This window comes from Sipha flava, unplaced genomic scaffold, assembly GCF_003268045.1.
Source record: "Sipha flava isolate LNK unplaced genomic scaffold, YSA_version1 39_pilon_pilon, whole genome shotgun sequence".
Taxonomy (NCBI): Eukaryota; Metazoa; Arthropoda; class Insecta; order Hemiptera; family Aphididae; genus Sipha; species Sipha flava.
The window spans coordinates 2,006,243-2,138,942 of NW_020273107.1; the positions used below are offsets into that span (position 1 = coordinate 2,006,243).

General features: G+C 28.7%; 13 protein-coding genes and 2 pseudogenes across 22 annotated transcripts; 11 read left to right on the forward strand and 4 right to left on the reverse strand.

Moving 5' to 3' along the window:
* Window positions 1-3,261: 3,261 nt before the first annotated feature.
* On the forward strand, window positions 3,262-11,536 carry LOC112688484 (solute carrier family 15 member 2-like). 5 transcript variants are annotated; one of them, XM_025561695.1, is made up of 17 exons: window positions 3,262-3,380; window positions 3,459-3,533; window positions 3,596-3,690; window positions 4,221-4,293; window positions 4,374-4,515; window positions 4,588-4,680; window positions 4,995-5,269; window positions 6,129-6,211; window positions 6,298-6,468; window positions 9,213-9,464; window positions 9,562-9,813; window positions 10,300-10,406; window positions 10,481-10,606; window positions 10,679-10,778; window positions 10,853-10,981; window positions 11,122-11,226; window positions 11,301-11,536. In XM_025561695.1, the coding sequence occupies exons 3-17, from the start codon at window positions 3,667-3,669 to the stop codon at window positions 11,457-11,459; spliced, it is 2,091 nt and encodes a 696-aa protein (XP_025417480.1). In that variant the 5' UTR covers window positions 3,262-3,380; window positions 3,459-3,533; window positions 3,596-3,666; the 3' UTR covers window positions 11,460-11,536. The 5 variants fall into 5 exon arrangements, 4 of the variants coding, with proteins under 4 accessions (XP_025417480.1, XP_025417481.1, XP_025417482.1 ...); XM_025561696.1 differs by having other exon boundaries at window positions 3,262-3,376; XM_025561697.1 differs by having other exon boundaries at window positions 3,263-3,364.
* A 4,185-nt stretch (window positions 11,537-15,721) lies between these two features.
* LOC112688486 (peptide transporter family 1-like) lies at window positions 15,722-21,854 on the forward strand. 2 transcript variants are annotated; one of them, XM_025561701.1, is made up of 16 exons: window positions 15,722-15,750; window positions 15,975-16,077; window positions 16,518-16,590; window positions 16,667-16,808; window positions 16,883-16,975; window positions 17,341-17,615; window positions 18,618-18,700; window positions 18,768-18,932; window positions 18,995-19,246; window positions 19,406-19,657; window positions 20,598-20,704; window positions 20,766-20,885; window positions 20,960-21,059; window positions 21,146-21,267; window positions 21,386-21,497; window positions 21,567-21,854. In XM_025561701.1, exons 2-16 carry the CDS (start codon window positions 16,051-16,053, stop codon window positions 21,657-21,659), a joined length of 2,016 nt encoding a protein of 671 aa, XP_025417486.1. In that variant the 5' UTR covers window positions 15,722-15,750; window positions 15,975-16,050; the 3' UTR covers window positions 21,660-21,854. The 2 variants fall into 2 exon arrangements, with proteins under 2 accessions (XP_025417486.1, XP_025417487.1); XM_025561702.1 differs by lacking the exon at window positions 15,722-15,750 and having other exon boundaries at window positions 15,860-16,081.
* A 72-nt stretch (window positions 21,855-21,926) lies between these two features.
* LOC112688485 (peptide transporter family 1-like) lies at window positions 21,927-39,182 on the forward strand. 2 transcript variants are annotated; one of them, XM_025561699.1, is made up of 15 exons: window positions 21,927-22,040; window positions 33,902-33,974; window positions 34,052-34,193; window positions 34,270-34,362; window positions 35,816-36,090; window positions 36,175-36,257; window positions 36,359-36,529; window positions 36,969-37,220; window positions 37,291-37,539; window positions 37,794-37,900; window positions 37,965-38,102; window positions 38,190-38,289; window positions 38,366-38,494; window positions 38,665-38,769; window positions 38,842-39,182. In XM_025561699.1, the coding sequence occupies exons 1-15, from the start codon at window positions 22,020-22,022 to the stop codon at window positions 38,992-38,994; spliced, it is 2,091 nt and encodes a 696-aa protein (XP_025417484.1). In that variant the 5' UTR covers window positions 21,927-22,019; the 3' UTR covers window positions 38,995-39,182. The 2 variants fall into 2 exon arrangements, with proteins under 2 accessions (XP_025417484.1, XP_025417485.1); XM_025561700.1 differs by lacking the exons at window positions 38,665-38,769; window positions 38,842-39,182 and having other exon boundaries at window positions 38,355-38,459.
* Window positions 39,183-42,338: 3,156 nt separating this feature from the next.
* On the forward strand, window positions 42,339-43,359 carry LOC112688605 (annotated as a pseudogene).
* A 2,713-nt stretch (window positions 43,360-46,072) lies between these two features.
* Window positions 46,073-56,520, forward strand: LOC112688556 (peptide transporter family 1-like). Its single transcript, XM_025561811.1, has 15 exons — window positions 46,073-46,516; window positions 49,106-49,178; window positions 50,319-50,460; window positions 50,561-50,653; window positions 51,137-51,411; window positions 51,689-51,771; window positions 52,044-52,211; window positions 52,296-52,547; window positions 52,746-52,994; window positions 54,156-54,262; window positions 54,330-54,458; window positions 54,570-54,669; window positions 54,753-54,881; window positions 55,841-55,945; window positions 56,011-56,520. The coding sequence occupies exons 1-15, from the start codon at window positions 46,466-46,468 to the stop codon at window positions 56,161-56,163; spliced, it is 2,109 nt and encodes a 702-aa protein (XP_025417596.1). The 5' UTR covers window positions 46,073-46,465; the 3' UTR covers window positions 56,164-56,520.
* A 1,707-nt stretch (window positions 56,521-58,227) lies between these two features.
* Window positions 58,228-62,124, reverse strand: LOC112688588. Of its 2 annotated transcripts, none has more exons than XM_025561860.1 (3): window positions 62,048-62,124; window positions 61,858-61,945; window positions 58,228-58,637 (listed from the first exon to the last, which is right to left on the reverse strand). In XM_025561860.1, the coding sequence occupies exon 3, from the start codon at window positions 58,631-58,633 to the stop codon at window positions 58,316-58,318; it is 318 nt and encodes a 105-aa protein (XP_025417645.1). In that variant the 5' UTR covers window positions 58,634-58,637; window positions 61,858-61,945; window positions 62,048-62,124; the 3' UTR covers window positions 58,228-58,315. The 2 variants fall into 2 exon arrangements, with proteins under 2 accessions (XP_025417645.1, XP_025417646.1); XM_025561861.1 differs by having other exon boundaries at window positions 62,044-62,120.
* A 2,460-nt stretch (window positions 62,125-64,584) lies between these two features.
* LOC112688606 lies at window positions 64,585-67,269 on the reverse strand. The gene has a single exon (XM_025561882.1). It carries the CDS (start codon window positions 67,267-67,269, stop codon window positions 64,585-64,587), a length of 2,685 nt encoding a protein of 894 aa, XP_025417667.1.
* A 3,180-nt stretch (window positions 67,270-70,449) lies between these two features.
* On the reverse strand, window positions 70,450-72,316 carry LOC112688571 (zinc finger MYM-type protein 1-like). Its single transcript, XM_025561830.1, has 2 exons — window positions 70,615-72,316; window positions 70,450-70,533 (listed from the first exon to the last, which is right to left on the reverse strand). The coding sequence occupies exon 1, from the start codon at window positions 72,144-72,146 to the stop codon at window positions 71,322-71,324; it is 825 nt and encodes a 274-aa protein (XP_025417615.1). The 5' UTR covers window positions 72,147-72,316; the 3' UTR covers window positions 70,450-70,533; window positions 70,615-71,321.
* A 1,926-nt stretch (window positions 72,317-74,242) lies between these two features.
* On the forward strand, window positions 74,243-80,766 carry LOC112688570 (ADP-ribosylation factor-binding protein GGA1). 2 transcript variants are annotated; one of them, XM_025561827.1, is made up of 12 exons: window positions 74,243-74,657; window positions 75,893-76,053; window positions 76,140-76,373; window positions 76,439-76,612; window positions 76,681-76,903; window positions 77,672-77,812; window positions 78,025-78,159; window positions 79,225-79,354; window positions 79,443-79,618; window positions 80,039-80,205; window positions 80,272-80,382; window positions 80,443-80,765. In XM_025561827.1, the coding sequence occupies exons 1-12, from the start codon at window positions 74,609-74,611 to the stop codon at window positions 80,533-80,535; spliced, it is 1,794 nt and encodes a 597-aa protein (XP_025417612.1). In that variant the 5' UTR covers window positions 74,243-74,608; the 3' UTR covers window positions 80,536-80,765. The 2 variants fall into 2 exon arrangements, with proteins under 2 accessions (XP_025417612.1, XP_025417614.1); XM_025561829.1 differs by lacking the exon at window positions 74,243-74,657 and adding an exon at window positions 74,698-75,023 and having other exon boundaries at window positions 80,443-80,766.
* Window positions 80,767-86,114: 5,348 nt separating this feature from the next.
* LOC112688535 (nucleolar protein 56) lies at window positions 86,115-92,142 on the forward strand. The gene is made up of 9 exons (XM_025561790.1): window positions 86,115-86,204; window positions 90,041-90,245; window positions 90,320-90,487; window positions 90,781-90,979; window positions 91,043-91,230; window positions 91,299-91,551; window positions 91,612-91,760; window positions 91,826-91,968; window positions 92,030-92,142. The coding sequence occupies exons 1-9, from the start codon at window positions 86,202-86,204 to the stop codon at window positions 92,126-92,128; spliced, it is 1,407 nt and encodes a 468-aa protein (XP_025417575.1). The 5' UTR covers window positions 86,115-86,201; the 3' UTR covers window positions 92,129-92,142.
* On the forward strand, window positions 86,121-88,519 carry LOC112688534 (RNA-binding protein 39). The gene is made up of 2 exons (XM_025561789.1): window positions 86,121-86,204; window positions 86,666-88,519. The coding sequence occupies exon 2, from the start codon at window positions 86,677-86,679 to the stop codon at window positions 88,168-88,170; it is 1,494 nt and encodes a 497-aa protein (XP_025417574.1). The 5' UTR covers window positions 86,121-86,204; window positions 86,666-86,676; the 3' UTR covers window positions 88,171-88,519.
* Window positions 92,143-95,063: 2,921 nt separating the features above from the next.
* On the forward strand, window positions 95,064-96,656 carry LOC112688579 (CUE domain-containing protein 1). Of its 2 annotated transcripts, none has more exons than XM_025561846.1 (6): window positions 95,064-95,303; window positions 95,390-95,701; window positions 95,775-95,901; window positions 95,959-96,067; window positions 96,216-96,384; window positions 96,465-96,628. In XM_025561846.1, the coding sequence occupies exons 2-6, from the start codon at window positions 95,427-95,429 to the stop codon at window positions 96,532-96,534; spliced, it is 750 nt and encodes a 249-aa protein (XP_025417631.1). In that variant the 5' UTR covers window positions 95,064-95,303; window positions 95,390-95,426; the 3' UTR covers window positions 96,535-96,628. The 2 variants fall into 2 exon arrangements, with proteins under 2 accessions (XP_025417631.1, XP_025417632.1); XM_025561847.1 differs by having other exon boundaries at window positions 95,068-95,303; window positions 96,219-96,314; window positions 96,465-96,656.
* Window positions 96,657-96,667: 11 nt separating this feature from the next.
* On the reverse strand, window positions 96,668-98,740 carry LOC112688580 (protein FRA10AC1 homolog). The gene is made up of 4 exons (XM_025561848.1): window positions 98,166-98,740; window positions 97,949-98,111; window positions 97,108-97,267; window positions 96,668-97,043 (listed from the first exon to the last, which is right to left on the reverse strand). Exons 1-4 carry the CDS (start codon window positions 98,261-98,263, stop codon window positions 96,766-96,768), a joined length of 699 nt encoding a protein of 232 aa, XP_025417633.1. The 5' UTR covers window positions 98,264-98,740; the 3' UTR covers window positions 96,668-96,765.
* A 14,616-nt stretch (window positions 98,741-113,356) lies between these two features.
* On the forward strand, window positions 113,357-114,713 carry LOC112688608 (annotated as a pseudogene).
* A 7,592-nt stretch (window positions 114,714-122,305) lies between these two features.
* On the forward strand, window positions 122,306-131,775 carry LOC112688546 (monocarboxylate transporter 14-like). Its single transcript, XM_025561802.1, has 5 exons — window positions 122,306-122,686; window positions 126,788-127,003; window positions 128,413-128,539; window positions 128,638-128,817; window positions 130,475-131,775. The coding sequence occupies exons 1-5, from the start codon at window positions 122,611-122,613 to the stop codon at window positions 131,430-131,432; spliced, it is 1,557 nt and encodes a 518-aa protein (XP_025417587.1). The 5' UTR covers window positions 122,306-122,610; the 3' UTR covers window positions 131,433-131,775.
* Window positions 131,776-132,700: the final 925 nt, after the last annotated feature.

The following is a 132,700-nucleotide window of genomic DNA, read 5'->3' on the forward strand; positions in this document are numbered from 1 at the left end:
ATATCCTTGCTAGAATCTGTAATTTTACATTTTCATTGCACTTAGAATCAATATGATTCATTTTAGTGTTTTTCTACATTAAAATGGAAAATGTCTGTATAATATTTTGATTATTTTGTTCGATTCAAATATTTTAGTATTATATTTATTAATTGGGACAGTTGTATAATACAATTAGTTAATTGTTAAATTCATTTAGTATAATTTTTAATTTATTATTTTCACTCAGTACTACTCAATCTTGTCTTAATTAATTCATACATCTATTTATTTTAATAAATATTATTATTATAAATATGTTCTTCGTGCCTATCAACACGATTTTGACCGGAAGGATACGGACGTATACTGAAAGGAAAAAAAATTCAAAATCCATTAAATAATTGCTACATTGAGATTATTTTTAATGGTAAATGATTTTTACTCACTATATTATTTTTATGTAATCATTTATTTTAGTTTTTCAATAAAATGTTGATATCTAAAGCTCTTAGAATCTTACCAGTAAGATATTATAACAATATAGAGTATAATATTTGTATATAAATTGTTCAAATTTAAATTTAATTATGTATTGTGACCAAAAAAAAATAAATATTCACTACAAAGGTCAACAATATAATATATTGTAGCATATCAATTTAACTATAGATGTTTATTTTTAGTAGTTTTAAAAATTATTGTAACAAAAAAACATATTGATTTCTAGCAATACTCTTCGGATTCGAGATTAAAAAATATCATACGACACTAATGATCTAATGCAATTCCAAATAAGACCATCAACATTCCGAGTACAATTAAATGAATAGTCACGACCACTTCCGGGACAATAATAATAGAATAATCGTGTATTTAAAAAAAATAAAAATAAAAATTACAGAGCACCAGTACCTTAATAACCATCAGAGAATGATGTTTACAAGTTTTCGATTTACAAGATCGTGACATATGCGTGGGTCATATTATACGCCCCCTTGAATCGATTCTGCTCCAGTTTCCCAAGAAGACATAGTTGAAATCATATTACATTTTGACGGGATGTGCACTTTTGTTCCTGAGAACGTCGAACTGAATACGACCCTTTCGGTCGACGAGGGAAAAGTAAATATATAATTGAATCAATCATACTAACTATTTATTAATTATTTTCAAACAATTTATCAGAATTTCAGCGAGGCATTAACAGTTTTATTTCGTGCCATCATAATTTTGATAACAATGTTCGAATATTATAGGATAAAGTTTAGCTTAGAATGTGGATGATCTATATCGACTTGAAAAAATTATAATAAAACATTAATAAACTCTAATTTTACTGTTTATTTTAGCATATTTATCTTTATTTTATCTTAAATCTAAAATATAAATTGTAGAGACTTTCGAAGAATGCAAATTTGTATTGCAACACTACATTCAACCATCATTTAATTGTTGATAACGTTCTCATATTATTTTAATCTTGGCATAGTAATATTTACTTCTAAGTGTGATAATCTTACACATCTTAATAATGTAATGATATCAACGTTTTTTTATCGAGGGCGTTTGAAATTTATTTCGCAGTCGATGATTAAATATATTTCGCAAATTGATAAATATCTATATACATATATACAAGGAATAGCTGACACTTTAAGCATTCCAAAAACCGTTGTGCGTCGTATTGTTACGGATGAATTGAACATGCGAAAGGTGTGTGCCAAACTGGTCCCCAAATTGTTGATGGACGAGCAAAAAGCCAATCGAATATCTGTGAGTTATTAGTAAGGGCGTATACAAGTTGGGTCTCAAATAATATTTATGATAAAGATAAACAACTAATTGGGTCCACTCTATCAATCAAGAGCTACAACTAGCCTCCTCACTAACAGAACTCGATTTCACTCCAAAAATCTACCCTCATTATTATACAAAAACAAACTCGAAATATCCTATCTAATACCAACAACACATTTACAAAACGCACCATGGAAATTTAATACTGCCCTAAACACTAACACTGAACTCTCTGTATTCAAAAAAATGTATACAATGCCCACCACTTGCAAACAAAATTTTACTTTGTAATAGCTCTATCATTTAAATTTTTACCAATTGTGTACATTTTTAAACATTTTATTCATTTATTTACCATATACCAGTATTCAAATTTTCAATTAATAATTATATACCATATATTAGGAACTGTAAAAAAAAATCATACCTGTATTCTTATTTATAGGTAACTGACAATCCTATGTCTGTAAAAATGAGAAGCGAATTTTTTTTTGTATGGACCCAACTAGTACATGCTGATTAGTAAATCACATCGTGGCATCGTTATCGCAGCTACCTTACGGTCTTGACCAAACTCCGGCCGACTTCTTTTTGTATCCGAGGATCAAAACCTCATTCGAAGGACACCATTTAGACAATATTGAAGCTATCCAAGCGTTGGTGACAACAGCTTTAAGTGAAGTTTCCATCGAGGCCTTCTAGAGAACGTACCGGATATAGGAAAGTCGGTAGAAAATTGTATAAATGCTTATGAACAATACTTTGAAAATTACTATCATAATGCATTGTTATGTCATCGATCACGATGTATCAGTATTGTAAATAAATATTTAAAAAAATATAAATTTCAAGACTTTTGCGATATATTCTGTATACATAAAACTATTATTTTATCGTTCGATTATATAATTGGAGTAATAGTTAATATATAGTTAATAGTTAATATACACACGATGCATGAGATTTTTATCGATAAACTTCTAGAAGTAATTCTTATCTACATGAAGGACAAAAAGGATAAGATGCAGGTAGGTTGAAACCAGCGAGTCGCTGTGCGCTCGTGTCGTGCAGCACAATACATGTTAGCGGTGAATAATTATTATCAATTAATTCATTAATTAATTCATTTATATTCAACATTATCTTATATCCTTTCTTATTGCACGGTGAAAGTGTTAGAACAGTGTTCTTCAACCATTTTAACATACACTTCATCTCCAACAAAATTTTCGCGGCACACCAGTCCATATAATATGTGAACAATATTTTATATATGTTTATATTTGGCTCTGTTTACAATCTACTATATCAGAAGGTTAATTACTATGAAATATTTAGTACAATCGATTGATGGAGACAGCTGCGACGGGAATATTTACAATAAATAATATTATATATTATGTAACTACGATAAGTTCTATCAGTTTTCATCGAATATCGATAATAATACTGATAAATGCGTACTAATAAAATAATTTATAGATTTATCGCAGCACACTTGAAGGACGCTCACGGTACATCGGTTGAAAACCACTGTATTAGAGGAACCACTAAGGTCAAGCTTATACGTTAAGTAGTTTATGAGGTATAGCGATCAGTGAGTGAGTGATATTTGGATTTTGTATATTTTATATTTATATTGTATATAAATAACAATAAATATATGTGCATATATATAGGTTTCTTTCGATGGTCTCCGGATTCATAATTTCTATAATTCCATACGACACTGCAATGGTCCATTTCGTGAAAATGTATTTACTTTATTTTGACATTTGTTATAATTTATATATAATATAACAATAAACGTTTTCAGGGCATAGCGAATCACCCCAAAAATAATAAATAGTGTTTATTTAACGTAGTGAGGTTTAACTAAAAAACAAAATGGAACACGTCGATGCAAAAATGGCAAGTATAAAAAAGTGCTTTTTTTAATAACTACTTAATAAATATTTTTACAAAATAATTTAAACAAAACAGACAAAATTGTTGTGTAATAAATTTTCAATATTTTATTTTTTTTATCTAAATATTATAATTTTTTTGATCCCATAGAAGGGTTAAAAAATTATAACTTCATCTTTACTATATATATATTCTGAATCGAAATCTTAATTTTCTCTATCCAAGATAATCAGATCTAGAGTTTAGTATCAATTAGAAATATCGATGCCAATTTTGTTTTTTTCAATTTTTTTATGAAAAATGAAATAGTAATGGTATCTTCTCAAAACGTTACGAATAATAAAACAATTATAAATACAATTATATTCAACTTCATTTACATTCGTGTAATAATATTTAAAAGCACTTAAATAAAATAAAAATATTATATAGTACTTCAGAAAAACAGAATTCGGCGAGAACTAATATTAATACGTAAAACCAACTATAGATTTTAGATACAATTGTTTATTCAACATTTTTCTTTATTTCAGAAATATCCGAAGTCCACATGGTTTTTAATTGTTTATAATTTATTCGAAAAATTTACCTTTTTTGGTTACAAAAGTAAAACAACTATCTAAATATTAAGATAAATTATTAGGAAATATCAAACAATTATTAATTATTTTTAAAATAATTTTCAGCTATTTTAGTGTTATATTTGATGAAAACATTGAACTTTAAAGACGATCAGACAATGATCATATACCATAGTTTTATATGTCTGACATTTATATGTCCATTGATCGGAGCAATCTTAGCAGACTCATTTTGGGGAAAATTCAAGTATTTTTTACATTTTTGAAAATTGAAATCGTTATTCGTAGTAATATTGTTATAATTGTTTTTTTTTTTTAGAACAATATATAGATTTTTAACAATATATATCTTAGGAGGCGTTACACTCACTGGTGCTTCAATAGTAGATATGTTTGGTAGCGACATTCAAAAGTTAGTAAGCCAAATGTGTGCTTAAAATATAAATAATATTTTCGAAACCTTTTCTATGATCGTCTTACAGTTTAACATAGTGGTCGATTTGTTTTGAAGGATTTATTTATTTTATATATTAAATATTAATTTTTTTGAGCATTATTTTTTTTAAATAACACTACTCTTTAACCACTAAGCTAATTATTTACAATAAAATTTATCTATTACCTTATATCCTATTATTATCTATTTATCTATTTAGAACATTAAATTTAAATAGCAAATAAGTAGTTATATCGATTGTTATTTTAACAATTACACATGATTACTAGGTATATTTCAATGATTGGGTTATTTTTAATATACATCAGTGCTGGCATCATAAAACCATCTGGTTTCACTTTTGCGGGTGATCAATTCCAATTCCCTCAACAGCAACAGCAGTTTCAACATTATATTATAAAATTCATAATGTCTTTGGAAATCGGTTCGGTATTATCGTCATTCCTGATGCCTGAATTAAGACACAGCGTACATTGTTTTGGAAAAAGCTCGTGTTTTCCTTTAGCATTTGGAGTATTAGTCTTGACAGAGTTAAGTGCACTAGGTAATATTTATTATTGAAACAAAAGGTAATTATCAATAGCAATATTTATATGGTTATTATTTATTGTCATGCTGTATTAAAAATAAAAGTTAAAACGCATTTTTTTATGAAAAATTTCATAAGTCTATTTTAACTAAAGTTATTAATAAGTTTTATAAATATTTGATAAAAATTAAATTTATTTAGAGAGAAAGCAACTTTCTACTACAAAGCTTAATATACATGATGTCCCAATAGGCATGCATACTTTTTATTTACCATACAAAATGTTGTTTATGAGTTAATAAATGGTAAACTTTCCTTGCCAGAATAACTAAGTAAAATAAATTTTAAAATTCCAACCTTTAATTTAGTACCTCATTATTCGAAAAATATTATCAAAAATAGTCCGGATTACCGCTTTTTAGAATCGTGTAATAGTGTACCTAACTTCGATTTCTTTTTTGATCTTCAGCTTAATTTAAAAAATCTAATAATGAAATTTAACTTTTATATTATATCCACTTATATTTTTCTTTTAATCATGTATTAGTATGATATCATTCAAAATTCTTTGTATATTTTTTGCTAACTTAAAAACTATACTCATCGTCCCTTTAGGGTGTTAAATACTTAAATAAAATTAAAAAAATCAATTTTATTCAAACGTGATTATCAGAAAGAAAAATATTATTGAATGATGTGTGTTTAAAATATTTTTCATATTTTTCTTGCGTTTCAAATAGCATTTTAACTCGAATTAATTATTTAAATGTTCATGATAAACATTATTCTTAACTTATGCTTTAATAATATAATACAAATAAAACAAAAGATGAATAATTAAAAAAAAAAAAAAAAAAAAAAAAACTGTTTACAGCTGCATTACTGTCGGGTGGAAACTTGTACGTGAAAAAGAAGCCGGAACGCAACGTCATCACGAGAACGTTCGGTTGCATATTCGTAAGTCATAAATGATCGCACGCATCCCGTGTTAATGTGACCCCGCATTGCAATTTGAGAAAACATTTACTCTTCGTTGTTTCAAGTACGCGTTGGGCAAAACGTTCACGTCGGGCACGTCGCGCGACAACGTCCGATTTCTCGACCGCGCCAAACCCGAGTACACGGACGAGGAGATAGCGGACACCAGGAGTGCCCTGAACGTGATCACCGTGTTCACGGCGTACCCGGTGTTTTGGGCGCTGAACGAACAACAGGTAGGTACCGGCGATCCATTCGAAACGCGATTTCGATTAGCAAACCTCTTCAACCATCTGAAATGAACGGAAAAACTAAGAAAATTACCGGTGATGATCCGTGCACGTCTAAATCAATTATCCGACTACGTTATGAACTACAATACATTACCACGTACGCGAACGCACGTGTCTGGCCGCGAAAAAGTGTGTAGCAACGACCGTGTGATCGACTTCTCTACGAGTAAACGTCTTATCGTGGTTTCCAACGTCCGATCGACGTGTGACAACGGTCGTTGCGTTTGGCGAATCATCGTAGTGCTCTGAAAGCAGTGCATTACAGTATTTCGCGTGCGTCGCATTGCGATTTTATTCTCAACGGATTTTTTTGTGTATTTTTATAAACGAATTCATTCAATCGAAAAACGTCGAAAACTCCGTTCGCTGCATATTACACACATCTATATGTGTATATTTGAAGCATACATTATTTCTTCTTCTTCCTCCTCGTCTAATAAATCTATGATTATTTGATTTTTATTTATAATCACGCGTTCCATTTTAAGTGATCTGTACCGGCAAAAAAAAATAAAATAAAAATACGCGTGTGCACAACGAAATATCGAGCTGAACTAAACTAAACTGAAAATAAACGCCATCCGCAGCATTCAGTCGTATTAAAGGAAACCAATACACGCGCAGACCATCAGCCGTTGCGTAAAATCGACTAGCCGCAACTCGAAACCGCACCTTAAGTGGACGCCATACCAGACAAAAACACATTACAAAAACGTGTTCACGCGTTTCAATAATACGGCTTATTGAGTGATTTTAGAGGAAAAAAACCCTATTATAAACATTTTAGAGAACATCATTTTGGAGATAATAACATAGCCTTTGTTAGAAATTGTGCCTAAGAAATAATTTACAGGCATTTGAAAAAATAAAAAAAAATAAATGGTTTTTTGTTTGTTTGTTCGTTGTTTACTTCTGCATACTGAATGTGTTAAAAAACACGTATGTCATTATCTCCAAAATATTATTTTCTACAACATTTATATGGGATTTTTTGCTTAAAAGTCAATTAGTAAGCCGTGTTTTTAAATCAAAAAACAAAAATTTTACTATAAAATTAAATTTTTAAAGCCGAAGTAACGTGGTTAGTGGCGTGACAAGCTATGTAACAAGTAACAGGCATCAAGCATGCTACTTTGTATCAAAAACAATTTAAGAAATAAGTTTAACGCCAAATAAACCGATACAACAGTGATATAACAAACGGCATGTTACGTTGGCGTCGTTCACATGCAGCACGTTCTGTTTTACGTCACGTGTTAAATTGTTCTAGTGACAGACACTTGGAAATTATTTTGATCTATTCATTATATTCATTTTTAAAAGTTTGAAAGTCTTAATTAAATTAAAATGAACGATGATTTTAGTATACATTCTGTTGGTATAGTTGAAACCAATCGATTTACTCATATCCATAGCATTTGGGACTACAGCGATTAAAACGCAATCGATAATACTTAGAAAAAGATTTTACGAATAACAATACATATTATATTAATTGTAATTCCACTCGGTTAACATTTTGTACAAAAGTATCATATTATTCAATTATTTTAATCAGTAAGATGATTAGGATAGCTCTGGATTGGCATGCAATCAATGATGAATCCAGGATTTTCTTTTGTAAGGGGGGGAGGATGAAAAATGTTTTCCCTTAGGATATTTTTTATAACATCATAGTCAGTGATTGATAATGAATTAAGATAATACTAAGTAATATAATACATTCATTTAAATCTAAGACTGCTAATTTCTTGTATGAATAAAAATACAAGTTATATACTTTAAAGAAAAAAATACTTTTCTTAATTCATAAAATTATTGATTTTTAATAAATGTTTTACCTGATTCGTGGGGGAAAATTACCCCCTCCCCCTTGTGGATCTGCTATTGCATTTTCCACATCAAAAACACTACGTTTAATTTGTCGATTTTTTTTTTTTTTCCAATACGAATGAACCCAATACCGTCTTTTTTTATTATTCGCGTCATTGACATCGATTAATTAACCAAGGCCATAACATTTCTATCATCGAAAGAAGAAGAAGACATATATTGGCTACTGGTACTACTAGTTACTGTATGGTTGTACTGTTGTACTGTTTGTACTATGACGTTGTGTCACACCGCACGAGATTTTGTTTTTACCCGTATGCTACATCACTTGTCACACCACACGTCACATTACTTTGATGGGCGCTCGGCATGACGTAAATTATTGATATTTATACTGTACGTAAATATATGAAATTTAGGATATCATGAATGTTTATGAATGAATGAAAAATCTGCACTTGACGCGTTATTTGTTTGTACATGTATGTACTACTTATTTTTATTTATTTATTTATTTTTTTTTTTTTTTGTGTCCGTAAGCCGTGTATGTTAACCAGGGATGTTATTTACGTACTTCGTTTAACATTTTATCTTCCGAGCCTCGAGAAATATTCCCTGTTTAATAGTGCATTCGAAAATAATTTTCAAAAAAATGCATATACTAATAGATGTTTATTGAAAAATAGTATGGTATAAAACCATACTATGCTCTATCGGAAGATGACTATATTTATTCTCGTTCATTATTATTCTAATGCTGACTGAATCTACGAACTATCACGTTTACTTTACGCATTAACTTTCGGGAACCGTCAGCTCTATAAATAATCTAATTGAAAACCCGTTGTTTATAGACTTCACGATGGACGTTGCAGGCCACGTTGATGAACGGTCGTTTCGACTTCATGAATTGGACAATCAAACCCGATCAGTTCCATACCATCTCTCCAATGTGTGAACTGATATTCCTCATACTGTTCGACGGCACGCTTAACCCGTTGCTTGCAAAGATTGGTATACGAAAATCCTTACAGAAAATCACATTGAGCGGTTTTTTAGCGACCATGGCGTTTATTGCTGCTGCTCTACTGGAATTCAGAATTCTAGTAAATCCTTTAACATTTGATGTGCAATAAAATTATTAGTCACCATCGATGCTCGGGTGATAATGGAATTTTTTATTTTTTATTTTTTTTGTTTAAGGGTATCAGTACTGTTATACCTGCTGGGGAAGGACGTCTTAATATTTACAACGGGTACGATTGCGACGTACATGCACGTTCGCTATCATTAAACGTTGATCGTATTATACAACCCCTTGGAATGATGAACGTTAACTATGCGCTTGTTTCTCGAGAAGACGTCTTTGAAATCATTTTAAAATTCGATCGGGAATGTACTTTTGTTCCCGAGAATTTCGAGTTGAATACGACTGTCACAGTTTCCGAGGGGAAAGTAAGTAGATTATTTTCATTGAACTAATAAAACCGATTAACTTCAAGCAAATTTTATCAAACGAAATTTTATTGAAACATTAGCAACTAATCAATCATTTAATTTAATAAATAAGATGTCAAAAATAATGAAGTTCAATAGTTTAAATTCAATTTAGCACAAAATGCGAAATTCAGATTTCAAAATTCAAAAATCCCAAATCCAAATATTGTAGTTTGGTATTCAAAAATCCTCATTTTATAGGTTTTCTGAGAATTCGGATTTATACATCACACTAACAAATCATTTTTAACCATTTCAAACCATAATTTAACTGGTGATAACGTTCTCATATTATTTTAATCCGTATGATAAAAAATAGCTAAAAGTTTGATAATCTTATAATATACTTGTAATATAATATAATATACGTATAAGTATACGTCTTAACACTGTTATGACATTAATGTTTATTTTATCTAAGACGTTTTAAATTTATTATTTTAGGAAATATCATATTACTTGACACGATTAAATACAAGCACAATCACATTAAACCGAGTTGGTGATTACGATAATTATAAACAAAACAAACAAGGAAATCCAAGCTTGAGGTTAATATACAAATTATTATTTTTTATTAATTATAAATCTATAATGTTAAATATTTAAATATTTAATTATTTAGGGTTTTGATTGACGATAGTTTTGGTTTCAACGATAATATTTCATTAATCAGTAGCAATGAAAATCGAAATTCATATTCGTTTTCTCCATCCCAACGAATGCATTTCAATGAAGTACATATAGGAAAGTAAGTATATAATTTTAAGTACTTCTTATTAGTATTTTATTTCTTATGCATACATAAACATAAATGTGATAGATATAATTTATGGCAGAATGGACAAATGACACCCACGTCCATGGAAATGATTCCGGCTACATTTTACACAATCACTTTACAAAAAAATGGCAACAGAACGGTAATTTATCTCTCAAATGCATTAAATATATTTTGTAACATAAAAAATTAGATTAAACGATGACTTTTGTATAGGATATTAAGCTTTTTAGCAAATACAAAGGCAACTATTTACATATATTTTGGCAATTTCCACAATATTTTTTTATGATCTCAAGTATTACGATTTTTGCAGTCACCAGATTAGATTTTACATTTACCGAGGTATTTATGTATACTTATATCTGTTTTATCTTATACCCACATTCTTTAAGCAAAATTTCAGTCAAGATGAATTTATACTCATAATATCTAAACATTTATAAACATCTAATACCATATGATTATTATTGTTTTTTCCATAGGCTCCGATAAATTTAAAGACTTTCATGTATTCATTTGACTTATTAACCATGGCGGGTGGAAATTTGTTGGTTGTTATAATATCAACTATATCAATTAAAAATCAAGTAAACTTTTTTTTTTTTATAATAGAATGTGTAGGTATTTATATGTTGTTATAATTTTATTTTATACAATTTAGGCATTTGAATACCTTTTATATTCCGGACTTATGTGCGCTGATTCGTTGATATTAGCTTATTTCAGTGTTGCCTTTCAGAGTACCAATAGTGCAACAACAAAAACAAAAAATGAAAATATAAACTCCCTGAACGAAGCCGAAGTCAATAGTATATTGTGATAAGATTTTATTGAAAAACAATTTTATCGATTTAAATTTAACATGATGAAATGCAAGAAATAAATATTTATATAAAAATACACAATTCAGTTAATAATATTGAATAAATTGAAAAACAATATCTAAATGTTAGTTTGATTTATTTTACAAATCATTTTTAACATATTATTCAATTAATACTTCAGGTATATTCACTGTATATTTGTTGTCATTGAATATTTTGTTTAAAATTATTTTTATAATTTTGATTGGATAAAATGTCTTGAAATTTTAACATAATTTTATCACACAATATTTTAATTTATGTAAAAGAATATTAAAAACCTTGGGTCATAGTTTTTTTTTAGTTCTATAAATTTAAAATGTTGAGAAAACTCAACACAAAACACGAAAAACTGTAATATTTTTGCTATAAAAAAATGAATAATACTATTGATTTTAATATTTAATATTAAAAAATTTAATATATATTAATGTGTGTGTTTTTGGGAGAATACATTACAATTTTTTTTTTTACTAACAGCGTTGTCTACTTCGTGTCTTGATGTTTTTATGTTCGTATCTTTTGTTATTAAAGATTTATTAACCATAGCAGTTGGTAACTTGTTAGTTATTATCATATTCGCTATATCAATTGAAAATGAAGTAGGTAACTATATTTATTATATTAAATATAAAAGTATAAACTTAAAATTTTAATTTTTATAATTTAGGCATATGAATATCTTCATTATTCTGATCTCATGTGTGCTGATACGTTTTTAATAACCTATTTTAGTGTTGTCTTTCGAAGTAGATAGCTTTAGTATAATAATACTATCAAAAAAATAGAATTCAACACTTGCCCAGGACGAGACAGAAATATAAATTTTTTTTTTAATAACTTTTTGATAAAAACAATGTTGTCAATGTTTCAACTTAATCAAATCTGTAAATTTAATTCATAGAAATATACACGATTCTGTAAATAATATTGAATACATTCAATGATATGTTGTAAATAATGTAATAAGTTTTTTGCACATATAGAGTGACCATTAGATGAATCACTACTCCACTTTTCAAATTCGTACATTATTGAGAAATAACATTCAGTGAGTAAGTGGTACATGACTTATATATGTACCTTTATATGTATGTATATATATATATATGTATGTATGTATGTATGTATATATACATATTACGGTTGTAATGTAGTGCCCGGATATTGTATACAATGTCTAAAATATTTGAGCAAAATAAGTAATACATATTTTATTCCCATACAGACTAGTCTTTGTATCCAACTAAAACCTAAACCGGTGTGGGTGACGTGAATATAAGAGTTATTTTATAGTATTTTACTAAAAATGTATTTTTGGCACTGCGTCTTACGGGTTACGATAACTTTTATCAGTAGTGATTAGTATTAGGGCTGGTACCGAATTAGTTCCCAAGCCCCAACCCCACATGCCGAATTGTTTCCCGTTTTAAAAAGGTATTTTATCAAGTTGAGCCGAATTGGCTCTTGTTTAAATTTGCACAATTTGCTTCTCAATTTTACAGGCTTAAGATTTTTTCACATAAACAATTTCCATTCAACTTCACGTAAGCTTTACAGTTCTGTATTGTAGATATCCACCTGTGTATGTTATCCTCTGCAAGGTTGTTTTGGAATCCGAACTTGTAATTGACAATAATCAACAACTTAATTCCCTTTCAAGTAAACATAAACTCCATAATAACGAACAATTATAAAAAAAAAAAAAATTGTAAATTAAAATACGATGAGCGAAAATAAATGTATATAAATTACAATGTTAAACATGTTTTTGTCACCGGCTAATGACTTTAATGTTGAAGCTGTATCATTAATATATAAAAAAAAAAAAAAATTACTATGTGTTATTCGAGACTGTACACTGTACAGTGTTCACTAACATCATTGTCATACCCATACGGCGATATAAGTGCCAATATATCAATTGTTATTTTAATCCATCGGGGTATCAGCAATACTTTCCTAACCCTCCAATGCAACAATCTATTGCCATTTCATTGCGTATAGACTATAGAATAAGTACATTTATATTTTATACTATCTAATTTTTATTTTGTACAAAACATATTTGTAAAACCTACCAATGATTAAAAATTAAAAACTAAAATTGTAACTATTTAACCTGAAAATGAACTGGAACCAATTTTCCTCAACCTGACAAAATACCTTTTTTAAACGGAAACCGATTCCGTTCAACTTATCGAAATACTTTTTTCAGACAGGAACAATTCGGCCAAACGGGAACCAATTCGGTTACTCCCAGTATAAGTATAAGTAGATAATCAGGAACTTGTGGGCGTTTTCGACATGCATAGCTATTCGTCGTCCATCAATAACGAACAATTTTTATCGAAATTATTATTTTCTTGAGACTTTATGCAAACATATTTACTCGTATCATAGCCGACAGTGCACATACTACATTTACACATACTACCGTTTACATGTGCTGTTTAGTACTATGTTATAATTGTGTAGTATTTGTGTGTGTTGTTTTTAAAATGGAAAATACATTTATTTATCGTTTAAATAATATTTTAATTTATGTAAAAAAATAGCCTAACCTAACCTATAGGTATATGGTCATAATTTTTTTTTTTTTTTTGTTCTATAAATTTAAAACTTCGAGAAAACACAAATCACGAAAAACTGCAACATTTTTGCTATAAAAAAAATGAATAACACTATTGATTTTACTATCGATTTAAAAATTGAATATATATTAATGCGTGTATTTTTGGGAGAATACGTTACATTTCTTTTTTTTTACCAACTTAGTGTTGTCTACTTTGTGTCGTCAATTTTGTATAATATGATGATTATGGTATTTTAGATAGCGGTGGTTATGTAACGATGATGAAATAAACGCTTCTAAAATGTTCGTTCTAACTATCTAAAATATTCCGTATGCATGGTTTTCAATACTGGAAATTGGTTTTCTGACCGATTTTATATTAAATCATAGAAATGAGCCTCTCACGAAAGATACATGTTTTTCTGATTAGAGAAGAAAATATTAAGTGTTGCACCACGTTTATACCTAATAAATAGGTACTTTGATTTTTTTTTTTGTTTGTTAATTAAAATGTTGAACATCCAGTCAAATAAAATTTTTATTACTGACTATTATTTATATGCATGAGAGTATTATATTTTGATGAAATTCTTTGAGTTCTATGAACAAGAATATCCATATGAAATTTGATTTAATTATATTAAGTTTTTTTTAAGTTTCTTAAAATATGAATATTTCAATCTTTTTAGTAGGAACTTGAAATAAAAACAACCTATAACGGTTTCAACTTGTTTGTTTTATTATTCTTGGGTATGGCAACAAAGTAAAGTAAAGAACAAAGTAACAAAGTAAAATTTTGGTATAGATAACAAATCTATTCAGTTGCTTTACCACTATTTTTTTTCTTTATAATGCGTGAGTATAAATCACTTGCTCTTACTAGTTGATCAATCATATTGTGAAATGGTATAGAGTATAAAATATGCCTGTTATATGTTTGAATTTAAATGCATTATGTATTCCATTAAAAAACAAGTTTGTAAGAGGTCAACAGTGTAATATATTCGAACTACTATACTGAATATCTCTTCACAAGATTATTTTAGATTTCTAACTTAAGTCCATCAAGACGTAAAATAAATGCATATAAATGCATTTATTAAAAACGTAAAACAAAAAATTAGGTACTAACATATATCAACATTTTAAATTAAATTTGTTTGTTACAAATCCTTATAAGTTAAAAAAATGAAAATTTTGAAAATTTAGCAATATTTTTAACTGTATTTGAATTAAGTTTATAAATAGGTTTGTACATTTTAGTATATAAAAATGCAAATTTTAAGTAAGAAAGAACTTAGAAAATCTTATTTTTGTATTTTATTTACATTTATAAGTATTTTCAGTTATAACATATCAGATATTTATTAGTATTTAAATGATTACAGAAAAAATCATAAAATTATTTTACCCACATATTATAGATATTTTTATACATTTATTAACTTCACATTATTAATTTTTAACTGATTCAAATATTTGTTTATAATGTTTTTTTAGGTCCAAATTGAGTTTCTAATCAATTAACAAAAACATAAATAAACTGGAAATATAATAATCTTGATGAATTGAAGGTGATTTTATTTTTACAGACTTAAGTTTAACCCACTCAGCCGTTTTTATTTTTTTTTTTTTGTATTATAGATAATAGATTATTGGTATATGGAGGGGAGGTGAGTGAAACCCGTTTGGTTATAAATCTAACAATTCGGTTTATAAGAATCTTAGTTATTAACAAAAATGATCACGAATAAAAATATTTTATTCTCTTGCAGTACTCTATAGATTCATGATTCCAAAATAAACAAATGACAATGCAGTGATTGATTTCATGAAATAAATATTTAATTTTTATATGTTTAATATACTATAAATTACATCCAGTTCATTTTTGCAGCATATAGTGAAAACTCAATAATATTGTCAAATAGTGAATAACTTTTTAATATTGTATTTTTCAACTGAAAGTCAAAATGGAATTATTGGTTGATGAGAAACTGGCAAGTATAAATAATTGTGCATTATTATTTTATTTGCTATCCTTTATATTATTTTTATAATTTTAACATTTACCGACTTAAAAAAATCACACTTTTTAAAATTAAATATTACTTTGATATTTTTTTTTTTTTTTTATGGCTTACGTTTTAAATATTATCATTTTATCTTTATTATAAAAAAAATGTTTATCCATATAATGTTGTTTCATACACAATATGATATTTAAAATAATACAATACATATATTATTAATTTATTAAGTTAATCATCAATTAATATTAGCTTGTGTATTTAACCACATCATGGACACGATTTATAATACTAATGTCGGTATTTTTATTTAAATAATTTTGTAAAACTAATTCTTCATTTATTTTTACTTGAATTAAAAATAATAATAAAATAAAAAATACATTTTTATTGAATATTTATTGTTACAGAAATATCCGAAGTCCACGTGGTTGATCATTTTCTTTCAGTTTTGTGAAAGATATAGTTATTTCGGGTTTAGAAGTAAAACAATTATCTAAATAAAAAGATAAATTAACATAATCATTGACATATTATTATTTTTATAATTTATTTTCAGCTTTTCTAGTGTTATATCTAACAACAGTACTAAAATTTACTGGTGACCATTCGATGATCATATATCATAGTTTTATTAGTCTAGTGTATATATCTCCGTTGATCGGAGCAATGCTGGCAGATTCATTTTGGGGAAAATTTAAGTAATATTATTTATATTTTATGTTATAATTTAATTTATCTATTTTTATTGTATTATTAATACGATTTATTTTAGAACAATAATTCGACTATCAGCAATTTATGCCCTAGGAGGTGTTATACTTGCCGGTGCTTCGATGATAGATATGATTAATATAGATATTCAAAAGTTAGTAAGACAAATGTGTACTTAAAATATAAATATTTTCCGAAACGTTTCCTCTAATCGTTTTTACATTTTGACTTAGTGTTCGTTTTGGTCTTAGGGTCTTACGAATGTTTACATAATTCAAATAGTTTCTTTGGTAATAGAGTTCAATTCAAAATGTGTACCATAAAACATTATATTTTATGTTAAATATTAAGATAATGACACTATTCTTATTATAGTATGAAACATTTGAGTTATTACTGCTTCATGACACCTTCCAAAAGGATATTAAAAGTGGTCCCAGTGTCTAGAATATTCGTTTTCATAAAAAATTCAACAGAAAACATTTGACATTCGTTTTAATAATTAACTATTATTACTAGAATTATTGCAGTTCTTGGGTTATTCTTAATATCTATCGGTGCTGGTGGTATAAGACCTCTTTGTATTACATTTGCCGGCGATCAATTCAAATTTCCCCAACAGCAGCAGCAATTTCAACATTATATTATAAGATACATATTGGCTTTAGACATCGGTGCATTATTATCGTCAATATTGACACCGAAATTTAAACACGGCGTACATTGTTTTGAGAAAAACTCGTGTTATCCTTTAACATTTGGAGTGTCTGCCTTAGTGATAATAATCGCCGTAGGTAATTATCAATCAATCAAATAATTTTTAATAATAATTGTAACAAAAATAACTTATATTGATTCTCGATGAACGAAAAAATAATTGTATTTATTAATTTATTATTATTTTATGATAAATTAATTATTGTATTATAGTATAATAGGAGTTATAAAACCATGATATCTTAATTAAAAACTTAAACTTCGTTAGTTTACCTATTTCAACCAATTGCGTCTTTATAGTGAAAACATTTTACACCCTTGGGCTATTTAAAATTTGCTAACACTACCTTATCCTCTGTAATTTCATCTTTATAAAATATGGAAGTATTTATTTCTTGTTTAATCTTAATATAACAAATAATTGTACTGCTGATAAGAGATATAAATAGCTTAGCTTAAAGGTAGATGAATAATACATTACACTAAATAAGCCTGTTGTGTACATTTAATTATATTATTATTTTAATAAACTATCAACTATTAACTACACTGTTAACGTGCACAATATTATACTGACGAAAATCCGGCGTGCTATAGTTATGATAACATTTTTTTGGAGATTGGGTTCTCTTGAAACTCCCAATTAACTTATTATATTTATAAATAAATTCACCACTACAACAATTATTTGTTTTCTTTCACTGTAAAAAAACCAAATCGTGATTTTCATAAATATTCATGACAATAAAATATATAATAATAAATAAAATAATAAAATAATGTATATAATACAATATGTATGACAATAAAATGTATACAACGATAACGCAACAGTCTATTATTGCCATACGATTCGGTATTTATACTTATTATACTTTTGTACACGTATTATATAAAATTTCCATACATATAATAGATTACAAAAGAACCGTCTACAACGTAAATCTGTCCCATAGAATAGAATAGTTCTAGGATTTAAATAAATCTATTTAATAATATATACAATTTATCGGTTATCTTATTGGGTAGTGCGATGAAAAATAAAAAGGTTTTGTAAGTCATATCAAATATGTTTACAGTTACATTTATATTCGGTGAAAAGATGTTCGTAAAAAATGACACGGAACACAAAGCATTCTCAAGAACGTTTGGATGCATATACGTAAATCATATTTTTCGCGTTATATCCGTAATGTGTATTGTACTCAAAAAAATGTTCTTGTTTCAAGTACATATTAACCAAAAGAATTACCCCGGGAATATCAATTAACGGGCTCGACCACACTAAAGACAACAAGTACACCGACGACGAGATAATGGATTCGAGGTTGGCTTTAAACGTGATTACCGTGTTCACGACGTATCCGGTGTTCTGGGCGTTGTACGAATATCAGGTACGTATACACTGATTAACATGGATTTTTCGGGTAATCGAACGCAAATCCATTGTGCACAGATATCGCGGTGGAAGCTGCAGGCTACGCTGATGAACGGCCGTTTAGACTTCTTGAATTGGGCAATCAATCCCGATCAGATGCATACCATCACTCCGTTTTGCGCACTGCTATTTCTCATACGGTTTTACGGTACACTAAACCCGCTGTTGACGAAAATCGGCATCCGAAAACCATTGCAGAAGCTCACATTGAGCGGTTGTTTAGCGACCGTGGCGTTTATTTTCTCGGCTATGCTTCAATTCGAAATTCTCGTAAGACCGTCTGCTAAACTTTTTTCTCTTCGCAATTATTACATCTGGGAAATTTGTTTTATTATCGCACTAGTCAACATACCGTGTACATTAAAATAATTAGTCACGGTCGATACCAGGACCATAGTAATGGAATAAAACGAATTTTTTTTTTTCAAGGGTAACAGCAATATTATCCCTGCCGGAGAAGGACGCCTTAATATTTACAACGGATTCGACTGCGACGTACACGCTCGTCTGCCGACATTAAACATCGACCATACCATACAACCCCTTGGAATGATGAACGTTAACTATGCGCTAGTTTCTCGAGAAGACATCGTTGAAATCGTATTACATTTCGACCGGGAGTGCACTTTTGTTCCCGACGCTTTCGAATTGAATACTACCGTCACGGTTGCCGACAGACGGGTAAATACTTGTACATTAAGTTCTATTAAAACTAATTAATTTCAACAACTAAAAAACGGTATTTTATAGAGGCAATACCAGTTTCCCATTAAAACGTCGTATCATCGTTGAAAAGGTTTTTTTTTTATTGATCTATTTGTGTAATGATTTTGAAACCCGCAGAGAATCAAAAGTACAGCTTGTTTTACCTAAGATACAAAATTCGTTTACATATGGCTAACATATCTAATGATACATACTAATATTTCCCAAACACTGCAACGCACCCTTCAGGAATCACGGCCCATATAGTATTTATTTACTTTGTATATTGCTCCTTGTATTCTTCTAAATTCCTTGTAGTATTCAGTACATCTAGACATCGTGATTATAATTGGTTTCCAAAAAATTTAACTGGTAAAAAGTTTCGAAATCACTGGTATATACAGTAATATAAAATACAATTTATCAAATTTAAAATGAATTAAATTAAAAATATTTTTGTTTTATCTTATTATTAATAGAACAATCAAAATTATTTTATACGATTTAAAGAAATAGTACATCGGGCTGCTCTTAATTTAATTTTTCGTTTGAGGTTTTACATATATAGCATGAAAATATTAAGTGTTAACTTGCCATAGGTACATCATGTGAAATATTTTATAATTATTCTGAAAATTAGTGTATCCATGTAAAAAAAAATATACAACGATAAAATTACGTTAATATATGTATGAAATCATATTACTCCGATGCTCAACCTCGGAAATAGGAGGACCAAGCAAATTCAGTTTCTTATAATAATAAAATATTTGACAACATTTGAATAATCCAACACACCTTCAAAGTTTAATACTATTGTTATTATTATTTAGATTAACTGTAATTTTTTTTTTTTTTTATCCTTAACGGTTAAAATTATGTAAACAATATAGTAATTAGAAACAAAATATTGCAGGAGATTTCATATTACCTGACACGTTTAAACACAAATACGATTGGATTAAACCGTGTAGGTAATTATGACAATTATGTAAAAAACAAACGTGGCAATCCTAGCTTGAGGTGATTATACAAATTACTTTATACATGTTTTACATTTGTATTAAAAATATTTTATTTTAAGGGTTCTGGTCGATGGTAGTATTGGTTTTGACAGTCATATTTCATTTAACAGTAGTAATGGAAATTCATACTCGTTTCCTTCATCCCAACGAATGTATTTTAATGAAGTAGCTATGGGAAAGTGAGAGTCTAATTATCAATAATTATTATGCGTAATTATTTTCTAAGTATTGTAAAACAAAATCCATTTGATAGATACAATTTATATTGGAATGAACAAATGTTGCCCTCGTCTATGCAAATGATCCCGGCGACATTTTACACAGTCACTTTACAAAATAACGGCGATAAAACGGTAATGCTATGAAATAAGTTATCTGACAACTACAATTGAAGTTTTATGTATGATCAAACAATGAATACATGATGAAATTCGTATAGGATGTAAAAGTTTTTACCAAATATGAAGGCGCTTATTTCCACGTGCTTTGGCAGCTTCCACAATATGTCTTCATGATTTTAGCTGTTGTGATTTTTGCAGTCACCACTTTAGAATTTTCATTTTTTTGAGGTATTTATGTATACTTACATTTATTTTATCAAGTTTTTATATTTTATAACGTTTTTTTTAGTCAAAACTTAATTCAAAACGGATTTGTATTCATACCTATTTTTTATTGGTTTTGAGGCTCCAATAAATTTGAAGACGTTTGTATTTGCATTCGATTTATTAACCATAGCAGTTGGTAACTTGTTAGTTATTATCATATCAGCTATATCAATTGAAAATCAGGTAACGAAGTATATTTATTATATTAAATATGAAAACTATAAATTAAAAATGTTTATTTTTATAATTTAGGCATATGAATATCTTCTTTATTCTAGTCTCATGTGTGCTGATACGTTTTTAATAGCCTATTTTAGTGTTGTCTTTCGAAGTAGATATCATTAGTATAATAATACTAGCAAAAAATAGAATTGAACACTTGCCCAGGACGAGACAGAAATATAAACTCTTTGTAATAGCTTTTTGATAAAAACAATGTTGTCAATGTTTCAACTTGATCAAATTTGTGAATTTAATTCATATAAATATATACGATTTTATAAATAATATTGAATAAATTTAATGATATATTCTGAATAATGTAATTAGTTTTTTTTCACAAATAGAGTAAGTAACTATTACATTAATCACTATTTCAAATTTCAAGTTTGTACGTTATTGAAAAATAACATTGAGTGACTGAGTGGTGCATGATATTATCTAACTGGATAAATCAGTCTTTGTAATACAGTGCCCGGACATACAATGTCTAAAATATTTGGCGAAGTAAGTAATACATATTTATTTCCCATACATACTAGTATTTTTATACAATGCTAAAACTGGTGTGGGCAACCTGAATATAAGAATTATGTTATAGTGTATTTTATGTGGCTAATTTTCATTGAATACATCACTTATAACACTATGATCTCTTTTCTTTCCTTTAGTTAAACTTGATAGTATTGATCATGTTCTTCTTACAAAAAGTAAGATCGATCCTATAATGTTAAATAAAAAATATGTATTTAATTAGTTTAAATTTAAATTTCAGTAAAAATAATGGCTTGTAAGAAATTAAAAGTATAATATATTATAATATAAAATTTAATGTTAAAATATTTCATTTTAATTTTTCTTATTATTAGAACATTCATGAGTGATATACCAATAATAAACTGAGTATATTTTCATAAAAATATGCTAATTTTCTAATCTATTTCTGGTTTTATAATGTTGAATAATATTATGTCCGTATCAGACAGGAAAGGATTGAGAAATCATTCACGAGATGGTGGGGGTATAGTCGTAAATATACAAATAGAATGTATGTATTGTAAGTTGTAGCTTTAGGAACAAAGTCAAATTTTATAATAGTTAAGGGAATAAAAAAACATAATATCATGTTATTACAAATTAATAGCATACTTTATTTGAATATTAATAAATAAATAAAAGTTTAGTCTGGAGTATCATTACATTTTGTAATGTAAGACCAGTTTCGAAATCATCAGATATACAACTTAATAAAATTCCAACTGAATAAGAAATAATAAAATCGCAACATTTTTTGTTTTTTCAAATCCTTTGAACTCATAATTGTTTGGTTATTAGTTTGGACTAATATTTTTATAATTTTTATGGATAACTTTACCATAAACATTTTGTCACATTTTATCGACAACAATGTTTTTTGTTCTATTTCTTGGTCTGGATCGGATTTATGTATAACGATCGCACGACGGAAGGACTCTTTTTCATTCGGCCGTCGCCTGGGCCCGTTGCTCCGGCAAAATCGGCTTTGAATTTCGTCTGCACTCCTTTCCGTCGTTTTTGAACGAAAGTGCTTCAATTCAGACCGTGTGGATATCGTCCTCGTTGCTAATAGGGTTCGAACATTTTTCCCGGCCGCCCAACGTGTTCGGTCCGTTCCGTTTCCAGGCCACCAGAACTACCAGTTGGCAGTGTTTTTAAATATTTATCGATTTCGACGCAATATGTTATACCAAAGTGAAACTTATTCGATCACTAAGCCGTTGTGCGACTATTTGAAGTAAAAGCGTTGTTTGATCGTGAAAAATGTGTGTGCAAAATAATCCTATTGCATTATAGCGAAGAAACTCGTGACCAAATTTACCGCGAAATGGCTCCTCGACTAACATTTGCTTTATTTTTGTACATCACTGTGCCTACAATTTTGATGACTAGTGCAAAAGTATTTTTGAGACCCTTTAAGGTGCATTCGCAGTAGTTGCGTAGAACCATGTAATGTACCACCGTCGGCTCACTCACAACCGTCTGCATGCAATCATTATTCGAAAAACAAATTAATAATTTTTCAAGTACGTAATTGACGAATATAAAAGTTCTTATCTGGAGCATTGATGATGTGTAATATTTGACACCAGTTTTGTCTGATAAAAAATTGTTAAACATAAAAATTAAATTTAAATGTTAAGGAGGTACCATTTACATTTTTACATTAAGGAAATTTAGTTTAGCAAAATTAAAGTTATAGGAAAACCATTGATTATAAATATTATTAATTATAAGTATGTATAAAGAATAATAAAAATCGTTGTTAAAAAAAAAAAAAAAAATCGGTATAAAACTAAGATTTTATTAATAGTTTCTTGGTACTTTAATTTTAATAAAAAAATAAATTGGCTACATATCTTATTTTTAAAATAGGTTCGTACATTTATGATATTACAAGCTAAATTATTCAATTTCTCCCGGGAGATAATTTGCTATTTTAGACCAGAAAACGCATTATTTCTTGAAAATGTTCAACATATAAAATTGAAAAATGCGTACAAACAACGTATTACTATGATTGTTAAAACAAAACATTTTATTTCTTAAATTTTTATTTTTTATTCATACTTATCGCATGCTTAAATAATACATGAGCGAATAATGTGCTGTTAGTAAACATGACAGTTCAGTGATTCTTATAGAAAACACTGAAAATCCATATTTAATAGCATATTCATATATACATGCACTGAATATTTTAATAGAGAATTAGAAGTGTATAAATCTGAATTCCGTTAGTTATTTTTTGAGTCTCAACGAAAAAAAATCGGTTTTATCAAAAACTGGTGTACTGCAAATTTCCTACTTTTTGACGTTTAGATTAAGATTAAAATAACTATTGGGAAATTTATAAAAGGACGATTCAAAATACGATTTGTAAAACTAGTGATTAATATGACAATAATATAGAATTTTTAGGTTATTTTAAAATTATTAATTTTCCCCATATAAAACACATTATAAAAATAAATATCAACCTCCAAATATTTTAAATAATCAAACACGTATATCTAAAATACATTTCGTAAAAATGAATGTATACATAAGTAAATAGTATATATAGAAAAATGAATCAATACGTAGTCTGGAGTATTACGATTTGTATACTGTACAACTAATTTCGAAATAAAAATTCATCATCAGGTAATCCACAAAATCTAAAATTCGCGATTAAGACTAGGTTTACGTATTTATTTATAAATAATATAATTTATTTATACATATCTCCTATACATTGTTCACATATTTAACGATATCCTAGTACGTTTTTGTGTGTCAAATCTACCTGTCATTCAGGCCATTGTTCATAATCCAATATTCGGGTGTACTCGTAAATACTTAATAACAATATTTTATAATTTAAGGCCATAAACATCATGTGTTACTTATTTGATAAATATAAATTTTACGAGATAGACGAGTCCTTGCAATCCCGCACCAGGACTATAAATATTAATTATTATACTGTGTCTGCGCACATTTTCAGCGCACGACCATTTTTTTTTTCAACTAAATAAAATATATTAATAACGTTCAATCGTCAGTGGTCTTAGAAGTTGGTCCGTAGTCGAGATACACGGTATCCAAAAGTTGTTGCCCTGAGTAACCGCAAACCACGTCAGCATCTCTAATCAGTCTTATAATTACTTTGGGTTTTTTTTTTTTTTTTTTATATATATATCTTATGCCAAAAAGTTTAGCCTAGTACAACGTACGTAAGTATAATAGATCACAAAGAATGGTGTAGAGAATAAAAAAATTTGACGGCTTTTCTCGAGGTCGTTTTACAAAAAAAAACAACAAACAACTTAGTGAGCTAAATTTTTCCCGAATGAAAGGGATTTTCGTCTACATAAACCTCATTCGTTAGAATACATTGGTAATCATGTACACACTTATCCAAGATTTAAAAAGTTAAAAAATTTAATTACTTTTAGTTACTTAACGAGCAAATTTTATTACGTAAAAGTAAATTTTGAAATGACGTCAACAACGTACACGTTTCATACCCTGCTTGATTTATGTATGTATAGGTATAACGACATAAATGTGTAAACTATGGAGGAGAGATATGAATAATTCGAATAATTACTGTACAGTCGGATGTGTGATGATGTAATTCAGAATCCATAAACCTGGGATTCATTGTATTTATCCTGTCTTAAAATGATTATAAAAACAAAGATTCGTTACGGCGTAACACTCAACTTTAGTCAAAACTTAAACTTGAATTATTTTAAAATCGAATATAGAGTAATTTTATAAGATTCTCTTTGGTTTGTTTTTCATGTATATCAAGTTGATATTTAAGTTTTATTGTAAGTAAACTAGTAAATTAATTTTGGCTGATAATATAAACATATTCCATTCAGTTAGTAATCACGTTGAAGCTGATTTAATTTAATATGATTTAGATATGAATGGTGTACTAACAATAACGTTACTCTTAATACTAATAAGCACCAGATAATGTAATTTTCTGGAACTCGAATAGTCACAAAATGTATTTAAAATTTCAATGATGAAACACTACGTTGGATTTATTAAGGACCTTGGTAATTTTTTTGAACTTTTTGGTTGTTATGTTAACATATTCTTTGTATTCTCCACTTAACCATGTAGCACTTAAATAGCGATATTTGTAATTAAACTTATACTTTTTGTACACATTTTTCTCAAGAAAAATTAACTGTCTGGAGTTCATAATTCGTTTTACCTTCCTAACTTCTACTGATAATACTTGGTCTAAAAATACATTTTATCTTCAAACAAAATTACTAACTATGCAAGTAATACTCTCCAATTATAATTATGAAAATTTTAAATTAACTAAAAATCAATTTATTTATCACCAAACTTTGATTCACTTAAAACTTACAATTTAATTTTTTGAAAATTATTGATTCTTGATTTGATTTTAATGTAATTTATTTTTCAGTTATATTTTATATACAAAATTACTCATAACAATTTTCTTGGTCAATTATTTGTTTTTCTCTTGTTTCGTTTATTTTAATTTATTCGAATATATATAGTTGTAATTTTAAAGTTGTAATAATTGTAATACTGATAACTAATGTAAACAATTAAAATGTACGGTCATTTCATTATTAATATTTATATAATTAATTTTATTGTAATTTAATGTTTGTATATTATTATTTAGGAACGATTGTCATAATTATTTAATTAAGGTAATTGGACCTGGTCCCTTTAAAACTAAAATTAATTTTAAAAAAATGTTATTTTCATTAAGCGTTAAAATAAATTAACACTATTTTAAATTTACAAAATAACATAATGAACATTAATAATAGCAAAAACGCATAAAAATCCATAATTTCTAATATTTATCAAATTTTAATCTTACATTACCTACATAAATCACCACGTGTGTAAATATATTTACAACCATTAGTATCATGAGCTATAACACTATATGGCAATGTAATACATATTACAAATTAATTTATATCGTATTATCACTATTTCTTTCTCTTTAAGATTTAATAATTTTTAAAACGTTTATCTGTCGATCAATTTATGATTTGTATTAATTGTAAACATTTTTTTTAGCATTAATATATTTAAATGTGTCACATTTTATGAAAATTCTACATAATCAGGGCTGGACAAGTTAACGATTTTTTTTTAACTCGTCAAGTTAAGTTATTTTAAAATAAAAAAGATAAATTAAATTAAAAGTTACTTATATTTTTTCGTTAATTCGTCAAGTTAAAAGTTAACTTAGTTTAAAGTAAAAATTTTGTAATTTGCAAAAAAAAAATTGCACACATAAATTGGTTTTTTTACGCTCAAGAAAATTTCTGGGGAAATTTAAAATAATACATAAAAGTATTAACTAGCTATCAAAAAACTAAAAATCAAAAATAATAAACTTTCACAGAAATATAATAAGCTAATAAAGTAATAACAATATATTATAAATTCTAACGAGATGTGAACTGAACACATGCTAGTTGAATAATGAAATTAAATTGGAAATTTTACCACAGTTGTTTTGTGATTAATCTCTCATCGTCACTCGCTCTCGTGGTATTTATTATTTTCACAGAATATTCTTAAGATTTACATAGGTTTATAGTGTTTATACAATAACAATGTTATAAAAATATAATAATAAAATATAACCCATATAATGACTATTAAAGTTTATTTTTCATATTATTTTCGTCTACAGGAAATTCATATTAAAATAGTAAATTATAAATATATTAAAAACCTCATTTAATAAATTACATTATTTTCTACACTAAAATTATCTTAATTTACCTACTTTTAAATAAAATTAACTTAAAGTTAACACGTTAATCTTAAAAAAAAGTAACTTATTAAGTTAAAAGTTAATTTGTAAAAATAGTACAGAGTTCATTAACTTAATTAAAATTAACTTAACATTTTAACTTAATTTTAACTTTTAACTCGTTAATGCCGAGCCTTGTACATAATTATACAAATTTTACAACATACCTACAATTTTATGTTAATTATGCTGAATCATAATTGATTAGGAGGTATAAGAAGATTTAGATAATATGACAAGGTTGGATCAAACATCTAATTAGGATCAGGCATTTCATAGAATAATTGGTGTAATATAGCTGATCATCGTCGTATGTAGATTCTTAAGAAGTTTTGGACTCCCCTCCAAAAAAAATAATGTGACAATATTGTATTAAAACCGTCTACATTTATTTTTATTAGCTATTATTTTGTTCTGAATATACTTTATTTGTTTCCAACAGTGGTGATACTTGCTTCCAGTACCCCCCCCCCCTAGATCCGACAATATAATATGATGAAAAAATAATATAAAATAAGATATAATCAATAATAATTAATAATAATTGTTATAGATTACGCTATTGAACTATAACATTTTAGTGTGTTAATTTTAATGAGGATTGTCTGGTCGATGATAATTATGGAATGATTCATAATAATGCTGTATTGGAAATTTACCTTACTAAGTGCTTGCAATGTGTTCAAATGGTTGTGTTAAGTACTACAATATGTAGTAACAAATAAAAGTGAAAATAATTTTTCTGCTGATTAACTATAGTTATGAAACGAAAAATGAAGTAGTGCCGTATTCATTTTAGGCCACGGCACATGGAAATAAGGTTCTATGCTACTGGTTAGATGTAACTTATAGATACGTGGTTCTCAATACACAAAAAACATAGACAAAGCGGCATCAGATGTACTTACAGTCTTCAAAAATACTCGTTGGAGATCCTGATAACGATAAACATTTTAATAAATACATTATAACTTATACTGATATAAAAAAAAGGTAAAATGATAGCTTTGATTTAATAAAAAGGTTAAGAAGACCTGATTTTTTTTTAATGAATGTGATTGAATAATGAATAGAGTGGCAATTATACTACAACTAAAATGTATCAGGAAATACAAATTATTTATTAGTAGGCAGATTTATACTTACAGAATTTTATAAAAATATTCTGGCATATTAAAAAAAATGACGTTTGTTGGTAGGTGTCTACAGATTTTAATGATTTGGATACACATGATAAATTTACTGTAACCGCCAAAAATAGCCTTGAAAAATAATTCAAGCGACATAACTTCCCGTAACCAAGAAAAATAGTTTCATGCATCGTTGTTTGATAGTATTAGAGATCACAGATTGGTGTGCGGTGGTTAGAGGAAAGATAATTTCTAGTAGCTTACAAGTATAAGTAAATTATTCTGTTAAGATCCTAAAGTCCTTTAACTTTAAAGAAATTGTTGTGTTTCATTATGAATATCAATAAGATGTAGGTTTTACTTTAATAATTAAAAATACAAAATGAAAATATTTCACTAATAGTTATTGAACATGATGCAGCATATTGTTATCTTTCAATCAAAAAATAAAATATTTTAATTACACAATTCCGCTTTATGAATGAAAATTACACGTATGTAACAAGTATGGTATGAACAAGGTTAAAATATCTTGTCTTGTTCATACGCGCATTCAATACCAAACAGCATAGCTATTCGGTAGTTATTTAAAGCATATGTGCGATAAGATAGTTTGATTTGTTTTAAAATCCAGTATAAGTGCAAGAACTAATCCTAAAAAAATAATGGTGAGTGCAATGTAATTTGGATACGTTACTATAGCCTATAGAATCATAAAATTAATAAACTTTTTTTTTTATACTACAAGCTTTTTAAAATGGTCAGATTTTAATTAATTTTATTTATTATTTTGTATTTTTTATTTCATCAAACTATATCTATTATTTAGTTAATAAGTATAAATACCATAATAAAAAAATGTAAATGTTTACTGATTTTATCAATAGTTATTTAGTTATGTATTGTATTTAAATATTGAACTTTTCTTATGAACGACAACTTTAATTTTTATGAATAGTTATTAACAAATAAAAAATTTTGCATCTATGGTCCTAAACATAATTTTACGGTTCTATAACTTCTACACATCTATTTAAGTTCACAGACTTCTAACCAATAAATTACATATTTAAACATTATTCTAAACGATTTGAACACTATTTTACGAATAAACGCAAACATATGTTTAAAATACGTCCAGTTAAGTTGTTATTGTTTTATAAGACTTTATCTTTAATTGCATCATCATTTATACTATAATTAGTTGACAATATAATTTACTATGATTATTTTATTGAATATTCACGGGCCTCTCATTTATTTAATATTTTAAGCTGCTATAGCTGCATATAGCTCACTTTGGAGTACCAGTTACAATCACTCTTTTTGATATTATACAAGATGAATAAATTCATGTCGGCTTTAACATGGTATGTATATATGCGAATCATTTATCTTAGAACATATTTTTTTAACATAAATCAAGCATAATTAGATCATTTTTATTACTTCAATTATTCTCATCTAAATTTCAGACTAATTTCTAATAAATATATTTTATTGCCGTCTCAATACTTAGAAATATTTTTAGTGTCAAAACCATGTAAATACTTAGTTTTTAAACTTTATAAATTTTTATTCAAATTCATTGATAATCAGTGGCGTAATTATAGGGGGCAAGGGGGGGGGGCAAGTGCCTTTCATAATAAATTTATAAATAATATCATAATATAATAATGTCTACTGATCCATATATTATACAGATTATTCATTCGTATAAAAGTTGTGTTGTGTTGGCAATGTAAACTAAGTTTCGATTCGACTTGTATAATTTAACAAAAAATAAAATATTTTTAAAATCTAAATTATTTTATTTTTGGTTAAGTTAAAATAACTTTTAAGTTTTCAAATTGAACTCTTTTAAAATTTAAATAGTTTAATTTGAAATTATATGAAAATATTGTTAAACTATTATTGATTATAATTAGGGCTGGGATTTTAATGCCCTAAAAAACCCCGAAAAATGTCCTAAAAAAAATGCTTTTATGACCTAAAAACTCTAAATAATGCTCTAAAAAAACCGAAAAATGCCCTTAAAAAATGCTTTTATGAACTAAAATTTTTTTTATTTTTAATAATTTTAGTATAAATTACAATAAAAAGTTTTAAAAAATGTATTATAAAAATCTATTATAAGTGTAAACTCTAAATACATAGTTTTAGTATAAATCTAAAAAAAAAGTTGTACACATAGACTTAATCTCATAGACATGGACTTCGTTCAATCTGAACAAAAAATATTTTTATAAATTATTTAATACGTTTAGATCGTATATTTATTTAACCGTACATTCTGAACTGTTACACTGAACCACGAGAGCTTGTTTCAGATTTTCAAATAAAAATGATATTCTGTTGTCTGCCAGTAAGTTCTTGTAGTTATTTATCAATTCGTCAACATTTGGAAAATGTATTCTTATTTCTTCGGCAACTCTATGCAAGGCGTGCGCCAAGCATGTAACATGTATCATTTTCGAATAATAAGTTTGAATCGATGTGGCTGCTTTTACCATGTACAGAGCAGCGTCACTTAAAAATAAAAGGACATTATCGTGTATTATTCCTTTTGGCCATAATATTGATAAAGACTTATCCAAAACTTTGGCAATTGTACTGTGATTGGTTTTTTCTAATACTTCTGAATTTAATAAAAACATTTTACCTATGTTACCTACTTCTAATGTACCTATTATAACATTGGCAACATAACGACCATTAGCGTCCGTCGTTTCATCGATAGAAATCCATAATTTTTTATTTTCTACGTATGACCTAATCATCTGTATAGTTTCATCGTAACATATACTGACGTAATTTTTTCGTAATGTGGAGCGATCAGGCGTTTGTTTATTGGTATATTTTTCCAAAAATTTAGAAAACGCAGGATTTTCGAGTTTATTTAACGGAATATTACATGACAAAAATGTACGAGTTAAATCTAAAAAATATTCCGACCTGTTTGGTACGTCTGTAATAAAACTTTGTGTATTATTTTTTTCGTTTTGTAATTTATTCCGTTCTACTCCATTGATGTGTTTATCTCTTGACAAATGTTGTACGGCAAATCGTTTTTTCAGCAGTAACTTTTACGTTGCATATTTTACAGAATAACACCAATCCGTCGGTTGAAAAAATATTATGTCTAAATTCTTGTACAAACGCACGCAGTCGACTCGTTGTCGAACATTTTACTTTTGGCATTTTTATATTAAATTACCAAAAAAAAATTAACCTGAGTAATAAAACGGTGTTAACCACGACAAAACTCGTACTGAACGTCGAACGATATCATCAGACGTCGATTTTACCGATTTAAGATTATTTAACAGGAAATGCAGGTAGAGGTTATTGTCCGATAATGGTGACAAATCGATAATATAATACGAATTACAAGTACCTACTTATAATCTGTTATATTTATTTAAAAACCATGTTGGTGCAAAAATCTTAAAATAAAATTTCAAATTCATGCACTTGGTTTCCAAAAACTCAAAAAATGCTCCAAAAATTCTAAAATGCCCTAAAAAATTAAGAAAATGACCTAAAAAGTAAATAATGCCAAAAAATGCCAAAAATGCAAAAAAAATGCAAAATAAACTTTCTTATTCTCATTCAAATGTACATAAAACAAATTTGTGACAAGACGAGCATTGCACAGTAAGCTTTGAAAAACAATGCAAAGTGCATCGAAATCCCAGCCCTAATTATAATGTAATGTCGAGTTATAAAATATATTTATATATATATATGTAAAATAACTCTCAAAAATGAGATATAATAATACTTGAGTAGTAAATAATAATATTATAATTTATTAGACTTGCAATATCACAGGATAGTTATCGGTTAATAACAAATTAGTAGCTGATAGGAAGAAATATTTAAAATTATAAAATATTAAAATTGATGAATTATTATATTCTTAAATTAGAGAAACTCTAACAATAAAATTGTTATTATTTCAAGTCTATAATAAAAAGTATAACATATAACCATATTTTTTTCAAACATGAATACATAATTGGCATATTAGTAGACACAACAAATCAAAGACAATAAGCAACTAATTAACTGTTTTGTATCGTTAAGAATCTCAGCGTTACGAAAATAGTGATTTTTTGCAATATAATCTAACGTCTCTCTCGAACTGGTCAAGGGCTACGATTCGTTATGCTTTATGTAGTTTTACCATAACATGAATGAGCCTTATTGTAGAGAGTGTCCGATTTAAAAATCAGTACGAAAATAAGGGACTTATTTCAATATTTCATAAATTTAAATTATAAATATAAAATCTTGTGCAATTATAAGAATAATAATACGAGTATTATTATTCATTTATTATAAAATAATAACGAAAAAATATTTTATGTGAAAAATATAAACATATTATATGAAGTGAAATTAATTAAGAATGGTCGTCAATTTGTCGGACCGCATTTATCATGCAACATAAATAACCCTTACCCGTCTACGGCCGTTAGTCGAACACTTGATTTCAATAGTTAAATAGATTTTAAAAATGGCAACTTTTAAACTTCCAGCGTACTAGCGTGAGTCGCCGAAAATTCTCAAATCACCCATTCGAAAACTCACAGCGACTGACACAGTGTTATCAACTCCAATGTCATCGAGTTGACAATTGGCGAGAACGCAACGCCACACCGTTTTCAAATAGTTAAATGACAAAAATAACATAATTACTACATTATTTATAAAAAAAAAACCCATTATTACGCTTACAAAATTAAATTTAATTATTATGTGTTCCGGGTTTTAAATGTGAACGAATCTAAACTTAACGATAACAATAATTGTTGTCGTTAATTATTAAGTGTAACATTTTTCTGAATATTTTATAATTTATGTTTTAGAAGTATCCAAAGTCTGTTTGGTTCATTGTACTCAATGAATTTTGCGAACGGTTCAACTATTATGGATTAAGAAGTAAGTCAACAATCTCGATAACGAATTAAAAATTATTAATACTAATTTCATCGATCTGTGGGACAATTAACTTTTAGCCGTTTTAATGCTATACTTAACGACTGTTTTGAAGTTCAACGGAGATGATTCGACGATCATATATCACAGTTTCGTATTTCTAGCATATTTCATGCCATTGCTAGGTGCGATTATTGCAGACTCATATTGGGGAAAATTCAAGTGCTTTTTAAATATTCAAATAAATCTATAAGGCTTATTATAATTATTTTGTTTTCTAATTGCACCATTTGTTTAGAACAATTGTGCGACTATCAATGGTGTATGCTGTGGGAAATGTTGTACTCACTGGTGCTTCAATGGCAGATATGTTTACTCTTGATGTTCAAAAGTTTGTTAACTATTATTATACGTACACTAAAGAGCGTATATATTTCTAAAATATTTAATTATAATTTGATACCAGTTCCGTAAATACTAAGGATTGTAAAGTAAAAATCCGGCCTAAGAGTGATTAGGATGTAATATTTCGGTTCGCTTAAAATAAAAAATAAAATAAAAAAAATAAAATGTAAATAAAATATAGATTCATCAAATGCTTTAATTGAACGCAATGGCAAAACAAGAAGTTCAACCAGTGGCGTATTTGAAATAATTGTTCAGGGGGTGAGGGCAAAAATCAAAATCTGTATATTTAATTTTGACAAATGAACATCAAAACGTTCACTATTCTAAAAACATAAAATATTTTAATCAATACGAAACTCATACTCAAACAAAATCAACATTAAACTATAAATTATAATAAAAATAAACTATTAGCAAAGAAAATGTATTATTGTTTATAACTATAGATTTATTTTTATGTTGCCTATGATTATAACAAAGTTATAAAATTATAAGAAAGTGGTATCATTATTAGAAGTAGCTTTTATTATAATTACAAAATTGGGTACCATTTTTGGTGTGAACGCATTATAGGGGAATAATCATAGTAATGTAATTTTAACTTATAACCACAGTTTCCGCAAAACAGTAAAAAAAAACCTCTGAGAGGGCAAATGCCCCTATTACCTAATCCCTTCCCTCAAATACGCCACTGACCTAAAAAAAAAAATCAGAAGTCCTGATAAGGTCTTCGGAGGCTATTGGATGAAAATAAATTTCAAGAGGACGTGATACATTAGTAATTTAAGCATAAAACTACGTTTTACGCATTACAAATATTATTCGGTGTATATTTATAGTAGAGGCTCCATTTTTTTTAATTATTTTATTTTAAAGATAACTTTATCTGTAATGCATCGTTAGTATTTTTACGCTAATAAAAATGAATATAAAGTTATTTATATGCTAACATTTGTAAATTTTTTTGTTAAGCTGTAAAAAATGATTGAAAACATTATCAACAAATTATAAACGTCGCTACATCGTATATAATGTTTACTATTTTTTAAAACAAAAAGGAACATCTAGTTTGAATTTACACTGTAGAGTTTTGTCCCACAAAATATGGTTTTTGTGCCAAAAATTGTAAATAAATGATAATTATACGTCTAAATATAATCGCACGTCTCGCATACACTTGTACGCACGCCTGTACTATAACCCATATCGTCGCCAATTTGTGGAGTGTTATACCTGGGACACACTTTTGTGTATCACGTCCTCTTATGGCTTCGAATATTGAAACAATTTGAACGTTTTAAACAAGAGAAAACATCCCGATACGCAATAATAAATGAAACGGTTTCGGTGGCGCTGGAATCTATCTTTCGAGGAAAAACGTCATACCGATATGAATGCGCACTTGATGATAAATTAACGATTTTACGATGTTATAGAATTATTGCTCTCCTCGGATTGTTTCTAATATGCGTCGGAACAGGCGGAATAAAACCATGCGTTCTCGCCTTCGGCGGTGATCAGTTTCAATTGCCCCAACAACAAACTCAATTTCAGCACTACGTTACGCATTTCATGATCGCCATTAATGTCGGCGCTTTAATATCGTCGTTCTTAACGCCCGAGCTAAGACACAGCGTACACTGTTTTGGAAGGAACTCGTGCTTTCCTTTGGCGTTCGGAGTACCAGCCGTCCTGATGTTCACCGCCATAGGTAATGCTATATTAAACGGCACCCGAAATTCAGGAATGCCTGAGAATATTTAAATTAACGAGTTGAACGATTGCGGTTATACAGCGGTATTCTTTGCCGGAAAAAATATGTACGTGAAGAAGAAGCCGGGACATAACGTTATTGTCAGAACGTTTGGTTGCTTGTTTGTAAGTGTCAACGTTTATATTATTCTCGGTGGCTTGTATTGGAAATGAAAAAAAAAAAAACAAAAAAAATTCCCCTAACACTTTTCCATCGTTCATTCAAGTACGCATTAAAAACGAAATTGAAATCGACTTCATCTTGTCACCACACCCACTGGCTCGATCATGCTAAGACCGCGTACACCGAGGACGAGATATCGGACACGAGGGCCGCTTTAAACGCGATTACCGTGTTCATAGGGTATCCGGTGTTTTGGGCGCTATACGAACAACAGGCAAGTACGAATAAAAATATTCACTTCATCGTCGTAGATAATGTTCTGAGTAGAGCTTATTCTAAACCGCAGTTGGGCTTATTTTGCGTATTTGAGTAAGATGCGCACTTGATAATAAACTTTTGCATAATTCATTTTCAATTGAATGTTGTTTAGTGTTGTTTTATACATTACAATTTATGAACAAAGTAAAATGGACATTTATTAAAAAAAAATACTTTGAACATGAATGTGCATTTTTTTATGCCTTTTAAATTACTTCACTTAAAAGCTACAAATTTCATCATTTTTTACTATAATTTGGCAGTATATTTTGAGATCATATTTCTATTTTAATAGGTTTATTTAAACAAACTGCGTATCTGATAAAAATCTTTAGAATAATCCCTGGTTCTGAGTAAGCGTTTGGACACGCGTTGACGAAATCTTCTTCGCTTAGGGTTCGCGGTGGACGTTGCAAGCCATGCTGATGAACGGCCGTTTGAACTTTCTGAACTGGACAATCAAACCCGATCAGATGCAAGCCGTAGTTCCACTTTTCGGGCTGTTATTCCTCTTCCTGTTCGACATGATGCTATACCCGTTGTTGGCGAAGATTGGCATCAGAAAACCGTTGCAAAAACTCACGCTGAGCGGTTGTTTAGCAATCGTAGCGTTCCTTTTCGCAGCTCTACTTCAAATGAATATTTTCGTAAGATCGTTGAATACATTTATTTTGCTCCTCGAAAATCGTAAAATCATATTTTTTAATTTCCTGTAAGGGTAAAAGTACTATCGTACCACACGGAGAAGGACGTATCAATATTTATAACGGATTCGACTGCGAAGTGTACGTACGTTCACCATCACTTCGCGTAGACCACATACGCCCACTTGGATTGGTCAATGTTACCTCTACTTTAATATCCGATGCAGACGTTGTCGAAATCGTATTTCATTTCGATCCAGCGTGCACATTGGTCCCCAGTGATTTTGAATTGAATACTGCTTTGACAGTCATTAATGAAAAAGTAAATGCGTTACTTTAATGTATTTTTTTTTTTAATGACAGTCACGTTTATTTATTATTATCAGAACTATAAGCTATACAGTTTACAATATATATTATCGAAATGTTATCTACCTTGCAATCTACTAACATCCCATTTATTTTATTTTTTTCTATTTAACACCTACCATATACTTCACACTTTTACCCATCCGTTTTTTTAAATTTTATTTTTATTTTTACGTTATCAGACATACATATTTAAGTTTAATTTAGGAAGTATCCTACTACTTGAGCAGCTCAAGTCCATACACGATATCATTAAATCGCATTGGCAATTATGACAATTTAATGAAAGACAAATATGGAAACCCAAGCTTGAGGTTATTGAATCAATTTACGTCACTGTGCGTGACACATTTTAGCTGAAAATAATTAATTTTTCAGAATTTTGACCGATCACTCATTTGATTATGACCGTGACAATGTTTCATTAATCAGTGTAGACGATGACACTAACTCGATTAACTCATACTCCCTTTCTTCGTTTCGAGAAATGGATTTTAATTCAGTGGTGGCTGGAAGGTATGTGTATGTTTTTATGTACTATTACAAAGAAAATTGGTTTCGTATAGACATACATTTAATATGATAGCATTGATATAATTTAAGGTATAATTTAATCAGCGACGGTAATACAATTCTCACGTCCATCAATTTAATGCCGGCTACATTATATACGTTGACTTTACAACGGAATGGTGATAAAACGGTAGTATATAACAAAATTATTATATAATATTTGATCTAGTTAATACATTTGTAAATACGTTAAAGAGTTTCTACAGGACATGAAATTGTTCACCACGGATGAAGGCAATTACATTCATATACTTTGGCAACTACCACAATATTTGTGTATGATCATCGCTGATGTAATTTTTGTGGTCACTAGTTCTGAATTTTCGTTTACGGAGGTTAATTACATATTTTACATCACTTTTGCATTGTTTTAAAAATTATGTATTCGTTTTTTACGAATATAAGATATATTATATACATATATGTATATATATTTAAATATATCTCAAATATTATATTTTAATTGTAAAAAAAATTTAATGTTATTTGATCGTTTAATTCTTAGGCTCCAGATGATATCAAATCATTTATATCCGCATTCGGCTTACTAACTACGGCGATTGGAAATTTGATAGTTGTTATAATATCAGCGTTATCTATTAAAAACCAAGTAATAATTGGTGCTATAAATTATAACACAACGTTCTATGTTAATTAATCATTATTTTATCTTTTTATTTAGACATACGAATACCTGCTATATGCTAGTATTATGGGCGTTGACACATTGTTATTAGCTTATTTTAGTGTTGTGTATCGAGGACGCAATATAACAAACGTAAATGAAACTGCGTCAAATAATGAAGACAAGAAAGTAGAAAGTACAGTTTTTTAATAAACTATATTTTTGTATATATTTAATAAAACGTAAAATCATTTGAAAAAACTTATTCCCAAGTATTATTCTTTAAAGAATTACATATTTTTTTATGAAAATTATTGTATTTTACTTAAATGTTTATATAGTAAACACTGTTGCATGCTAACTAATCAATACAATTTATAATGACATTTTATAAATTATATGGCCATTATACAAACAAAAATATGTTTTTTGACAAGATTATATCTCATTTTTCAATTGTTTTTTTTTTTTTTTTTTATGAGTTCAATAACTCACTACGAATTATATTTTTTTTTATTTATTTTTTATTTTTTAAGAACATTCAGTATATTACCATTACAATTCAACAATAACAATAACGAATTATGTTATAAGAATATTATTTTGTTCTGCTCGTTTGATTTATTTACTTAAAGTTTAAAATTGTAATTGGTTTTAATTGTTGTGTTAATATTGTTTTAATATTTTATCGTTGATTGATAAAAATATTTTATGTGTTGCACAAAGAGAATGATTGAAATCGATATAAATAAGTTAAATTAATAAATATGACTGGCACTCGAAAGAGAATAGTTGACATTGGTTATTAAATTTCATTAAAAATATGATAAACTCATATAATAAGAAAAATATCTCTGTAAGGTATTAAATGTATTAATGAATATTAATGAGTTTGCTCGTTGTTTCTATGCAACTTCTACACTTTGCAGACAATGCACTAGAGTAATGGCAAATCAACGGGTACACACATGGATAATATACCGTGAAACTTGTGTAGTTAAATATTTATCAATTTTTGAGTTAGACGAAATAAAATACAAATTGATTTGTTAAAAATAAACTCTGCGAAAATCGTTTTGTTCTTTCTTGGTTTTCCGGTTACATTTTGACATGGGGTTTTCAAGTTAAAGAAATTACTTGTCGGTAAACTCACTAGATTAAATTTACTGTAAATAAAGTTGCCATGACGTAGTACTGTCAGCAGTTTTTCGGATAAATTTTGACGTGGAGTTTTCAAGTTAAAGAGATGACTCGTCAGTATACCCACTAGATTTAATTTACTGTAAATAAAGTTATTATAGCTTGTTGATAATCAGTAATATTATTATGCCTTAATATAATTTGTTCTATACGTACACAAACACACGTGTAGTATCTGATTCTCATTACAAGTTAAAATACAATATTAATTTTATATACTAAAGCAATTCCAACAATAATTTTTCTCATATTGATATTATAATGTATATAGGTACTACAATAAAACAAATGAATGCATGGTATGAAAAAAAAATCATTGTTAGCTGAATATATACCTTACTTCGCTAGTAATTTATAAGTATTTTGTAATCTATAAATCATTTTTTTTTCGACTATCAAAAACTAAAATCTCAACTAAACTGAATATTGTTCGATATTTTTTATTTTACAATTAATTGTTATTTATTAGTTGTATCGTATAATATTTAAATGAATATATAAACTATTTTAGAACTTTTAAAATGCAAACACTACTATCCAGAGCTGTACCATCAAGAACGAATTCCACAGTATAAACTCAAAATTATAAATTAGTGTTAACCATTTTGTAAGAAAATTATGAATTTTCGATACGTTATGTAATATTAATGTAAAATATTTTTTCGGTTTCGATGTGAAAAACCAATTAAGAGTTGTTCAACAATAGGTTTACAATTCAATAATGTAGGAAGGTGTTACGGTTCGTATTGTTGTAAGTAAATATACCAAAACAATCAAATAACACTCGTTGACATTTATAAGGATACTATAGTTTAACTTATCAAGAATACGATTAATCGAAAATAACTAAAATGCATCTAAAATAATGTATTACTAACTCTATTCGATTTGTGAAAAATTCAAGTTTTTTAGGTTCAAAGAATTTTAACTCTACAGAATATAAGGCGTATATATGCGACAACGTCCAACAAGAGCAGTACCGTCTATACATTTCATAAAAGCGCAGCGACTGCAATCAAAACAATTATCAGTTAAATAGAACTATTTAGAATGTTCAGTTTCAAATTATGTGCACCAACGAACACATATTTATATAATTTGATTTTATATAAATACAATATTTAGATTTGTTAGAGACAGATAATTCTCGAGAAGCTGAATAATTTCTGACGTGTTGTTCGGTCGAAAGATTCGGGAAAAAAGTCATTTTAAACTATTTACATTTCAACATTTTTAAAAAAAAATAATTAATTATAATAAAAGTAAAAAAAAAAAAGTATTAAGTTCAGTTTTTTCGTTATCCGTATTTTTAATTTAAATTTAATAATAACGTGAAAATAGATTCAGCTGATGCTGAATATAAATTGGCAAGTATAATTAATTTTCTAAATTTAATTTAAATACATAAAATGTCCATCAACATTTACTGTAAAGAAATAATAATTTGTTAAATGTTAACGAGTTATAAAATGTTGGTTTATTTCATTATAAAATGTATTCTCGTAATATATATATTGTTACGGTTAAGATTAACATCACATTTATTATAAAACATCGTTCTCACGTATTTTAAAAACTCTACAGTCCAACGAGGATAAACTGTGCGTCGTTTTTAAAACATTTATTAAGCAGGCACGTAGCTAAGTATTAGTCCGGCCACCCTTAATATTTTACTAGCAACCTCATGGACCACACAATTTTACTGTAAAAATGCTCAAGGCTCAAATAAAATACCGTACTTAATCCGACTTTAGCTAGGTACTAGAGTAACCAATATATTTTACTCTGCAACATAAAATACAGATAAAGTCGTATGATACACCACTCCATAAACCCGCTTCCTCTGATTCTCACCAAATATTAACTGTCAATTTTGTTTTATTTATATAAACTTATAACTGAACTTTTGGTAATTTATATTATGTACCACCTCAAATTATGCTGAATTATTTATTACAATATATTAAAGTCTATAACAATGTTATTAAGATAAATACTAAGATAAATTCAAAACAATCATCGTCAACCCGAACCGTGGCTGGACTGAAAAAAGATATAAATGAATAATTACGAGTTGTATTAAGTTGTAATAATTAATATAATTTAACCATTTACATTACATCATTAGTATATATGATTTGGATATATTTTTTATGGGGGAAAGGATTGAGTCACTTATGTAAATATGATCACTTAGTATAAATAATAACCATAATTTTAGGTATCCTAATTGTCACTAGAATTTAGACGATTATTCGGCGTAGTATTTTTTTTTTACGTAATATTATGATATTGATGCTTTCGCATTCCGCAAGGAACATTTTATTGTGCACCTTTATTTTTGGATCCTTAAAATGCAAGCTGTTGTTGACGATAAAATGTGTAAGCGTAAATTTCTAAATGTACCTAACATGGTTCAAAGTTTTATACGCCTAATTAGATCGTGATATTAGTCATTAATTCATTATAAATATATGTTCATTTAATAATTTAAAAAGGGAACAGTTACAATTCAACGCTTCGAAAAAAAAAACCAGACGATGATATTATAGATAAATTGTAAACGGCCCATATGTTAGCAAAATGTTAACATTTGAGTATAGTACATACTCAAACTATGATGAAATGCTGTGTTACAACATGCAAATTGTTATTTTTTGCAAATTTTTATATTTTTATACTAAACATAGATAAGTATATTCCATCATTTTTACTCAAACTATTTATGGCCAACATATTCATAAGAAAATAATCACATTAATAACCGCATATTGCACTTATTAAGATAAAAATATATTAAATTGTATTGTTGAAATTATTATTTCTTGTTTCAGAAATATCCAAAGTCTACGTAGTGGATCGCTTTCAATGAGTTATTTGAAAGATTTAGCTATTGCGGTTTTAGAAGTAAGAATTATGTGAATAATTCGTTTTTAAATAATTATTAATTTTAACCCAGCTAATATTTAAAATAATATGTTTTCAGCCGTCCTAGTATTATACCTAACAACAATAATGAAGTTCAATAATGACATTCGACAATAATATACCATAGTTTCATATTCCTAATGTTTTGCATGCCGTTGATTGGAGCCATCTTGGCCGACTCATTTTGGGGGAAATACAAGTACATAATAATGTAGTAGTTGTACCGTAATAAATTTAATAGTGATTTCTATGCCGCATAACGATACGACGATTATGCTACCATAATCATTAATTAAATATTTTTTTTTTAGAACAATTATTAGATTATCAATAATATACATCCTTGGAATCGTTGTACTCGCAGGCTCGTTAATGGCAGACATGTATAGTCTAGACGTTCAAAAGTTACTACAGGTTATACACACTAATCTTGTGGATCAATACTAATTACACTTATTTTCGTTGATTTCACTCTGAATACCGCGTGATCACGACTTCAGGTACCACTAAATATCTCAGGTTATCTTGTATTGAAATTAATATTTCAGAGGCCTAAGGAAGTACTGAAATAAACATTTTCAAGTATTGTCGAATTTTTAACACTTACGGTACACGCATGCGCAATACAACTAACTTTTTTTTTTAATGGCAATCCCAATTTTTTTCAAACAATTTTTGTATAAAAATTTTTTTTCTATTTTTAAAATTAACCAAATAGGAGCAAATTTCAAAAATTTGAAATTAAGTATTATTGGTTTTTACGACATTTTTACCTAAAGTATAAAATTATTAAAAATAATGTCAAATATTTTACGAGTACCTTTATTTTTAATACGTGATATTTTTGTGATTAAAATAATTACAAACTAATTATTTATCACAAATTAATGGGATATATGCTCGCAAAGTTAAGGTTTTATTTAGTTCTCTCCAAAAAAATCTAAAAAAAAAAAAAAACAAAATGTACATTAAATATTTAAAATATATTTTATATTCTACATTTTAGAATCTCATCAACCATCAACTCGATCTTAGCACGTTGCACTGCGGCTTGTATTTTTTTCATTTGGGACCTCAACAAGAACTTCACTCAATTATTTTCTATTGCTTACAATGTTGGTTGGTAGGTCCTCGTTAATTACTACCTCTACGGCTGGTGCAGTTATCAGTTCCCAACGACTTAAAAATTGATTGTCGGTGGTAGATGGTGTTGTCGATGTTGTCAGTCGTAAGGCCTTTCTCGACACGTTCGACCACGGTCTTAATACGTAAGTTCTTGTGAAGGATTGTACTTGTACTTCTGATTACACTTGTAACAAAATTGAATGTCTCCTCGAAGCGTATTTCTATGACAAGTAAATCTTCGGCACACAACTTTATATCTTGTTTCTCCACATTAGATATTTCCACAAACGGTACCATTATCGGTTCGAGATGAGAACACAAGCGGTTATCGGCAGCGGTGGTGTCAATCATTGATACGATTTGTTCGTGTTCTTTCGATTCCACATCGAAGGAATTTTAAGGTGCAGATTTATCTCCGTTTCGAGTTACTATTGATTATTTTTCTCTGATAGTTTACAGGACCGAGCACGACCGAAGTCTTTTGAGGTTTATCACACTCTGTTTGACTATTTGTCTTTCCGATTTCCATTTGTGTGTACTGCTCCTCCAGTGGAATCTCATTCATATTAAACTCGATTTCGGTCACTTCAGTTGTTTCTACGATTGATTTCGCTATCGATTTCGTTATTGGTTCTCAAAAAAAAAAAACAACAGATAATTTATGGTGTCGATGGTGGTATAGACGGTATCAGTTATAAAGCCCTTCTCCAAATTGTTTGATTCCACGTCACAGAATTTTTTTATTGTAGACTCATCAATTATCATCGGATATCGGGTGATCACAAATGGCTGCTTCACATCGACTGCCGTCAAAGTTTTTCGAGAATTATCACTCTTTCTTCAACTTTTTAGCTCTGCAGATTCGATAGCCCATTGACATATATTTGCGCTAAGAAATAAATAAAAATATGAGATCAGTAAATGTAATTTATATATGTATATATATCGCGAAACGTTGGTACGATAGATTTTCTTTAATTTAATATGCCCGAAACCATTACCTTTTTTATAGGTCTTAGCGATGACTCAATTTATATGCATTTAAAATCTGCACGAAAAAAAATTGTATGAGCATTTTTTTAAATAATAAGAATTATCCAATGATATTTTTAAAAGTTATATTTTATTTCTTCGATTACATTTTATTAAAATTATAATTAATGAACACAAGTTAGATTGAAAATAAATTGCTTGATTGCAATGCAAACATCGATAGGAGGAGGTTAGTAGTGATACGCAATAACATTATTTCCATGGTACTGTTTTCAACTTATAAAACCCTGTCATACAAAAATAAAAATACTTGTAATGAGCCGGACTCAAAAGACTGACTCAGCACGATTTAACGTCGAAATCCACCTTTGTTGCAACATGGATTGCTACGCACTGATAAAAAACTAAGATTTTGTATGCAAAGTAAATACGAATGAGTCCTAGCGTTTATTGATCCATTTTTGTTTTTTTAACTTTTACGAAAAACGATTTTGCTGAATTTACATCACGCAAAATATACCAATACACACAAAACATGCAAAAACATACTCTATTTACTTATCTATTCTACATTTTTATTATCATTGCTATTAAATCGATTCGTTTATCACTTAGCATGTATTCCGATATAGTAAAAAAATCATGCAAACGCATAAGCTTACGAGCCCTGATTTCAACTATTTAACTTATTAATGTTTACTTGCATAATATTTTCAATTTGAGTTAAATCTCTTTTTATCAATTGTTTAAATAGATGAATTTATGAATACGTAAATAAATTATAATACTAAAACATGTTTTTCTGGTTATGCGGCGGAGGGAAATAAGCGGCAACACTTGTTTTCTCCGTAGGTCCTTAATCTGGTTCTGGTGGGATTCCGTGTTACACGTGATATGAATGATATTGCCGATTATTACTCACAATGAAGTGCGCTGCGTTCAGATAAAAATAATCGGCAATAATCCGGCAAACGTAATGTTGTTAAAATATTAAGAATTCTACGCATTATGTTCACCGCGCACACCTAAAAATAACGTCAGTCGATGCCGCGGCCGGACACGTGGCACAGCTGTGGGCGGCTAGGAATACTTGTTGCGGTGCAACCGTGGTAGTGGAACTGATAAATAAGACCACTCGCGTTCCCGAAATGATTTCGATGGATTTGAATAGTGTTCCACAAATACCGTTACCGAAATATTACGAAATTATATTACGTATTCTTACTTTTCGCGGTGCTCGAGCAACGAATCGAATTCTTTTAAATCGATCACAAAACTGCGCTATTACTACACGGAGAATACCTCGTATACAGAGACAGCCGATTAAATTAAATGGTTTTCAACCCGCAAAGACCGATGAATATTATTATGTAACGCAAATCGGTCAATATTTCAATAGTTCTCAAATGATTCGGATTTGCAAAACTTGTCTCTAATGTCTTTTACCCAGTCGAACGTCGAAATGGAACTGATCGAAAATAAATTGGCAAGTATCAATGTAGTGTTTTTTCTCCGCTCTTACATTCGGTACATTTTAACTGTCTTGAATCTATAATCTAAGTCTCCGGATGCGTTTTATTTTTTTGCTCACCGTTAATCAATGTACCCATGTAATAATTGTACTGTAATCAGTGTTTATTTTGTATTTTTCTACTATCACAACCAAATTTTTTTTAGTATAATTTTTAATCGTTAAAAATTTAAATACTCGGAGGTGAAATATTTACAAAATTTTTTTATCATTAAATCACTTGGAGCATATACATTATATAGATAATAAAAATGTGCCAACTAGCCTTTTCAGTGCTACTGTCGCGTATACGCGACAACAGTCTATTTCTCGGGCCTGCTACTGTCCCGTATACGCTTTGCTCTATTATAAAATGAGGTGCAATTACTACATCAACAAAATACGCAGTGCTATCTAGGGAAGAAAGTAACAAATCAATTGAAAAAAAAAAATTGTTTCCGTTCAATTCCAAAGATGTTATGAATGAATTTATATTTTGTCATTTCCAGTGACTACCAGAAAATAAATATGATACTGCATCCTTGGCAATGATAATAGTTTTTGTTGTTTTTCATGGTTATCTATAAATAAAATTGTTTTTTTTTTTTTTTTAATCGTGACACATTTTATATTTTGGTTATGTGAAATCAAGTGACTTTGTTATGAAAATTTACGCTTGTCTTTTTTATTCACTGTGGTTTTATTGTTTCGATGAAATTTGAAATACGTAAAATTTGAGAACCACTGGCTTAGGAAAGTAAAAAATTGAATGACACGGTCAAATATTAATTTTTTTTTTTACATTTTTTTTCTTCGGAATGTATGTTAATTAAACTTTTTGTAAGGAGAAATTTGAAATTCTTGAAAAATTTAAAATTTATTAAGCACAGCACATATTTTAAAGATAAATTTATTTCAGCATTGAAAGGGCTAGAAACAAAGATAACGTGATTATGACAAAAATGCAGGTTTAGCGTTTCCATAAGAGTGTTGCTTACGTTAGAAAATCACTACGTTTATCTCATAGTTATAGATAATGAATACATTGGAAAATATTCAATATTTTTAAATATTTACGGGTATATATAATAATACAAATAACACAAATATCCTATGGAGTCGAAATTGTAATTTTCATAATATCAACAAGCAGAAAATTATCACCTATTTTATACAGGTATTCGAGAAATTTATTGAAATTTGGTGAAACATTATATTGGTTATAAAACGTGGAAATTAATATGTAAATAATAACTTATATCCTATAGTTGATAAAAAAAATTAAAACAAGAAATCATATAGTACGGTGAAATAAATATTGCATGATAAACATAACTATCTAACTTTATTTTCTTATATTAAGTTATAAAAGTCTTTTTTTTTTTTATTTATTTATTTTCTTTTTTTTTTTCAGAACTTTCAGTTAAAACTATTATAGTTCAAAAATTAAAATATTAATAAACACAGTAATGCAATAATATAAGTACATTAAGTAATAATTAAAGTTATTAAGTACAATGATATAATAATAAATATGATTAATAATATCAGATAAGAAAAAGAGATGCAACATTAGTGTATATAACAGGAGAAATAATTGGGAGTAAGCCATAATTATTTGTTTATTAAAATAGCAGAAAGAAAAGAGTTTATAATGGAGGTTAAATCAGATTAGAATTTTGAAAAGGCTAAATTTAAATTTGAATTTTGCGGATTGGTAGCTGCAGCATATAACAGGATGAATTGAGAAAGGTTAATGAGGAATGACTCGGAGGTTAAATTGTTTATAAATGTATTATTTTTTGGGGAGTTAAAAGACTTAATTTTGCAGCGATTTAGAATAGTTTGGTAGAACCGGCATCCCAATGATAAAAATCATTTAACATAATACTTTGTACTCTAATTTTGACCTATTAATTATTATAATGGAAGAATTAGAGATATTTAATATTTTTCTTTACACATGAGAACAATTTGATTTTTCTAAAAATGTGTTTTTTATAGTGAATTCAAATTTACCTTCTCATTTTCTTATCCATATTATCGTTACTCATAAAGTCATAAAGGATAAACAAATATTCTAATAGATCTCTGTACTCTATAATCTCAAGCGCGTAGATAAATCCATTTACTATTTTAACATGTTTGTATGAATTCTTTTTATATCCTACTTTGAATTCGAAACACTTTTTTCGTAGTACAAAAATAATAAGCTAAAATATTTTTATTTTTTATTTTATATACATTTACAGATAAACGAATGAATACTAAATTAATTTTAATATAAGAAATCATAAAAAAAAAAAAAAAAATAGTAAATATTTTAGTACACACTTTAAAATTGAATTGTGTAAACTTCATTTTGAACTACATTAAGTGGGCCGTTATACGCACAATATTATGTGCTATACAAGTGTAGACATGAACGTAGAAATTAAATATAATGCGATTATGTAGTAAATTCACTAATACAGTATTAAAGTTATACAATTATTATTGCCGACTTTAATATTGATTATGTATATTATTAAAATATTTAATACAATTGTTATGTTTATGTTATAGAAATCTCCAAAATCGGTATGGTTTATTGTAGGCGATGAACTGTGTGAAAGGTTCAACTATTATGGACTCAGAAGTAAGATATATTAATTTTATAGTACAGTGCTAAATTAAATGTACTAAATATATAAAATGTTTAATTAATTAGTTGGTATAAAATCGGAAATGTTTGGATGTACTATTATTTTTACCTATACGTATCTTCAAAAATAATTTCTTCAGAAATGTAAATGGCGTATATAATTTATATTTATTATACTAAAATATTTTGTCAAATACTTATCCCTTTTTGTATTTATACAACGATAAAAATACTAATACATTAGTTTAGTCGATAAAAATTTGCGTGCAAAAGAGATGTCTGTTTAAAAAAATATCCAAGTATCAAAATTGCCAGAGAGTAATACAATTTTAATTTGCATATTTTTAAAATGTGTTATGGCTGAAGTAATATTGTGAAATAAAAATAAAAATAGACTGTGTATTGTTGTCACACTTACACAATTTATCATGAATTAAAACAAAAAATTCGTTGAAATTGTACAAAACATGATTCATTTAATTTCAAAGCTATTTTAAAAACTAACATGAAATGTACATACCTACTCAGTATTAACGAAAAACCATAAATAAAATAAAATATTACATTTATATACAAAAAAAAAGTAGGTACATTATATTCGGATTTTACAAATTAAAATATATCGATTGAGAACTTTTTAAAAGCAATTACTCAAACAATAATAAAATATTATCAAAATTAATATTAATTACATTTTTATTAATTATTTATAATAATCCTTTCTGTTGATCTTGCTCTAATAATAATTAAAATTGTATTCCTTAAATAGCTTTATTATTTTTACTACTGTTTGAAAATTAGCTTGTATAAGGATATTTTTATAAATGAACATTTTCATACATAAATATTTTGTGTATGGACAATTTTACTTGGACTTTTTTTACGTATACATTTTTACCTTAACTACACCTCATATACCTGAATCTAAAAAAATATGAAATTAATATTTCGCTTACTACTTTTATAAAAATATAAATATCCATGCAAGTAACATTTATAAACATATAAGCACCCATAATTATGATTATTATTATTATTAGGTAGGTACTATTAGTTATTAATAATATTATTTGTTACATTAACATTATCTGATTTAAATTCATTGACCCGTATTAAGTATCATAAACATTTCAGCTATTTTAGTGTTGTACCTTAAAACCGTATTAAATTATTCGGACGATTATTCAACTATGATCTATCATGGCTTTATATTTTTATCGTACTTCATGCCGATATTTGGTGCTGTATTAGCTGATTCCTACTGGGGAAAATACAAGTAAAGATACGAAACTATATCATTATAAATATGTTCTATTATCAGTGCTTACTCATAAGTATTGTCGAACTTACATGTTCAATGTTTATTATTTTTGCAGGACTATTATGCGACTGTCAATAGTTTATGTAATTGGTAATTTTATACTTACCGCAGCTTCGATGGCCTACAATTTTACCCTCGATAGTCAGAGGTAATACATTATTTTTACGTATAATAATAACTTCATGATGTGACTAAAATTTTCATTTTCAATTTTTTATTTTATATTTATATGAATAGTATTTCAAAATATTTTTTTTCAAATTTTGGCAATTTTAATTCACTATTGTAATATTATTTTCTTTTTCTTACCCTAATTATTTTTACCATCTCCGATAAGCTTGTTAACTAAAATATACGATACAATTGAATTTTATGGAATATTATCTTTAAGATGGAATCAAGAAAATAGTATGGTGAATCAAAACGCAATCGCGATTCAGTGTTCATTTTTAAGAACGTTTTTTTCACATAGGTGTGGGTACTTATAAACATACTTTCGGTGAAAAAATTACCATACCAAGTGAAATTTCTTTTTCCTAAAAACCCTTGTAATTTACTTGTATTATATAATAAATATTTAACAAATAATAATATAATAATAATAATAATTATTTTTTTATTTCTAATGTAGACTTATTGCTATTGTCGGTTTGGTGTTGATTGCAATAGGAACAGGCGGTATAAAACCTTGCGTCTGTTCGTTCGGTGGAGATCAATTTCAATTGCCCGAGCAACAAACTGAACTTACTAAATTCTTCAACAGATTCGTGACGTCCGTGTACATTGGCTCGTTAATTTCGACATTCATCTCTCCCGAGCTAAGGAACAGCACTCAGTGTTTCGGCAGAGATACGTGCTTTCCATTAGCATTTGGCGTTCTATCTTTACTGATGACCATAGCAATAGGTAATCTCCTCTCGACGTCTAATTATTTTACAAAGCTTTTCATGTTATTATTATTTTTTTTTTCTATTCCATTACAAAACGTCATATACCTACATCAAATATGGTACTTACATTTTACAACAATAGTTCAATGGTAAAAGAAGTACGAATTATTTGAATATTTATTTGCAAACTAAACAATAACCTCTTTGGATAAAATAATATAAGGCACTTTCAAATACCCAAATAGCCCATATTCCTGTTTGATTTGTATATTTGTTTAGTTTATTTTTTATAGCTGTGTTTTTTTTTGGAAAACATTTATACGTGAAAAGAAAACCAGAGAATCATGTAATCTTCAAAACTATCGGGTGCGTGTTTGTAAGTATCCACAAATACATTGGTAAATTTCAAGACGAAAAGTCATTCAATTTCTTACCTCAAGTATGTGAATTAACAACCCAAATACTTTAATAATATTTGTAGGAGGAGGGTATTATAACGATACTATAAATTCAATAATCAGTAAAATATTATGGTAAAATTTAAATTGGAATTGAGGGCAAACAACAATAAAATCCGAAAACCACTTTTGTAACACATACGTAATTTAATTTAGTAATGCAATACATCAGTGACTTTTTGTTTTTAAGTATTCTCTTCGAAAAAAATGTACTCGTTCGTCTACCGATAAAGCTCATTGGCTAGACCACTCCAGTAATAAATATTCTGAGATCGAAGTTACTGACACTAAAGCAGCAATGGAAGTTCTGTACACGTACATTGCTTATCCAGTATTTTGGGCACTGTATGAGCAACAAGTAAAAAAATATATTCTATTATTTATCAAAAAAACGTTTACGAAAACCCTAATCGTTTATTTAATATTTTATTTGTGTTTGCAGGGTTCGCGGTGGACGCTACAAGCGATGTTAATGGACGGTAAAATAGATAGTATCGATTGGGAGATCAAACCTGATCAAATGCAGACCATTCACCCGCTTTGCGCTCTTTTATTGATATTTTCTTTTAATTCAATTTTATTCCCATTTTTGGCAAAATTTGGTATACGAAGACCACTGCAAAAGCTCATATTTAGTTATTCAATGGCGGTCGTGGCCTTTCTGCTCGCTGCTATTGTTCAATATAAGATTTTCGTGAGTCTTATTTTATTATTTTTTATAATACTAATATCTATATACTAATATATATCTATTGGGTGGTCTGCGGTAATTAGCCGGTTTTCAATACATCCAACATAAGAAAAACGGGAAAACATGGTGAACCACCTATATCGTTATTTTATTATCTCATTCACCCCATAATAACCAAGAATTCAATCCTATTGTTATAAGGGCGAAAGCACTGTCATACCGTCTGATGAAAGTCAACTGAATATATATAATGGTTTCGATTGTGACGTTCATGTAAAATCATCACTGCCGGACAACCGAACTATTGGGCCATTGGACTTTGTCAATTTCAAGTACATGCCAGTTTGGGAAGAAAACATCATGAATATTACACTGAAATTCGATAATTCTTGTAGATCATATACCAATTATGACAAACTGGAAGCTTCAGTGATTGTCTCCAAAGGAAGGGTAAATTAATGAAATTGGTGAACTATGCTTTACTTATATTTTATTTTTAATTATTGAGCATCTTGCGTTTATCGATTAGTTGCATACGTAGCTTATAAATATTTATGGGTATTTACCAATTATAAATATGTAATCGTCTGCAAGTTTTAGATTGAAAAAAAAAAAATCTATCTTTCAAGTTCAAAATTTCTGATTTACTGAGTGCTCGTGATTACTTATTATTAATAACCATAGACATAGGCGTGCGCAAGGATGTGGCTTATAGGGCTATAGCCACACCTGGAACCTTTTTTTTAGGTAGGTACTAAGGGCTAATAACTATTTTTTTGGAAAAACGAAAGTTTTTTTATCAATTTTATCAAATTACAAAAGGAAAAAAATTGCCAGGACTGGCGTTCATTGATAATCAGATTGTACATAAGTTTTTCTAATCAATTTTATTTCTACTTATGTTTTGAATATCTATTTTTTTTTTTTTTAAGACGGAGTTATACATGGGGGTGGGTGATCAAAAAAAAAATAAAAGCACTCCGGAAACAGGAATCTGCGCACGCCTATGACCATAAACATAGGGCTGCTTACGAACTGAGTCCCAGTATAACCTTTTATGACGAATTGAGTCCCGGGTTGTTTTAGGGTATAAACCAATTGAGTCCAGTGACATTATAGGTATAATACTAATTGAGTCCATGTTTTAATACTAACTGAGTCCCGTAAAATTAAAAAAAAACATTTTCCTTCCCATTTTTACAGACTTAGGACTGTCTGTAACAAAAAATTCTACAGGTATGGTTAAAAATGTTTTTTTTTTTAATATTTTATAAAATAAATATATAATTTTTATTATTATTCATAATTTTCGCTGTGCCTGGACTCTGGATGGTTATTTCATATTTTACTCAAAATAATCCTCGGACTCAATTCGTATACAATTAGTTTCCTAACCACGGACTCAATTAGTATATGTCTCGTTTGTACCCGGGACTCAATTAGTATATTATTTTTTCCCCGTTCAGGTATAGGGACTCAATTAGTATACAGTGAAACATAGTAACTATCAATTTAAACTTAGATCACGTTTTTGGTTTCATTAATAATTCACAAAACAATTAACCATGATGCACTTTTGTATACATTTTTTTTTTTTTATGTGCTATTTAGTCCATCTCATACTTCTTAACACCTACTGTAAACAAAGAAGCCATATTACACCGTGTCGATCGTTACGATTATTTATCAAAGCCTAAAAACGGACACCCCAGCCTTAGGTATATATTCAATAATTTTTAATTAATTAATTAGTTTCATATCGATTTTTCTATATTTATTTTTAAGAGTTATAATTAGTGATGATGTAAAGATAAATGAATCTCTTTCTCTTGAAATCACTGGAAAAAAATCTGAAATACCCTATAATATCTCTTCATTTACAAATGGAAATATTAAACACATAGCTATTGGGAGGTAAGAATTCAATATTTACGATATATTTTGAGGTATACATTTTTTTATTCTTAAATTTTTTATGATTTTCTAAGAGAAATCTAACAACAAACTTCAATTTGTTAATTTTAGTTATAATTTAACTCGTGGCAAAGAAGTGATATCCTCGAACATAGTGCTTATGCCTGCAACAATATATACACTTGTTATACGTAACAATAGTAATAACTTGGTAAATTTGTGAAAAACCATAGTCCATGTTATCAAGGACGTAGACAATGGCAGATTTGGTTAATAAATCAAAATATTTTATAGGAGTCGAAATTATATGCCACTGACAAAGGAAATTATTTGCATATGTTATGGCAGATACCTCAATACATGTGTATGATTCTTGCGGATGTAATTTTTATAGCTACGACGATTGAATTTACATTTACTGAAGTAAGTTATTTATTATATTTTATCATGATATTAAATAAGTAAAAATATTTGATTTTAATATTTTATTTATTTACTTTAATTGATGCATTTTTAATATATGTATTATACTGTCAGTAGTAGCATTACTATATTTATTCATGACTGGTAATATTTTAGAATTTTGTGGATTATACATATCGCATTTCATGTACGTACATCCTACATATTAGAAAATAATATAATATTATAATGTTAAATAAAATCAAGAAAATATATAACAAAGGACAGCAGTAAAAAATATAAAAAATTAAAATTATTGTCCGATGCGGTATAGATTTCGGTAAGCTAGAGAAGTGGAGTTAAAATTTTTCCATTGTTGGTTGAATTCTCGTAAAGAACACTAGTGTCAAGTATTAACTATGAACAAGGCGTAATACATTTGACTTTATGTGTAAGTGACTATAATGGATGTATTATAGTCTTTTTATTTGAATAAGTTTGGAATAAATTATGAATGATCACATGAAAAAATATATACGTTATAACGTTGAACACTAATTTTCTCAATAAATTTACAAAATTCATTTTTAGTATCACTTAATTTTTACAGATATATATTGTATCATATAAATTTATCATTTTTATTTTTTTTTTTTTTTTTAATGTATTTCACTAATTTAATAACATCCATTATACAGTTAATTATACAACTGCCTCCTTGATAGCTGAACCCATTAATCAAATTAATGAAAATAATAGGTTCAAAAGATCGAAAGTGAATATTAACCCCCGTACCTCCTCTGTGATTACGATACGGAGTTCAATGTTCATGACACATTCTATATATATCATACATATATAAATTAGTGTATTGGTGTATAGATTATACATAAATGTATAATATACACATTGATCTGTGTATGTTATATTCCAACGACCATATTAAGCATAATTGATAATCGATGTTTATATTCCTATAGGCTCCACCAAGAATAAAATCATTTATATCAGCCTGTTACTTGTTTACTCAATCGATTGGAAATCTATTAGTTGTTGTTATTTCAGCTTTGTCCTTTCATAGACAAGTGAGACTTTTCCATTTGATTTTGTTGACAACCGTTGTGATAATCTTATTAATTATATTTTATAGGTAGACGAGTATTTATTTTTCTCTGGTCTCATGCTTGCAGATACGTTATTATTGGTTTACTTGAGTAGTAACTACAACTACAAAGACTTTAAGCAACAAGTTATCAACGATAATGAAAATAAAACTAAGACAAATGAAATCCAACTAAATTAAAATTAATCACTTACAAAATTATTTGATTGTTAAAAGGCATAAAGCATACAGCAAAAATAAAATGAGTATGCACTCATTTTTACGCGTGGCTGTATGATTTTACAATGTTTTAAACGATGCGTACAATAATTGTACAGCTTAATTATTAAGCTATTCAATATATTTTAATGGTTATATTTTTCAAAAAAAATATGTTATTTTTAAATAATATTTTACTCAGTTATACATTGCCCACACTATTGATTATAGAATCAATGTCCACACTGTACCAAACGCAACACGACTTTTATTTATTAATATTATTAACTTAAATTAGAGATTATTTCAATTTTTTCCGCAATAAAAATTATTATTTTTAAGGCGTCGCTAATTGAATATTTAATTTATTATTTAGTCATCGACAAGTTTATAATTAAATATATAGTAAAATTAAATACAGCATAGGTAATTGAATTGCATTTGTATTTTTTCTCGACAATATTAAAACAATTAGAATCCAATTACCGATTTTAACACAATTGCGTGGTAACGTAACTATTTAATTTTGAAAAATATTCATACAGCATTATAGAGAAATCATATCAATACTCAACAAACTCAATTAATACAGTTGTAAATGGTACGTGGTTATTACATTTCCAAGAATAATGTAGGTAAACGTTCTGTACACTTCAAAATTAAACGACTGTTTATAACATAATAAACAATAATAATATTAAGAATTCTAATATTTTACTTTGTGTACAGTCTACTAATAGCCTAGGTTAAAAAACATTATACAATTATAATGCGCTAATCCAGTCAGATATCTTCATTGTATTAAAGCCCTTGCAAACCAAATCCATTTTTCATCAAAACTATCATGTGATGTCTAACAAAAATATTAGTAGTAATATTATTATTATATTATATTTATATTATATTGGTACTTTAATGATCAGATAAAAAAAAAATTTGAAAATAGTATTGAAATATTTAACATTTCTACTTTACACTGATCGAACCATTTTTCCATAAGAGCAATTTTTTATGAGACTATTAAGTATGAAAACTGAAAATTTTTCAAATTTTTTAACAGTAAATAATATAATAAAACTTTGATGAAAAAAACAAATAACATTTTTCTTTAATTTTGACTTAACAAAATGCCACTGTATGTTAAAATTTACTATATGACAAATATGATCTGATTGTATAACTATGTACAGTTTATATATGTACTTAGAGTGTGATGTCATATGGTAGTGAGACATAGACAAATAACAAGAAATCATTAAAGTTATGGATACGGAGGAAAATTATAAAGATAAGATGAATAAATAAAAAAAATAAATGAGCATGTTCTAGAATAAATTGGAAAAAAAAAGATAGCTGATAAGATGATTTAATCAAAGAAAATAAAGTTAATCGGATATATCATCCAACACAATAATTTTATAACCGACATATTTTAATGAATAGTAACTGGAAATTAAAGAGGACGCCCAAGGAAACACCATTTTGAATACATTGGAATAGGTTTGGACTGCATACCTGCAACTGATTATTTACTATTCACCCAAAGTCAACGCATAGCCGAGTGCATGGATACATTACTTAAATACATATAGCCTTCCAATAATGATGTGTTTGTAGGGTGTACTAGAATAATAATGACATATAATGTAAATAAGCGAAATCATTTTTACCTGAAATTAGTCATCCATGATAGAATTTAAAAATAAAAATTTGAAGAATATTCAATTATATTAATACATTTTAAATTATTTATTTATATTATATTATATATATATATATTAAAAAAAATACAAGTTATAGCAATACAGAAATCATGGTTTTAATATTATAATTGATACAATAAAGCTATTATAGCATTTATAATTAGATAATGGACAAATATATAATTTTAAATTAAATTTCATATATCAATACATTACATACTATGTACTCTTATATTATATTCCTAATTATACACTTATACATAATGTACTAATTATAATACTCATTTCATAAAACATTACATTTTCAGAGATTAAATTTAAAATATTGAAAAATATACCCATATCATAACTGTAAGAACAGTATTTTTAATTTAAAAAATTAAAAAAAAATCGATATTTTCATTTATCTTAATAGTCAATATTAGCTAGAATTACTCAAAATCAATGTTGTACGACCCATTTGTCCTAGTTCCCTTGTAAATCAAAAAAAGATTTGTTTTTCTGTCTCGACTATTAAATTCATTAATATATGAATCATTCAATTTTATAGATTTGGGTAAATATGTTTTCAATACCATATTATCTCCTTCCAATGAAACCAATAAACGTAGACCGAACTTTGACTGAACTTTGGATAAGTCGAGTATTCTATACCTTCTTCCCACATTTAACGCCGATATGCTGACAAAAGATGTATTTTGATTGTGTATTCTTGCTTGACGTTTTAAAGCCTTCTTTAATTCATCCATAGCGCTTTTAAAACAATTTAAAAAAAATAGTAGTAGTTTTCAAATTATGCAACAAACAAAAAAGTATTAAATGTTAATAGTTACATTAAAAAAAAAAAAATTGTGTGAAAAAAGATTTCAAATTAAAATAGACAACCTTAAGAACCTAAAGTAACCTTAAGAAATTACTTTATAAAAATTAAAATAATGGTTTATTTTTCATAATTGTATCAAATTTAATTTTTACATAAAAATATGTACGAGTATAGTATCCAAAAAATTAATACTAAAATATGATTTTTCTTCAAAAAATATTCAGATTGTTTTTTTCATTTATTTTGTATTAAATTACTGTATAATAAAATATAAACTAAAGTGTTGTGGTTTAAATTTATAATAAATATAAAAAATTGACTCAAGCTTTTGTACAAAGATAAATTTAGGGGGAGTCAGATCAGCTGACCCACAGTTAATATTATTGACAAAATTAGCCTCTTAAAGACTTCTTAAATTATTTAATTGTGCCGATTATAGGTTGAAGTTAATACTAAACTAGGAAAAATGCCCCAGTTTCGTGCCCCCCCCCTTTAACGACGCCATTAGTTTAATTGTATAGTAGCACGATAATATACTAAAACATCTTTATGTCGGATTAAGATTCCATATAATAAAATAAATGTTATCGTTTTCAACAATATTTAGGATTAAACTTAAAAACGCATTCAGTATGGTCAGATTGTTTTTTTTTTTATCACAAGGTATCAATACATATATAGTCCAGTTTCAGACCTAATAAGTATACTCTTGAATAGCCTGATCCACAGTTCTCAAATTATGGATCCACCTCTGCTTCTGCAGTTGTATAAACTGTTATAAATATTAAAATCTATATTTTATAACGAATGAGGAAAATCGGGGAAATTCAACAATGAAAGACACAAGGTTAAACAATGGAGATTATTTATTGATATTATCACTTATTCTAAATCTAATTACCTAAATTATGTGTATCATTATTACATTTGCTGACATTTATAAAACGCGGCATAAATAGAAAATGTATTTATTCCATAAACTAATTTGTAACTGATTATTTATTTATTTATAATTCAACGGAACTAGTCCTTTTACAATATTGTATGTGGTATGAAACCAATTATGTATAGGATAAAACAAATTTATAGAATAATATATAGCAATAAATAATATTAAAAATATATAGGTATATAAAAAATACAAAGAAATAATACATAAAAATATAAATTAAAAAATAAAAATAATAAAATTAAAATAAAATAATAAATGTATTAATTGTATATTTAACCTCTCACTTTATAAACACGTAAAATGTGTTCAATCCTTTGTGTATCTAGAAGATCAAAGTCTACAGTACGAATAGATATACATAAATAAAGGAAATTTCAAATGAAACAACTAATTAACTTTGATTTTAAATAAATAAAAACGATCAAAACGAGCACTTTAAAATTTTTACTAATTGACGAAATTAGTTGGAGCTTAAGTCTGTATTGAGACCGGAGTATTTTTATAATAGATGAGAAAGGATATTATAACATTGAAAGTGCGATTACTGTTGTCATCCTCATTTATTAATTCTAAATGAGCATAATATATAAGATAATTGTTTTTTTTTTTTTTTTATGGGAAACAGTGTTAGGAATAGATAATGCAAAATGTATCTAGATAAAGATGAAAGATAATATGTCAAAATTCATCTAGATAAAGATAAAAGATAATTTCATTTTTATCTAGAAAAAAAAAAAAAGATATTGTTAAAAAATGTTATTTTTTGGTCAATATTTCATATTCCAATAATATCTATGAAGACTCAATTATAATCATTATTATCAATAGGTACCTAGGTTTTAATGTTTATTGTAGTAATGTAGTGTACCATTAAGCAGTATTTATATATAATGGACATATAATATGATATGATAGTTACAATATGATAGTCAATCACTAAAATGTTACAAAAAAAAAAAAAATGAAAATTGCTCTATACGTATCAGGATGAATACAGAATACATAAAAAATTATTTTATGTTCACAATATTGTTTTCCATATAATATTAATTTGATGATTTTTCATTATTCTACAAGTAGTTACGACTTTACGGGTTCCAAGAGTGAAGTAATGACTATTCAGCGTATGAGTTACATGTATATACTAAAATCAAATACCAAATTTGGAACTTCCGTGGGAAAATAAGAAATTAAGTTTAAAAATACCAAAAATATTTTCTCGACATGAATATATAAACAAAATATCATACCAAGAAATAATACACAAATTATGATTATGAATACAAAATCTATATGTATAAAAGAAAGTCAGGTTATTTACAGAATTTATAATTCAAGAACAGCTTGACCGATTTTGATGATCTCTGATTTGTTGGATTCGTTTCCGTATAAAAATAAAAATAACTCTAATCTTGGCAAAAATACAGATAATTATCTAGATTAATAAAAATGTTATCTTAGATAAGTAATTAGATAACTTAGCGTTATTTATCTAAATAAGATAAAAGAAGACAAAAATCTATCTAGATAAGTCCCAACACTGATGGAAAAGAACATATGTGTTATTGTGATATTATTTGATTATTATAAGGTTTATTTAGGTACCGATATACCGATTCATTTCAGTGATATTTTGGTCCAATACTATATAAAATGTAAATGTTAATTACTAATATTAATTAATATAACATTATATTTTTTAATAATATTTATGCAGTATAATACATATCATTATAGTAATTATTCAAATATAAATCGTAATAAAACTAAAATACACTTTTATAAATTAAAATTTTTTAAAGACAAAATTAGGTAGATCCATACTTATCTGACTACATTTTTTTTATAAAAAACCCCATTTAAAAAATAAAAATAAAATAATTATTAATATTAGATATGAAAACAATCAGTAATTCAAAATTTCAACTAACAATCTCTTTTTACGAAAATATATTAAATTAATTTTTCTAAATTTAGAATATTTTGAGTAAAATAGCTTTTAAGACTTAAATTATGAGCATTTAATTGTTAAATCATTTCAGTTTTTAATATTCTGAATTAGTTACTTAAGTTTACTTAACTTGCAGAACAACAATTAACTTTATATCCCAGTAATATAAATTTTCATTAATATTTGATAAATTACTAATTATAAAAAAAAAGCTGTGTAAAATACTTCACAATTTCAATTATCATACCTTTAAATTTGTGGTGCAGATTTACTATAGGTAGCAAAATGTTTCGTGTGTAATACAAGTAACCATCAAAGTGACTTAAACTTGGAACCTAAAAATAAAAAATAAAGAAAATAATAAAAAATGTTAAGTATTTTATGTTAACTCGCCATTTGTTACATAAAATATATTTATTCGATTACTGCTTACCTACCTTATAATACCTTGAAAATTATTCTGCCTCGGTAAAATTTAAAATTAACCTCTTTTTTCGTGTTCGTCTGTCGATTAATTATAACAAACTGAATAATGAAATTTAATCACACCATATTAAATAATTATGACTGAGTTAATAGTCCAGTTAATACAATGCTTAAATTTGGTAGGAGAGAGTTTCTCTTTTGTTTAACTTATGGAACACTTATTTTTCTTTTGTGTTTGCCCTCTTCTTCAAAGATTTTCCAAGTCAATAACAGGCATAATAGTAATATATAAACATAACAGTTGCGGCCTTGTGGACTGTTAATTGTCATATAATTGTTTAACTTTTATACTCCAAATTACAATATAATCGATTTAGCAAATATACTATATATTTTAGATTCTGAGTGAAACGAAAAATATATTGGTTTTACCATGATGTGTGTTTTTTGTTTTTTTTTTTTTTTTTGCTTAGACTAGTGATGTAGTCATAAAAAAAAGTTTTGAGTATACGCCAATTGTTAATAAAAACGATAAGTGGGGTTAATTACCACCACCCTTCTCCCATATTTTTTTTATCCGTGATCATTAAAATTAGCTAACAAAATACAAATCCAAAATTAATATCAATAAAATACAATTTAACACGATTTATTAGATACATCGACTTGCAGCAGTGTGAAAGGTTTTTAAACCATATTTCCGTGCAATAAAATTAAAAATATATGTGTAAAATTTAAAAATAATAACCGTTCCCAATAAACACGATAATAAGGAAATATGTTTGGTGTTTTTGATTTTTGTAGAAAAAAATGATAATATTCATTAATACTATTTATAATGATGAAGTTTATAGTATAGCTAGTATACTCGTTTACCCATGTATCACAAATTATAAGTATACGCATCAACAAAAAAATAGAGAAGTTGTTATACGCAATATACTCTCCACTACACCACTGGCTAAGACTGTGTAGGTACACAATTTTGACCAAAAGATCATCATAACCATAGGAGATTTATAATAGAAAATTTTATTTAGATAGATTGGAGTAAACAATTTTATTTATAATAGTAATAAACTAACCAACATTTGTAAAATATGGCAACATTTACGGCATAATGGATTTTCGACGAAATCGAATTTTTAATTTATTCATAACTTAAAAGATTGTAAAAACATTAAATGTTAACTAAATGTTTATACCATCGTTTGCTAAAAAATTATATAATTTACAAAATATTTTTTTTAATATAAAGCTATATAAAAAAAATTGAAATTTTCATGTTTTATAAGTTTTTTTCGAAAATGCCGATAAAATAATTTTGGTTTGACAAAAATTCTTGAAAATTGAATAAAACGTTGTATAATATTAATGGAAAAAAAAATTTAACTTCTTAAGAAAACAAAATTTACGAACTTTTAAGTATAACATTTTGACAAAATGATGAAAATCACAAAAATCCTTTGCAGACAAAAATGCATATAATTTCCAATTTCAATACTTAAGGCTTAAAAATTGAGTACAAGATTAAGCATTTGATTTTTTTTTTAGCCAAAACCAAAAAAAAAAAAATTACTGAAAAGTTCCAAAAATGAATTATAGGCGTTAAAAAATTGAATTTTAATGAAGTCAAAGTATTCCTATTAAGAATTATTTAGCAATATAAATGTCATAGTTTCTAATTATTTTAATGAAGTTTGTTTTGTTTATAGACACTTAACATTTTTAATTTTTCCAAATTATAATTGCTTTTTTTACGTGATTTTTACAAAATTAAAAAATCAACCTACCTTAGTAAAAAAATTTAATTTTTCTACTATATCAACCATCTTTAAAAATAAAAACTAATACACCCGATCTCTTTCAATTCTAATCGTTTTTACGAAAACAATGGTACCTACGTAGTTTAAAGTTTAAAATACTAATACAGCAATACTATTCACGTATTCCTATCTTACCCGACCTAGGAGGAGTTTCACCACTTTTTATTTTTTTATTATTTGTATTAACGTTATATAATTATAATAATGCGTTGATTTTTTTTTTTTTTTTTTTTTGTTTACCAATATTACACAAATAAATGTAATAAATAAGTGTACTTAACTTATGTTCGATTTAAATGATACACATACGACTAAAGGAAGGTAATATCTACTAATAACTATACAATTATAAATGGTATATATCAAACACTGGTGTAGCGAACCATATTTTTCATAAGCCGTTGTTTCTGGACATTAGGTGGGTGATGGAACGTGACTTGGCCACATATTGGTAAAAAGTTAAGTATATTGGAAGACTTGTCAAATTTTTATGAACCTTAGATAGTGTAGAGCAGCAGTCACCAAATGGCGGCCCGTGGACAGATTTTATACGGCCCGCAAACACGAAATAAAAAGTAAAAATCAATAATAAAATACATTGGTTTTTTACCGATAGGAGCAAATATTTTTTTTTTTTTTTTTTAAATTAAGCCTCGGCAACAATGGCCATTGGCAACAATGAGTTTAACTCTAAATTATTTACATGTTATATAATTTACATATTAAATACTATTGATAAGGTTGGACTTAGTAATAAAGGTTATTTTGAGTCTTATGTTGTCTGGGTGGAGGGCTTCTGACAGAATGTTTGAGATGCCTGCTTCCCGTCTATCCGTTTCGTATAAAAGGCATTCAGTTATGATGTGTTTTATTGAAAGAGGGGTACCGCAACTGGCACATAATGGTGGGTCTTCTTTCTTCATCAGGTACTGGTGTGTTAGTGATGTATGTCCTATACGGATTCTGTTAACTGAGGTTTCCATTTTCCTTGTAAAGTCTGATGGAGAAGGCCATGTGTGGATGGTATTTTTAATTTCGTTTAATTTGGATGTACCTTGTTTCCATGCACGTAGCCATATGTTGTTGGTTATTGTACTAGTTATGAGTTTGGCGTCGTGTAGGGTGAAATTATTAAGTCTAATGGCATCCGTTGATGTAAATGCTTGGCGTGCTTTTTGGTCAGCTCTTTCATTTCCCTGAATTTGATTGTGACTGGGTATCCATAATAAGGTAATTGAGTAGCCGGTGTGTGTAAGGTTATAGATCTGGTTCTGGATTTTCCAGGAGATCTCATTTGGATTGTAGATATTTTCAATACTCCTCAAGGTACTGAATGAGTCACTGAGGATTACTGCTTTGTGAATGTGATTAGTTTTAATGAGGTCTAAGGCAAATGAAATTGCAATTGCTTCGGCAGTGTATATTGAGCAAAAGCTGGGGAGTCTCAGCATGGATACTTGGTCCTGGACTACTACAGCTGCTCCAACACCGTTTTTCATTTTGGAACCATCCGTGTAAATTTCAGTAAAATCATGAAACCCGGAGATGATTGAATGTAGATGTTGTTTGTAAATTATGGGGGCGGTGTCGTTCTTCGAATATTTACTTAGTTCTCTGTTGATTGGGATATTTAATAGCCAAGGGGGCGTCTGTATGTTTTCATTCTTGATAACGTCCAGGTGGGAGAATGATATGTCTTTAAGGGTGTCATTGATTTGATTCATTACCTTGAGGTTATTTTGAGTGCGTCTGGTTGCTAGTAATATGGAGCTATGGACTCTCCTGATGTCGAGTGGGGCTACTCCAGCTGTATTGAGCACACTGGGAATCGGGCTGGATCGGAAGGCTCCGGTAACAAGTCTTAACCCTGTGATGTGTATGGTATCAATCATATTGAGTGCTGTTGCCTTAGCTTTTATGAACAGGAATGAGTTATATTCGAGTTTGGATAGGATGAGTGCTTTAAAAATTTGTAATAGACTAGAGAAGTGACTTCCCCATGACCTATGGGCGAGGCATTTTAGCGTATTCATTCTTAGAAGAGAGTCCTTTCGAATGGTCTTGAGATGTGGTATCCATGTGTTTCTTGAATCGAAGAGTATGCCTAATATTTTGATGGAGTTTTTTATTGGTAGGGGAATATTTTTCATATATATGGTGGTGTTAACAATATTTCTTTTATTAGTGAAAAAAGTACATTGTGATTTTTCGACTGAAAAAGAGAAACCCGAGACAAGAGACCAGTCTTGTAATGCAGTTATTGCATTCTGTAGGTAATTTATAGTTCTATTTGTATTGATGCCTCTGCAGAATATATTGAAGTCGTCGGCTAATAGTGTGCACATAACCGGAGGTTGTATGACTAGTGGTATATCGTTAATCGCTAATAGGAATAGCGATACCGATAGTGTGGATCCTTGTGGTACGCCGTTTTTTTGAGAGTATATTTTCGACAGTTTTTCATTGCACTTCACCTGGAAGGTTCTGTCTGTAAGGAAGTTCTGTATAAAATTGAATAAATTACCTTTACAGATAATGTTTGACAATTTTTTTACAATACGGGGGCGCCAGGTGGTATCATACGCTTTTGATATGTCGAGAGCTATGAGGCCCATAATTTGTTTAGCTTCAAGTGTTGAATGTATTTCCTCTTGGATGTCATGTAATGAGTTAGTGGTACTTCTATGTTTTCGGAAACCGTTCTGACGAGGATCCAAGAAATTGTTTTTTTCAAGAAACCATCTAAATCTATAATCTATAATTTTTTCCAATATCTTTGCCAAGGTATTCAAGAGGGATATTGGTCTGTATGATTTAATATCAAATTTGTTTTTTTTTGGTTTAAGAATTGGAATAATTATGGAGTGCTTCCAATTTCGAGGTATATGTCCAGATGACCATATTTTGTTGTATACTTGAATAATTAAATTTAAGGCGGTCATGGGGAGGTTGTGGATAAATTTATAAGGTATCCCGTCTGGTCTTGGGGCAAGACTATTACATTTTGATAAAACTCTGAACATTTCAGTTAGCTGAATTGGGGAGTTGAGTTTTGTCTGTTCATCAAGGTGTGGGTTGATGTTAGAAATAAAATTCTGGTTCCTCATGTGTACGTTTTTATCAAGGAAAGTCGTATTGGAGTTTTCATCCGAACTGTTATGGTAGAAAAAATCTCCTAAGAGATTGGATATTTCGTCAGGATCGGTGCATAATTTTGTGTCTTTCATGATGTGAATGTTGTGGTTCTTGGAGAAGCCTCGAAGTGACCCAACCCTGCGCCATATCAGAGCTGAGTCAGCTTTGGGTCCCAAACAGGACGTGAAGGTTTTCCAAGAGTCAGTCTTACTTCTTTTGACTAGATATCGCGTTTTCGCTCTCAGTTGTTTAAGTTTTATGAGGTCAGACATGTTTTTTGAACTTTGGAAGATTTTGAGTGCTTTGTTTTTTTTTGTTTGATTGACTCTTTTATTTGGTCATTCCACCAAGGGACTAGATTTCTTTTTAAAGAGTTAGTTGTTTTTCCTATGGCAACTTCTGCAGCTTTGATAATGAACTCTGAGATGAAGGTGGTATCGTCCTCTATTGTGCTGGTTTCAGATTGGGGATTTACATGCATAAAGGAGTCAACTAGGGTATTAAAAAAGACCCAGTCCGGGTTTTTTAACTTCCATCTGTATGGGAGGGGGGGTGGTAGTGTTTTTGTGGATAGGAGTGTCATTAGAATAGGTAAGTGGTCACTGTCATATATTTCGTGTAGAATTGACCAAGATATTCTTTGAGCTAGCGATACACTTGAGAAAGATAGGTCAATATTGGAAAAATGGCCGTTTGACGGATTAAGTCTGGTAGGTTCGCCATTGTTGAGTAGTGTAATCGAGTCGTCATCTAGGATTTTTTCAATTGATTTGCCTCGAGCGTCTGTTTTGTCTGATCCCCAATATTCGCTATGGCTATTGAAGTCGCCTAGTAAAATAAATGGTTTGGGTAGTTGCTTGATGATGTTGTCTATATCAAATGTGTTAAAAGATGTTTGGTTTGGGACGTATATGTTACATATTGAAATTTTTGATTCTATTGTTATTTGAACTGCGATGACTTCTAGATTGTGTTGTATCATCACCTAACACATATATTAAATTTAATAAAAATTAATATATTGTCAGCAAACACACACCACCTTCACAAAATGCTGACAATATAGATTAGAATAGCATAAAACGCCGCCCGCAAGACGGAAGGAGGGTTCGTTCTACTACCATCGACGTGGAGAACGAAACGCTGCCCGTTTTACGAGTGACCGGTAATTATTTTGTTTTTGTGGTTAATAAATATTTTTTCGTTTGTTTTAAAATAAAAAGTTTTTATATTATTATTTTTTCTACCTTACGTACTCGTGTAAGTTTTGAGAGAGTTGGCAAACTAACGAAAGGGGTAAATAAAATTATATTGCATTTCAAACCTCAATCCAGTGCTAGATTATAATTCTTTGTCAGTTTGAGGGGAGAGAACAATATAGTTAGGTAGAGGTTACCTCACGCTTGAAACATCCAGTGCTAGATCTTGTTCTTTGTCAGTTGTTTCGAGTGTAAAATAACTTTAGAGCTATTAAAGGAAAGTAAACCTTTTAAAAAACCTGTTTTTCGACTATCCTATTAAGCAGTGCTAGATTGTGTTCTTTGTCACTTAAGAAGATAGTCGTCCGGGTCAATTATTAAGTTTTCCTTTACTTGCTTGTTTGACAATTAGAGTGTCCGATAACCAATAATACCTCGTTTTGTGTTGTTATACGCCAAGCCTTTGCGTGGCGTATACGACAATTGGAATAGATATGAATCTGTTCACAGGGGTAGTCAATGTGTATTAGAGAAGCGACGCCGCCGCTAGCCCGAATACAGTTTTGTCGGTTGGTGTAGAATATATTGTAGTTTTTGATATTGGGTATGAGATTGTTTTTAAGATTTGTTTCTTGAAGGCTAATACACATAGGTGAATATTTTTTTATTACTAATTGTAGATCTGGCCGTTTTTTAATGAGGCTATTTATGTTCCATTGTATTATATTCAGGTTCTTCATAGTAGGATACTTTATTTAAAATGCAATATATACAATGAATGAGAATTATTATTTTTGTTGTTGTGTGTTAGTTGACGTCGGAAAGGGGGGTCAATTCGAGCAGTAAATTGGCTAGACTCGAGAATCTGTTCTTGATGCAGATGCTTTTGATTTTGGGACGGACTGTCTCCAAGATCTCGATCATTTCTATGGATGATATATTGAATGGTGTTAAAACACTGGAGGGATCTTGTCCTACTTCGGATGAGGGGGGCCGTAATTATACAACATACCTCTTTAATTGTGGTGAAGTTCTGGTTACTGCTATCGAGAGCTAATAAATACGATAAGCGACAGACGGTTACACACGTGTGTATCGGTCGGCTGTAACACACGTACTGAGGAGCAAATATTATAATTGTTGCTAAGCATATCTTATGGCTCATATCTAAAAGTTTGAAAAGATGTGAAATGTGCCGATTATACTTCAACAACAATTCGTCAATTACCACCGACCCGCGTTAACTTAATTCTTGTTGTATAACTTTATTACCTACTTTATTTTTATTTATGTTTGTGTTTTTTTTTTTTTTTTTTTTTTGATTATGGACAAGAAAAAAAAAGTTGTACTCGAAAACAGATAGTTTTTTCCTAAGTAGACGGAATTATATTGTTTTATTTACCCGACCGCTCAGGGGCTTTGTCAGTTTGTTTAATTTACCACCAGACGTAACTGATATTTGATGTTTTCAATACTACGTCATTATGAGTCTTAATATATATATATATACTCGTATATATAATAAACCGAACATTTTTTTTACATTTTAATATGCTAAAAATATTTGTTTTGAATTTCGATGGCACCGAAAATTTAAAAAATTCCCAATGTGGCCCTTCAATTAATTGATTGGCAGTGCTGCTCAATAATTTTCGGGGCCTAGTGCGAAATGTATTTTTTATACGAAAGGGTACAAATACATCGAAATACCACCGGCACGTGGTTTGGTCAATTCTAGAACCCATTAATATCGATTTATATAAAATTGTTAAATAAGTTTTCATTAATTTGTTACGCCCACTAGATTACTTATTTACTATGCAAGTCCCGTTTTGTTGTAACTATATGTTCAGCACGACCAGGCCTCGTTTGGCCAATTTCCAGAGTCCGCTAAATCTATTACTAACCACTGGAGATTTAAAAGTAGATTCACTTCAATCCTGAACATCTGTCGATTGATTATTATAAAAATTGTAGATAATAAAGTTTCTACTGAATTTTCTAAAGATTGTCTAGATTGTAAGACTATCATAGATACATTATCCCAGTGGCGTATTTTCAAATTTTTTGTAGGGGGGGTCTAAATATTAAGTACCTATAAGTTTATAATATAAAAAAAACACATACGAGTTATGATATAAATATGTATTAACTATATTATTTATATTACATTATGTATATTTCACTACTATTATGATTTATTAATACAAATTAATAGTTTTTTATAAAAAAAAAAGGTAAACGTCTTTTTTTCCTCGCCAGTTCTTCAATAACTTCTTCCGATTTTATTGATTAGTTTTTATTTATTGATAACATCGTTAAACCGTTCAATCTTCCCTATAAACAAAAAAATAAACAAAGTGTTTAATTGTAATTTGTAGATAACAAGAATATTTTTTTAAATTTATAATAATTTACCTCTGACATGGAATTCCTTAGATACGTTTTTATTCTTTTTAAATTTGAAAATGTTCTTTCATTTGTTGCAGAGGAAACAGGTAGCGTGATTAAGATTTGAAGAAGTTTAAATATGTTTGGATAAATTGACTAGTTACACATAGCCATAGCCTCTAGAGCATTATTTGGTTTCTCTGTTGTTTGCATGAGTTTTCTCTGCCATAATTTGTATTTTGCTTCAATAATTTGATTTTGAGATCTATCATTTAGGAAATCTTCAATATATTTATTTGAAAGAATTATAACATCTTCGATGGGACCATTTTCCCTAAATAGAGAATCGAAACCTGATAAAATCGATCGATGAACATTGAACCTTTCTTCTAACTCTGTAATAAATTTGTCAAGATAAGGAATAAAAATTGATGCTCGTTAATATTGTTCCAAAGTATTTAATGGTATATTGCATCTATTAGTTTGTTTTTTTGTTAATCTCGGAATTTTAATTTCAATATCAAATTTTGCGGCTACTACTTTTACTTCTTCAAATATTTCCTTGAAAACATCATCGGCGTGTGTTCGGAGTTCTTGTAATTCTTTTTGTGTATCATTTGCTAATTGTAGAGCCAATTTAAGATCGATATTTGATTTTTGTAGGAACTTTGAAAGTGGTAAACCTATACTAAAACCTTTGTTTAGTACAAATAATGATATCACAAACTCTATATCTAAAATAGAACTTCTAAGACGTCTTGCTTTATTAGAAGTATCGTTATCGTCCCATTCCGAAATTGTATCCAATGCTTCAATGACGTACTCATAAAGTCTAGAAAATCGTTTATTGCGTGAAATCGTTCTATCCATCTAGTTTCACAACTTCTTTTCAATGACTTTTTTGTTGATGTTTCTGATGAATTTTCAATATGAAATTGAAGAATTGATTTTCTTTTCGGAAAAATAAAGAAATCGCGGACTTTCCCTAAAATTGCTAAACAGTCTCTTATTTGGGTCGCGCTACATGATTTAGATACTACCAGGTTTAACACATGTGCTGAACAGTGTACATAAATTGCTAAAGGGTGTGTGTCTTTAATATGTGCTTGAACGCCATTAAATTTTCCCGACATAGTGGCTGCCTCATCATACCCCTGACCACGTAAGTATATTATATCTATGCCAAAATTTTGTAGATTATCAATTATTAATTTCGCCAATCCTTTCCCTGTCATGTCAACATATCTGACACACAAAGATACCTGTTCTATACCCGACACATCAGCCGTTTCGTCAGCAAGAACAGTAAAACATTTTGCTTCGTTTACTCTTGAAACTATTTTGTTCAATAACAGTTTATTACAGGAATCGATTATTTCATTTTGACTAGTAGAACTTGTGTACTTAATGGTACCAGAACTTTCAAGATATGATCTCATATCACTATCGCCTTGGGCCATATAGCGAAGAATTGCCCTAAAATTACCATCATTATTTTGTTTGTCATTTGAGCATGCTTTGAAAATGTTCCCAGAGTCACGATGCCCTCGTAGTGCCATATTTTGCCGACCACACAAAATAATTGCCTCAATAACAGGAATGATATTTTAACGATTTTGTATTATTTATTTTTTCCTTCCAATATCAATTTGTTTGTCTACTGATAAAGTGGGATTTTTAATAATATTTAAAAAGTTTTCTGAATCTAATATACATTTTTTATGGTATTCTAGTTGCGAGTGATTTTTGAAATATTCTAATGCATGTCTCCAGTTGTCATATTTTTTTGTAACTAATGATCCTAATTTTTGATTATTAATTCCAGCATAATTTGTTGAAAAATCTACACAAAATTTACAATACGCTCCATTGTCTATTTCAGAATACACTAACCAAGGAAAGCTAGCAAACCATTTATATTGGAACTTCAAGTGCCTAGCAGTTTTATCTTTTCCAACAAAAAATACATTCACAGGAAAATTATAATTTACATCGCGAATCCAAATTGCATTTAGTATATCATGTATTTCATTTTGAGTCAATACTCTTTTGACGTAATTGAAAATATCGTGTCTATTTATATGGGACGTGGACGACGTAGGGATAACAGGTCTGATGCTGAAACTACTGAATCTGTGTTATTTTGTATATTATCAACTTTTTGAGGTTTGAAGAAAGACTGAATATTGGGTTTCTTTTTAGAAGTCATAATTGTGATCTATTTAGAATAATATATAAAATACATTAATATTATGTATAGGTACCTAGTGTATACATAATATCATTTTAAAATTTTCATTTTACACGTTACATCAAACAATAAATAATAATATTTGTAAATTAAATTTGAAATTATAAATTAACAATTACCTTACGTCCTTACTGTCCATGTAGCGAATTAAGCAAATTTTATGTCAATACCGTATAACAAACTGCAAATTATTACGGGCGAACGAACGCACTACACAGAATGCCAGATGCCTACTATAATATGTCAATAACAGTCGGCGTACCTACTAATATAATCATATAATAATTATTATTATGTTACGTCGTTGTCGTCGGACTCGTTTTCGTCGTAATTGTCGTCGTCGGGCGGCGACGACGCGACAAAAATAACCAAAAGTTAAACCATAGTAAAAACCCATAATATAAAATTAATATTCTCTTTCTCGGTACCTACGTACCAAGTTTTTTTGACTTTTTAAATTTTTTTCTGGGGGGGGGGGTCGAGACCCGGGAACCCTCCCCACCCGTAAATACGCCACTGCATTATCCTGAAGGACGTGAACAGTTGCAGATACTATCATTTCCGCACCATCGCGCCGTCGTTAGTCGCTGTACACCGTCATCTACGAATTCGCAAATAAAAAAAAATTAGTTTATAAAAAAAATTACCGTTAAATCATCAAGTCAAAAATATTAGGTAACTAAATATTAAATCCAGAATTGGGTATAATTAATCGTCCACAGGACCGGATTAAAAGTTTATCGGGCCTGGAGTCTAGTAGTACAAAGGGCTCTTAATCCTTATAATATTACCGATAGCTGAATTTTATTTCTTTAAAAAAATTATTCAAAGTAATTGATTATACAGAAATATCTTTAACCTTTTTTAATATTTATCAATTTTCGTTACATGCAAATATACAATATTATTCTTAAAATGTAAAAATATAATTATAATATTTTAAAACTAACTTTATTCTCTTATTTTCTCTTCTCTTTTTGGAACTCCACAATAATTTCATCTGTGTTTATTTCTTTTAGTAGAGATCTCAATTACAGATACAAATAATACAATTACGAAAATTAAAAAAATATATAATCAAAATAAAATTTAAACCTCAAAGATTTTGAAGAGGGTTTATGATAGAAGGCCCCTTTGGGATCTTAAATATTTTATGACATGGAGCCCGGGCTCCTAGGCTCCGTGCTTAATCCGGCCCTGATCGTCCAATGAAAGGTTTTTCCTTGTTCGCTGTGGTACGGAGTTTATGTGAAACGATTTAAGTCTTCCCAGAACATTTACTACGAGCCACTCGCCGTTGACGCAACGGCGCGTTACCGTCATCGTACCGGACGTGACCACGCACGGGCCCCGTTTATCGCGCAGATACGTGCCGTACACGTACGTTTGTTTACCCGGCGGCACGGACCGAGATATCGCTATCAGATAACGGGGCCGCTCGTATCACTGTGCGTTGTATCGCGCAGTCAGCGATAGGGAGCACGGGGCAGCTGCTGTGCTAGTGAACAACAATTATTGTAGAACGTACGCCGCGGTTGTCGTGATTCTTGTGAAATCGCACGCCACGACCGGGCCCGGTGTACCCGAGTGGTGTCCGTCTACGGTCATATTGTTCCGCCGCACCCGCTCGTGGAAGGGATACGCACGCGAAAAACCGTCGTCGAGTCGCAGTGACGGACGCGGCGCACCGACGACGATCATGGCAGCCGCGCGCCGACCGGGCGCCAAACGACCATAACGCGGTGGTTCGTTGCGGCTATCCGACACGACATGGACATCGATCCGATTATAGTGTCCACCAGCTTGGAAGCTCTGATCGGTGAGTGGCCCTTCTCTCACCACCACCCGCCCCTCTGTTCGTTTGCGCGACACGAGTCCGCCTGCCTGACGCGTCCGAGTCGGAAGAGCTCGGCGGCACCGCCGGAACGCGGCTCGTGCAGCTGTTCGCGCTGTACCGGTAAACGCGCGGTCCGCCCGGAAACGTTTGAACCGCCGTCCGGTCACGGACACGCGGCACCCGTTTCATTGGTTCGTTTTGACGGACGTGCACGACGACCGGGCGTAACGTGACTCGCGTCCGGTGTTGTTCACGTACCATCCGCAATGTTATGCACGTCTCGTTCCGTTGGCGGTTGTTCCCCACGTTGTTGTCCGGTACGATGAAAAACATGCCACTCCGTTCGAAGTATGTTTCGCTTCTCCCGCCCCTTTACACTACTACGGGTCGGATGAGGTTTTGATAGTTTTATATGATCTGCACCACTATTACCCCACCAAGGCCTCGAATACCCAAGTGAAAGGAGCCCAAACAATCTTAAGCCGATACACATTTTTTATCATTCTAAATTAGTAATTTTATAAGCATGAATTATATATACCTATTAATTTTATAATATAATTGGCAATTTGTGAAATAGTTAAAAAATGTCTGCGAGCGTAGTGAGCAGCTTTGTAAAGGATCTTTTGTCAAAAAGGCCCATATAAAATTTCAGCCCTAGGGCCCAATAAGTGCTTAATCCGACCTTGACTTCCACTTCTACGACTTTACTGTACTACTTACTTATTTTTTTTTTTTCAATTTCAACGGTTTTCATCACAATTTATCACCTTCGATTCAATTGCGTGAATTACAAAGAACTTGATTTAGTATTAAGAATTTGAAAATGAGAATTTAATTACGTTTTTTTTTTCCAACATTTTTTTATTCAATTTGCAATGATACGATAACAATAAGAAAAATTGATAATAATAATAAATAAATAAATAAAATAAAAATTTACAGTCAAGACAGAGTGTAGAAGCCTCTTATGGAGGTGCTACGTGTAATAGCACTACATTAAATTTTTATTGACATTTGATAAATAAATATATTGCAACACATAATATAATATTATTAGTATATAATTCATATCTTATATCCATTGCTAGATATAAGAGTTGCATTAGATAGAGAGAGGTAGAAAAACATTCTAGAAGCAGCGATAGTCCTTAATGAAACTGCTATAAACCTAAGGAAAAGAGTATTAAATTGGTAAATTATATTTTTCTTTATAGAAAGAGCAACTAAAAACAGCAATGAAAAAATTGATAGTGCTGCAATGATTGCTTTTAGTGGATTTGTACAAAGAGATCCAGAATGTGCTCCATTGGCTGCTAAATGTATTTTGGCCAAAATTCATTCCATGCAAGAATGGGAAGCTTTACAAGCCCTTCATGTAATTTATTTTTAATTCATAAATGAAAATTAAATTAATTTTACTATAATATTAAATATTACATAAAAAAAAAAAATTGTTTTCAGTTATTAGACATTTGTATGCAAACTGGTAGTGCCAGTTTTCAAGCTGAAGTTGGCAAATTCCGTTTCCTTAATGAACTTATTCAATTGGTATCTCCCAACTTCAATGGAATACATACACCAGATTTAATTAAAAGCAAAATAATAGAACTCCTTGGGTTATGGTCATCACAATTTCCCAAGGAAATCAAGATACATGATGCTTTAGATATGTTAAAAAAACAAGGTGTAGTTAAGGTAATATATTATGTTATATATTGTAAATATTTGACAGTTATGTATTATTCTTATGTATATTGAAGGACTTATTATTTGAAAATTTACCGTCATCAAGAACTTCTGTTCCAAAAATTGAACCAAATAAAGTATCAATATTGAATGGAGAAAAATCATTATTGTTGCAAAAGTTGCTTAAAAGTAAAAAATCAGAAGATCTTAAAGCTGCAAATGAATTAATTAAATCCATGGTTCAAGAAGTATGCAATTTAAAATTTAAAATCCTTTTTTTTTTTTTTTTTTATAATGTTTTTGTATTTTAATGCAGGAAGAGCTGAAAAATGAAAGAATGAGCAATATGTTAGCTGATATTGAAGTAATATCTAATAATGTAAAATTGCTCTCAGAAATGCTCAAATCATACTGTGATGGTACTGGTTCTTCTAATGATTTAGAACTTATTAGAGAGTTGTATAATACTGTTAAAAGGTTGGAACCAAAAATCCAAACAATGTTAACCCAAGAAATTCCGGAAGACGAAGATACTGTTCGTAAGTATCCTATTACTTTTATATATCACAAATTAAAAAGTTAAGGATCTTCAATTATTATTTTTATTTTATGTTTAAAATATATTATAATATATTTACTATTATTATTTATTAATTTAAAATACAATATTCAGTGTAGTTTTATTTCATTATAATTAATTATTGAATTCATTATAATTTTAGAAACATTTTAACTAAAGTTTTATAAAAAAAAATTCTATTGTTATTAAAGTTTTTTATATAGTGTAATATTTACAAAAATAATTGTTACACAAACTTTTATGAAAGTGTATATAAATGTAAATACATTTGGATCAGGGTAGTCCAATCTTTTGTAATTGATGGGCCAATTTATAATTTCAAAAAAACAGTGGGGTGGGGACTACTAAAAAAAAAAAAAAAAAAAAGATCTATTAAAACCTTCAGTCAATAATCGCCACCTAATAATAACTATAATTATAATGAATTTCACGATCTCCCATCACAAGAATTTGGATTAGCTATAAATGCTATACAAACACGATACCTACATGTGTATGTAGTGAACCAATTATTATTTTGGACGTTACTCATTACACATATACCTATATATGAGTGTTATAGGATAAAAATTAAAAAGTATACAATCATTTAACGTTTTTTTTTATAATATTATTGTGTCTTTTTTTAATATGTCTCTTCTATGGGGAAGAAGGCTTCAAGAGCTACGGGTTAAATCAACCTTATGTAAGTTTTATTCAATTACATTGTTAAATTTATTATTTACAGGAAAAATAATAAAACTTAATTTTGAAGTAAATGAAACATTAAAAACTTATAATCAAGTTTTACAAAGTCCGGTTAATTTAAAACCCAAAGAACGAAGAAATGAAGAAAACTTATTAGATCTTAATATATCAATATTGCCTGGTATGTATTTCTGATGATTATATTAATAGAAACCACTAAAATTCACATTTATTGATTTTTTTTTTTTTTATATATATAATTATTTTTTTTTAAACTGATTCTTATTCGTAAAAATAATTTGATAAGTTTATTCAAAATTATTATTATTATTGGTATTTTTGAAAGTTTATAAATAATATATATTTGTATAATATATTATATCTATATTTCAGAAAACAAAGATTTTTTAAGTGAATCTAATTGTGAAAAAAATAGCTTATCAAACAATGGTTTAGAGAATGTTAAGGAGTTAGATGACTTTTTGCAAATGCCAAGTCCGTTAAAAACTTTTATTCCTACTTTGCCTGGTATGTATGTATAGTCTTTTTTTTTATTTTTTTTTACGTTTATTCAAGGCCATTTAGGCGCATTGCAGCTTCCACTATCTCCATCCATGTTTCTCTGTATTCTCCCAATTCCTCTCCATTTATAACTCCTAACGTCCTAATATCTTTCTTGACTCAATCCTCCCACCTTTGTCTAGGCCTTCCTCTCGGTTGCCTCTTGTTGGGTTTCCATTTCATGATGGCCCATAAGAGTTGGTCTTTTGCTCTCCATACGTGTCCGGCCTATCTTATTCTTTGGCTCTTGAGTGTGGCAACTATACTGGGTTTGTTAAATAAAGCATTCAATTCTCTATTTGATCTTATTTCATAAATACCCTCCTCATTTCTTTTTAGACCAAATATTCTACGCAAAATTTTTCTTTCGAAGATTATTAATTTGTTTTCGTCTGATTTGGTAGGTGCCCATGCTCCACAGGCGTATAGTACAATTGGTCTAAAGAGGGTCTTATAAAGTCTTATTTTCATTCTTCTTGATAGTTTTTTAAATTTAAATAATTAGACTAATGAGTTTTTGTTGCCAGCTGTGTTTCTCCTGTGTATTTCCTCGTGGTTATCTGCCTGTGAATTTATATCTACTCCTAAGTACTTAAAGTTCCAAACTCTTTCGAATGACATGGCTTATTGTTATATGACTTTTTGGGTGTTTCCTCCTAGATACAATCATGAATTTGGTTTTATTTTCATTAATAATAAGCCCAATCTTTCCCGTTTCCTCACTCAACATTTCGGTTGTTCTCTTTAGGCTATCCTTTGTCTCTGCTATTATGACTACATCATATGCATATGCGGCTAATGTCATCTGTTTTTCTTGTCCTATATTCAAACCTTATGATTTGTTTTGCATTATTCTTCTAATTACCGATTCCAAGGCAATGTTAAATAAAACCGGAGACAAAGCATCACCCTGCCTTACCCCTGTATTTACTGTAAACTCCTCTGATATTGCTCGGTTGAACTTCACTTTGCACCTTGAATCTATTAAAAGTTAATAACAAAAATAAAATAAACAATAAAATCCTTTCTTAGAAAATATGAAGTTGCCAGAAAAACATGTAGACATTAAAGAAGGTATATTTAATGTAGACTTATTCGAAGAGTTAAATATTCTTGGAAGAGATATTCTAAATAAACCAAATGAAACCAAAAATAATGAAAAGTAAGATATTCTTTGTATGTTATTAATACTGACATAACATTATTTTGTATAAATATATTTTATTTTTATATAAATCTATGTTTTTCAGAATATTAAATTTGACAGATACAAGATTTAAAACTGATAGTATTGAAGAAAATAATTTATCAGAAAAAATAATGTTAATTTCAGAAGATTCAAAAACATTATTACCATCAACAAATTATAATTCTCAGTTAAAACCTCTTGGTGATATAAATATCAAACTTGAAGACATTATTCCTGGTATAAATTTAGTGGTTATTTTATATTTTACAATTTTACTCAAATATTATAAATATTCTTGAGTAATAAAATAGTAAAAAATAAAATAAAAATTAGCAAATGGTCAATACTTATAAATTAATATAAAAAGTATGTATAAACTAAGTCAATAAAATCGCGGTTTTATTGACTTTATATATATCTGACGATGAGTTTTTAATTTGAAACTGGTTGTATTTTAGAAATCTAATACTTCAGGCTAAACATTTATTTATTTATTAAATATTCTTGTTCCAATAACTTAAAAGAATACTTTTTATTATATTTAACAATTTTAAATAAAAAAATTAAGAATTTAAACTTATGTTTTATGTTTGTAATACCATACCAATAGCTTTGCTATTATTTTATCTATGAAAACATATTTTTTTATTATTATAGATCCTGATTCAAACATTGTCAGTTTATTTGATAAGAATAATATTAGTACAGAATTACATTTAGCAGCAAATAAACCAAGGAATGATGTTACAGTTTTTGTTGTGACAACTAGAAGTAAATGTAAACAGCCATTATTTGATTTTTCATTCCAACCAGTAGTACCAAAAGTAAAATTTTATTAAATTTAAACTTTATTTCATATTTATTTATTTTTTTTTTTTTTTTTTTTTTAGGAGTGTAGAATACGTATTTTACCACAATCAAGAAATTATCTTCCTATTTATAATGCATTTTTACCACAAGAAACAATAGTACAAATTATACTAGTAGCATCTCTTAATAAGGTTAGTATTTTATTCATTTTACTTACAGACAAATAATAATATTGTTTATGTAATCTGTAGGCACATATATCTTTAAAATATGTTATAAGTTATACTATTGATGGTGAAATGTTTACTGAATTTGGAGAAACTGGACCAATCGTTCAACATTAAACAATAGGCTGTTATATGATCTCAATACATTCTTCTTAAAAATGGAGTACTCATTATGTGAATACAATTTAATATTTATAATCAAAACATTAACTTTATCAATATTACCCATATTTAACATTGTATTAGAGTATAAACATTGTACAAGTATTCAGACACAGTTTTAAGTAAACTATACAAATGTTTTGATAGAATTAAAATATAAATACAATTTAGGTTCATTATGTTATTTTTTTTTGAATGACGTGTCTGAATTTGATTCAAAATAGTTAAAGGCCATAATTAATGTAATTGTCACTTTTTAATTATTTATTATAAATTTAAGTATTCTAAACTATTCATTAATGTTCCTTAGAAATTTGTGATTTATGTATTTATTTTGTGTCAAAATTTACATTTTCCCCTTTTTGGCTATTTTTAATTGTATGTACACTATAAATTATGTAAATAATTTCTTTCTAAGTATTTATTTGTTTTAACATTGTTAAAGAAATTGTGATTAAATTATTTTGATTTCATATACTAGTCATTTAAATTTTGAATATTGAAGTTAAAGTTAATATATTATTTATTTAAAATTATTTAACTTTATTATTAAAACTAGTCAAAATTAATTATAATAGCCTAAAAAGAAAGATCATAACTTGAAAAATAATTATCGTGAATTATTAATTTAAAAATTATTTTATATCTAATTAAATAATTAAATTACTTTTGTATTTTCAATTGATATTTATCAATCAAATTTACTTCAATCTTTACATTTTATTTTATGAAATAATATTATCATTTTGTTATTTTCATTCATATTAAATTTTATATATTCATAACTCACTGCAATTTCAAACTATGGGTTAAAGTAAATCTGATGATTTATCATTGTTATATATTAAATTCATACTTGTTTATAAACTTTTTAAGTATAAGATCTCTATAGTTCCTCTTATATTTTAATTTATTGCTTTCAAATATCAAATGAAACATTATTGTAATTTATAGTATATGTCGGAACTGAAATTAATAATAAATATATCTAAACGCATTAAGTATTATGGCAGTTGATCTTAAAACATTATTTTTCTCCCATTATTTAAATTGATTTATTATGTATAATATGTGTTTTAATAATACATTGGAACATTATGCATTGTACGACTTTCTCCAAATATTCATTGAGCTATTAAGTAAGTATTAATGTAGACACTCAAGATCTAGATATATAAAAACACCAAATACCACTCACTCACTGATCATTGCTATATCTTAAAATCAATAGATCGTATGAACTTGAAACTTGACATGGTAGTTTCACTAACTCCCTAAGTATGCAATAAGCAAGGATTTTCCAAAATTGAATTCTTAAGGGAGTAAATACAAAAACTGGTTAATATAACTTGCGCAACACTTCAAACTACAAATTTTATTATAATCGCTATTCGCTTGGTACGTGGACATTCATTCATTTGTACTCCTTACTTTCAGGCTGAAAAACGTGACTCGTGGCCCCAGTGTTGGTCTAGTTCATGATTGGGCCTCCGGTTAAAAATTTACAATGGACCCCTAAACAAAATAATATTGAAGTGAGATTCAATAAATCCCAACTAAAAAAAAGTTTTCTCGCTACGCTTGACCTCTACTACAAATTTTAACTTATTTTTATATTTTCCCCAAGCCAATATTATCTAATTATTATTGTGTTTGTATCTATGACCGTTAACAACACTTATCATAATTTTTCAAAATATTTATACTTGTTCGATTTTGATCAAGAGTTCAAAAATGTATAAACTATAGTGGTTATACCTAGTTCTTAAATCATGTAAACAATATTTTAAAATTAAGATAGGAATAACATTTTAACAATAACAGTTCATAATTATGAAAATGAAAAAGTTATTATTATTATTTAGGTATATTCCATTAATATATGTTAAAAATATCAACATATTTTAGTAGCATTACTTTTGGAATTATGACTACCTTAATAATCAAAATCTATTTAGTGAAAAAGTTGTTATTGACAAATTTTATTATTTTTACTCAATTTTTCAGCAGTTTTTCGTCAAGCCTAGAAAAAAAACTATTGAAAAAAGAGAAAAATTATGTTTAAGAACTATTTGCATGGACTTTCTATAGTTCTATAGTTGCTGGTTTCAAACTTTGGGACCACTATTACTATCCAAAAAACTGATTACAAAAAAAAAAAAATCAACAGCATTGTTTACTCAAAATCTAAAAAAAAGTTTTAGTCAATTATTTAATGCTTTATTTATATGTATTGTATAGGGAAAACTGAAGGGAAGGATGTATGTCGATATAGTCCTAGTGGCCGAGATTACCGAAGAAGAAGAAAAAATATAATAACACACACTATTAGGTGGATTCGCAGAAATATTGTTTAAAAATATTTGGATTATTTTATTTTAGTTGTATTGAAAATACTAGATAGGCTTAGTGACCTGCTCTATACATCATCAGTGCCGGATTTAACCATTTTGCCGCTTTAAGCACTAAATAAATTGCCGCCTTTTAATATAAATATTTTTCTAGTCTAAAAAATGTTATTAAAGCATATAATTATAGTTGTTTCCCCTATTGCTTAAAATTTTAATGATATTATATAAGAATATAAAGCTATTATAAAAATACACACATACATTCACATGAAAAATTTAATTATAAAAATATGATAAAAAATATAATGATAAAAAAACATGGTAATAAAAAATGCTTAAATAGTTAATTTTTAAATTATATTCAAAGCTAAAAACTTAGTAACTAGTACCCATCGGCTTTAATAAAATAAAACATTTTATAATTAGTTGAATTTATTTTAGTTCTAGTTACATACATAATAAAAATGTAATGTTAAACATTATTTGCCGCCCTAAGCACTAGCTTATAGTGTTTACTGGGAAATACGGCACTGTAAATCAAGCGTATTAAAAAAAAAAAAATTGAAATGACGCCACTGGTAGCCCGTTTTGCTGAGTCGTACCTACAATTATCAATGAAATTGTTATTAAGGGGGAAAAATAGTTTTTTTTCCAGAAAGAAGGTACTCCATGCTCATTTCAGTTATTGTTATGTTCATAGTTATGTCTGAGACTCGCGTGGCATCGATTGAACGGTTTACGATAAACCGTAGAAAAAAAAGTCGACCTTTGTCGATCAAATTTTGAACAAAAAACAAATGTTTTCATCTGACTACCGTTTTCAATTTGGTTACAGTTTCCTGTCTAGGTCTGTTTTACCATAGCAATCAACAAAATACAAGGGAAGACTTTGATAGTGGTAGGAGGGGATTTAAGGAATAACTGTTTCCCCATGGTCAATTGTACGTTGGTGTAAACTTTCCTAACAGGCTGGTAATATTGCAGTCCGAAGAAAGAACCAAAAACTTCGTATACAAGGAGGTACTACAAAGAAAAACATTAAATACCGAGTAGGCACATACAAAATCAAAAATTTAAATGTAATTAATGTAACACGATGGATTCAGTTTGGTTCAATATTCTTTACCAGAAATAAATTTAAATAAATAAATAAATAAAAATATTTTTTAAAAAAATGCAAATACCACTCACTCATTCTTCATCATTACATCTCGAAAATTACAAAATATATGAACTTGAAATTTTACATAGTGGTCTCTCCAACGGACGTGCAATAATAAGGGATTTTAAAAAATATTAACACTGGTAAAGACGGTTCCATGATGCGAAATTGAGTACGTCAACGTTCTACCAAAACTACTAAACCGATTCATTTGAAATTTTGTTTTATTTGTTTAACAACCAACAGTTACACAAAACTAGGCTTTAAATAGTGGTAGATTATATTCCATTAAAAACTATGTCACGGACAAGACTGTTCCGTGCGAACAGGTAATTCAACAAGTTAAGTATATTATATAGGTAATCACAAATATGAAGGTACTATTTGTTTAATTAAAAATGCATTATTTGAGTTGGTATTAAAATGTTACTGTTAATGAAAATTAGTGCTTTTTCTTATTTAATATTCCAAATTCGAAAAAAAAAATTATATCTAAAGTAATTACGGTTAGAGCATCCATATAATAATTTATAATATATACGCAATTGTGTGTCCTTTGATTTTTTTAAATACCTATTAATTTACATACAATTATTTATCAACCAATTACTGTAATAATACATTAAAAATTTTACCATTCAACCTAATAATTAAATATTTGGACAAAAAAATGCTATCAACAGTAAAATTATCATCCAATCCCAATGGGCATTAAATATTTTGTTGGACAAATTAAATAAACATTAGCTCCTTCGTGACAAGTACCTGTTAATTAAAAAAAAATATTTTATAATTTCATTTTTGGGTTTTAAATAAATTACAAAACAATCGTCGTTCAAGCACTCTACATTAACCATGCACACACATGCACATCATCATAAATTTCAAAAGATAACCTAACCGCCTGCACACAGTCTCGTCAATAAGAATGGTATCGACGAAATAATATATTAATGTTTGTCTAGCCCAGAAGCTCTTAAACCTTTTTGTTCGTGGAGCTCATATGTTCCTGAAAAAATTTACAGAGCCCCGAAAATTAGTTATGTTTATTTGAGACAACAATGATTATCAATTTTACGGCGAGAAAAACACATAGCTCATCATTGAATTTTTTTTTTTTTTTTTAGAAACTGGAATTTTAACGTTTGATGTGAAACCATGTTAATTTTACCTTGCAGTGGCGTCGAACCTTTTTTATATCACTGGTGTAAACCCTAATTATGGGTACACACCTACTCACTAAAAAATCATAAATAGCAAGTATTCTATACCTGTGAGCTACGAGTACTTACTACACATCTAGTCATTACATAATATTATGGAATATTTTACCGTACAATAATATATCTACCACTCATTAAGTATTTACCCCACTTGCCATACGTTTTCGGCACTACTGTTATCTTGTATTCATAAATTTACTTCATTTTGTTTTAAGAAAATATCAGCCTAGTAATGAAGTCGAAAGCACCAAGTTACAGTTCGAGTAATCGTACCAGTGTTCTTCCTCGAAACAAAAAACATAATAATAATTGAATTTAACAGGTTCAGATTTGCCCACGGAGCCCCTAAACTTCTATCCCGGAGCACAATTTTAAAACCACTAGTCTAGCCCATAAATTAATACACATAGGGTAATTAATTTATGATCTAGTCATTAGAAAATTCAACGAAGAAATTAATTTCACTAGACTTTAATGATTATTCATTGAATTTTTTTTTGAATTCCCATTTGGCGGGGAAAAAAAATGAAAAAATGACGACGACCACGGTAGTGAATCAACCAGTGAAGCGTCGGCCACGGAGCGACCGCTGCATCATTGCGCTGCCAAAAATCGGTTCTAACTTCATGCCGGTCGCCACTCAACCGTGTAGTGGCCATAGCGTCGCCGTTCACGAATCGAGATTCGTATTAGCGTCCTAAACACGTTGTTTTGACGCGATTTCCATGTTGTTTTCTCGTCGCTTCTACTCACACGTCTTCCATGATAGTTAGTCGTCTTACACTTAAGTAAATAAACTGCATTTAACGTTATGGTCGGTTATTAATCGATTACATCAGCGAACACTCGAAATCTCCGTCATCTTCGTTCGCCGTGCTGTTAATAATGGTAAGTTGAACTGCTGAACACACATTATTTGACCCTGTTTATTCGATTCCGGTGATTATGCAGTTCATCGCGACGTTCTATAATCGATCGATCGATATTGATTTTATTTGTCATAAGTTCAACAGTTTCTCGTCATCTTGAACACGGTGTTTTATTCTATTGTTTTTTCTAAAATACGCCGTTCAGTTGGTGTTGTCAATGCTCACGCGTATTCTCTGTTATTAAACTTTATTATTAATTACTGTTTATCTTCATTCGCTCAATCGCGTCTGGCAACGTGCGTGTGCTCGCTTAATTATTATTTCAGAGTTGCATAATCATCGCCAGTCATTGGTTACTATAACAATAGTAATATGAAACACAACAGTCTTTACATACGTAGTTAGGATCGTGGCTTGAGCTGAACTAATATTATTTGTTTTGTTACGCAATTTTGTCCTGCTGTTTCCTTCCATCTCCAGTCAAATTGATTATGGCGGACGATTTTGACATTGAAGCGTTGCTTGAAGCACCGTATAACAAAAAAGAGCCAGAAGCTCCGCCTAAAGAGAGTAACGGCACTGAGGAAAAATCACGTAAAGACAAGTCTCATAAGAGTAGTCATCGTACTAGGTCTCGGTCACGGGATAAGTCCCGTAAACGTAGTCGGTCTAAAGAGCGTAAACATCGTCGAAAAAGTCGTTCTAGAGATAGACATCGTAGTCGTTCCAGAGACCGACATTCTCGTCGACGGTCTAAAGATAAGCGAAGTCGTACACGGTCTCCAGTCAAACTACCTAAGTATGGACCACCCTTACCTCCTCCTCGTTATGGTAGGAAACAATCACCTCTAGCCTCTAAAGTACCTCCAGCGAGTATGCTTACTCCTGAAGAAAGAGATGCTAGGACCGTGTTTTGTATGCAACTTTCGAAAACCATTAGAGCTAGAGATTTAGAAGAATTTTTTTCGTCTGTTGGCAAAGTCAGGGATGTTAGAATGATAACTTGTAATAAAACACGTCGGTTTAAGGGTATTGCTTACATAGAATTTAAAGATCCTGAATCGGTTCCACTTGCTATGGGTCTAAATGGTCAAAAGCTTTTAGGTGTTCCTATTGTGGTTCAACCGACTCAAGCCGAAAAAAATCGAATGGCTAATTCTTTACCTAATATGGTTCAGCGTACTCATTATGGACCCATGAAATTATACGTTGGTTCATTACATTATAATATCACTGAAGATATGCTAAGAGGTATATTTGAACCTTTTGGACATGTTGATAACATACAATTAATGATGGACACTGAAACTGGCCGTTCCAAGGGTTATGGATTTTTGACCTATCGTAATGCAGAAGATGCAAAGAAAGCCCTTGAACATTTAAATGGATTTGAAATAGCTGGACGACCCATGAAAGTTGGTCATGTGACTGAAAATCATTCTATGTATGACAAAACAGCTTTTGAAGTTGATGAGTTAGATAGGGCTGGTTATGATTTAGGAGCTACAGGTAGACTACAATTAATGTATAAATTAGCTGAAGGTACTGGATTTCCAATTCCTCAAGCTGCTGCTAATGCACTTCAAGTGGCTACTGGAGTAACTCCTGCTGCACCTGCAGTCCAGGTGACTCCTCCAATCGCCACCCAGTGTTTCTTATTAGCAAATATGTTTGATCCAAACAAAGAAGATGTTGATAGCAATACTACATGGGAAAATGAAATTAGAGATGATGTTATTGAGGAATGTAACAAACATGGAGGTGTTTTACATGTGTATGTTGATAAAGCATCTCCACAAGGCAATGTGTATGTCAAATGTACAACAATTGAAACTGCGCTTGCATCTGTAGCAGCTTTACATGGACGATGGTTTGGAGGACGTGTTATCACTGCAGCCTATGTGCCTTTAGCAAACTATCACAATTTGTTTCCAGAAGCTTCTTCACTTACCAAACTGTTGGTATCATCAAGAAATAAAAATTAACAATTTTTTCATATAGTTAAATTATTTTATTTTTTTAAACTTTCAATTGACTTAATGATATATATGTTAACATAATAATCTAAAATTAGAACTTCGGAAGAATATATTTTTTAATCAACCTTTTCTTAGGTAGAAAATGAATGTTTGCTTATATTATACAAATAGTGATTGAAATTAAGTTGTAGAATTTACATCATTCTCTTAAATTTCATGTTTTTTCCACTGTTTTTTTTTTTTTTCTAAAATCACATTTTTTTCATCTGTTAGTCATCAGATTATAATTTTTTTTTCCTGACATTACCATGTTAAATATTTTTTTAGTGAACAATAAATGTCAAATAATCTTATACTTATTTGTTTGTAATTGTATTGTACAACTATCAAAACGAATTTTTCTATTTATCCTGACCATTCACCTTATCTGATTTCTTGTATTACAAAAAACTAGTGAAAATATAATACTTATTTAGTAATATATTTATATGTTTAACTATAATGCTATAATGCTACAATAAATAAAATGTAACTAATTCTTAATAATTAGTATTGAGTTTTATTAAATGTTTAACCACATTTTTATTACTGTAATGTACCTAATTTTTTATTTGTATTTTTACAAATAATAAATCTTGAAATTCATACTATTTTTTTTTCTAACAGAAATTATTGTATACTTAAAAAAATTGAATATATAATATAAATATTTAACATTATTGTATATATTAATTTTAACTTGTACTAGTTAATCTGTATACAATTTTACTGTACAGTTGGAAATTGATATAAAATGAATAATATGGGTACTAACCCCAGTATCAGCTTTTTTAAGAACAATATAAATTTCTAAAATATGTACAATAGTTACCATTAAGTTTTGGACTAGAAACTTTTATTTCATCGATCTAGTTATATTTTTAATTTAAAATTGCAATAACCAATTTTTTCAAACAGATAGTGTTAATTCTACTTTATATTATTTAATTAATTGTAATAATGCTACAAAATTTGTATTTTTAGGTTTTTGCCACACTTGTACACCATAATATTTTAATAACACTGTTAAGATTTTCTTGTAGCTTAATAATTAATTGTAGTATGTATATTATATCTTGTACTGTTCTTATTATCTATTTCTAACAGTTGAAGGAAAATTTTAATTGTATATTTATCAGTTTAAGAATAATTAAAAACAATTTACAAAAAACATTGAAGAATCGAATGTGCATTAAATAAAATAAAAAATTGTTATTTACAAATTTTGAATTATTTTTTTTATATAAATTTATTTTTGAATGGTGTATATTACTGAAGATTACTGATATTAATTATTTACCCCATAAATACAAACCTGTGTTTCATCTTTTGAATTTTTATATTTAATAATAAATTGTACGAGTAATTATTTTTCTGTTGAACAAATAAATATATGTTTAAAATATAATTATTTTCATACTAGTTGGTAGTATGTAGCATATAATGGAAAAATATATGAATGAATATCAATTTGTTTTATATATTTGTTATATTTTAAGTATACTTTAAAATCTGTGTAATATATATTTAATTGTAATAAATATGATAACCAACAGCCATTGAAATTATATTACTTAAAATTTTAACCAAATTATCTACCTACTTGTATATTTATATTTTATTTTTAATAGAATGATATAACTTAATTGTTTATTCATTATTTTTACAAGTTAAATTATGAAATATATCTTCAGCAATTATTTTACAAAAGTTTGAGTTTTTTTATCCATTAAAATTAATTCATTTTTATGGATGAATTTTAAATGCCTTACTGTACGGCTTAAGCTTAAATACTAGATTAGTAGAATTTTCGTTCTAAATATCTTCGTTTCCGCAGGCAAAACTAACAGTCCTTTATGAACACGCCACCGGCTTCACGCTGTTTAAAGTTAAAGAATTTGAAGAAATAGGTTCAGAATTAGCACAAGTTGAAAAATCTGTGCGCGACTTACAGCGTTTCACCAAAATCATTGAGCTATTGGCATTTGCTCCTTTCAAAACATCTGTTGATGCATTGGAATCCATCAACAGCATTTCTGAAGGTACAAAACACTAAAATCTGATGTCCGTCTGCTGTATCCAGTTTTCATCAAGTTGTTTATTATCACGTTCATAGGTTTATTGCCGGAGAGTCTACAAATATTTTTAGAAACCAATGTACCTAAAGTGGGTAAAATGTCAAAAGTCACGTTGGGAGTTGCTGACAGCAAATTGGGCGCAAGCATAAATGAAAAACTTGGTCTCAAGATACAACATACTGGATTTATACTCGAGATATTGAGAGGTCTGTTTGTTTCATTTTCATTTTGCTTTGGTATAACAATTAAAAACAAACAGTTTGTGTTTCATTATGCTTTGGTTAAATAATTTTCTTATAAATTTTGAATAATATAACTTTAAAATTATCATTAAATCCTTAAATGTGTTTTTATGTTTCAGGTAAGTAATATTAATTACTAAATTATAATGATATATTAAGTATATTTGTGTGTGTGTGTATATATATATATGTATTTATACGCACTTTATTTATTTTTATTTAAATTAACTAAAATAATTGTATAATTTACTATGCAGGTATTAGATACCATTTCCCATCCCTCATGAAAGGATTTGCTCCTAAGTTGGAAGGTGTAGCCCAACTAGGTTTAGGTCATAGTTATTCTAGAGCTAAAGTGAAGTTCAATGTTAATAAAGTTGACAACATGATTATACATAGTGTGTCTTTGCTTGATCAGTTGGACAAAGACCTGAATACCTATTCAATGCGTATCAGGTAATATCAATTGATTTATCAATATGATAATTTGGTAATAACTTAATTATTTTTTTGCAATAGAGAATGGTACTCCTATCATTTCCCAGAACTTTACAAGATTGTACCAGAAAATTATTTATTTGCTAAAGTAGTAAAGTATGTAGGAGATCGTAAACAACTTACTGAAGATAAATTAGAAGGTCTTGAAGAGATAGTAATGGATGCAGGAAAAGCAGCAGCAATTTTAAGTGCAGCCAAATCATCAATGGGTAATTGCCTTTAACCATATAAATTATACATTTATTCTAAAGTCGTGTGTGACTTAAATTTATTTTAGGCATGGATATTTCTCCAGTTGATTTAACTAATGTACTGATGTTCACCAATCGAGTTGTTTCATTATCTGAGTATAGAAAAAGTCTATCAGAGTATTTAAAGAATAAAATGGGAACTGTTGCACCAAATATGGCTGCTTTAATTGGTGAACAAGTTGGAGCTAGACTTATTTCTAAAGCTGGTTCATTGACAAATTTAGCCAAATGTCCAGCATCTACAGTACAAATTTTAGGTGCTGAGAAAGCTCTTTTCAGGTAAATACTTATAAATTTGTTGTTATTTAATTTTTTATAATTTGTTATTTAATTTTTAAGAGCAATGAAGACCAAAACTAGTACTCCAAAATATGGTCTAATATATCATTCAACATTCATTGGACGTGCTGGCAGACAATATAAAGGACGTGCCTCTCGTTTTCTTTCAAATAAATTGAGTATTGCCAGCCGTATTGATGCTTTTGCAGGTACTGTTATTATTATCTTGTTTTAATTCAATGATATTTTATTATCAATGTATCCCTTGTTATAGATAATCCTTGTAATATTTTTGGTTTAAAAATGAAACAACAATGTGAAGATAGACTTAAATATTTTGAAACTGGCGAAAAACCTCCTAAAAATGTTGATGTTATGCATGCTGCTCTTCAAGAATCACTTGTCTTGCAAGAACAAGTAACTACTTTTAAACTTCCCATAATATGTAATGAGACTACATTTTATTTTATATTTTTAGAATGAAAGTCTTAACACTAGTGTGAAGCGTAAGAAAGCAAAGAAAGAAAAAAAATCAAAAAAGAAAAAAATAGAAAATAATCAAGAAAATGAAGACTAATTGTTTTGTATTTTTAAATTACAGTTTTTTACTCTTAAAATAAATATTTCATTTATTTGACTATAATTATTGATTGATTAATATCCCCTCTACATGGTTCATTATTATTTATATATATTTTCTGCACTTATATAAGAAAAAAAAATAAAACTGGTAATAAAAGAGAATATTTTCTTGACATCTTAGAAATTATTGTGATTGAAATATGTACTATATGTAGTTCAGCAGTGCTGTGTTGACTGTTACAGCTTACACATGCATGGCGCTTGTTAGCGATATCACAACTACTATACCTACTTTTCAATATTAATTACTCATTAAAAATTAATGTTTTTATTTTTATCAAAAATTATTACCGACATAAATGATTTGAATAATGAATAACTAACCTCTTTCTAATCGTTGAAATACGTAGGTTCAAACTGCACGTACTACATGCAAATTTTGATTAATCTCAAAGAAAATGAGCTTTCCACAATTCCACCGTGTCATACATCCAATTATAACGTTTATTCGCAACTTTCGTCATTCCACTATTGAAGCTATTAAAACGTTTCTAACGGAACTGGATTTCTTCGCATAGTGTTGGTAATATTATTAATAGGATCAACAACCACCCAATGTCACTCTTTACAAATTAACTTTTGAACTTGATAACATCGTAATCAATAGGAACATATTTGCACATTCACAAATTGCCAAAACTATTGTATTTTAAAATTATCATCGAAAAACCGAGAACAATAATAGCTCAACTTTACCCACAGAGAAAGTGATGAATACACATTTATGTATTATTTACACAATTCTTTCTGCGTTAAATGCATCCAGGATCACTTCACCACAGACTGAATCAAGCCGCGTGGACTACCGACTAAATACGCTCTATGTTTCGGTACTCGCACAGTCAATTTTAAAGGCTGTCCGTCGAACAAATATTTCAAACCGTTTTACGACAAGAAACCATACCCCCCTCCCGCTCCAACAGAAATCAAATTCACAAAACATCTCCAAAGGCTCCATCAAACAAGGTCCAAGAAGTTTATACTTGACCTCGGCATAAATATTTTGCTAAAGCCGTTACTTCTGATAATTATAGACATCGTTCCAAATATAATAGCGCAATTGAATTTAAATTTTGTAATTGATCCTTTGACGTTCCTCCTCACCGAGGTTTTACATAAAAGTTTATCTCCTTTGATAATAATATTTCACTCGTCCAACAAATGTTCTTTGTACATCTATTTTGTTACTGTGCAAACAAGATAGTCTCATAATAAGTGTAATATTATTCGCCTATTGTATGTTATTTAATTGTCAAGCTGTAATAGTTTTGTACTAAAATCTAATAAAAATAAAAAAAATATGTTTAGTTTATATATCACAATAAAATTAAACATCATACAATTTTAAGTTTAATTTTTTTTTCAAATCTGCGCATTTGATTACTAAAATTTAACTACCTACACAGTTTATTGTTAATTATATGACATATTCTGATATACGAATCAGAATACTTGTTATTGCATAAACATTCAATGTTAAAAATTAAGGGCCTTTTCACACATACTCGATTTCCATGAACACGATAACCGTTTGCACGGATGTACACAACTAGCGGCTGTGCCGTGCGGAAACCGTAAGAAAACCTTGGGTGCGTAAAAAGGGTTCAAATGTTATTTTGTAGTATTTGTATGGTTTTTAAGTAAAAGAATTACAAGATTTTATCAATACATTAAACTAATAAGGATTACATGGAAAATTATTTTATTTTACTGAAATAACAACGTTTTTTTGCTTGACTAGAAATATAATTATGATTCAAAGATATAATGCAAATTTTTTCGTAAACTATTGCAAAATAGTAGACTAATTGAACACATTAACAAATGTTATTTTTTTTATTAAATTAACGAACCTGTTATTTTTTCTGGTAAAAAATCATTAGGTACCTATAAGTGTCTTTATTTTATTTATAATGTAGGAGTTAGCTAATATAACAGCAATAATTGGAACTTAAATTAGTGACAAATAATATATTAAGTAATCATTATCAGTATTATTATAAATTCTTTTGAATTAAATATTATTGATTGAAATTATACTTTCTCAGAAAATAAAATTATAAATAGATGAGAAGTCTGAGGAGTTGCCCTGCTAAATAATTGAGCGTTAATATGTTTTTTAACTAATTCGTAATTTGAATAAAGTTCAATAATTTTATTTTTTATGTCATTTTAGCTGCCTGATTTTTATCGAAGAACACAGCTATTAAGAACAAATGTTTTTTTTAAATTTAAATCAATTTTAGACATAGTATATACTTTTAGTTTAGTTATTTACACTCATTGTTATAATTATTTAAATGAAACTAAAAATAATAATCATTCTTTTAAACTCTTGTACGTTTTCGTTTGTAGATAGTTCAGCATCAGTTCTACTTAACTATTATAATAACTAAAAAAAGTATCGTCCATGTTGATTAAGCCTAATTTAATTAATTTAACTACGATAAATCGGATTACAAATTCATTTAGAAAACGAAGCGTAAACATTAAAATGCAAGATAAAATGAATTAATCGTAAGAATATTTAATATATTTAATATTTACTTACACCATTGGCGAACGGAGTAAAATATTTCGGGGGGATTTTGAAAATATGTAAAATGTTGATAAATATCATGCTTTATTACTCATAATATATATTTATATATTTTATTAGGAAGTTTCGTAGGGAATTTTGAAATAATTATTAAATTTGTAAGTCAGATGATTTTTTTTTTATATTTTGGAGGAGGGAGTTGAACTCCTAACCCCTTGAGTTCGCACCTGACTAGCACACATCGTTCGAACCGTACAAATGTAAGGGATCGTAACCAGCACAATATTTAGCTAAGAAAAACGGGTCAGCACTGAAAATTATTGATTTTCCACTCAACCGTATGGCATTTTCTTGCTTGCGCTTGTAAAATTTTTGGTTACTTCTCCTTGTTATAGGTTTTACTTATTTATATACGATAAGGTATACATTCCGGTGTGTGGATAAATTTTTATTTTTACACGTGTGCATGAAATACTGCTAAACATGTAGCCGTGGCATTCTATTTTATAGTGAATTTGTGAACATTTTAATCCAAAAAAAAAAAAAAAAAACAACTAACACAACGTTGAACGTGAGTATTTTTTATCAGTCTTACGAGATGTTGCATTTCGAAAACGTAATGTTCAAAGTATCATCGACAATCTTGTACGTATTTAGATCCATATAGAGCGTTACACAGCAAAACATTGAAACAATGAACGGGGCCGAGTCTTCTGCCGATTCGTTACCAGTCATCGGTCTAGATTTCAAGCAAGCCATGAGCGACTTCAAGATAATGTTTCCCACGTTGGACGACGACGTGATCGAAGCGGTTTTGCGTTCAAACAAAGGTAGCGTAGACCCGACGGTCGATCAACTGTTAATGATGAGCAACGATGGCCGAATTGATTTCGAACCAAGTGGTTCAATGTCTTGCGATGATGGCGGTTTGCCAGACGCCAAACCCCAACATGCTTTCTTTGACCCAATGTAAATATTTTTATCACTTAGGTAACTATTTATATTTATAAATAACCCTCATGGTTTTTACATAACATTTTAGGTTACCTGATGTTCTGCACAACCTCAGTAAGAAAGACAGACAGATAGGCTCAAAACGTTGGAATCCACCAATGCTTGGACCTCTACCCAATGACTTTCTCAGGCTGACAATAAACTGCAACTCACAAGTAAAAATGTTTAAGAGGCCAAGCTAGTAAACCAGACATTGAAATGTATAATAACAGATTTCAGAGAACGAACTCAATGATGAACATATAGCTATTTTATTACAAAATGAAGAATTCCTCATACAGCTACGTAATAACGAACATTTCCTCTCCACACTTCAAAAAGGCATGTAAAGTTCCATACTTTAATCTGCATATTGAATGAGATATGTTATAAATATATCTAAATGTAAGCATATATATACAAGTATATATGCATTTTATATAGACAAAAGTAACTTTATCTTATGGTATTTTTGTATGATTCGTTTTAGCAGATAGTCCTCTAGAAGAACAAAGATTTTTTGTCACGAGTAATTCATCAAATGATGATGATGCAGCATTTAAAGAAAGGCTGAAAAATATGGGAAAAGGTATGAAAACAATAATGGTAAATAAATATTATCAGATTTATTTTGTGGCAAAATACACAATCCATAATAGGTATTGTAGATCATACCAATCTAAGTATAATTAAACTTTACATACAAAAAAAAAAAAAAAATTCAAATGTTTAATTTCAGTTTCCAGAAAAAAATTCATCCAAATTGCACGTGTATTCACGGGGAAAAAGAAGAAAAGTACAGCACGTAATATACTGAATCAAGGAGACACTCATGCAAAAGACAATTTATTTCTACACGAAGAAAAACGTTGATAAAAATATTATATTTGTTATTTTGTTTATAGCAATTAACAATTTTTTTTTTAATTTATATTTAATCCTGTTATTGTTATTTTTGTTTTGAATAATTATATAGAAGTTGTTTAATGCAATAGGATAATAATAAACTAATAATTATCAGTTTATTATATCATCTTAATTTACAAAAGCAGCTGTTCTAAATAATTTTCAAAGTCATCTTCTCTAGGTTTGTCATCTTCTACTTGAAGTTGTTCACACCACACATTATCTTCAATCACTATTTTAGAAGTAACTGGTACCTCATCTTGAACACTAGTTGTAGGCTGTCGATCAGGTGTTCTTCGATCTTTCAAATGTTTAGTAGACTTGCTTTTAGTTGATTTTGAAACCTTGCGTTTGAACTCTTTAACTTTATGTTTATAATTTAATTTATTAGAACATTTGTCTGCACACAGTCCTAAATTGATTTAAAATTACATTAAATTTATGTTAATATATATGTATAAAAGCGTACAACATACTTAGTTTGACTAGAGTGTTTTTCTTTTCCCCATGTTCCATATAACTAAAATTTACTTCCCATGTCCGTAAATGTTTAATTTCACTACAAACTCTATTACCGCAAATGAATTGTCCTTTACCACTGATCATTTCTTTTTCTGTTTGCCAACGCATTGCTACCTACGCATTAGGTATATTATTTTGTAGATATAAAATGTTAAATATACTATAGTAAAATAGTTGGTTATTACTAATAAAAATATAATATAATCTTTTTATACAAATATTTAAATTAGAAAACAAAATTTTAAAATACAAACGTTATCCAGAATTATAAATTACTATCAAGTAAAATAAATTGCAAAATGTGAAGTGGTTCGAGCATAAATCATTTTTAAAATGTACATTCAATGCAAAAAAAATACTTAAGAAACTATAAATAATTTATGACTGAGTACCTATGATTTATATTTTAAGAAAGAATATTAATAAATTATTAATTAAATGTTAAATGTATAAAATAAAGTCTATAAGACAATTATACGAAACATATGTATTCAGATCGTAAAGCACATAAAAATAAATAAATCACAATATAACATAAGGCTATTTCAGAAAATACTTAAATAACTGACTAGAATAAAATAAATAAATAAATATGTAATTAATTATTAATAGAAGAAACTATATGTATATAATTTCAACCATAGAATGTACGCATATTATGAATGCAAAAATTATTTTATGCCAAATTCAAAAAAATAATATAATTCCACGTTTAAATTTAAAATTTTAACTTTTGCAGTTTTCAATAAAACTATGTAATAAGCACACCATTTAATTATTTATAGTTCAACTTACTTTTGACTTTTTATACAGGCTCAAGTCACAAATACAATATTCTTTGAACAACTTGTCATAATACTTCTTGGCCAATTTCTGCTCCCAAGAGACAACTTCGTCATCTTCATCCCATACAAACTTATGGTTTTCCTGTATTACATCAATATCACGTTTTTCACGTCTAAAACAGATCTTTGTTGATACCGATTGGTAGACGTAAGGTTAGCAAACATACTTTTTAACGTCAACGGACTTGCAATAATCCAGATATTTGTCCAGTAATTGCTTGTGCAATTCAAAAGGCTGTAGAACTGATAGTTTGTTTTTATCCATATCACTCGGATGGCATTTAAATACGTACAACTGTTACAGTGCTTGTAATTGAATGTATATTAATTATACATTCAATAAATAATGTCTATATTTTCAATATATATATATATATAATTAACCAAAATGTCAAAAGTTTAAATCAGTCGCTTAAAAACCATCATGACTAATCTCAAATAATTCGAATTTACGTTTTGTATATCAATGGATTCGTGCTTACCAAAATATCCATTAGAGATAAGATGTTATTAGCACAGTTGTTATTCTTACACTATGGCACAGAGTATATTCATATATAATAGTATCTGTTATTGTACAGGTTAGGCCCGACAAGTTCACTATGATAAATCAAAATTCTAAAATCGTAATCATGGAACATAGAGTAATAACTCTATCAGGTAATCAGTGTTGTTTTAGAGATTATGAGCATAGATAATAGAATAAATAAAAGGAATCTATAAAAACGTTATTGAATCGTGATGCGTATGCACCATCGAACATAACATGTTATCATATAGAATTCTATGGTATGCGCAAGCTTATTATCATGTTGTATACTACTTGTTCGTGATAATATAATCTATGTCGTAATAATTATTGATATTATAATCCAGCACTAAAAATGTCAAGTAAATTTACTATTTAACAAATAAAATGTCCATCCTAGTATTAATTAAAATAAATAATGAAGTCCTAATGCCTTTTAATCGTTTGGTCATCTCATAATTAAATAAAATAATAATAGAAGGTACCCATAGGCGTGCGCAGACCTTATTTTCAGGGTATGCAAAAAGCTGTCCCTACCTATCCCCCCCCTAAAACTGAAAGTTAATTTAAGCGTTCGAAATTCTGGTCTTAATAACCATTTAATTTAACATTTTCATTTTTTTTCCTGAAAAAAGTGACTGAATAGCCATTTCTTAATCGTTATAACTGTCTTCATAATTAAAATTTAAAATAAATTACGAAAAAAAAAAAAATTAAATAAATAACACTTGAAATGGTTTGAGTAATACGTTTAAATAAGGTAAATAAATAAAAACGTAATTTTATACTTAAATTAAAAAAAAAAAATTTGATAAATAATCAAAATTAATCATAAAATGATTCTGCGTTCAGTTAAGTTTTTAATATCACCAATAATGTTTTGGGGATTTTAATTTATAGCCATTTATTGTTCTGTAGTTGATAGCTATTTAATCTCGCTTGAATTATTGTACTTTTTAATTTCATTAACACATTAAACCGTACGGTTAATAATAACGTTATTATAGCATATGATTTGTGTTTCAAAAATAAATTAAACTGTCTGGGACTGAATATAAAAATATAATAAACATCATAATGTAATACAAAATCACATAATATACATAAGACCAAATATGTCATAATTTTTATTCATTTTTTGTAATTTTAGAAAGAAGGCTCTATGTTTAGGGTAATCATTTGCATACCCTGGATACCCTCTGCGTACGCCTATGTAGGTACCTCATAATATAATAATAATTAAATAATTATATTTATTCGTAATATCATATATTTATAGTGCTTAAAGATCATATTATTGTACATAGTTTTTTTTTAAGAACAAAGTGGAGGGTTTTTGTTGTAATATTATAATAATTATTCATTATGCTTATTGATACCTGCAAAACTTACTCTTCCAATATATATATAACTTAACAATAATGTGCATTTGAACGTATTATTATATTGATCGGACCAATTACATTAATTAACTTAGTTTTCTCTCCAATCACCGCCTTAACTTTTGAATGATTAATATATTACATCAATCAGTCAGTTATTATTCATATTTGACACTTGAAACATGTTTTAGAAGGTAGATTTCATCCCACACGACTGCACCGGGGATGTGAGTAAGACAATGAATTTAATACTGTCCCTGCATGCATGCGGCTAACGAATCACAATCACGAACAAAGATACATGTTTACAGCGCAGGACGATGGCAAGACGAATGAAAACCGCATTAAATCACAATTGATACTGGTAAGTATGACGACCAATAAATGTAAGGCAATAAAGTTGCGCAGATTGATACTTATTAATCATTAAAACAAAAAAAAACGTGGTTTGCACAAAAAAATGGCTGTAGACACACGTGAACGAATGTAAGGTACATATAATGAAAGGAGACAAGATACGAAAGACAAGTTGTCCACCACACGACGATTAATGGATGAAAGATACATTCCCAACGAAAGCTACGGCCGCTGGACACAGTAATGATGATAAAGATGTCAATTGCAGATTGTAAACATCACATATTTTCATTTTAATAAGTAATAATATTATTTGTATTTAAAGTTAAAAAAAAAAAAATGTATTCTACTTGAACAATGTCAGTAAGACATAAAGAGGCCGATTTAAGCCACCTCGAACAAATGCAGCTACAATTATGAGAAATAAAAGAGAGCAAAAAACATACGGACGTACTCAATCCGATAATATGAATGTGTTTATGAGTATGGTGCGATTATGTAAATCTCAATTACACGAGGAACGAGTTGAACGCAATGAACAACGATGGTCGGAGCAAAAACAAGCGCGCCGGTTTGCAGAGAACACACGCAAAGCAAATGACCGACAGCTCCAACAAATGCATCGAACATTTACATATGATTCGTTCCTTCGTCTGGTATTCAACTATGAGCCAGATATTGAATAATATGCTCATTTGAAAGTGACGATTGGTGCTATGGACAAGAAATTTCCTTATTGTTATGTGCTTAAATTCAAAAATTAGCCAGCCGGGGTGTGTTGTGCACTAGGAAAAATGCAATTAGATATAAAATAGGACTTCAACAACTCCTCCCCTTAAAAAATCCTCCCAGGTAATTCGCTATACACTAATAAAAACATTATTCACCCCTTAGAATGCATCCCTCAACACAGTCAAACATAACTAAAACAATATCCCTTAAATATTATTCTTAACACTGATAAACCATACATTACCCTTAAATGCTACGTTTAACACAGTCAAACCTTACCTTACCATTAAATAAAACTCTTATCACAAACGAATCTAACCGTAATCCTTCTCTTAAAATGCAACTCTTTAAGAGTTGCCATAAATTTATAAGACGAAACCGGGACAAAACAAATACATTATTGAATAATATACTTTTTATATAACTTTTAAAATATTGAGAGGATCAGTGGCCACTGAAGAGGATCATTAATGGCTGGCAATATAATATTTAAAAATATTTTTGTAAAATAAAATGTATTATATATTTATATGTGTAAATTACAAATTATGATTTTATTATATATTGTTGTGACATTTTCGTAATTGTTCAGGAGAACGATTTTTTTAGTTTGAGCTGTTATAACAATTCAAAAATGTAAAGAACTGTAATGAACTTTTTGTTATATTTTCCTTAACGTATAATAAGTAAAGATGATTAAAAAACCTACAATTACTACATTTGTATTTTTTAAAAAATTTTTAAAAATAATATTATACTTAACACATTTTGTATACGTAAAAAGTAAAACTTAAACATATCATATTTATCTTCTAAATTCAACAAAGAACAACAATTCCTTGAATAATGATATAATTTCGTTTATGCATTATGTGTAGAATTTTATGATTAAATTGAATATTCACTGAACTCATTTTTCAAAAAAATTTTTCTTATCACACTTGTGCACTATGCCATCAAAATGGTCAACATTAAAAATTAAACAATATTACATTTCCTCTAGACGTCTAAGCCGGTACACATGGGCGTCCCAAAAACATTTTTCGGGACACCAGGACACGAAGTCCAAAACCTATAACAATCCCGGTTTTCCGGAACGTTTAGCAACTCTAAACTCTTATCACATACAAACATAACCATGATCCTCTTCTTAAAATGGAACTCTAATCACAGACAACTATATCTCAATGAACCCCTCCCCCTTATTAACATTTTTGATATCATCCACAATACATGAAACCTATCTCAAGCCACGCTCATTTATAACACTCCCCCATCCTTAACCCCCCACAGACACATCTAATGAAAACCATGCCAACATAACTAACAAACGTTTGCATATACATAAACACTCACACGCATGGTGTTAGCATATCATGTACTATTGTTTACATATCACTATAAATTTGCTTTATTATATTATTATTATTATAGTTATTAGAGAAAATCAAAGACATTTTTATAGAAGTTTTTGTTAGTCAAGAATATTCAATTAATCTATAGAGAAAATATTATGTATAATACTATAACATAGCTCTCTGATATCTACATGTAATATAATATATTACATGTAGAAATATAGGACTAATATGCTTAGTAAATATGATTCAATGCAATACAATTCCAAAAAAAAAAGATAAGTGTATAATGTATATTTCAATAACAAGGAATATGTTGTTAAATGTTATATAAGTTACATTAATTACATTCTTCAATGAAAATCTGCAGTATGGAATGTATTATCAAGAAATGTATAAAATATTATTACAAAACTTAAATACAATTAATTAAGGTGTATTATATATATATATATATGTATACAATTTTTATATATTTAATTAGTGTTTAAACTTTGAGAAATAAGCATTGAAATCACTTACATTGAACTTTAGTTCAGAATTTATAATTTGAAGAGTATCCTTAGAAAATAAATGAATTGTCTCTAATCCTTTTCGAATTTTAACATACATAGTAATTTTTTGGAAAGAAAAATTAATCTTTCTTATTTGGTCTTCAATTTCTTCTCCAGTTCTCAATATTTGAATCATATTTTCACTTTGGTTTCCATCAAGCATGGTGCTTGGAAGTTTCAAAAGCATTTGAATAGCTAATATCAAATCGTGCAATTTATTTGGGAAGTTTATGTAGTTAAACTCGGTCAAATTTTTCCTTATCATTGCAAAATGGTTCTTTATTTGTTGGAATTGTTTTTTTTTAATACTATTATAGATTTCAAAATAGACCACAGAAACGTAGAATGTAAAATAAATATCATAAAATGCATATAAATTTAATGGGTTCATAGTTAAATTCATTAAATCATTGTAAATATCATAAATATTTTCATATTTTCCTTTCCAGTGAATTTTTATGTTGTATGCAAACAATTTAAAAACATTAGATTTAAAAATAAATTTTTTATACAAGTATTCTATGTCTAAATATGAAAAATCTTCTAAAGGTGATTTTATTTTATAAAAAAACAAAGTGCCTGTATTAAAATCGTCTGGATTATAATCCAAAATTCCTAAAATGGTTTTTTTAATTACATGACTGTTGCCAAAATCAATAAAATTAATGTTATTAAATAACAATAAATTTAGTTTTGGGGAGTTACATTTTTTTAATCCATAATCATTAAGTTCAGTCATGATTACGTTCAAAATACGTTTTAACTTATAATCATTTTTAAATTCTATTGATGATTCTTTCAGGTTTATCAAAATTATGACTATATTATATGCCATTTTAAGAAATCCTATATTTTTTTTATTTTGGCTAATAAGTGCGAGGAAATAATTCTTGATACTACTGATAGCTATTCTTGCTCTTTCAAAAACAACATTGTTTGAAGTAATCGATATTTTTTCATCGATACCACCATTAATAAACGTAATAACTTGATAAAAAATCGAGTAAGCCTTTACGACAAAGTCACATATTGCATCTGATATTTGAATGTCTTCTTCACTAGGGAAATATGCTGTTCTATTGTCGATTAACGGTACATAATATCTACTTTTTTCGTTACGTAGAATGTTGAAAATTTGATTGATACATTTCAAATCATCAAAGTTTTTCAATATTCTTGTCGTAAAATGTTCTAAATAAGTAAAATCATCCAACATTGAGTTTAATTGCAATTCAACTAGAACTAAATTTTCAATTCCAATTTTTTTTTTTGTTTTTTTATTCGTTGATTTTCTTTTTAATATTTCAACACGATATTGATGAAGTAAAGACTCTTCCCATTTTCCCAACTTAATACTACTTAATGATTCGTTATAAAACGCTTTAAGGACTTTATAGCGTTCTAATTGCATGTTTTCAATATCCTTTAAATGCGCAAACCCCTCAACCAAATATTTTGGTAAATTCATATTATTCTCTGATATCTTTTCATTTATTTTCAAAATATTACTAATGGTTTTAGGGGTAACACTTTTTTTAAATTGATATACGTCAAATATTTTTTGATATATAAGTTTCATGATGGTAATGAAAACTGAATCTAAGTACAAATATACTAAATCAATGTCAATTGATTTTTTTAATTGTGCCAATATATCTTTAATTTTCATATTCCTTGTGTCTGTAATTTTAACGATTGCATGTGCAATATCAAGTGAAATGTGATTATTTGATGTTACACTTGCAATATTATTTAAAAGGATTTGTGAAACAAAACATTTGAATGGATCGTATTCTAAGTCTAAATGTCTAAGATTAAATAAAAAATTGTTAATATTAGACACATTTACAAGCACATTATCAATCATTATCCAGTAACCATAAAATGTCGAATTTCTGTAACTGGCCGGTAAATCTTTACAATTCATCGACAAAAATTTCTGTAGAGCATTCATTTCTTCTAAAATTAATCGAATAATAGCATTATCTGATATTCTAATAATCGCTTTATTTTTCCTTTCAATATTTTCCGACAGAAACTGTAATTTTATACTTAACGACACTAATGATTTTAATATATTTGTGTTATTATAATATGAATAATACGAGCTCTCATTTAAAAAATTGTATAATACACTTATTAAACGTCCGATGTATTTATTTATGCTAATAATTAAAGTATTTAAAGATTTTTCGAATAATGGATGAAAAACGGTTTTGTATAAATTATCATCACTTTTAAATTCTTGTTTAAAAAATGCTGGAGATGATTTAACAAAATCATATATTTTATGTATAATCCAATCAGCAAACTTACAGCTTATAGCAGTATAAAATATATGAATCGTGTGGTCCTTCATTTTTTTTGTTTGACAATCGTTGTACATATTGTAAATACTCCAACGTTCTGATTTCTGGATCATAACGTCTTTGATGTTTACATTTTTCGTATCATAAATGAGTACATGTTGCTTAATAATTTCAAACTTATCTTGATTAACTTTAGATAGCACCATTATTGAACCCAAAACAAAAAAAAGATATACTTTTATGAACAACATTTTCACAAAAAAAAAAAAAATTATTTTCCTTATACGTTTTATTTCCACGAACATATACTCCTAAGCTACTATGTGTTTTAATTACGATTGTGTTTGAAAAGCTGATCAAATATAATATTTAATGCAATAACTGATCTTTGAATCGAAAGTTCCAGCTGTAATATGTGTAGATATGAATAGTTTACTATAGATGACATTTAAAAATTCGAGATTAAACTAAGTCAAATTAAAAATAATATTGATTAATATAAGGTATATTTATTAATATAATATATACTTGTATGAATATTTTAAAACAGTACTTAAACACTTACAATAATAATTGACTATGGGTGCTTAATTGATTACAATTGTTTTCCATAATTTGATTTTTATTTTCATTTAATCGTCACTTATATTGATATATTTTTACATTTCATTCAGATTTGTCTCAAAAAGTCATAGAAATATTATTGCTTGTACGGCCAAAACTATGATATAATTACATAAAAACGCTAGTTATTTTTAAAAAAATTTATAAAAATATTTTAAAAAATAGTGTCTTAAATTAATTTTTTTTATGGTTAAATTTAAAAATTGTAACTGAAATACATTGTTTAACATAATATTATATTATTAATATATGTATTAAGGTGTATGACCGCAGTCAGTGAATGTTAACCAGTTGTTGACCAAAATATGTTAACGTAATAAAAAAATCGTAGTGAATTTTGTCAAAATAGCTTTTATACGAGTACCAGGGGTCGGAAATTGGCGGACTGCGGTCCGAATCCGGACTGCGAAAGTCAAAACTCTGGATTCCGTCAACACATTGTATTTGATTATGTTATTTACGAGTACTGTAATAGTATATAGCAGCGGTTCTCAAACTTTTACAAACACGGAATCTTTAAGAAATATTTTTTGTTTCGTGGAACCCCAATGTCTCTAACTCATAGATTACTCTATACTCTAACTCCAAATTAACCCCAATTCTGTAATTATTTATTGATAAACCAATAATCCAAAAAATGTTTTAGAGATAGTTCATGATTATTGTTTACTACAATTACTGTTCTCAATATTCAGGTACATCTCGCGGAACCCCCAAAGATTGTCTCACGAAACCCTTAGGTTCCACGGAACACACGTTGGGAATCGCTGTTTTAGAGCATACGTACAAATATATCACCAATAGATTTATATGAAAATATAGACTAATCACTATCGCCAAAAACACGAATATTGTTATTAACAATTGTGTATATTTTAGTGATGCACAACGATATCGAATTTCGACAGGGATGGATCAGTCAATATGATGACGCGGCACACAGGTAATGGTGTGTGTGTGTACACGGTCGCGGTGCGGTGAGTAAAGATTGAATATCACAAAAAAAAAAAAAAACAACTCCGGAATTGTGGTAACACAATATATATATATTTATGTAGACACAAAATTAAAGTTGAAAAAGGAAATAATAATAATAATCACAATAACGTACACCACAAAAGATGTCACAAAAAAAAAAAAAGTAATTATGTGAGTCGAGGACGTGTGAGTTGTGTATAAGATCTCGGAAAAACAGCCCGGTTACGTGGTGGTACCTGTCGGACGTCGTAGCGACCGCTCGCGTCCCCTGTCCGGTGATGGATGGGATGACGGGGTGTCGCTGCGACGTTGCGTGCCGCGGAGTGGTGGTCGATGAGAGAGATAAGGACACGGTCGGCGACTGCCGTTTCAGTAACGGCTGCCGCACGGGTCCGCGTCAATGAAACGGGGGCGGACTAATTACATTCACATAAATACAACATTTTTGATTTTAGTAAATAAATATGTGTATTAGTTATATTATATTATATTCACTTATATTTTTCTTTTAAACATGTATTAGTATGATATCATTCAAAATTGTTTGTATACTTTTTGTTAACTTAAAAACCACACTCATTACCCCTTTATGGTATTAAGTAATTAAATAAACAAATATATTTTAAAATCATAAAATATGAAAATTTAATAGGTTCATTAGTCTTTTGACCAATCTTCAATTTAAGACATACATATTTAGTATTTATTACATACTTATATAATATATAATACATCCGAAGGGATGTTAAAGCTCTTTACCCCCCCCCCCCTTGGATATGAGCTTGTATTTCGATTATGATATTGGACCAATTTATTTTATTGATTTATTTTATCGATATAAATTTGTTGAAATTTGAAATTTCTATTTTCTATGAATAAAGTATCCATATAAGTTTTGACAGTGAATCGATGTCAAAATACAATTGAACATTAATAATAAGGAACACTAGCGTAGTCAAAAAAATATTTTTTTTGGGGGGGGATAAATTTTCAATTCTCTTACATACGTACCAACATTTTAATTTTAATAAATCGATTAAACATAATTAAAAATATAAAATATGTAATTATTTTATTTATTGAAACTGAATTAATACAGTCTTCAAAAAAATATAAATACGAGTATTTACGTATATAAGCATAATAGTAACATATATTTAATCTTCTGTGGACGATTTTTAATTATTATTATGAAAATTATGATTTTATATTATTAGGTATAATGATTATTTATTATGATTTTTTTACTATGATTTAAATATTTAAAGTGAACTATATGATATGATATGATATTATATTATACTATATATTTTTTTTTAATTATACATCCTATTAATTTTATACTACTACTTGATTTTCTTCACTGGCGGAGCTTACATGAACTTATGTTAATAGTAAACAGAAAAGAATTCCCAGAAAATAGTCTCCGCTAAAAGAATCCCCGTTAATTTCAACCTGGGTAATATACAAAATAAACGTTATAAAAATAATATTTTTACTACCTCTAATTGGTATGGGTTGTGTATACCGTACTTATATAAACAAATGATTATACGCACCTATAAAATAATAAGTAGAAGAGGAACTGATGATATTTGGTTTCGTCGACTTCTTCCTCAATTCCCGCCTCCAATGTAAGTAAGCACCAAAGCACATTACTGAATATTAGTAGAACCAACAACGTGCGTGAAGGATGGAATAATAGGTATAGTGATATGGTTAGGCATAAAAATTCATCAATTTGGAAATTATTGAAATAAATTAAAAACGAAGTGGGTGTTAATAAAACGAAATTAACATTGAGTGAAATTGGGCAATCAACTTATAAGCGACCACATAAAGAACATATAATGTAAACCTAAAAATATTATGTAAACAAGTTACTTGGGGAGAACTGAGCATTAATTTCTTTTTAACAAATAATGGGTATACTATAAGAATGAAATCTGATTAAATTTGTAATAAGTAGGGCTCAGATTTTGTAGCAAAATAAATCCTCAAAAAAGCATTTTAAGTAGCCAAAAAAAAGCAAAAAAAAAGCATTTATTAATTTAATTCTAAAAAAAACAAATTTCAATTAAACATAAAATTAAATATTAAAAAAGGAATTTACGACCATATATTTAGTCAAGTTACTTTTATTAAAACTCATTCCATTGGGTGCTAATATTTTTGTACAGAGAAAAAGACCTTTCCACGTCAACCAATGTAATCGGTGCATATTTCTTATAAACTAAATCATTTGAATTATACTGTTCCACTTTTACGTTTATTGCAGTGCCATTATGAATTAAATTAACTTTTTGAAGTTCCGTCCACCCATTTATCTTTGAAAAAACACCATTGCACTTTTCTAAAATCAATTTCGCTACTTTGTTATCTACTACGTAGATAACTTTTGTTTTGCTTTTAACACAATACCTATGCTTTTTGCCAAGGTTTCGCCTAAAAAAATTAATATATAAATACAGCAAATACTTGAAACAAAAATAAAAAATAAAAAATACCTCTTTTTTATAATTATGTAATTGCATGTGGAATAAATCCAAAATTTGTTGTAATGTAGACGAGATTTGAATGTAAAGATTGATCTTTTATAAGCTCTTTTACAACATTCACACATTGGGCATTCTCGCTGAATTCTTTAGCTGTATATATATATATATAGTCCAAGACGTATAGTATACATAGAAATAAGCTAAGTTTTCAAGAAAAATATGTAAAAATCAAGAAAAAATAACCAAATAGGAGAAAAAGCAATAAAAAGCAGGTTTTGTGGAAAAAAGCAAAAAAAAGCAAAAAAAAAAATTTACTTCATTAAAATCAGAACGATTCAAAACGTATTTATATATAAGAATTATCTTTCTATCACACTCCCTTCAAAAGAAGCATTTGCTACAAAATCCGAGGCCTAGTAATAAGTATATTTTTTGTATTTTTTTTCTCACTATTGCTTATTAATAATATATTGTTTAAAATATATAAGGATATTTTTTACTCATACTTAAAAAAAAATGCTTGTATTTGAATTTTTTTTTATATTTTTTTATGTACGTAGTAGGATCAAAAAGTTCCCGGAATTTATTTATAGGAAAAAAACTATTTTTCTTATCAAATATTTGATTATTGGAATTAAAAGTAGACAATATTAGCTATCAGTAGGTTAATTACATAAGTTTCATGTGAGCCATAATCGTGTCCATACGAAACTGAGTTTACGCATTTTTTCAAAATGTCACAATTTGAACAACGCCACTCGCCTTTTGCAGTTCAGCAATTTTTGACGGATAAAAAAAATTTCTACAGTTCCATAACCCCCGTATTTGCCAGATATTGCTCCATGTGATTTGTGGCTGTTTCCAAACCTAAAACTTGGACTCAAAGGTGAACGTTTTGCGACGATTGAAGATATTAAACTTAACGCGATAGCGAATCTCAGTGCCATTCCAATAAAGGGATATCAAAGATGTTTCCATCAGTTAAAAAGTCGTTGAAGTAAGTGTGTTTATGCTAAAGGACGATATTTTGAAGGAGATTAAGTAGATTTATATTTAAATTGTATATATAAAAAAATAAAATAAAATTCCGGGAACTTTTTGATCCTACTACGTATGTTACGAGCATATTTAGGAATTTTATATAATAATTAGTTATTTAATAAAATAACGAATTACACACATTACTGCTAACATATATATAGTGTATAATAATAACAATTTTTCAAATGATAATCATTCATTATCTAGTTCTGAAGTTCAAATAGACAATAGATAGTTGAAATTGTATATTTAGCATTGCTCATTTTTCCATAGATAAATTTTATTAACACATTATTATAATATTTATATACATATATAAATACATATACATATACATATACATATTATGTGTATATTATATTGACCCCATTAGTTATTATTACTCAAACTGTATAACCAATTAAGATATAGTAAATTCAATACAATATTTTGAAATATTTTACTATATTGTGAAAAAAATCTAAATAATAAAATGTTGTTAAAATTAAAACATAAAATGTCAACGAATGGTGTGTATTTAGATGTAAATTTTTATTAATTATGGCGTTATTAACTTAATAATTTCTTTATACTAAATAACATTGATCATAATGCTTTATTGGCAAAGGTTCATTAAATTAAAAAAAAATATTGATTATTTATTAATATATAATATTAAATATAATAATAATATAATATTAATGTTTATAAATAGGAATCAAACATAATTATGTATCAAGAACAAAATATTTCTTGTAACAAATTTTCAATTTGAATAAAAATATAAAATAAGTTAGTTAATAATAAAATACATTGTATACGAATAAATAGTGAAAGAAAAAAAAATCTCTTTTTTTATTACTCATTAAATTTTTAAATTTATAATTTTTTGAGAAAGTATAATTATTACTTGCTCCTGTTACGAACATACATTCAAATCTAACACATTCTTAAACTATTTACATAACAACGAAATTATTAATTCATTATTTATTTAGTTAAATAAACAATGAAAACTTCTAAATTTATAAAATATTAGGCATACAAGTCAGTTTGACCTGATTTTTACTGTCATATTTTTATCTGTTTTATTTAGAAGACATTAATTTATCACATACACTAATTTATTAACTTCTTGATTTATTATTTGAAATAAAATAATGATAAGACATATCTTGAAAAATATAAAAAATGTTGGCCTAAAACTAATATATATACTTGGTTTATTTGAGCATAATTTTTGTATACTTTACGCATTTTTGAGATTTAAATAGTTCTTACTAACAAATTTAAAAATGAACAATTATTATTTTTGTCTCGTACGATATTAACACATAAATTATTTAGTATATAAAGATAGAAAATCACGATGAAATGAAAATAATGCAGTGATAAAATATTTATTGATATATAGGCAACAATTTTTAAGGTAAAAAAATAATTTTAATAATGCATTTAAATTAATTTTATCAGAATTTTTTTAGACTTACCTATGTTTTTTATAAATTGAATGGACATTATAAATTTTTTGTGCATATATAGAAGAATTAAATCAATATTTTCAATATATAATATTTTTGAAACCTGTATGATTAGGTTCATATACAGTGTTGGAAATTATCTAGATAAATTATCTAGATAGATTAGTTCTCATATTTTATCTTATCTAGATAAATAACGCTAAATTATCTAATTACATATCTAAGATGAAATTTTTACTTATCTAGATAATTGTCTGTATTCTTGCCAAGATTAGAGTTATTTTTATACTTGTACGGCAAAGGTTCCCAACCTTTTTTGACTCATGGCACTCTTTATTATTTTCTAAAAACTTGGATGCACTCTATAGTCTATGCTCTATACTCTATAGTTAATACTGAATACGCAATAGTGATATATCGTATATTTAAATTTATATTTTGTAACTTCGGTTTTATTTAGCATTAATAAACAATAAAGATAAGATAAAATCACAAGTATTTCACCATAAATAACTTTAAAACAGTTCACATCAAATCGATAGCAATCGAACCATTATGCAAACTTAAATAGATTGAACATCTCAGTATTATAAGGTGACCATATTAAGAAAATAAAAAAACGGGACAGCTGTTACCCCCCCCCCCCCAAAAAAAAATAAATAAATAAAAATAAAAACCTCATCCATATACATTCACGCATATACATACAAATCTCGAGAGTTAAAGTCCAAATATCTGTCATATCATAGACAATTATTTTCTTTTTACTTTACACTTTTTCAGTAAAATAATTTAAATAATAAAATATTTTCTTTTAATTATTATTAAATTATTAAATCGGTAATTTTATAGTTCGTCAGCATCGGAACTTGATGCTCGTTCCACGAAAACTTTTATTTTTTATTTCTAACTTTGGTTTCACATTTTAAATATACAAGTAAAACTATTTTATATTTTATCATATATCCGGCCAAAATAGCGAAACAATAACGGCGAATATAAAAATCGAGAATTAATTATAGCGAAAATAAAAACCGCGAATTTTAAAATTAGCGATCATGCATAATAGCGAAACTTAAATTTAAATTACATAATTCAAAAATTTTCAGTTCATTATTTATCAAGGTAAATTTCTGACATCATAAATTGGAACATATAAATTTCTTTCTATTTTCACCAGCGATATCTGATGCAATTGACTTATGCTCACGGACGTATCAAGTCATCGTCAATGTACTATCTTAATTACTATGTAACTTAGATATTATAAATATATATGTTGGAAATTTAGATAAAAGTGTCAATTGTACTATGTTTGAGTTGACACAAGTTAATACAATTGTAGTTCAGTGCGTCAGTGTGTAGATTGTATTATTTATTATTTTTGTTCGTTAGAAAAATACAGTGTAAAAAAAAACATATTTATTATTATTTTCAATGGAATTTATAAAAAGTAGTAAAATTAAAGATTTATTATTATATAGTGGATTCTTGCATCGTCAAGATAGAAAACAAAATAACACAATATATTGGCGTTGCGTAGAAAGTTCATATAAAGGTAGAATAATTAGGATTAATGGAAAAATTAAAAGTTAACCTAAGGAAAACTCTCATAATCATGTTCCCGATCCGTGTAAAATCCAATGCAAAATGGCTGTGAATAAGATTAAAGAAGCGGCTGTTCACACACAAAATACTCCACATGATATAATCAGTGCTGTACAAATAGTACCTGGAGTAGCAGGTTCCTTCAGTTCATTATTTGAAACACACTATACGTAGAGTTCGAATACGTAATCAATGTGAACCACCTATTCCGAAAACAGTCTGTGACTTTAAAATTGCTGATGAGTATACTAAAAGGATGATAGGAGAACAATTTTTAATATTTGACAGTGGAGCATCACAGGATCGAATTTTATTATTTTCGACCGAAAATAATTTAAAATTGATGGATCGATCAACTAATTGGTTGGTAGACGGAACTTTTAAAACGGTACCTTCACTTTTTTATCAGTTATTCACTATTTATGTATTTATTCAACAGGGTGACCAAACAGTTAGTCCTACCATTTATGCATTATTAACCGATAAATCTCAATTAACATATATACGTTTTCTTAAATATTTATTAGAAATAAAACCATCTTTAAATCCTACATCGGTAATAATAGATTTTGAACATTCCTCAATAAATGCATTCAAAACCGTTTTTCCACATGCCGAACAGCAAGGTTGTTTTTTTCATTTTTCTAAATTTATGTGGCGACTAATTTACAATATTAGTCAAATCGAAAATTATGTTAATAATCCTAACTTTGCTCTTCATATTCGTATGCTAGCTGCTTTGGTCTATGTTCCTCCTGATAACGTTACTAACGCTTATGAAGAAATTTTAGAAACACAATTTTATGTTGAAAATGAAGACCTGTTAATTCCATTCTATGATTATTTCGAAGAAAACTGGGTAGGAAAAATAACAGGAAGACGAAAAATTCGACGCCAACCAAGACATCATATTGATATTTGAAATTGTCACTATTCTGTCAAAAATGGTCTTCCAACAACAAACAATGCTGTAAAAGGATGGCACAGAAGATTTACATCTATTATTGGTTCATATTATTTTATTAATAATTATTATCTTTAATTATATATTACATAATCTTTAGGTGGAAGTCATCCTACTATTTGGAAATTTATTGATGGAATAAAGAAAGTTCAAAATTTAGAAGAATTGAAACGAGAGCAGTTAAATTCTGGAGAACAACCGCGGAAAAAAAAAAGTACAGACTGTGTTAAAAAAATGTATTCATTAATTCAAGATTATAGTCCTAATGACAATAAAAACTTTCTAAAAGGTATAGCGTATAATTTGTCACTAAATGCCTGATTATTTTATTTAAAATTATTATTATAACTAAATATTATTATTATTATAAATTAAGAAGTTACATATTTTCTATATACCATATTTTCGCTATTAATTATTTTCGCTCTTTTTTAAAATTCCCTTTTTTTATTTTCGCTATTATTAATTCGCGATTTTTACATTTGCCGTTATTGTTTCGCTATTTTGGCCTAAACCTGATATTTTATTTACAAGCATTTATAACTTATATAATAAATAATATGGCAATAATGGGATTAAAACGGGATAAAAAGCGTCTCATTCGAAGTTTGTCGGAACAACGGGATGTCATAATAAAAAAAAGGGACAATACCGTTTTAAATGGAACGTCTGGTCACCCTACAGTATTACTATGTAAAAATTATATGTGTTATATAATTAATACATTAAATTATATTATATATACCTAATTAATTATACACAATAAGTTTTATAATATAGACATAGAGTATAGTCTGTTTTATTACTCACAGTGCTATATTTTTCATGAAGGCGTTTAAAAATAAATATATATTTTAAATAGTTTTGCGGCACCCTAAATTTAAGTTCGCGATACCCTAGGGTGCCGCGGGACCCTGGTTGGGAACCTCTGTTGCACGGAGACGAATCCAACTAATCAGAGATCATCAAAATTGGTCCAGCCCTTATTGAATATATAACCAACCATAAAGTTCAAACACACTAAGACATAATCTTAATCGTTAATTTTATTTAAAAAAACCTTTATCCTTTATAAGTGAAATTGAAAAATATCGACATTAAATTTATAAAAAACATATAATTTTTATTTAGATACCAAATTTTCACTAAAAATAATTGATCAAATCATCATTGTTTTAAAATAAAAAATAAAAACAATAAGAATAATTTTTTTAATTATTCTTCTTCTTCTCCTCTCTTGTTTTTCTCCTAGCTATTTGGGGTCGGCCACTTTTATCCTAAACCTCCACTCGTCTCGATTTTCGACATGCCTTACGCACACACCAAATATATAGTTCTTTATACGTTAACTTTCAAAATACAAAAGAAGAATGATAGTAAATAATATAGTAAATTATATTTTAAAAACGTTATACACGCATTTTATTTTTTATTTTTAGTGGGAATGAATGAGTACGCGTCAGATAAATTAATAATTATGTACAAATCCAAAAAATTAATCATAAAATGTGAGAACTAATATGGAGACTATTCAAATACGATAAAAAGACAACAATAGTCTTCCTTGTAACCAGTTAAAATTTTATTGCATAAATAAAATATTTTACTCGATGTAGTTTGAGAAAAATATTACTGTTATCATAATATTTTTATGGACAGCATATTCATATATAAACAAACTGTCTGCAAGTACAACCATAATTTATAAATATGCTACCACATACTATATCTATTGTTTAATTCGAATTCAATGGTTTTACTAAATTTGGCTACGACTACAGTTCCTTGTACATAAAAAAAAAACTGTAACTAACTTTAAACTAACAAATAGCGTTTTCAATATTATGATTTATTACTATCTTATCACAGGAAAAATATTTACATATTACCAGAGTCAGTTTTTACATAATATTTTAAAAATAAATTATAAATTCGTTTGTTACATTAGAAAGGAGTCCATGTATAAATCGCGAAAATAAAAATCGCAAAATTGTTTAATAGCGAAAAGAAAGAAATTATTTTCGTTAGTGGGTATACCTTTATAATATAATAATACTAGATAATCAATAATGTAATTTTGTACCGTTGCTTTTTGGATCACGTAATAAAGATAAGCTGTGGTTAACTAACTGCTGTCAAGTTTTATATATTATATATACTGTATATTGTGATCATAGCATAGTGTGATGATATATTTTATATACTTGCACAAGTTTAGGAAAAATATCAAATTTAAATTTTATTTTATATTGTATTTTGATATTAATTTTATTTTAATGCTAATTATTACTTATATTATAAAGATATATCCAGGTATATTTCTTACTTTTCGCTATTAATGTTTTTGCTGTTAAAATATTTCGCGATTTTTATTTTCGCCGTTTTATTTTCGCGATTTTAACTGGCATCCAATAGAAAGCTATAATTTAAAAAACAAAAGAAGGAACAGTTCATAAAACTAATAATAGTTTAATTGATAATCAAATATTAATTATAATAATATATTAGTACATAAATAATGATTTTTGACATTTATAATTTAGTATTTAAAATACATTGATAGAAATAATTTAATAATACAGTAGTATTTTATAATCATAGTAGAAGTGTTCGACCTACATTAGGTTGAGATCTCAGTTTTTTCACACTGGATTCCTAAAAAAAATGTCACTATTTGATGATAGAATATGAAATATTTACTATAATTTCTCTTCTTGATTATTTATTTTAATTTTATTTTAACTTTTCACCAAATTTTTACGAGATAAATAAACGTTATCCTTAAAAAGTTATTATATTCATATTTTCTTTAAAAAAACCTTTTATGGCTATATTAAATATTTCTTTACAGTCGAAGTAAATAAAATTATTTTGATTGAATAAAAAAATGTTGGTATCATTTGAGGTACAGTATTAAAGTTCATAATTCAAGTTCATTTAATATATAATTTAAGATCCTTTGCATCTGATAATCAATTTTTTTAATCATTCTGCAAGTTTATTAAAACTACGAATATGTTCTTATATATTTTATGAAGAACCACTAATGTCTTAATTTCTTGATTTCTAAAAATAAATAATGTTTTATAAAAATTAAGATTTTCCAGTATTTGTTTACTTATATTAAGTTGATTTTTTTATTAATATTTTATAATTCTAAGAAATAAACTTTCGATTTTAATTTTAATACAATTTGTAAAGTATTAATTTCATTATAATAAGAAACGTGACAACCTATGTTGAATTAACTATGTTACACATTTGAAGTAAAATGTATAATTAATTAATAAAATACAAAATGGTTCACTGAAATTAAATAAATAATAGAATCTCATAATTTATAGCATAAAAAAAGGAATCATGTATAACCATAAATAATCAAACAGACATCATAGAACTACTTCTGACTCAAATAATAACCTATAAGCTTATATAAAACGAGTGAATTTTGCAACACGAAAATTATATTTATTACTTAAGTTAAATTTATTTGTTGGTTTTGTTAATTATTTACAGCTCTAATATAATTTAATTAACAGCTATAAACTCCTTCACTTCATTCAGCGATTTGCTACGCTCCTTCGATTACTAGTACTCCTCAGAGGTGATTAGTGTGATTAGCAATTAACAGATAAAATAGCATTGCTAGATACTTAAGCAGAAGTACAGCCAAGGGGTGAGATCACGGTTAATAATCTCCCCCCTGAAGTGTATCTTTTTAAAATATACAATTATTTTAAGGCCTAGGTATAATTTGACATTAGTATACATCCATGGTGATATTATTTTCAAGACTGATGACATGTTAAAAAAACTTGTTAAGCAATCAAGAAGATTAAATATTAATTTTTAAGTATAAATTACTTTTATTCATATGTATGTAAATAAATATAAATATATTTATTTTAAAACTCTGCTAATTTAGTTTCAATAAACTAATTAACAACACATTTTATATTTTAAATTATATTTAATTGACTTATTAAAATTAAAAAATTGGTACTTACGTAGGAGAGAACTGAAAATTTAAAACTCCTTAAAATATTTTTTTGGCTACGCCACTAGACTTAAGTATAGTTGTTGACAAATAATACATTGTGGAACAGTCTAATTCGTAACCCAGAAGTCAGGTTAAAAATATTTAATTATCTTATCTACAGCTAACACGATACAATTCAAATACTAACAAAATTAATACCCAAAAAAAAAAAAAAAAAATATAAAATATTGCATTACGATCGCGTTGCACACATCACTATAAGTTATTGTAAATTAAGGAAATTGAATTATTAACAAAACAAATTTTAGACGGCATTTTCTATGAAAAAATTTAAATTTCATATTATTTGTTCGAGTTCATATGTAAATTATTATACACATAATACGTACGTAAATTATAACTTAAATTATAATAATATTTCATTCGGTTTAAGTACATTATTTGCATAATATTCGTATGTATAATTTATAACATAATTCACCATAATGGCAAAAACGAATAAGTTTATAACTTATACGTCTATTTATTATATTTAAAAAAAATGTATCTTACTACAAAATTTATCTTTAAACATGAAAATAATAAGTCGTACATAATGTATTCAATATAATTTTTATAGGTGGAACGATAACAAATTAGATTGTTACTTGTTTATGTTTATAATGTATTCATATTATACTGTCTTTGTTTCACGACGATATTTTTCTTCTTTCTTATTTAACTCACCTCATTTAAATAACAGTAACAATAATGTTTTAAAATATATTTCATCAGGTGAAAAATTGAAATCGAAAAGATCATTAATGTTAATAAATGAGGAAAAAAATAATCTCTGCGTTTTTCCTAATAAAATTTTCATTTATTTACGGAACGAAATCTTTTGGGATCACTTCGATATTTCTTTTAGAGTAATTCTTCGGTCTAGTAAATTTTCAATATCTACATAGGTTCTATTGATGGAAAAAATAAATGTTATTAGAAAATCAATAAATACAATATGCATGCTGCAACCGATGAATAATAAAATATTAGAAGATATGGCTCTCCATCAGTCCGTCGATTTTTAATTGCACAATGGTTCAGATTAATGACGTAGACATAGATCAGTGGTTTTCAACCTTTTCGGATCGTGACCTCTCATTTTTTATTTTTTTGTAATGCTTCTAAAGAAAATTTTGTTTTATTCATCAAAATTGGATTTAATTATCGATAAAATATTTACACGGTATACAATTTTGTTTTAATGTACACTAAAAAAATTAACAAAATACATAATTAACTTTATTTTATTTTGAAACATTATGAAAAAATAATTTCGTCCATTATTTTTGATGACCCCAAAACCTATCATTATCGATCCCCATGTTGAAAATCACTGACATAGACGAATAATATGAAATACTATTTTGAAAACAAAACGAACATAACAATAAAAGCGTCCATGTACGTTTTCGTGGCACTATCGATAGAGAACAACTGATGAATAATAATAATTATTATATAAATACAGGTTGGACATACTATGTATAGCCGGTATCACGGACACAACACATACCATGGTTAGCCAAATTGGTATTAAATTAATGTTAAGACGTGCTACGCGCGTGTGGAATACAAATGATTGTCCTCGATGATTTGGAATTGTTCTTTTCGTTATCGTGGATAAATTTCATGAAATATTTTAGTCCGCGCGTTGCTATCGCCGTGCTCCTTCCGTGATATCGCTTCATTTATACCGATGACTCTCAAGAGGAACCGTTGAAAGCCCAAAGAAGTCGAGAATAGTGTCAGGTGTGTCGTGTTACATCAGAAATCATAACAGTACACATAATATGAAGGATAGGCAATTTCAAATTTCTGAAGGGTCGGTTTTTAAACCCTTGAAATCTAGTGGCCAAAAAGCAACAGCTAAAACCACGATCGGGTTACACAACAAATACGATTACATTGCCATATACAATACAATGAGTTTAACAAGACGTTTAATAATTTAAGTATGAAAGAGTTCGATAGCAGATAATAATTAATATTATAAACGATGTTTAATATATATACTATGATATTAATATAATATTATAGAATTAATAATTATAAATAAACGTGCAGTATTATTTTTACGTTTTCACGTTTTTTCAACATTTGATCGAGTAACTTTTATTTTTAAGCTTTACATTTTAAAAGGTAACGCGGACTAGATAAAAATTGAAAGTAGACCACTAGTTGTCCATCCCTGCCGTATATTGTATGCTGTCAAATGTGCACACTTCCTGTGGCAAGTATGGGATCATGCAAGGAACCCGATCTGTCAACAAAGATCATTCGTATACGGTATTTTTCGTAATAATAATAATAATAATAATAATATTTTTTTAGCATTATTGATGTTTACTAAAATGGAATTACATATATGTATTTTAATCACACTACTTCATTGTTATTTAATTGTTAATTATTGTTAATTGAATTCAATTCTGTATATTTGCTTGAAATGTTTGAAATGGAAATTGAAACGTATTAGAGAATTGCAATGAACACAATATTATAAAAAGTATAGTGAAAATAGCAAACGATAAGTGATTGTATTAAGATAAAAGTTATGAAGGATGTTCTAGTTAGGCCATTTTATTGACAAAACATGTTATTAACATTAATTAAAGGACGGTTCAACTCTGACGACCAAAGACGTTCAAATTAATTCGACAAAAATTGCCGAAAAGTAAAGGTGAAACTCAAAATACTCTTTGAGTGCTCTTTGTTCTACGCGTGTTAAAAATATTAATTACGATAACGTCGTTTGTCAAGATTGAGAACGATGGGGTCGTGTTAAACGATCCAAAAATTGTGGTTGACGTTCGAAAAAAAATCCTAATTACTCTCACGGTTCGTGTTAACGATCGTGGAACACGGCGCTGGCGAAGAACTATTTAGAAATCATTCGTGGAACCCGAGTCGAACGATGATCGGAAGAGGGATTCGATCGAGAGGCTGCATCCGAATTGGGTCCCAAATTTAAAATTACTACATTATTTGGGTCCCGAATTATTTTAGGTACTACACTATTTGGGTTCCGGATTTTTATAGGTACTACACTAGTTGGATCCTGAATTATTTTAGGTTTACACTAGTTCCTGAATATTTTTTGGTAAGTATTACATTATACTAACATTTTCCTTCCCATTTTAACAGATTTAGGACTGTCTATGATCTATTTAGACCACAGGACCACATTTTTTAAAAATCCTTTAATTTACATAATAATATAAAGTATTATAAAGTAATAAAAGTATTAAAAATAAAATATTAATAATATTAAGTAATAAAAATATTATACAATAATATTAATATAATTTTAATATTTTTATTATTTTTACCAACACAATTCTGATAATTTATATTTTAATGGAAAATAAACTATAAAAAACATTTTTAACCGTACCTATGGTATAAATAGATCATAGACAGCCCTAAGTCTGTTATAATTGGAAGGAAAATGTTAGTATAATGCAGTACTTACAAAAAAAAAACATTCAGGACCCAACTAGTGTAGTACCTATAAAAATCCAGGACCCAACTCGTCCACTACCTGCGATTATCCCCTAATACTCGGAACCCAACTCTGACGTTCCGGATCGAGACGGTTGCCGTTGGTTGTGCGTCACGAGAGCGTTTACCGGGAACAGCATCGACGCGTAAACAACATCGTAACGCGGAATAAATCGTTATAAAAGAACCGATCGACGCGGAATCGCGTCGATCGCGGACGAACGACGTCCGACAGGATCGATAACGTCGATTATCGGGATCGATAATGATCTGAACGCCAACGGTAGTAAAAACGGCGTACACGGCGCACAGCGCGGCGCATCGCGTGTACGTGTGCGCGCGCCCGGCGCACGTGCGTGCCCGGTGCAGCGCGGCAGTGTGTTTCGTGTGTCGGGCGCGGTGTACGGATCTACGTACGCGGCGAATCGCGGAGCGGCGTGCGAGCTGAGATTCCACTACGGTTCCGGCCGTTCGGCCGCGCGCCCACGTCATCCGCTGTTCGACGCGGTTCACACAACGAACAGCTCCGTACGCGGACGGCAGACGCGTCGCTGATCCGCAGCAGCAGCAGATCCATGCGGGGGGCCTAGCGAGCGATACGCCGTCTGCAGCGCACCGTCGCAAGAAGCACGCGGTCGTGTTGCGGGTCGCTTACGCCAGTTCGCGGACTCGCAAATGGTATGCGGTACAGCGCTTCCGGACCGGAACGACGAGCAGCCCGATGAATCGTCGTACATGCTCCGCGACAAAAGTGCGTACACGAACACACATTCTTAGCGCGATAAACGAACAATCTAATACCGCGACTGGTACGCGTGCGTCGGTACGGCAACACTTACACCGGCCGGTGCCACGAAGCCAACGAACGAAAACGTAATGTCGACGTTGTACGGTCTGTATTCCGCCGTTTGAACTCTGAATCAGGAAAACGGTTTTTTAACAATATCACAAGCGTGAATCGAATACATCCCGTGTTGCGTGCGCGCGTGCGCGCGTGCGACTGCTGTGCAACGTGCGCAATACCTTCTATCGTTCCCGAGACGAGCACGCGCGCGCGGATTGTAATAATCAGTTTCGTAACTTTTTAACGTTTCAACTTCTTTGTTTCGTGCAATCTTTCTTCTTCGGATTCCTCGGCGGTTGGACTCGTTCTTACGGCACGTTCTACTGTATTTCGGCGGTTTGAATAGAACGAAAACGAATATCAAAAATACCCAACATACAAGTCAAATGAATAAGTGATACAATTACTTATAACAATACATGGCACATAACAATACATGGCTATAAGGAATTAATAGCAAATATTAAAATTAATCGTGGCATTAATTAACAAACAAAAAATAACTTATTTAATTAATTGTGATATTATGATGAGCTATCAAAGACATAAATATTTCTAAGCTACAGAATTTCCTCTAAACCATAACTCGTTTAAAAATAATCGATATACAAATGTATATTCGATACTGAATTCTTTCATATGTTGTTCTGTAGCGTAAACATAAAAATAACGTTCTTACAAAAAGTCATCGGCCACAGTCATGTCTTGTCTGTATATTATTGTATATTATTTTTGTTATTTTATTAAAGAATGTATAACTATAAGTTGAGATACTCCGTCCCCCTGCGTCCCCCTCAAGACAAATACTGCAAATAATGTCTTGAGTGGGACGCAGGGGGACGGAGTATCCCAACTAATTTTCAGAAATTTTAGCGCCCCCCTACTATTATTACGCTACAATTATAACGTTTAACAAGTTTAGAGGACGCTATTTTTTTTTTAAGTAAATAGAGTTCCCTCTCATTAATTTTGACAAGTTGAGCACTGATTATTTGAGTATAAAATATATTTTCACTATTTAGTCTTAAATTACATTTTTGATTATTACTAATATTTCTATAACAGTTAAAATTAGTACGAAAAAAAAACAAATATTTGAATGTCAAGATGGTTGGTAGTATTAAAAAAATTTCAACGATAAAAAATAGTACTGTAAATAATTAACAATTAATTTAAGCATTAGTATGTAAAAAATTAAAACCAACATAAATTCGTATTGTAATAATATTTATAAGTATTATTACTCATAGTATTATCAGAGAATTACGTATTTCGAAATGCTAATATTTTATTTAATCGATCAAAATAATAAAATGTCTTATATAATGTTAGAGATAAACTTTTTGATTATAAGGTGACTAATCTGAGTTGGTTAGTTATACAGCTTATATATTTCTTAGTTAATAGTATCAATCAATGTTTCTTACTTCTTTGTCTAAAAATTATAAAGATTGCTGACTTTCATAATAATAAAAATTTATCCACGGAAAAAAAATTAATTACATGTATTTTACTATAGTATAACCGATATATAATGAGTTGCAGTACTTACAAATTACAAGTAAGATATTTTACTACAGTCGGTACCATCACTAACGACGCCGGTCGTAACGACCCTATGGGGTATAAACGATGTTAATTTCAAAGACACGGCAAAATTCCGTTTATTTATATATACAAAACAACTGGTTTTAACGACACCGGACGTAACAACAATATCGACTAATACGACTTAAAAATCGGGCTGCAACACACATTTTAATCGTATATAACGACTGTATATTATTATTTTCACAAATGATACTCTGTAGACGAAGCATATTAATCAGTAGAAAATATTGTTAATTTTTCATTAGTAAATAATATTGACTTGAATCAAAATTATAATTCATTAAAACTCATACAAAATATGCTATTAAATAATAAATTAAAAGAGTTAAAAATCACTGACTTAATAGTTGTGTAATTTTTAATTTTTTTATTAATTACATTAATTGTATTCGAAAAAGTTATATATGTGAATAATATTTTAAATTCTAAGTTATAATAAAATAATATGTATGCATATTGGTTGTTATGAAATATGTATGTATTTGTAAAATTAAATTTAAATTATAACAATATTCATATTATTATAATTGTGTAGTTTAAAAATTTTTTGTACGAGTAAAATACAAGTGTATAATGTATTAATAAGCAGGGACAGTCTGGGAGAAAAATTCAGGCCTGGAAAATTTATTACCCAGGCCACATATTAATGTTTAGCTAATAGGCCGTTACTATAGTAAGGAGGGGGAGGTAGAAGAGGGCTAAACTTATGTTCTACCTTCCCCTAACAACACTACAAATTTATTTAATCATTATTTATTTATCTAATCTTTTAGTTTTTAGTATATGTATGAGGACATAAATAAAACATAAACCTTCAATAAGTATCAATATTTTTGTGAGACTATTGTCTGTTCATGTTAATTCAATTTCGAAGACCTAGTTACGCCTATCTCTGTGACTATGTATTCTCTTTAAACAATTGAAAAAAAAAGTTAAATTAGCCATAGATTTTTATAAATAAGCAATACCTACTACATGATTGAATTTTTTATAATAAATTATATTTTATAAACAAACCAAATAGAATATACATACATCAATTAAGCTTATATAATTAATTTTATATTTTATATATAAATAATAAGTTAAGACATTTTAAAGACATGTTGAAAGAAGCTTACTTTTTTGTAACAATAAATCAATTATTTGATCATTATCAATATTTATCGAAATTTCTTTTTCAGCTGACATTAACATAAACGTTTCAGTATTTTCATTATTAAGTTTAATTCTTAACCTATTTTTTATTATATATTTTAAAGTAGAAAAAGATCGTTCACAGGCAACTTGGGTAACAGGAAGACACAATAAATACTTATAAGCAACTGTTAAGAGTTGATAGTGTTACTATATAAATTGTATTTTATCAATACATTTAACAACATAGTGTACAATTTTTACAATTATTACACATAACTTGACTTAATTTCTCAGCAACCCCGGCTCCTCATTTGTGTCGACGAAATATACACAATAATAATAATGCTTTTCTGTATCCCAAAATACCCATATTAACCTTTCAGCGGGTGTGCCATTGTAAATAATACAAACATTTTATTTATATTTGTTTATTCAACTTATATTATATTTTTATTTTATCAGCGATCACGGGTATTCCTCTGAAATGTTATTAACTATGTTTTAGACAACTTTTGAGGTGCATAAACTTCTTTAAAAAACTAACTAATTATTTAAAAGAAAAAGTAATACTGCCGTCAGGCCAATGAAAAATCCCAATAAATAGGTCAGGCTATCGGGAACGGGACGTCCCTATTAATAAGAACATAAATCAAATTTGGTTAAAACGACATCTGGCTATAACGTCATATATTTTAAAGTCTCTTGACCGTCGTTATAGGTGATACGGACTGTATTTAAGAAAATAAAAGTTTAATTATTTGCATTTATTTCCATTTATTTTGTTTTGTTTAAAATCTACAATCTACAACTTGAAGAATTATGGGTATCTATTTATTATAAACGCATTTAAGCTAAATAAACTGTAAATTTAGGATCAAAAATCGATTAATCAAATTAAAATATTTAGATAAAGAGAGAAAATAAAATAGATTATCTTGGCGCACTTAATTGATTGTTCACATAATTTAATGTGTACACATGTATAATATTTATGTATGGTTATGGTATATTCAGTGCCGTCCCGATGGCAGGCCAAACGAGGCACTCGCTCAGAGCCTCGTGCCTCCAAGGGCCTCGCGTATATACAATAATATATATATATACAACATACCATGTATAAATATAGATATATGGATTGAGGACCGCTATTCTAGTGTATCTATGGATTTAGATATAATATTGTAGAGTCTCGGAACGGCACTGGGTATATTAATATTATAGTACATAACTAACTATTGATTTGCGTGTGTGTCGCAGAACCTTCGAGTCATGGACATCGTATAGTCGCTCCGGACGGCGACTGGGGCTGGTACGTAGTAAGCGGATGCGCGTTCGCCAATTTTCTGTTGCCCGGCATGCTGATATCTTTCGGATCAGACGTCCTGGACCAGTTCACAGAGATCCACGGGTTCAACTGCCAGTTCGCTAACCGTTGGATACTAACCACGTTCGATCTGATGTTTTACGTAGCGGGTATGTGGAAACGAATCGTAACCGACAAAACTGCGATACGTCATATACAGTATAAAAATATATGTAGCACGTTCGGGAGAATGTGTTGTAAGGGATCACGATCGAAAAAGATCATCCTGACTATGTGCGATTGAGGATAAAACGTAGGTCGTAAAACTTAAGTTTGATCTCCCTCACGACGATGCTGCTACGGTCAAGGGGGAGCGTAGATGACTAAAATAAATTGTTACAATTCATAATTTACCAACGGATCCGTGGAGCGGTTTTATCCTTATTATTTTGTCCCAGCTTGTCGTAAAAAACTTCTCATGCGATCCTCTACGTCATAAAATACATCTGGAGCCTGGCGTACATCGCATATTTATATACGTAGGAATTGATGAATCACCACACGTGTTACCTAACCTTGCAGACATGCTTGCTGAAAATCGTTTTAAAATATTAAAATTATACCGCAATGGTCTTACGTATGCAATTAAAGGTTATTGATTATAGATTTCTGCGGCTTGAACCCGCAGATCACGTGTCTTATACATTTTCTTCAGCCGTTGATTTATAGATAACATTCGAATTGACACTGCCTGGTGCGATTATAACGTCGTTATGTTTGACGTGTAACCAATTTATACTTAATAATATTTATGATTTGTGGCTACCGGAAAATCTAAGCCCACAAACGGAAACGTCAACCCAACGTTTTGACCGTCATGACTATTTGTCTATTTATACATATGTACCTTATAAATTGGCGTAGACCCGGAATAAAACTATTAAATATGTTGTGTAACTGACATCAGCTTAATCTCGCTGACTGAGAAGTAGGCGATCGTGATTTTCGAGTGAATACTTTATCTACGCATAAAAACTTTTTAGTTTACCGTAAAAATAGTTTATAATTTTCCGCTAGCTAAGTACTAATAAGTAATCTCCATTGTATATATTCTCCATAACACTATATTAAAACCCGGGATTCTATTCACCAATTCTTATAATGAAACTTCTATATTACAATAAAACAAATAAAATCGAAAAATATTTGTGTACATGATAATTGGTTTTTCGTAATTTTTCTGTAATTTTATATTAGTGGTTTTATAAGTCTTTGAGAATTTTTTTTAATGACTTTTTAGTAGTCTCAAATTTATATTTCCATCAAGTTTTATTTTCCCATACATTTTTTAGAGTAATGTTAAAGACAAAACCCATAAACAGCTTTTAAACGAGCGTCTGCGGCCTTGATTTTACGATACTACGTTGTTAATCCATTAGTGTGCTTTAATCGAAGAAGAGTACTGTTTTTTTTACGTCACGTATTTTTAAAAATACGCTACGAAACGTTTTATATTTATAGGATTATTTTAAGCTCGTGGAATATAATCCAATGATTATATTTCACGTGATATTTCCAGGTTCACTATCCTGCATACTACGTGAACTACTCTCGTTTAGATCCGTTACGATATTGGGTGGACTTCTAGCGTTCGTCGGTATGATCACGAGTTCGTTAGCCAACTCTGTATTGCATTTATTTGTAAGGTACGCCACTAGGTCTTATTTCTATAATTTATGCACCAAATCGTTCATATCGAATGGAAAAAATGATAACAAAAATGTTATCATTTTTATGCTTTCAGCTACGGGATTATGGTAGGATTTGGCGCAGGTGCATGTTATCCAGCCGGTATACTGTTAGTAAATGAGTACTTCGACAGATACAGAGGACTCGCCAACGGTCTGTCATTGGTCGGCACCACGATCGGTTCCTTCGCACTACCGATCTACCTCAAGTTCCTGACCGTATCGTACGGCTACAGGTACGCGCTCCATACTATTGTACGCAGGCCCGTATTTAAAGGAGGGCTTGGAGGGGCAATTGTCTCTGGCGGCAATATTAAAATTAGGTTTAGGGACGGCAAAGTATTGAAATGATTAAAAATTTAAAATTTATTTATGACTCATTTTAATGAGTAAAATTCAAAAATATAGGATAAAATATAATAATATATAATTAATGTAATAAAAAATAACTATAATAATATAATTACATCAAAATAGTTTTTGAATTTACCTAAGAAATTTTTAACAAAGTTTTTATTCGTTATCAACTCGAATGTCAAAAAAATTCTTTGGGAATATTTATGTTGTAAACATATGATTTGTATTTAGTTCTACGGATCGTTAACTATGAAAGATACATACTAAAAATTGGAAAATATACAGTGATGGTATTGCAATGATATAAGGAGCAAAATGAATAAATTAGAAACAGCATACATGACTGTATTTTGAAGTGATATTTTACATAAATTTAACAAAATTAGTCTTATATTACAATCTGTTGATATTGATAGAAGCCCAGTTAGTTAGTTATTACAATTCGTTAATTGAATATGTTCAAATTTTACGATCAATGTGTAATGATTATGAAAAGTTATTAGCAAAAGCTATGTCAATGATGACATAGTTCCTAATTATGAACACAAAAATAGAAAACGTAAGAAACGTAATGATGAATCGATTGAACCAGATGCAACTTTCAATGGAAGCCAACATTTCAAAATTAATACCATTTACATTATTTGTGATAATTTAATAGAAGAACTAAAAAAAGAAAATTTTCTTATAATGTTATGATATTTAAATAATTATTTTTCTTAAATATTTGTGAACAAAAAACCTCAGAAGATTGTGATGGTGCAAAAAAATTAAGAAAAATATACATGAATGATTTGGATGAAACATTTGAAAACGAGTGTGTACATTTTCAGAGCTTGCTTAAAACCATAAAAAATTCTCCAAAAAATATTATTAATATGTGTAAATTTATTAAGAAAAAAACGTACAAGTTATTTTTCCATATATTTATGTTGCTCTTCGAATGTTTCTATGTACTCTTGCTTCTAACTGTTCAACGGAAAGATCATTTACTACTCTACAAAACATTAAAATATGTTTAAAATCGACCATGTCATCGGAAAGATTGAACTATTTAGCCAGATTAAACATAATAGAGTCATCTATAACCAAAACGATTGATTACGATGATAATATTAAATCATTTGCATCAAAACAGTCTTTTAAAAAAGTTTAAGAAAAGTTATGAAGTTATAAATTAATTGAACATTTTTATTTTTCAAGTTGTTTTGTCATTTTAAAAATTGTTTTAAATAATGTATTGGTTATTACTGAGTTTTATTTTATATTAATGTAACTACAATTGTGTAATATCAATTAAGTAAAATATTTATTTTTTTCTTGGGGGGAGGGGAGGCAGAAAATTTTATGTTACCCCTGGCGGCAATTTTTGTTAAATACGTGCCTGATTGTACGCTAACTCTTCCCCCCGCGACTGTACGTCATACAATTTCAACGCAACAGAGCTCTTGCGAAACTCGGAAATCGATACGCATTAATATCGATCAAAAAAAAAAAATTAAAAAAAAAAGTTTTTTTTTTTTTTTATTGTTTCAGAGGAGGAATTTTGATCGCGTCCGGAATGATATTGAACGTAATAGCGTGCGCGCTGACCTACGTACCGTCGGAAAAATATGTTCGATCCGTCGGAACTACGGCGCCGATGTCGTCGTCGTCGTTGTCCACGTCCGCGGTGTCTATCGAAACGCGTGAGTCGGCCACGTCGGCCGCCAGTGCTGCGAGCGATTACTACGCCCCCGCTGCGGACGCCCAGCCACCACCGTCGTCGCCGAGTCCTACCGCGCCGAGCGTCAACAACTGCGGCGGTGACACGGAACACCGCGGAGTCGCGTCCACCGTCCGACGACTGTTCGGCGGCAAACCGACCGTCGGATTCGCGGCCGTATCCGCCGTCAACACACTTAGCCACCTGGCGTTCGCCACGTTCGTGGCCACCGTCGTGCCGTCGGCGGCGCACACCACCAACGCACTGCGGTTTGCGGTCGCCAACGCGGCCGGTCGCGTTCTGATGCCGGCCGTCTCGGACATGCTGTCGCCTCGTGGCTCGGCGTCTGTTTACCTGTACGCCGTGGCCGTGGCCATCGGTGGAGCCGTGCTGCTGACCACAGCCGCCACGCTCGTCGACCCGCTGCACAGGCCACCGCAATCGTCGTCCTTGTCGTGCCTGCTCGTCGCCGCCGCGTTGGCGTCCGGCGCCGTTGTCGCGCTCGAACCGCTCGTGGTCGTCCGCGTGTTGGGCTCCAAACGGCTGGCCGCCTCGTATTCCACTACACTGTTTGGAAAAGGCGTCACGCAACTGGCCGTCCATCTGCTGTTCACTTCTTCCGACCGCCGTCACCCGCACGGTCATCAAATGATCTCCACGTCCGTTGCGCTCTACGCACTCGGGTCTTGCCTGGTTGCCACGGCCGTAGCGTGGACGGCTGCATTCCTTTACAAAAGTCATTACGCTACCTCTAAAAACAGTTACGGCCGCTACGTGATTACTCTCTGATGTGCTAACTTCCGCGGGTACGTGCTATCTACCGCGATCCGGGGTCTGGCCAAAGTTTTCCCACGAATTCAGCCGAAAACGGTTTGTTGTTGGTTGTTTTTCTCTCGTTTCGGAAATATTTTGATACACCTACCGATGTAAACATTGAAAGAAACACGGTCCATCATAAATACACTTTTTTTTTTTCTATGAACTCGTCGTTTTAATCACAAGTCTAATAGTAGGGAAGCAACAAAAATCTAACTTCTGCAGTATCTTATCGGGAAGTACATATAAATACACTTATAGAAATGTATATCTATAATACTGGCATGTTAACCATATTTTGTATTGATTTATACGAATATAAAACGATCAATTTTATATTTAAGTCATAAATATAAACAAAAATATTTTGTTTTTTTTTCTATGTTTGTAAGTTTAAATAAATAAATATACCTCTATGTAAATTTAATGTATTTGCATTTTCATAAGATAATATTAAGTATAAAATAGGTAAGTATTATATAATTATGTACAGGTGAAACTAAAAATTAAATTAAAAAATGATCATTAAAAATGATTTATTATTATCCACTACTTATTACACCATAGAAACATATATAATAGTTAATACATAAATAGTTTTTTTGGCTACCCACCGATCCCTACTCACTTCAACACAACTGACTCATCATTAAAATAATTAAGTAATTATAGGTCAACGAAAGTAATGCTCGATACATACTTGATACATGTAATTTAATAAAATAATAATAATAAAAGGATGTTACGGAATATCATTTTTTTATTTAATATAATATATTAAATAATTATATATTATTAGGTATATTATAATTTTTAGTTTTCAAAAAAATGTTACGTGCAATAATAAATATAATATTATTTATTCATATTTTCTTCTGATAATTAAACAATATAATAAATATATATATTGGAGTTCATAGTTTAACAAAATAAGTACGTTTATTTTAGAGCAGTGTTTCCCAACTTTTTTTACCCGCGGAACCTTTGCAAGAGCTTGAACGTTTTGTGGAACCCCAATATTTTTTCTATAATATTAATACAGACATATGTTTTGTACACTTAATTGAGTGGATTATCGGACACTTCCGGCACAAAAGTGTCGTTAATATAAAAAAACAAGACGGCTTTAACATTTTATTTTGTTTATTACTATTACAATATTATATTAACATATTAAAGCTTAAAATTTAATATTTGTCTCTCATTACCTCTAAGATAGATTAAATGAGAAGATTGGAATT

Bases quoted from the DNA above. Each gene is read 5' to 3' on its own strand.
- LOC112688484 (XM_025561695.1), top strand. From the start codon at position 3,667: ATGGAACACGTCGATGCAAAAATG. The intron at 4,516-4,587 runs GTATTTTTTACA...TTTTTTTTTTAG, and splicing joins TCATTTTGGGGAAAATTCAA to AACAATATATAGATTTTTAA. The intron at 10,779-10,852 runs GTAATTTATCTC...ACTTTTGTATAG, and splicing joins AAAAAAATGGCAACAGAACG to GATATTAAGCTTTTTAGCAA.
- LOC112688486 (XM_025561701.1), top strand. From the start codon at position 16,051: ATGGAATTATTGGTTGATGAGAAACTG. The intron at 18,933-18,994 runs GTACGTATACAC...CATTGTGCACAG, and splicing joins GGGCGTTGTACGAATATCAG to ATATCGCGGTGGAAGCTGCA. The intron at 19,658-20,597 runs GTAAATACTTGT...AAAATATTGCAG, and splicing joins TCACGGTTGCCGACAGACGG to GAGATTTCATATTACCTGAC.
- LOC112688485 (XM_025561699.1), top strand. From the start codon at position 22,020: ATGTCTAAAATATTTGGCGAA. The intron at 36,530-36,968 runs GCAAGTACGAAT...TTCTTCGCTTAG, and splicing joins GGGCGCTATACGAACAACAG to GGTTCGCGGTGGACGTTGCA. The intron at 37,901-37,964 runs GTTATTGAATCA...TTAATTTTTCAG, and splicing joins TATGGAAACCCAAGCTTGAG to AATTTTGACCGATCACTCAT.
- LOC112688556 (XM_025561811.1), top strand. From the start codon at position 46,466: ATGTCTTTTACCCAGTCGAACGTCGAAATGGAACTGATCGAAAATAAA. The intron at 46,517-49,105 runs GCAAGTATCAAT...TTTATGTTATAG, and splicing joins AACTGATCGAAAATAAATTG to AAATCTCCAAAATCGGTATG. The intron at 52,212-52,295 runs GTAAAAAAATAT...TTGTGTTTGCAG, and splicing joins GGGCACTGTATGAGCAACAA to GGTTCGCGGTGGACGCTACA.
- LOC112688588 (XM_025561860.1), bottom strand. From the start codon at position 58,633: ATGGATGAATTAAAGAAGGCTTTAAAACGTCAAGCAAGAATACACAAT.
- LOC112688606 (XM_025561882.1), bottom strand. From the start codon at position 67,269: ATGTCTGACCTCATAAAACTTAAACAACTGAGAGCGAAAACGCGATAT.
- LOC112688571 (XM_025561830.1), bottom strand. From the start codon at position 72,146: ATGGCACTACGAGGGCATCGTGACTCTGGGAACATTTTCAAAGCATGC.
- LOC112688570 (XM_025561827.1), top strand. From the start codon at position 74,609: ATGGACATCGATCCGATTATAGTGTCCACCAGCTTGGAAGCTCTGATC. The intron at 77,813-78,024 runs GTATGTATTTCT...TCTATATTTCAG, and splicing joins TAATATATCAATATTGCCTG to AAAACAAAGATTTTTTAAGT. The intron at 79,619-80,038 runs GTATAAATTTAG...TTATTATTATAG, and splicing joins ACTTGAAGACATTATTCCTG to ATCCTGATTCAAACATTGTC.
- LOC112688535 (XM_025561790.1), top strand. The intron at 90,980-91,042 runs GTAATATCAATT...TTTTTGCAATAG, and splicing joins ACCTATTCAATGCGTATCAG to AGAATGGTACTCCTATCATT. The intron at 91,761-91,825 runs GTACTGTTATTA...CCCTTGTTATAG, and splicing joins CCGTATTGATGCTTTTGCAG to ATAATCCTTGTAATATTTTT.
- LOC112688534 (XM_025561789.1), top strand. From the start codon at position 86,677: ATGGCGGACGATTTTGACATTGAAGCGTTGCTTGAAGCACCGTATAAC.
- LOC112688579 (XM_025561846.1), top strand. From the start codon at position 95,427: ATGAACGGGGCCGAGTCTTCTGCCGATTCGTTACCAGTCATCGGTCTA. The intron at 95,702-95,774 runs GTAAATATTTTT...ATAACATTTTAG, and splicing joins CATGCTTTCTTTGACCCAAT to GTTACCTGATGTTCTGCACA. The intron at 95,902-95,958 runs GTAAAAATGTTT...GTATAATAACAG, and splicing joins CAATAAACTGCAACTCACAA to ATTTCAGAGAACGAACTCAA.
- LOC112688580 (XM_025561848.1), bottom strand. From the start codon at position 98,263: ATGGATAAAAACAAACTATCAGTTCTACAGCCTTTTGAATTGCACAAG. The intron at 98,112-98,165 runs GTATGTTTGCTA...GATCTGTTTTAG, and splicing joins AAGTCCGTTGACGTTAAAAA to ACGTGAAAAACGTGATATTG. The intron at 97,268-97,948 runs GTAAGTTGAACT...CCTAATGCGTAG, and splicing joins GCCTGTATAAAAAGTCAAAA to GTAGCAATGCGTTGGCAAAC.
- LOC112688546 (XM_025561802.1), top strand. From the start codon at position 122,611: ATGGTATGCGGTACAGCGCTTCCGGACCGGAACGACGAGCAGCCCGAT. The intron at 127,004-128,412 runs GTATGTGGAAAC...TGATATTTCCAG, and splicing joins TCTGATGTTTTACGTAGCGG to GTTCACTATCCTGCATACTA. The intron at 128,540-128,637 runs GTACGCCACTAG...TTATGCTTTCAG, and splicing joins GTATTGCATTTATTTGTAAG to CTACGGGATTATGGTAGGAT.